The sequence below is a fragment of the Lagopus leucura genome, unplaced genomic scaffold, assembly GCF_019238085.1.
Source record: "Lagopus leucura isolate 7727_CA_CO unplaced genomic scaffold, USGS_WTPT01 Super-Scaffold_100052, whole genome shotgun sequence".
Taxonomy (NCBI): Eukaryota; Metazoa; Chordata; class Aves; order Galliformes; family Phasianidae; genus Lagopus; species Lagopus leucura.
The window spans coordinates 1,168,020-1,303,089 of NW_024962298.1; the positions used below are offsets into that span (position 1 = coordinate 1,168,020).

The window sequence follows — 135,070 nt, forward strand, 5'->3', positions numbered from 1 at the left end:
TGGTGGCTTCTATGGCTGATCATTCACGTGTTCCAGCTCAGGCACACACCCTGTCTGTGCGTTACCTCGTTGGATTAAATTTGCTCATATCCTTTTGTTCCATGTATTAAAATATTCTATAAAATCAAGTGACCAAAAATCTATAGCTCTAAGAATACCTGGTTATCTTCTTTTTTTTTGTCATTTTTCCGTGTGGTTTTTTTTTGTTTGTTTGTTTGCTTGTTTGTTTCTAATCACAGTTAAATCTAAACAAAAGAAATGGAGGGGAGGAAGGGGGGGGGGAAGAGGGAAAAATAAAAAAGGCAAAAAATGATTCATGAAGGTCTAATCAGGAACCGAACTGCACGGCTGACATGACCAGCTCTCGGAAGGAGTCCTCACAAATTGGAGGGCAGTTTGGATCTGACAGGCTCCAGATCCCCTGTGAGCACTATGGACTCTTTCCGCCCACCAGCAGTCAGAGAAGCGGTGCCTGCAGCGCCGGCCCCAAACACCAGCGGGTGCGGTAAAGAACCTGAGGACATCTGACGTGGTAAAGTCACACGGCCAGGAATTGAGCTACAAGGCTTCCCGAGAAGTCCAGTCCCTCCTCCGGGAAAAGGAGAGAAGCTGGAAACAGATTCTCTAGAGGAATGAGAACTTTGGCTCAGTGTCTGAGCCAGCTCTTGGGGCAAGGATGGCTGGGAAGCAGAAATCAACTTGATGTCCTGGTTCAAGCGTCCCGGCGGCACGGGCGGCGTGCTCTTGGACTGCAGGATCTGCGGAGGTGGGCTGGCGGTCTGAGGCAGGAGCAGAGAGCCATGAGAGCCCGAGGCCCCGAGCGGGCCGCACTGAAAAGTTCTCGTTGCCACGGGGCTCTGAGTAGGAGGACTAAGGCCAGAAGGGGTGTAACAGGGAGAGGCGACGCCAGGCTGCTGTAGAGGAGACGCGGAGGCAAAGGGGGATCGTTCTTGGTGGAGCTGGGCTATCGTTCCAGTTAAAGATCCTAATGCACTTGGCTGTGTTTGGCAAAGGCCCGAGGACGGCCCGCCGGAGGCCTGTGCCAGCTGGCTTAGGCTGGAGGATGGAGAGTTGGAAGAAGGAGGGGGCTGGAAGTGATTAATTCCCCCCAGAGTTCCACTGCCCGAGAGCTGCTGCAACTGTCCCCCCTGCAGCGGTCTTGTGGCGGGCTGGAATTGGTTGAGGAGGCTGGGGGGGGAATTGGATGAGAGCTGGGTGAGCGACGTGGATGGAGAGCTGGCTGCGGCCTGCTGGAAGTGCCCAAATCCGCCGCTGGAAAGGGAGGGCTGCCGCTGCAGCTGCTGCTGCTGCAGGGGCTGAGCCGTCCCCAGGGGTGAGCCAGAAGGCGCTCGCTGCAGCTGGCTCAGCCCCGCTGAGGACACACCACTCAGTCCCTGCTGCCCAGAGCCCGCGGGAGGGGATCCCACCTGGAACTGCCCCAAGCCGGCAGCGGCCGAATACCCAGCGAGTTGCTGGATGTGGTAGGAAGAGGACGAAGGGGTTTCTGCTCCCGGGGTGTGCAGCTGGGACGGGGTACTCGAGGGAGAGCCAACGGCGGAAGGCCCGGTCGACGGGATCAGGGACTGGAGCCTTTTCAGCTGTCTCGGGGTCTGGCTGGACTGCTGTCCCAAGGAACCCAAGACGGACACGGGGGGACGGAAGATGGCTGTCGGGAGGCGCGGGTGGTGGGTCAGGGCGATAGCAACGGAAGTGGTGGCGGCTGCGGCTTGCAGGGGGGCCTGGATGAGCGGGGTCCAAATGACGGGGGTGGGGGTGGACGCGGCGGCAGCGGCAGCGGCAGCAGCCTGGACGTTGTGAGCACAGTGTGCCATCTCCCTGTCGTGCTGCACGATCTGCTGGATGATCTCATTCTCTTGGTAGTTGAAAACCCCCGAATTGAGGTCATGCTGGACTTTATGCAGCAGAATGGAATTTTTCTTACCTGTGGAGAAAGTGGAGAGAGAAAGAGTCATTCTCATATGTCAAAGCAGGGGAGGCTTCCTGCCAGAGCTTCCTCAAATTGTTGGCACCGTATCCGCTGTCATTATGGGATCTGGGTACAGTCTCTGTGCTCCAGCAACAAGATGATAAACATTATATCTTCTGCTTTTGTGGTATGATCAGCAGACTCTGAGATCCAGAGAACACAGTCTTAGACAGTAGAGTCAGTTTTTAGAAGTGGGGCAGACTGGCAGCAAAGCTTATGAACCCACAAGTTACTCACCTGGCATCTAAACGTCCATTTATAGAAAAAGAGCAGAAAAACAAGACCGTAATTCTTGTGTTTGAAAAGCTACACCTCAAAAATGCAAGCTCACTGAAGTCTCCTAAGTCTTCAGCTACTCCCTAGAGATATCTTTTTCTCCTATATCTTATGCATCTTGTTTGCTCTGAAGTCAATCACTTTCTTCTAGCTGAAATGAAATCTCTTTACGAAGAAGGGACAGGAGAACTTTACATGCTGGCACAAGTGAAAGCCCTCAGACACACAGCTACCGTCTTATTTGGCCATGCCCTTCTAGCCCCAACTTTCTGGAAACTGCAGGCTAGCAAATTTCATGTTCCAGCTGGACTTTCTAGCCTGCAGCAAAATATTAGCTCAGCACTTTGCCTTTTCAATGGGCTGGAAAATGTGGCGTAATGAGTTTGCCTGGCCTGAGTGTGCACCTGGCACTGCAGGGATGAACTCCCCTGGACTGCAGCAAGGGATGAGATGCTGCCAGCAATGCCCTTTCACCAGAGTGCAAATGCCTTCTCAAAGGACAGGATTTCTGACATGGTTATGCACTCTGTTTAACAGCTTTTGTATCTGTGATCTCATAACAGTCTGTGCACTGTTAACTGTGCCAGCATTGATTTACAAGGTGTTGGTATACGCTGGTTTGAATGATTTACTTACAAAACTGGTGTGGGTTAGATCCTCTCTTCTTGCCTTTTCAGGAGTCCTCTCCCCTAACAGCATGTGCCAGTTTGATAGCACCTTCCTAGGGGCTTCCTTTTCGCTTTTGTTAACTGAAGCTGTTTGAAAATACCCTTAATAAAGGACCCAGCCTAGCAAGTTGTGTGCACGCATGCAAATATGCCTCCTGGTCTGCCTGTTTGCATGCATGCAGCTCATTTCTGCAGCTGAAGCTTGGGGGTGCATGGAGAAGGGTGACCCCTAGATGAGGCACTAGCCAACCGGGATCAGATCAAAAGCTGAATTAACTCCTCTTATCCTCAGGCCCCGCGCCCGTTTGTAAAACTGCTTGGATTCAAATGTCATTTCTGCTGGTTCTGATCTCCTCTACATCCTGCACAGGACCAGGACAAGCAGACAGCACCTTGCCAGATGCTAGGATCTACAAGGGCCTACTTTAATCCCCGTTTAAAAGCTGTGTATTGATGATACCCAGACTGTTAGATTTTTTTCACTCTCTGATGCAAATTTTCTATCTGTATCAGGTAAAAGACTTACAGCTGGAAGATGCGCCTCTTACTGTGGTCAAAATAAAACATCTGGCAGCAAAGGACTCGAGCAACATTCAGAAGAGTGCAACTGTATTCTGGCGTCCTAGAAAGCAACTCTGAAATGAGGGAAGCTTGAATGTTACTAGCTGAGTTCCAAACCTATCAAGGGGAAAAGGTGGAGCAATTGGAGAAGTAAGGAGATAATTATGAAGTACAAGGAAGATACTTGCCACTACCAGGTTTAATGCTAGGAAAGCATACACTGCAGTGTTTTAGTTCTAGAGTCTAGCTACAAAGCTTGAAGAGATGCAGAAAATATCCACAAACAAGGCTTGTAAAACAACTGTGGGTAAGTTCTTTTCTCAGAGAAGAGGCGAATTGATGCTGATATATAAGGAGCTTCACAGATAATGGAAGCTGATAAGAACTGTTCCCTTCAGCTACAGAAACACCTAACAGATACTGTGATCTTAGACAAGCCCAGAAAAAAAAAAATAGATAAGGAACAATCTAATAGGAATTGTAGTTAAGCATTGGCAGAACATGTCACAGGTTTTCCCTTCACCGTACTTTTTAAAATGAAGAGTTTATCCCCTTATATAAGCTGTGCAAAAGTGCTCTGCAATCGTTCAGAGTGGGTGAAGCCTGAAAGCTACAGGTTCCTGGTCAGCCCTTCCAGTGGGCTGAACTGCAGCATAAAACCACATCGAAATGCTGACGGGATTTTCTTTCTGGGCTTCAACCCGTGTGTTTGGGACCTGCCTGCTGCGTGTAGCGCTATGGGATGCCTGATGTTTTAGTGTGTTCCCTCCTGCTGATGACTCCCTCCAAAAAAACAGTAAGGCATACCGACAGGCACACATCCTAGAGAAAGACAGCAGCCTTGCAAAGACACAATCCTCAAGGTAAGCAGCAATCAGAGCTCCTAATGTCATTACAGGGGCTCGAGAGACTGCACTGGAAGTGCTTGTGTAGGACATGTGTGCAAATGGGGTTTGCTATGCAGCAGGCTGGAACAGCCAGCAGCAGATATCCCCTAACCGGGCCCGATTCCACTTGCCATTCAGGTAGCCTGTCACCCCAGAGGAGTATGAATGTCACCTTTAAAATTCAGAGCAGCTTTGCAGTGAATGAAGTGGAAGGTCACACCATACACACACGGTGCTTTCCAGGCAGCAGCTTCTAGAATCACAAACCTGCTCCCAAACAAATTAGATCACAAAGAGCTGCTTAAACAGAAACAGAAACGCTCACTGTTCCAACTCTGGGGAAAAAGAGCAACCCATCTAAATAAAATGCCAAGGCCAGAGAAAGTCTGGCTGGCACTTGAGATAAAGAACCATTCAGACTGCAGGTTTGTAATCATTTGCTTTCTGCATCTGAAGGTACAAATCGCAGCATGGGCAATCTGCAGCTAGCTTGCACAACTGCAAGGTCAGGATGTGGATGGGAGACGGCATGCTGAGTTCAAACCAGACAGGCAAAAAACTGCCCCGGCTCTCTTGATAACAGACCTAAGAAGAACCGGGCTGAAGAGGAGGAACAGCAGCACAGCTTTCTGAAAAGCTCAATACCAGCAACTGCTCTGCTTCCATCCTCGCACCTCGTCTCGCGCTTTTAATTCCATGTCACCTGTCTTTGGCTTCTGATTTGCTTGTCTGTGCTTCAATAGCCTGCAATTTCCAGCGCTGCCCTCAATTCAAACGAGACCCATAGTGATGTTAATCAGAGCAGCACGGATGAATTGAGAGGACCGATGTTTTCATAACTGGAGCTCCAGCAGCAGACGCTGGTTTCCTTGGCAGAACACTCAATGCAGAGTATGTTCACATTTTCCAAATGCACACGCTTCTTACTGGAAAATGAGTTGATCAAAGCTCAGTTTGTGTCAAATTGGTAAAACAACTCCAGCAAAAACCTTGGAATGTTTATTTTCGTTAAGTTTTAAACCGGATGTCTCGGTTTTCCTTTGAAATCGCATTTTACTGTTTTCCTGAGCGCAACTTGAATTTATTAACTGTTTCATTACATTAATTTTTCCTTTTCTGTTTTGCCAAGAGACTCAAATTTCTGCTGCAGAAAATTACTGAAAATGTTCCTTCAATTACTGAAGGGAAAAAGGAAGTTTTCAAAATCATTTTCCAAAAACTGGTTAGCGGATTGAAAAATTAATTGCTTCCACCGTTCTAATTAATTGCATCACTCACATGTAGCTTCCACCCCCCGATACAAGCCTGATCAGTTGCTAATGGAGAAAAGCCCTCCTTTCAGCCAGCACCAGATTACAACATGCACACAGCAGCGCCCTGCTGGGATAAAACATTTTCCTGGCAGGCCTGACTCAAGTCCTGCACAAAATACACACCAGCAGCAGAATGAGGCAGTCGAAGTGAATTTGCTCCAAATGATGGTTCTGAGATTATCTCTGCTCCCCATCTTATTTACCAATTTGCTTCAATTCCAAATTTGTTTTTCCCCCTCCGGATTTATTGTCACTGCACCTGCCTCAAAAGGAGAGCAGAAAAGTCAGCAATCAAAGAACTGAAGTGCTGATTAGTTTGGCTCTGTGTCACCCTGATTAAAGTGGTGTCCTGCAACTCACTGCTACGCTTAGTGAACCACAAGACAGCCCTGTGTTCTTGCTAAACCAGTGAGAGGCTTCACTGGGAGGGAGCAAGGGACTCCTGCTTCCCTCATCATAGAAGCACAGAGCCATTATGTTACAGGAGTTTCTCCTTCCGCACAGTTTATCCCACAGGAATTAAGTGCTGAGTAGAGTCTAAGGTAACAAAACAAACAGCCCACCCATGCGTCTCTCCTCAGCTTCCAAGATGAATTTAATGAGATTGTGAAGAAAGTTGCGATTTGAATTTGTGGCATGTTGTTGACATATTCCATGAACTGGAAATTCAGTAAAATTTTTGTTTTGGATATGTCAAAATGTAAGGAATGTTTCCTCTGGAGACCATTGGCATACCCAGGTCAACCTGAGACTTGAAGTTTTCAGGTTTCCCTTACAGGAAAATGTGCCTTTTTTGAAGAGACTCTTTTTCTTTTCCTGGTTGGATCACATCTTTGCACTCTGGTTGCAAAGCCCCGCTCAGATCTGAACCCAGGTCTTCTGAGGTGAAGGGCTGCTGCATGAACACTGTCACACATCTGTCTCCGGAAGTCTCATCTGCTTTTACAGGGAAAAGCACTGCTTTTACCTTTCCCTGCCATACGCTGCTTTGTGCTTCTCGTGGAGCAGGCAGTTACATTTCTCTAAGCAGATTCTGCCTCAGAGCATTTAATCTGTTTAATACGCCCATGGACATTCTAGAAGCTCAGATTCTCTTCACCCAAAGTCACAACCTGCGCTAACACGAGCTCTTGGAAAGAAGTTCCCTAACCTCAGCAGACCTAGGGATGCACACAGGGACAGCTTTGTCCAGTGCAGGACTCCAGGCAAGACTTGGAAGCAGAGGCCAAGTTATCTCTTAAAGAGTAAAGGCACTTGTCTTGTCTTCCAGCAGCCTCTTCCATGGCTGAGCCAACCTGCTGATTCCAGTCCTCTGTCTCCTTATTTCTTCACTCCTGGCTATCCTTTACTCTGGCCCCTTACCTTTCTACTGAGGTGAGAGAAGCTGCCTTACTTGTGTCATGGGGCAAGATTCTGCTCCCCTCCTGCAGGGCATGTGTTGGGTGACAACCCGTGATCGGGACAACTTCAGGAGTGCAGTTAAAGCACTAAAGGACCCCCAGAACTGACTTTTTTGTTCTCTTTTTACAGCTCTTAGCACAGTATGTTTTTTCCCGTGGTCAGACAAAAATAAATTCCTCACTGCAACAATGGACGAAATGCAGGAGAAAAAAAGATCTTCAGAGCCTAAGACGTGTTTGTAACAAAGCTGCTGGTGCTTTGTGGAGGAGGGCATGTGAAATTGTGGAAACTAAGCTAATAGATGTTGCTCCCTTAATAAAGAATTGCAAAGTCAGATTTTCCTTGGCTGTAGATAGCATACAAAAGAATGGGGAGAAAGGCTCATGCAATTTCATTAAAAGAGCCAGCACTCAACAATAATTCTTCTATCAAATAATCAAAATTAGCTTTCTGTTGTTGAAATTCTGCACAGGCACAGGGGAAATTAGCTGTAGCTTTCTGTTCATTTCTCTTTTCAGTTCTGTCTAAGTCTGCTGGCTGCAGTTTAAGAATTCAGGTCACTGAATCGCTTTTTGAATTTGCATGCATTTGAAATAATCTCACTTTATTAGGCTGGCTTATGCCCCGGCCTGCTGTCAAAGTGGCTGCCCCCTGCTACTCTGGTTACTTCTTCTCCTCTTGTTACTCACACAGCTGGGTTCGGAGCACTCTGCTCGGGTCGCAGCCAGCAGCACAGCCCATGGCACAGTGCAGGGATGGAGGTGGTCTCTGCCCTCCCTTGCCCCAGCTGTTTCTGTGCCCTGGGGAGTGCTGCACTGGCGCTGCACTGGCTGCAAGGTCTCACTGCACAACTGTCTTCGGGTCTGCATAAACAGGGAAATCAGCTGGAAGAGAGGTTTCAAAATAATTCTCGACTCCCCATGTATGTGCTGTTCCCCCGTTTGAGCCCAGCTTTCTCCCAAATGTAGGTCACCCCACGCTGAACTGCACAAACCGCCACGTGAAGTTCTGCTCAGAACTGAGCAGCTCCCAGAAGCAAGGCAAAGCCAGCTGGATCTCAGCAGCTTGACTCTGTGTAAGAGCATCCACAGAGGAGTTCAGGGCACTTAACAAATCTGCTCTAGAAGGTAATTCATGTTAACCCTCCTGAGAGCCTGCCTGTGTAAACACTTACAAAGTGGATGTTCCTGATGAACTGCGCCGCAGAAGTTGCCATACGTGTGCTCTTACACCGTGATAAGGCAGCACCCACCTGCATAATGAAGTCTGTGTCTGTCTTGTGAAAGCTCTATTACCTGAAATACAGTTAATGTACAACAATACTCCCTTCTCCCTTTGTTCCCCACAAGCCTATTTGGAGTTAAACCTGTACATAGGGGCTTATTGCAGGAAGGAAAGGGATACTGATTTTATCAGCACAGAGTTCTTTGTATGGGGTGGTTAGCTGGGTCTGTTGTCTTATTACCATCTTATTACCATCTAACAAACCCCTAACTGGGTCAAATGGCACACAGTGAGTAATGTTATCTGATTAATCTTATGATCGTTAAGCAAAACTTGAAATAAACTAAGTTTATGATGCTCCTCTCTCACTTCTCACATTTATGTGACTCTACAGAGCTCTGCAGAAAAAAAAGAAAAAAAAAAAGTCAAACATGAATTGCCATGAATTGCCATGAAAGGGTGTAAGAACTGTGCAATTCTGAAGCACAATGGTTGTTACTTATTGCTGCAGACTGAAGCCAGAGCCGCCTTCTCCTCAAGTGGCAGGAGTGCTTGCATCTGGAGCCAAAGCTTCTGCACTCAATTCTCAGTGCCCTGCTGGAGCTGACAGCTGTGACAGGGACAGATTCTGGAAGACTCTGGACTGATGACATTCTGGAACTGTTTTCTGTCAGCAGTGTGGTCTGGTGGCAGATAGCTACCAGATTGCCCTCGAGGCAGGAGAAATCCCCTAAGTTTAGAGGTATGGTTGGTAAGTAGGTTGCTCTTCACATAATTTAACAGAGGGTTGAGAGTATTTAAAAAGGTGTTTGAATGGGAAAATACTATCTGAGCAGGTGTTTTATTTTCATGCTGATAGCAAACAGCTGTGAGCATGGCTCTCTAAATCCAAAAGCAAGCTGGTAACTTAGGGGGCCCATAGATATGGGGCACAAATATACTGCATTTCCTACCACTCTCCTCTTGCTTCTGCTGAAAGTCTCCTAGCTCACCAACTGTCTGTGGTATTAGTGACCCGGCCCAGCGAACTCACACTCTGCAAGGTAGACAGGAGTTGGGATCAACTGATGTGATCAAGGTTATTTACAAAGTCAAAGGCAAGTCTCCTGAGATCTCATCACTACCCTCCTTCTGTCGAGATACGTCAGGCTTTATTTTCCTTCCAGACTTGCATGAGAAACAGTGCTTCCACATTCAGACTGGGTTGCCAGCTCACCTTAATTAAGCTGAAGTCATGTGCACTCACTCATGGTGAGCTGCCAATCGATAGCTTTCCTTAGGCTGATGTACACTGAGTCTGGGCCTTCAATTCCAAAGAAAAAGTAATTCAGAAATTGAATTCCTGCCTAAGTTTGAACTCCCACCTACAGCAGGGCCAGACTGCACTGTGTGGCTCACCGAGGCCATTTCAGACAGCCAGCTCAAAGGAGACGAATCATATCCTTTTATCAATGCCTTTTTTTCTTTGCTGACTGTAAAAATCAGATTTGGGTCTGCACATTGTACAGAGGAGAGGATTTCAGGTCAGAGAAACACATGTAGCAGTATTTGAACCTCAGTTCCCTATAAACAGTCGTGTTTACGGGTTTTTCAGATGACCAAAGAGGACACAACACAGAAAAACCTGTGTTTTCACTTGTCAAGCATCGATATCATAGCAGCTCAGTACTTGGATAATAAGTTTTCATCACCTGTGCCTTTATCAGCAACTGCAGCTAAGAGACTTATATATATATAGCCCTGTGAGCAAATCTGCTTGCTCATCTCACACGTGCAGATCTTTGGGGGTTAATCACCTGCATAAACAAAACTGGGACTTCAGTGTGGATGCAGAGTACGCTTTGTGCTGAGCACAGACTGCTTTATTTATACACATTTCATCCCATTTCATGTGATTTTGCATGGCACCTGCCACAAGGGAATAGGCAGCTAAGACGTGTTCAGACTGGGCTCCACCTTTGCTAATATTATTTTCCCTGTAGAAGAGACGAGGAACTGAGGCATGTTGCAAAGGCATGACAAGGACAAACAGGGAATCTGTGGCAGAGCTTGGCACAGGTCCCAGACTTCTCATTCTCAGTTCACCCAGCCTAACACAGGCCAGTCCCAGCTCTGTGGCAGCAGATCCCACAGTATCAGCCATCATTCAGACAAGCGGCGTTGCAAACCCAACAGGATTTCAATTTCAACTGCAGAAGAGTGATCACGAGCTGACAAACAGGGTGCCCAGTGAAAAAGTTTGAGAACAGCTATTTTGTGACTCCTATGACAACGCTTTTTAAAACTTCTGCCACTATAATATTTTAAACAGGCACCCTTGTGCTGTAATAACATTATGTACTAATATTTAGACTGGTATTGTGTTGCCTTAGATTTGTTTTTTAGCATCTGCAATGCCTGGAGGAAATGCAAGGCATTTTTAATCCATTAACTGAGATCCCTGGACCAAAATCCATGCAACTGGCATTCAAAACATAGGCATTTTGAACCACTTGAAGTGAGATATTCCCAAAGAAATTGAAAAAAACGACTTCCTCTGGCTTCAGAATGCTCCTTCAGCTCCCAGCAGCGACTTTTGTATGGATGGTAGGGAACCTCATGGCAGACATCAAGATTTAAAAGTCAGAAAATAATTGTCTCCCACTATTTTTCAAACGGACGAGGGAATTCTGATCTGACAATATTCACAACCCATGTTGTATTTACTTTCAGTGAACATCGGAGTGGTCGTGTTTTACAAGTGCAAACACTTGTGAAAATCTAATTTTAAGCTTCGATGATCACCCCAAGCCAGATTCACAGCCAGGCAGGAACAGAACCAGGCAGTTTACGTCACTGACACATCACAAACAGGGCCTGCTCACAAATGCCTGTCCTACAAAGAATCACTCACTGGAGAAAGGAACAAATCAGCTAAACGCACAAACACTACAGAGAATTTTACAGATTGGTCAAGAACAAGAGGAGATTTAAGCCAGGGCTAAAATCATCATTCGTCAGTGATCGGCTTGATTTCCTCAGGTCTCCATCTTCAGGCTCTGAGCCTATGGAGAGCTACGCATGTGATTTTCTGCAGCCTGAGGAGTACTTTAAAGTCTGAAGTTACTCAGAGAGAGAGTTCAGCAGGGACACAAATCACTGCAGAATCAGGCCCTACTCAATTCCTGGGGACTAATCCTTTCCAGTCTTTAAAGAGCTCTGCAAGTGCAAAACACCTGGGAAACCTCTTCCCCAGCCACACGCGGCCCAGGCAGGATGCCAATATCAATTCCCATTAACAACAGAGGTTAGGAGGATACACCAACACGCTCTTCGGCAGAGCGATCAATGGAGCTGAGGGCTCTCTGGGGGCTGTGCCCTTCCTGCTGCTGCAGTACCCGTGTATCAGCAGGAAGCAGTGGAGGCACGCAGATCAGCATGTGCCTGCCCCTCTCCTTCCCCTCTGCCTAGCCATGGAATTTCAGACTGCATTTGCTCTGCAAAGTGAATGCCTCACTGCACTTCCAGTCAAGCAGCACTGCTCCTGTTGCTTCAAGGGATGGGGGCTCACATCCTCATCCCGTCTCTCTGCTACTTAGCAAACTTAGATCACACTTCCAAATCCCCAGTAGAGCTGCTAATCCTGTAAACATCATAGAATCATAGAATCACGAGGTTGGAAATGATCTATAAGATCATCCAGTCCAACTGTCTTCTCATCACCACTGCTACCACAAGCACTAAACCAGATCTTGCAGCTCCTCATCCAGACACCTCTTGAACACTGCCAGGGACAGCAACTCCACCACCTCCCTGTGCAGCCATTGCAGTGCCTGACCACTCTCAGAGAGAAAAAGTTCTTCCTCATGCCTAACCTAAACCTCCTCTGCTACAACTTGCAGCTATTTCCCCAGGTCCTGTTCGTTGCCTGGCAGAAGAGGCCAAATCCCTCTTCACTACAACCTCCTTCAGGAAGTTGTGGAGTGCAGTGAGGTCTCTCCCAAGCCTCCTCTTCTCCAGACTGAACAATCCCACCTCCCTCAGCCGCTCCTCATTGGACTTGTGCTCCAGACCCCTCACCAGTTTTGTTGCCCTTCTCTGGACATCTCTCCTGGGTGGGCCTCCTTCTCTCTGCTCTTTTGGTTCCTCACTGCAAAGGGAGAATACTGGATGGACCTCTGCTGGCAGTGACAGAGCCCTCTGAATCATTTCATGTCCTCAGGCTGGAACTTCTCAAAGACATGTTGTCATCTGGGCAGAAGGAAGTCAGTGAATGCACTACTAACTTGGAAGGAGGCTCCCACTTGCTTCCATCTTGAATACAGATCCTAAGCTGAACAAGAACCAAAAGTACTGTTCTACTTTAGTTCATACTCAGCTTTTCTGTGCCTCTGTCACTCTCCCTCAGATCCCTACGACAGTCCCCTTACTTTCAGAGAGAGCCTCAGTTTAGTGTAGCGTTCCTGACTTCACTAAACAGTCACATGCTGTTACACAGCTGCTGTGCTGCTGCTGCTGCTGGATGGCACACGTTTCAATGGGAGGTGAAGAAAACGCTTTATTTATAAAAGGCAGGGATTTCCATGGAATCTGCCAATTTCAGTAGGGAATTGGCTCTTTAGGGAAATTCCAGACAAAGAACATTGAGCACAGCAGGGTGGGAAAGTGCTACGAGTACACTATTTTGCAATAGTAGAGGATGTAAAGCTAGTAGCAGGCAGCTCTCGATTTAACAGGGATAGCACTAGGATTTTCCTCTGAAGGTACGTGCCTTTTATGTAGTGTAGGGACTAATACTTTCTCATGTCAGCCGAATGGCAAAAGGAGGGGAGGACAGTGCCAGAGCTCTGCTCCAAAGGGCATGTTATTTCAGTAGCTCTGTGTCACCTTCTGACTTTATGTTGATATTTTGCAGCTGCATGTGGAAGGGAATTTCTCCTGCCAGAGAAGAAAATGAGGTTCTTTTTGCTGGTTTGGAAAGCAGAGTTGTGAGAAGCAGCTCTCCCCTTGACCATCACTTCAAGGAAGCTGTCCCACAGCAGCACAGGTATGGAGGTTTCCATCTGGCTAACCTTTCCTGCTTTCTTCCATGCTGAAAATGCAAAAAGGCTACATACCAAAAGGCTGCCTGCAAGGAAATGCCTCAGATGAGAGGTCTGATTCATGGGCAAGCAACATCACAAAAACAGTTCGAACAGAGTTCTGATGAAGTTGTGGAAAGGGGGTGCTGCCTTGTGCTTAGAGAGTTAGGAGTTGAACCAGCAAGGTTTATTCTTTGTAATATCCCTGACTCAGTGCAATCTGGAGCAGGTTGGCTTTACCTCCCCATGTCTCAGTTTCTCTACCGTATAATTCCCTGCACTAATGACGACTTTTATTATGATTTCTGGCAACTCACTTTGATCCACATTGTGAAAGACTCACACTAGCAAGGTTAGGTCTACACAGCAGCTCAAGGACTGCAGGAGGGGAAGACATACCCAGCTAGCTTCAAACTTGCTCACTTGGGAGCTGGTACCATCCTAGCTGTCAGTCTTACCACCAGTTAAACACCCATGGATTTACATAATTTCACAGTGGTTTTGGGAACTTCCTGTAAGTTCTGCATCACTGCTGGCCAACAGTTTCTGCTACATTTTCCATGAATTTTAGTTATGAATGCAGCTATCCACAGAGCAAAGGACAAGAAGCACACAACACCCTGCTCACCTGCATACGCAGTCACAAAAAGCTTCAGGCCAGGAAGCTGAGCAGTGCTGACCATCTAAAGCTGAAGAATTTGAGATGAAGTCAAGCTGCCCCATCCTTGGTTGTGTCTGACATTACATTTTCTAGGAGCTAGTTCAGTCTCATTTAAATAACCATGTGATAAGGCTGTTGCCACATACACTAGGGCCTCATTAGTGGCCAAACTCTACATGTTTAGCTCACAACCTTTTCCTCAAGGGTCACACTTTCTGGTTTGAAGCAGGTAATGAGATGCACAGAATACAATGTTCCCCACATAAAAAGCCCCAGAGGCACTGCACCCCTTACTGGGCTGCCAGCTTCCTCCCTGCCCCCCTCACCCTATTATCCTCCTTGCTTTCTGTGTTGTACTCAGACTCGTGCTGACCTTTTTGATTCTGAAAAGCAACGGAAGTGCATGCAGCTTTAAGCGATGTGTAATAAGAAACTTAAGAAGTTAGACTTGGATTCTGGAATGCTTGGTCCATAGCTCTGCAGATATTTTGTGCATGACCTTCTTTAAATCACTTAATGTCTTCATGTTAAATTTTTCTGGTCATGACCAACTGGTGCCCTGGTCCCTGGCTAGACAAGGATGTCTGCAGCACAAGTTATGCCTTCCCCAGGGCAGGACAGCATCCTGACATGGGCCACTGTGAGCTACTGCAATCCAATGATACTCTTTGGTTAACTGTAGGTGTGGGAGGGTTTTTTGCAACTGTTCCATGTCTTTGTTTGGCTGCCTGTTTCTACTGAAGGTATTTATAGTTGGACTCTAATGGACAGCTGGACAGGTGCTTTGTGGTTGTGTTCTACTGATGGTTTTGCACAAGAGATCAGAAAGCACACCAAGCTTTCCCTTCCAGCAGCTTGTAAGCTATGACCAGAAAAGCAACTGTTCCATGAAGATGCATTATGGTCTGCATTTCATTATGCATTGACAGACCAGAGAAGATCCTTCCTCATCAATGTAGCTGCCAGTTTTTGTCTTAAGTTTAAAAAATTAATACCATTAACCCATGCAGTCATACCCCAGCCAGCATCTGTGTAAAAACAGGTCACACTCTAACAAAGTCCTCATGCTGAGAGATGATTTCTGCAGCAGAACATTTCAATGCAATACTGAGATTTGCTTGCAGTACTTGGTGGAGGTCACAGCGTGGCCTGCTTTCTCTTGAACCTGGGAGGCTGTGGGTATTTCCACATTCTGAGCTAAAATTCAAATCATAGTGAATTCACTAAGATGGCCCTTAGTGGGGTCAGACTGATCTTGGAGCAGGCAGAAATGTGTATGTGAGAGAGAAAGAGTAGAATGAGGTTTTCACTGATCTTCCTAACTGAATGGGTCTCCTTGTAGGAGCTGAAGTCAGGCAAGGAGAGACAGAGCAGAATCTCCTTCAGCTTACAGCTCCAGCAAAGGAATGAAGGACCATCTGTGGGGTCAGGATGCCAGGGCAGCAAGTTGAGGAAAAGAGACCTTCAAGCTACTTACCAATTCTGTCCAGCCTGTCGAGAGCCACCGTTTCAAAAGCTCGCCGCATCATGGGATACTCTTCCAGCACCTCATTGAAGTTGTCCACCGAGAGGGAGTAGAGCCGGCAGTAGGTGTCCGCTCGCACGCTGGCTGTGCGCCGGCCGCGAGTCAGCAGACAGATCTCTGGAATGAAAGAGCCAGCCTGAGAACACGGGGACAGAGACCATCAACCCCACGGGACAAAACCTGGCACAGTTGCTCAGCAGTCCTGTCTGCCACCCAGTCCCCTCTCGAACTGGACTCTACCAGCTTTCCCTTTGCTGAAAGCAGGAACAGTAGGAATGTTCTCCATACGCAGTAACATTTCAGCAATAAAATACCAGGGGGCTCAGTCGTGGCAGCTGCTACATACACCCGCACCAAAGGGACTCCGCTGATCTAATTAGCCAGTCAAGTTTTGTTATGGTGGATTATCAAAGATATCACTTGTGCATTCAGAATGGAGAAGCTGTCTTTCACCAGCTCCTCTTGGGCACTGGGAGCAGGTCATGTCGTGCCCTCATTGAAGCTAATTCTCTCCCTAGATTTGCAGTAGAGGCTCTGTGCTGACCCCGTGGCCCTACTGCCTGTTAATAACTTTGATCCTCATACTCAAAACATTTGTCTTTTCAAAGATGCTTGGAAGTTACTTGCAGATCTGTCACAAGCTTCCAGATTGTCAGGATGAACCAAGTTAGTGGCATTCATTCACTACCAACTCTAGGTGTATTTACACTGTAGTCAGGTACTCCTAGGAGGGTGTTCAGCTGGTTAGAGAACAATAAGTCCTTGACTCCAGCATAAAAACCCCATTTGGGCATGCTCCTTGAACTTTCAGCACAGAGCTCCTGAGGCTTGCTTTTCCACTGACTGAACACAGAGTCTGGGCACCTAAGACAGGCACTTAAATACAGATGGTATGACCTAAGGACAGAAGGTCTTGTCACTGACAGCATACTCCTCTGTGCTGCTGAGTGTTAATCTATCAGCACCGTACTGAGGATTCACTCTGGATCCACCCCAGAGCACTCATATAGGCTACAAAGTGGTGAGTTTTTAGGCTGCTTTCCTAAGGAAAAGGTGCTTATAAGACAGTGCTGTTTTTGGATGCGTGTGGAACTGTGTGCATATCATCCTTACTCCAGCATTCTAACTCCAAATCCCAGCAAGCAAACCCAACTTGCTAAGATGCGCAAAATCTCTGTACCAAAGAGCCAGCAGGCGGGTGCAAACAGGTTTTCTTTGCAGGAACTATGATTGTAAGATGAGTATTTAATACAGAATAGTCCTTATAGAAGGGCAGGTTTCATTCTACCCCCTCTCAGTAGACAGTGGTGCACATTCAGCACTTGTACTGAAACTCACATCTTCCTGAGAACTGTCTGTCCTGGAGTGTCAGTGTGGTCTCTGCAGGGCTCTGACAGCTGGGTAGTCTCTGTTACTCTGTGAGCAGTATCCTGAAGCTTGTGGTGTTTTCTGACCTTGTACTAGTTCCACTGCTGCTGACACATTACACCTGCCTGCTGACCTTCACGACATTTTGCTGAGCCACAAACTGGGGAGATGGAGGACTATGTTTTTCCCTCCATGTTTATACAGCACTTCATATGCTAGATGCCAGACAGTAGGAATAGGCAACGCTATAAATGTGCTTGGAAAACAGAGAATGCTCCATTTTTTCTCTTTACTTTCTCAGCTTCACAGCTCCATCAGTTTGCTTGGGGCAGAAGGAAATGAAACTACAAGAGCTTAGTTTTCCTTCTCCACTTTGTTATTATTTATAGTCCAGACTCCTGTGATGCCCGTAAATCCCAGCCACAACCCACTGTACAATTTACTATAAGAGAAGCTGCAAGACAGCTGAGATGAACAGAGGGTGGACAAAGAAGTGGCAGAGGTATCAGTACCACATGCTGCTCCACCTGTGCATCCAGGACAAGTTAAGGACAATGTGAACACTAGCAGTGGGCCTCACTGTGAAAAGGTGACCCATAAACACGCACCTCCAAAGTAGGAGCCATCTGCCAGCTTGGTCTCCTTGTTGCCTTTGGTGAGGACACTCACCACCCCGTGCTGGATGAAGTACATCTTCTTGCCAATGGTGCCCTCCCGAATGATGTAATCCCCAGGCTGGAATACCTCAAACCGCAGCTTGGTCAACATGGATGTCACAAAGTTGGGATCTGCGTTGGCAAAGAGTGGCATGGAGGCAACCAGCTTCCGGCAGTTGAAGTTTATGATTTCCTGATGGCACAGTGAATAAAAAGAGAGGGTGGGCAGGAAGAAAAGATGGGACGAGGAAGCAGGAAAGGTATGTTTAGTCAACATCTAATAACATAACGACATTCTCCCACTTATATTAAAAAATTCACACTGTACATTAAATAGTCAAAACAGATGCTGTTCCCTTAGTCTGGCTCCCCCAGCGTTGGCTAGAATGGGCCTCTGGATGCTCACAGCACGTAGCAGTGCTAACTGAAGCTGATAGTTTGACGCCATGCTTCACTGCTTTCATTCATATGCTTTCCCTTTGAGCAGGGACAAAAGAGTGATTCCCCTCATCCTCCCAAATACATAAAATATATCTCTTCCTGCAGAAAGCTTTGGAGCGTATGAGAGGTGCATAGCCGTGGTAAAACTGTGCATGAAAAAGCCCAGAGCTCCACTCTGGGAAAATGTTATAACTCACCTTGGCAGCCCTATGTACTCCATTGCCCTTGCTTGACAATGAGATATTAAACAGCACAAATGTGCCACAGCTCTCAGAGAAATAATTATCCTGGTCAGCTGGGAACAGTGTCAAGAGGAGGGAGGGAGAGGTGCCCACCAGTCACTGAGGCATGGGCTGGATCATCAACCTCAGCTGAAGAAAACCCAATTCAGCTGTTCAGCTGTCACAGAGCAGACGGGGACTGTGCCTCTTCCTGCGGCTTGGTGTCACTCAGAGGGTATGACAGCGTTTTCCATTGCACAGGAGCTGCTCTGTGCCATGTCAGCTCAGACTCAGAAGGCAGCAGAAAGTGATACTGAGTAAATCACCCAGCACAGTGCTCCCCAGTCAAGCATAGGAGCAAGATCTGGATGACTGGAGCAGGAAGGAGGGCAGGGGAAACATGTGTCTCCTCCTTACTGAGACTTCTCTTCCAGGGTTGCCCTTTTAGACATCATGCCATTCTCAAAAATCTCAGGGTATTTATCCATACTATTGACTCTGCAATGCAAGGTAACAGACCCTTACAGTGCCCAGGAATAAAGGACAGGAGCAACTGAAGGAGGGGGAGCTCAGCAGGATTAAGATTCTTATGTCTGTTGTACAAACAAAAAGGGCAGAAGATTGGAGAGTCAAAAAGTGAAGGAAGGGGAGTGAAAATCATCTCCACACCCCCACCAGAATCTGCTGCAGAGATCTAACCGTACCCTTAAGGACACAGAGGGGCAGTGGGTACTGTGTGCTATATAGCCAGCTAGAGGTTAGCCAGGCTCAGGAAAGCAAGCAAAGTCTTTCCTAAAAGGATTCAAAGCACATGGCTGTCTTATCCTCACCAACATGACCTGTCTTGTAACATGCTGCTCCTCTCCAGCATTGCCATGGGCTCAAGAGGTGCCAAGATGTAACCATTCATGTGATGAGCACATGCCAGGGCCTGAATACCACACTGAATACTCTGCAAACCATAGGGACAGGACAGCGCGCAGCTGCCAAGGATGGCAGAAGCAGGCACCATCCTCACCTCTCGGAGAGGCTCGCTCAGCTCTCCCAGGATGCTCTCTTCATCAAACATCTTCCCCTGGTAGCGGTGCTCATAGTAATCATGGATGCGCTGCCTCATGTCTGCAGGGAGCTTGTGGAAGGACATATACTGCTCCACTTGCTTGTACTGCACAGAGGAAAGAAGAAGAAAGGGAGTTACCAGGCCGTGTAACAAATGGCACCCACGTGGGGACAAATACATACCACGGGATTCCCATACCTGACTCTTCCACACCACTCTGGCTTGGCCAAGGCAGGTAAATCTGGTGCAGGACAGCACAATTGCCTTAACGCGTGGCACGTTTGCAGACACCTTTGTTTTATTTCCCAAATAGATGCCTGATGTTTTAACCTTATCCTCAACCAGTTACACCATGAACACAGCTCCTCATTCCCTGAATACTGTCCTCACTAACACACACAGAGGAAGATCTGGGAGCAGATGCCTGAAGGGCTGGCAAAAACAGCTATCACATTTAGTCGCATGAAGCTGCACCCATGGCCTGCTTTTCCTCTCCTCTGTGTTCTCACCTGCCCACTACAAACATTTTTTCTTTCTCGCTTAGAGCTGCACAGGTCCAGATTTTCTTCACTTACTGCTGGATCCCTGTTGCTTCCTGCACTTACGCTATCTAACCTGCCCGTGTTTCTGCCTAAAGAATCGCATTTCCATCCTGTCGTTTAGAGGAGAATACAAGGGCACGCTGTCTGATGCCAGAGCAATGTTTGGGGATGAGTGGTGCTTTCTATCAGTAACTGACACCTCTTCAAGGGCACAGGACTGTAAATGGGACCACTTGCCCTGTAGGTGCTGCAGGGACAAGGTGTGTGTGCTGCAATGCTCGTGCCCCTTCCTCCTGGTGTGCAGTACAGAATATCATCCGTACTAACAGTGCTGACAAGAGGACCACACACCCCTTTTGCCTTCCTTCTTTCCCCCAGTAAATCTGTCCCTGAATGTCCCTTTACTGCAGCTTGTGCTGAAGTGCCTAATTACCAAACTTCTGCTCATTACAGACCTTCCCTGCACATCAGTGTCACTTAGAACTCAGTACAGTCTGTGCTGGCGCTGCCTTGCATGCTAACAACTTGATCTGCACCAGAGAGGAGAAGGAATTACTCAGAGAAGCCAAGGTAGCAGAGGGGACACTCGGGGTTTCCTGGCATTTCCAGAGCTCTTTGTCTGTAGCTTGCAGCAAAGGAGCTGGCTGTAAATATTCATGATCGCTATAGCATGATCAAAGTCAAGCGAGTCACCACCTCCCCATAGGGAGCTGAATTGGCAATGAACGCTGCACTTTATTATTTGGATTGCTGAAGTTCTGGAGAGGCAGGCAGGATGCTGTAGTGGGCTGTGCTAGGTGCTGCATAGCCTGCAGCTCATCAACAGGGGAGGCGAAATGAGTGGAAACCCTGTGTCCTGAATTGGACCCTATCTACCACACTGCAAAAGCACTGCTTTTGTTGTTTTATCCAAGAGCCCCGCTGTCAGAGCTCCAGGATACCTGTGAGGGTGGCCAGTGGCACAGATCCCAGCCACCAGCCCACTAGCCCTCTCCTCCCCACTCTAAGCACTTGCCATCAATCTCCAGCTGATCTTGGCTTTGTGGGAAAAATGCCCCAACAAGCACAGGTTGGATGGGAACACTCAGGACTCTCTGCTTACTCACTACTGCGTATGGTTTTATTGCTTTGTAACAAAGAACAATAAATAACCGCCCTGTAAAGCCTCTAGGGCTTGTCAGATTCTCCCACACCAACTGTTCCCAGATAAGGCTCTGTGCAAAGACAGGACAGACTTACTTCACCAAAATAGAAGGTTTTCCTTCCTTCCTTCTTACGAATTAAAAATGTGCCTACGAAAGAAAACTGTGAGATAAGAATCCATAATTCTCTGTCACAGTTAAGCAGAAGGACACGTCTCTGCTCTCCTGTCTTTGGCAGTGCTACCTCCCCTCACCCCGTGCCAGAGGGACACACAGACATCAGTGGCCTCTCTGAGTTCAAAGGGAAAGACTCATTAGGAGTTATTTAAATCTTTCTCAAGACAATCAAGTCCATTTAATTTCGAACTTATTTTAAATCTGTTTTTCCTTGAATAAGCCTCTGAGGGAGGCAATATACCACAGGGGAACCACTTAGTATCACAGAATGGCTTGGGTCGAAAAAGACCACAATGCTCATCTATTTCCAACCCCCCTGCCATGTGCAGGGCTGCCAACTACCAGACAGACCAGGCTGCCCACACCACCAAACCAGGCTGCCCAGAAACTTAGATGAGTATTTTTCCTTCTAGAACCTGCAGCTTTCCCTAGCTGTCTCACCACTCCCCTCCCTCATACCACACTTCACTCACAGCCCAAGGAGAACTAAATATTTTTAACGTCTTTCATGCCCTCAATCTCTGTCATGAGTCCTTCTTTCTTTGGCAGTAATAAATCACTGTCTGGAAAAGCCAGACTATTTCCTCATCCTATTTCTGAATATGAAAAAGATGCTGCTTTTGAGAAGAGCTGCTCCTATCCCAACCCTGGCACAGATGCCTCTCTGAGTCCTCTTTGGTCCTCAGCCCTCACTCTGCAGAGCTTCAGAGAAATGCCATTTGCTATTCTTGCAACCGGGTTAACTCAAACACACACACTTGTACAGAATGCTCACCAACATGGGCCTACTGCAGTGAAGGTACTTGGGATGCTAGCTGCCCTTCACCCAAAGATAAAAGCACATTTCCCATACAGAGTTGCATTACTTCCAGGAATGGGCTGAAGCAGCTGTGGGATGGACTTTAATCCTGCTCCCATTCTCCACATCTGAACTTCCTGGAGGTCAAAAGAGATGCACTTGTGTAAGGAAAAGGGGAACCAAGCAGAGTAATGCATTTTCAATGAAGTGAAATATTATGATGCTCTGACAGCATTTCAAATGCTGTGTGGGAATAGCAGTATACATCCTGAGACTGGATTAAGATACACGTAATCAGCCATGATGTACAGCACTGCATCTCTCCTAAGTGGATTTGTGCTTCATAAGGGCAAAGATCAAGTGACAAGATTCACCAGATGGAGTGTTTTGATAGGACACAGTTGCATCTTTGTTTTATTTTCTCTGACATATGATTAGGAGTAAAACAGTGCTGCCATGTCAGCTCCCCAGCACTTAGTAGTCATCAAAAACTAATGAATGCTAACTTCTGCTTTTTGTCTCTTAAGCCATTCGTGCTCTCACCCTCAGGATCTGTTCTGTGACCATGAGATCTCAGTGTGATCAATGCACATGCTCATGGAGTCCAGTGACTCCAGGAGAGAGTGGTTTAGGGGAAGAAAACTGCACATTTGTAACAAATAAAATCAGGCCAAGAGTGCTGGTGCAATCTCTGCTGATTTCCCTTTGCTTGTAGCTTCCTTTGTGTCAGCTTTAGAACACAACATTTTGCTTTCTCCCTGATATTTTGCCTAAGACTGTACTGGATATAAGCTAGCAGTTTATTTTGCCAACACTTCAGCTTTGGGTGCTATTGACTGCTTCCTACAGATCCACTCTTCAGTCTGCAAGAAGCTTTATATGCGTCTTGGTTCCGAGCTCTTCCAAACACAGCGTTAATTTTTGCACTGCAGCGCTAGCTCAATTTGCTACAGGAGGATGATTTTCAAGTGCTGCATGTTACATGCTGAAATACACTGAATGCTTTTAACTCCACTGCAGTGATACCTTCAGAAATGATCTTATGTAGAATCAAGCTCTTGTTCTGTTATGAATATCACAGACACTAGCAAAGAATTTTTGGAGTCTTCCACTTTCTGTACAACATTCATTACAATGAGGAGCCTCTGTTGCTGCCTCTCCTTGCTGTTCATCAGCAGCTATTCAGGCAAGGATTAAGCTTCAGACAATCTATTTGGTGGTGAGATGTCAGCAGGGTCAATTATAAGCTTGATGAAGCAGTTGTTTACTTCCTCCCATTGGATGCATTACTGCAGTGGCCACAGCACAAGCAGGGAATCCACCATGGGTGCTGTTCAGCACACTGCAATCAGCTGGCTGTCACAGTGCCGTGAGATGTGGCCCTGCTGAGCTGCAAGTGATGCAAACGTCCATGAGTTTCAGAGGTCTCAGGAGATGGAATCCCAGAACTTTCAGACAGACCTGTTTGCATTTAAATGCTGTGGCAATGCCTGTTTGCTATTACAGGTGCTCTGCCTTAAGCTTTAATCCTTTGCCTGATGGCAAGTTCTGCAATTATGAATGTGCTATGTACAAACCTTACACTATGGCCATAGAAACAGCTTGTTTTCCACAACCAAGCTGGGAAAGGCCAGCATACCCTAGCATACATCTGTAGTCCAGCACAGCAGACATTTGGACATGACCATTGGATCTTTTATTCTTCAAGCACTGTGAATTCCCTATTGCAGGACATTCTAGAGATGTCAGGTCACGTTGCTGGATCCACATACTTGGAAGCATGGTGGGGAAAAAGAGATCAATTTTACTTTCATCAGAAGAGAAAGACAAGAGAAATGAGGTAAAGTCTGCCAGGAGACAAAGGCTAGAGATGTAGGAAAGGGAACAGCGAGTCTGATGTGAAATCAGAATTGCCGGGAGCAGCTTTCTGCCAGGAGAGGTGGCTCAGCAGGGAGCCTGTGCTCTTCACATTGTGATGTACTTATTTATTTATTTATTTACTTATGGTTCAAGTGCCAAAGTGAATTTCAAAACTGATAATGAAGTTTGAAATCCCACACTGGGATACAAAGAACTGCTGAGGCAAGAGCACTTTCCTTTCCGTGACAACACGCAGCGCTCGTGCGTGCACGAACATACTGCTCGGCCCAGGCTGTGCTTGACACTGCTTCAAGAACTGAGCTATCTGTCTGGCTTCCACTCTCAGAAAGAATTAAGATGTCAAAATCTTAGCTACGATCACTTTATCTTTGATACAGCAGACCAAGACCAATCCTCAACATAGGATTGGTGACAGAAGGCAAAACTACAGATTTGTGTCTCCTTTTGTGAAGATGTCCTAGAAAGGCACAAAAAAGGCACCAACTTCTGCATGAGCACAGGGAGGGCACTGCCTGAACTCTGTATGTCAGCCCACTCAGCCAGCTATGCTGTCTGTACGTGTGCTATTGCTTGGAAGATGGACACAATCCTGGGCGCTGAACTGCCTGCTTCGTGACAACTGATCACTGCACAGGTATCTGGAGGATGTTTTACAGTGTCACTGTAAGATGTGGGTAAGCACTCTCAAGGAATAGGACGTTCATCACAAAATATTCTTCTGTAAAAACAAACTACTTGACTCCAGTTAAGTTACAGCCATAAAGGGTGGGAAATTCCACTGCAAGATGTTTTTAGAAGAAACCATTGGGTTTTCATTCAGAAAGCATTTTTGTGCTATAATCAACCCAAGATTCTCTAATGAAAACAATTAAATAACCTTAAAACAACTGACTTAACATTGTTTGCAACACCTATTACTGATTTCTTATAAGCATTGCCCAAGGTGGATGCCCCATCCCTGCAGGCACTCAAGGCCAGGCTGGATGTGGCTCCGGGCAGCCTGGTCTGGTGGTTGGTGACCTGCACACAGCAGGGGGTTGGAACTGGATGAGCACTGTGCTCCTTTGCAACCCAGGCCATCCTGTGATTCTATGAAAAAGGAGATGGATGTGGTACCTTTGGACAGCTACTTTGCTGTGCTGGACACACAATCCTGAGCTGACTGGCCTACAAAGCTGCCAGAAATACCAGCCCTGATTACAGAAGAACCTACCTGGAGGCACTGCCTGAGACTCTGCACATCAGCAGCCCTTGCAGCTAGAAACAATCAATACATCACATAATTTCTAAGCCTTGTTATCTAACCCAAATGCTCTGATTCACAGTAGCATGGGACATAATAGCTCTCAGGACATCTCTGAACAGACCTGAGGTAATACACAACTCATACAGTCCTAACCGGATCAAGCAAGGCTCTCCAAACTTTTTTCCCACTAGGAAATTTGATTAAATTTTCCAGACACACCCAATTTCTTGAGTGTTGCACGCTTCCGAGCCTCTCACATATCAACAGAAGAGTCAAGGAGTTTCACAGCCTTCCCACCATCCAAAATTGAGATGCTAGCTCAGGAAGGGAGAATTCTACATAACCTCTTTGGTCCCTTCAGAACTTGGGGAATGCCACCTGAGGAATCAAAGACATCAGCCAACTAGGGAATAACACTTCAAATGTTGTCCAGGCTGCTAATGAATGGGAAATCTCCCATCTGACAGCTTTGTAGGAATAGTGGCAGTCTTTACCCACCTCAGCACTAACATAGCAGCTGACACAAGTTATCTTCATAGGTCTGTGCCATGTCATCCCCAAGGTAGCGCTAGCTAAGCCAGCCTTGGAGCCACAAGAATTAATGTAACTTCGGTGCAGTGCTGTGCTTAGGTTAATTAGCTCTGCTTAGAGAAGGGGAGGGAGGGGAGCTAATAAGCAAGGGCATGCTGCCAGGCTAATGTGATTATACTCTATCCAGGACCCCAGCTAGGATCTCTGCACTGAACTCCTTGCACACGTTCACTTGGAGCCAGTTCAGAAAACTGCAAAGCACAACAGCCTAAAGACACACGAAAGGTGATTTCTTCAACAGTTTCAGATGCTTTGAGGAAAAGGAGAAAGAACAAAAGAGGCACACAGTAGCCTAGATCATGGCCATACCCTCCCAGCTTCTGACAAAAGCAGATGAGGGTTATGCACTGCCACGACTTAAAGCTGCACGTGGGCATTCAATAATACTTCAAAGGTTTTCCTTGTGTGAATTTCTTTAAATATTCTGAAGTTCATTAAACTTGGGGCCTTTTCAGTGCCCTGTGGCAGCAGCTCTAAAGTTTAATTACTTACCAGAAGAAAATAATCCTTTCTTAAACCTTCTGCCTACTAAGACCCTGTAGTGCTGGTCCACAGGGAAGGGCAAAGACTGACTATGCCCAGGAGATGGATCCCCAGCTCCCTCTATAGCACTGAGGCACAGTAGTGCTATGGAAAGGACCTTGTGAGATCACAGGTTCAAAGGGTTCAAACCCTCCCCTAATGTGAGTCTTTCACTTCTTCCTTGACACTTACTGGTCCAACATTTGCTTTGTCCTCCAACAAAGACTGTATGTTCCATGTATTATGCTTCAGCCTGTACAATCACTATTTTTTTCCCAGTTGCCAGCATCAAAATCCTCTCTGGTGAGTTCAGGCCAATGACAGCAAGATCAGGACCAAAAATGTTGAGAGCTGGCTTGGACAGCCAGACTATGGATGAATTTGTGCAAGAAGGGCTGTGATAATGGTGACTACACAGCTATTTCAGGCATTGAGAGATCATGAGTGCTTCTGCAGGATTCAGAAAGCACTTCTCTCTTTAATGCTGCCCCTTGCAATTGTGCTGCAGCAGGTGATTATTAAGAATAACGATATGAATATGTAAGTATCTCCCCAGTTTTAATCTGTGTTTTAAGAACGAGAACTGGATAGACTATTAGGGGAAGGGGAGCAGGGGAACGAATATGGAGAACAGAGAGCTTGGGAGAATACCAAGACAGATCTTGAGTAGAGATGAGGCTCTGGCAGGAGAGATTACAGCTTTGCTGGGCTCTGCAATGCTGACAGCAGCAATTCCTACCTATCATCAGTCATTCTTCTGCATGTACCTGAGAAGATAACGCGGGAGAGCCAAGCCTCCCTGCAGGATGCCCATAACTGCCTGCATCCTGCTGCGATGGGAGAGTGAAGCCCAGAGCCTCTCCCTGCTTCGATCCAATGAGCATGGCTGCAGTAAGCAGCACAACCACCACTCCCAAAAGCCTCAAGGTTACAGAGCCAACTGGGGAGGATGAGTGTGTGTGTTTGTTTGTGGTGACTTGACATAAATATTAATCCAATTGAGCTTCAGGATTAGAGAAGGAAATTAATAGGGCAACCTGCACCAAGAAGGAAAATAACTTGCACATCAGCCTAGTTTGCTCATCTCCTGGGCCCAAAACACTCTCCTTCTCTTGTGAGCCACAGTTAATGTAGAATGTGTGGCAATGTAGATTGTTTGCAGTCAATGACAAACTTACATGCTAAGGTTTGAACTGATCCAAGAATATCTGAAAGGGGCCTCAAGCCTCTACTCTTGCTTATGGACCTCCTCTGCCATTACCCTGCACCAGCTCTGGCACTCGCTGGAATGTGCAGCAATTCAGCCTACTGATCTAGCAGAAAACAAAACTAAGCCAGAAGAGAGAAATCAGCTCAGCAGAGAAGCATGAGGAGTAGTGCACCAGAGTGAAACTGCACAGCTGGGAGTAGAGGCAGGGAGCACTGGTGAGAACAGGTGTGTGAGACTTCCCCTCTGCTCAGAGCTGTGAGGTTCACTTACAAAATGCTACTCTATACCAAGACGTTGGGAAATTTTTTTATCAGATGCCTTTGGGACGGACTGGTAATATTTTCTTATCATATAAATGTAAAAAAAAAATGACAGCAGTTAAGGGTGCAAATGTATTTCTAGCTAGACACTAGCTCAGAGACAGGAGTCATCTCCTGAGCTTGCTCTTGTCTCTGCTGTTTGACTGCAGGCAAATCATTTAGGGCAAAACATACTCTGCAATGCAGGACAGAACTTCTAACTTTGCCACTGGGACTGGAAATAAGACAGCCATTTCAGAGTGCCAGAGCTAACGAGCTATTCTGACTCAGAGCTTTTTAGGGATGGCACAGAGCCATGAAGGCTGTGCCACTTCAGTGCCTGAGCTGCTAGGAGTGCTCTGTGCCGCACGGGACTCTCCACTTGTACTCAGGAACCTTGGCACTACACTGATTTGGAGGGTTCAACTTCTGTCTCCAGTATCTTCATGGTTCCTATCAACCCGTCAATCCTGTATGGCCTCCTTGCCTCGCAGAACCAGCGTGGCATGAAGTTCAGGTATCTCCTACAGGAGGACATGGGATTTGTCCGAATGAATCTAATCAAGAGTGAAAGACGGGACCAAATCACATCCTATTTACTGAGACAAGCCTGCAGTTGAAGCCAACAGACAGCACATGTTGTCTTATTCCCCTTCTCAGAAACCCTGTTTGTACAAGAGAAGAACAAGTTGGCTTGGCAGAAAAAAAGATCAGTCTGAAACTTCACTACAAGCTCTCTCCCAAACCTTGTCTTGAAGGTTACACAAAGTAAAGTATCTAGCCATTCCCTTCTGTCCTGTTATTATCTTCATTTCTGCCACTCCTCTTCCTCCCCACTGCCTCCTTCTTTGGCTACTGCTAGAACAGCTGATAAAATCTCTGCAGCCAGAGCTGCTGCTGAGGTGAGATGCAGAGCCCTGTCTGCAGCCTGAAGGTGTACTCAGCAGCAGCCTCCAAACTGCTCTGCGCTTCTCCCAGTCGACCCTGCCAACTTGTTGAGATTCTTTGCTTATAATATGCTTCAACAGCCACGTTGTCCCATGAGGACTGAACTAAATTGAGTTGCAGGGCTGCAAATCACAAAGCGGCCTCATTTTAATCATGGCTATTCAAGTGCTAAGGAATGCAGAAAGTAAATACATATTTGTTTTTAGACCATCATTTGTCCCATTTGCAAGAGGAAATTGAATGTACTCAGTCCCCGAGGCTTTGTTCTTAAGAGAACACCTTGCGAAATGAACCTGCTATAAACCACTACACATGAAATATATCCTTTGTTAAACCCTCTATCCACTGCTTTTGTCAAAAAGCTCCTCTCCCGAACCCATTAACCCTCTTATTCACATCTCCACAATCTAATCAGGCTTTATTTAACATTTCACACTTCTGCCACCCCAGCTGCAGTCCCCGCTGGCTTTCTGGTGACTGGTTTCCCTGAGCACTGACTAGAATCAAACATCTACGGACGAGTTCTGCCCTTGTCTCCAGACCTGGCTGGGGAAAAAATTGCAGTGCGCTGTCCTGCAGGTGTAAACTTGGCTGCAGCTCGGTTGACCAGGTGGCTGGATTTGCAAATCAGTCCTTGACTTCTATGCTACTCCAAACAAATTTGAATAAATACTCTGCACACACAGATTTTGATCAGCTTGCATTCCTAGTGCTGCAGTGTCCTTCTCTTTGGCATGCCTTCCTCTCAATTAGCCTAAGTCCAGCCAATCTGGAACACAGAAGCAAGAAGTAACCCAGTCCTCCACACATCTTCAAATGGACCTTCTGTTTTAGCTCTAGCTGTGGTTTCAGATATTCCCTATCCTCAGAGCATGATTCAGCCTCTGGACTTTGCTTTCAGTCTCTGCTCTACTGCAAGGTCCTCCTGCAGCCCAGCACTGTAATCCCAGTGTCTCAAACTTGTTCTAGCCCATCTTGCCATCCTTTCTCTCACCTCCTTCCAAGCAACAGCTTCAAGCTCACCCTTCTTAAGCCAGTGCATGCCAGCCATACTTCACATGATTGAACAATAGCTACCTAGTTTAATCAACAAGAAGCAATGTCAGAATAGGACTAGCACCTCATTCTTCCTCTTCTTAAGTCTTCTGACCAAATGTACCTGCGTAACCCTGACCACAACACCCTTGAGCCCTCCAAGCCCTTACTCTTAGTTACACACAGTCATTCTTCAACAAGTTCTCCTGTTTTGTGGAGGTGCTGGTTCAGCCAGAACTTGAGGCAGAAGCCCTGCTCACCTGTGTCCTAGAAGGAAAAGTATCATTGCACCACCTGCTGAATCATGGTGAGTGACCCTGTGTGCTCCATAACACCTTACAAACTCACAGCATCACCTTAAACCCACCACCAGTGGGTGATCACTGGTGACATTTCTGTCTGTGTCCTACATTATGCAACTCAACAACTGCAATTAATTCCACAGCTACCTGGGGAACCTACCTGGTGCTTCTGAGCTTTGAGCCCTGCTTTCGGTTTGTTACATAGTTTCACTCCTGAGCACTGATGTAATTAATGTGGATACTTTCAAAGGAGGTGCTTGCTAAACAAATGCTACGCATTCTGAACATTTAGTCAGGATTTCAGAAAGTGACTCAATTTTAGATACCACTGACATGGATAATCTAAAACAGCCAGAGACAAAAAGAATCCCCCACTTGCCCTATTGTTATTCATGTGATCTTGCATCCACTTCCTTCTGAGGTTCTGTTGGGTAAGCAAATAGTTATGAGATACCAACAAACTACAGTAGTGACAAAGGCACTGCACTCCCAGCCTCTCACGTGGGTCACTCATAGCCCTCATCTCCTCCAGACGATGCGTAAACCACCCCTAGGTGACATAAGGGTTGCAAAGCCCAGTCCTTACCTTCTCCTGGTACTGACGCCGTGAGGAGTCCAGAGACTGGATTAGGGCCGTGGCATGGCCGATGAACATGGCATAGCAGGTGGCACCGACAATCATGCTCAGCATAGTGAGCCATACATCAGACATGCCAACGGGTGCCTGCTGCCCATACCCAATGCAGAGCATGTGACTCATTGCCTTGAACAGCGCATAGGAATACTGCTTCCCCCAGGAGTCATTCTGAAGAGACAGATAGACAGACAAAGCTTTAGCAGTGGGACAAGACATTCACTGAGATGAACACATTTCAGAAAACGATACCTAACGTTAGACTCAAAGTCCATATTTAAAGCACCTCTATGTTTTAAACGAATGATGTGATGGCTTAGAAGTGTTGGGCACACTGGATATACATACAAACCCTACATTTAGTCATCTGACAGTAGCTGACTTTGGTCAGGGCTTTTACAGATTCCATGCATTCTTTCCAGCACAGCTTTCAGAAAGAAATCCTGACTGATGCTTTCCTAACCTGGGATACACTGAGATGATGCACTGCAATGTGTTCAAAATGACCCACGTGTGGGACTGATGCAAATGGTCACTCCATTGAGAAATGGATTTTTCAAAGGACTGCTAGAAGAGAGCCTGAGCAAGCCTTCCAGCAGTGAGGTCTTAAAGCAAGAAAAATCATTTACTCCCCATGTCTGGGTCTCTGGTCATTACCTGAAGAGAGGGGAGGGCAGAAAATTAAGATGATAATGGCAGAGAGTTCTTTGCAGGGTCAAACTGGGCCTCTTCAGGGAGCTGAACAAACTAGAAAAGGCTTCATTTGAGAGATGAAATAAACCACAGTGAGAAGCCAGCTGAAGTCAATGGCTTCCTTCAGACATGCTGTGCTCTCCCACCACAATGAACAGCAGAAGCACCTCAGTGATTACATCATGCAAAAGGGAAAAAAACAGAACATAAGCTTCAGGACTACTCTGATTAGTTTGAGCTCATGGAACAGCACAAGGTACATTCACTATCTAGTGGGTATTACATGCTAGCAAGTCCTTGCCACAAAACCTTGTAAAGTAAATGCAACTGTCATCACACACTGCTATTACAAGACGTGTGAAAAAATACCACTGCTACGGTGATATTCATTGCAGCACATAATCTGTACATTCATCAGTCTTCTTCCTGTTCCTAGGAAGGTGCTGGATATACACTTGGATATAGCAGTGCAGATACATACAGCATAGCAACTCAGAAGGTCATTGTGCAGAAGACCTGGTTTGGGGCTCATCAGATAGGTGAGCAATACTTCTGTGAACTCCATTCAGAGAGACACAGCGGGCTCAGCATGGTGACCTGCAATGCGGGAAGCCCTGGAGTTTACTGGATGCCTCCCTGGAGGGATCTTATCACAATCAGGTGGATGGCTGATGACCTGTCTACAAAAACCAGCTCTCTGGGTGTCACTAATGTTGATGGAAATTTTTCAGTAAGCTGACAAGTAGTAAACAGAACCAAAGAGCACTGTTAATGTTTGTGAGCTGTGGCAAAGAGCTGGAACCTCTGGTCGGTGTTAATGCTCGTGTGGGAGATAAGCACGTGGACAAAGACAGGAGACAGTGTTACCTTAGCCATATCCAGTTACATTATGCAAGCGGGCCTGATTCACACTGCAACAAGAAGGGCAAAGCAACAGAAGTGACAGCAAAGCAGACACAGAAGCAGCAGCACATCCGATGTCCCAGGGGGGACGGCTCCCTACTGGCGCCAGCCTGTCTGGGCTCACCTCCCTAACAAAGCAGGAGCCAGTTCACCTCCTGCACTGGAAAAATCTCCCCCTGAACCCACAGGAAAGATAACGTGGCCTTTGGGTCTCTATTCCTGGGACTGCAGATGGCCTGCCCCTGTGCGTGAGAAAAGCTGCAGCCCAAAGGGGGAGTCAGCTACAGGAGAAGGCAAAGAACACCGGTACTCTGATGCCTACACAGGGCTGAATGCAGCTCCCTGAGAGAAGCCTGACAAGGCAAGCAGAAGAGTCAGTCCCAGCACCAAACACAAACTGAGAAAAGCAGCAATCCACGACACAGTGGTTAAGCATGCCCCAGCCTGCCTTTCTATTACAGAGCCAATAGGTAAGTCTGGCAAAGACAGAGGTGTGTACTTGGCTTGATGGAGAGGAGTGTGATTTCTTCTCCTCTTGCCCTCTCAGGCCAGTTCTACTTCGTAGCCAGAAGGTTCTCAAAACAAATACCTTTCCCATGGTACCGTGGAAATGCTGCTGCCTTCTGAGTTCAGTGTGGCAGTAGTTTAACAGGGCAGCATATCTCTGTAACAAAATTGAGGGCAGGGAGAAAAGAAATGCTGAAATTCCAAAGGGAATCTGGGAAGACAGAAAAAGATCAGCTGAGCTGGTTGCTCAGACATCAGGAACCTGGCTGCCAGGGTTTTTCATGACTGTGAACGATCAAAGGGCAGAGCCTGGGCATCAGTCAGGTTCAAGTTTTGAGAGTCATTCTAGCAACTTGCTGTTCAGGAGCAGGCAAGTCACTAAACCACCCTGGATTTGGTTCCCGCCTATGTAAGCAAGAGCCAACAGTTCCCAATAAACTTCTGGGTGTAGGAGGCTTGCAATGTAGAAATCAGTCATCCAAACCCATGATGTCCAATAGCAACAAGCCCCAGCATCCTGCAGAAACACTTCCAGCTCCATGAGAACTCTGTAGTTATGAGCAATGACCTCAGTTTCCATCAGCATCATGGCTCCCTGTGAGGACAGCCTGCTTTGTGCCAGGCTGAGTAATGATAGGCTGAGGGGCGAGAACTGGAGAAAACACAGGGTGCTTACAATGGTCCTGAGCAGCTTGGCCTGCTGGGAGGAGAGATCAAGGACTGCTAAAACAGGCAATTCCATGAAAGAAGAACCTTCCAAAGCAGTTACCTTTAGGACACAACCTCTAAGCATCTGTAAGGAGCACTGGATCCTCACAGCACAGTCTTTGTGATTACTCTTTCCTTAGAAGTCTGAGTATATCTTTATTTTTCAAACCTACTCTACACCCTTTCGTTTCCCACAGAATAAACAGGCAGGCCAAGAATGCAATACAGAGAAGCAGCATTGGTTCCAAACGTGGTCACAAGCTTATCAGCATCACAGTGCCCTGTACTGATACAGCTTGCCCCTATACCAAACCAGCCCCTGTAGTGGAGGACTATACTACAAATACACCCTAGTGGCTAAAATGATCCATTAAGGTAGATAAATGAGGCCCTCAAACTGCAGAAAGAACATGGCTCCTCCTTAACCAAATCTCAAAGCAAGCTAAAATGGAGCTATAGATCTGTGCTTGAACATCATGAAGAGGGATGTTATCTCCAGCGCACGCCAGGCACTGTGAGCATTTGCAAATGGGAGTTAAAATTGCTTTGAAGTGGTTTCTCAAACTAGCTTGTTTTTAACACCCACACTGGCAGGACTATAAGGGTTTCTTCAGAATTAAGTGTCTGGACTTCAATGCCTCTGCTCGTATCTCCACTCTTGAATACTTGGAAGCATACTGCTGAAACTCTTCAAAGGCAGCGTTGGAATCAGCAGTACCTTAGAGAAGCACCTAAAGAAACAGGACAGGGTCTCACAGGATTTTGCTTGATCAGAGGAACATGTGAGTGCATCTGGCTGAACCCCTACCAGACAGGACTAAAGAGAGCAGCAGAAAACCCGGAAAGTACTGGTAAATTCTTGGTGTGGAGGCACAATCCATGGGCACACCATTATGCCTGCCATATACACCGCTACCATTTCTAAGTTTTAAGAGCCTGTCTGTAGTGAAAGAGTATTTCACTCAGCAACCAACCCCCTTCCATATATAATCCTAGCCAGATGAGCCGCAGTTTACAGGCAGTTCAGACCTGAGACCATCAGCCCAGACAAACAGGGCTCGAGTACACTTTGTGAACTCCCACATTTGGCTCAGCAATGATCTTACGTGCCCTCAGAGCAAACTCCGTGTTTGCTGCTGCACGCCATTTGTGCTGTGCTGCAGAATGAAGGCCTCTGAGCATCACTGCCCTCCCCTGGACAGCACCACAACTGCTAGGCAGGGAAAACACCTTCAGATGGGGTTTAGAGGACAGCAGCAGTGGGACCAGAAATGAAGATGATGGGACAAACTTCATATTGGATAGCACCTGCCTGTTCTGGGCTTATTTCCAGGGTGAGCTTTTGCATGGCCTTCACCTTATAGAAGATTTTCTCAGGACTCTGAGTGCACCAGAAAATCTTCATTGTCCCAGGTCTCTGTGGGATTCCCTTTCATGACCCCAGTGTTCTCCACCCAGTAACCCAGTCCTTGTCTGAGCCTTGTCAGGGCTGTACGCCTTCCCAGCCCCAAATCCTAGCAGGCCTTGAATTTTGCTGTAGCCTCTGGTCCCTTATCTTGCTGCTCCTAACTGGACTCCGTGGATGGATGCTGGATGTTATGGTTATCACCCTGCCTTCTCTGGAATAGTCAATGGACCCTTTAATCACCAATTCTGCTCTGCCTACCCTCTTTAGGTCCAGCTGCTCAGGGCACTGTGCTGGAGTCCCCCTTGCTTCCTGGCTCGTACACTATCGTGGAGCAGCCCTACCCTTGCAGCTGCTCCCTGACAGATTCTATAAAACATGAACAGCTACTGCACAGCTTCATAAGCCTACCGAGTGAGAGTGTGAGGGAGCTGCTGGACCTGAGCCTTGGAGGGAGTTGGGAATCACCCAGAAGATCATGCCAGACTGTTCTGTCTTCTGCCCTACATGCTGCACCAGCTTCTCTTCCTACTTTCCATCAGCAACACCAAAAAATGTGTCATGGGTTGGGGGTGGTATGCTCAAACGGGGAGCTGCTTTCCTTCTGGTAGAAAGGAAGATGATTAGTATTTCCTATGCAAGGTCGCTGCATTTGACATGGGGATATTTGCCTTCCCTGTTGAGTTTATCAGTTCAGCACAACACCCAAGAGAGCAAGCCACGTGTTTCCAGCAGCTTTCAGGTCTCAGCAGAGCTCAGATTTCTCCGACGAGGAGCTGCCAGGCAAGGGTCATCGTGGGGAGATGCTGCTGCCTGCACATATGCCTCCCTGGAGCTGACTCACAAGCGTTTCCCTTTTTAATAAAGTGCCCTGTAGGGAAGCTAGCACCAAAGCCCCTGAGATTGGGGCTGAGCAATTAATACCAAAAACATCCATCCCTGCCATTTCAGAGACAGTTCAGAAAGAAGAAAAAGATAGTCATTCCTACAATTGCTGAAGATGAAGGATGGAATGCAGAGAAAATAACAAGATGAACCGGACCCAGGGATTTATCGAGCCCCTGATATGATTTTTGGCAACATCAGATGCTTCACAGATCCCCTGGAAGAGGATCAAACCTTTAGAAAGCAGATGGGAGGTGATGAATCTTCTTTTCCCACTGCATCGGAGTCAGAGCTGTTTTATGGACTGCCAAACAGCTAGGTGGGAAACTGGCGAGGGAGTTAGGAGGAGAAAGCCCACAAAGCATTTGGCATCTCTTGTTCACCTCCCCTCGGATGCAGCAGCTTCACAACTCATTTTTTTTAACCTACAGTGGTAAGCTGTTTGGTTCTTGCATGCAATCATGGCAGTTGTGCACCAAGAATACTTCTCCCCTCACAGCTGTGACCAGGTCAGAACTAAAAGAGCCCAAATCCAACTTAGCAACTGGCACCAACAGAAGCCATGCTGACTTCCCACCCACACCCATCACATCTCACACAAAGCCATTCTGCAAACCAATACCCCTGCACCAAAGCCTGAGGACAGCCCTGGTTTATAGCTGTTTATTGCTGTTTCCTGACTCTCCCATTACTTCACAATGGACTATATGGAAATTGTTGCACTAATTACGCCGTTCACTTCCATCTCTAGTCAAGAGGCCACCACTGACACATTTGGAAGTCTTCTCAGGAGATAAGAGAACAGAACCTTATTGTGAGAAGAAACTCTCTGATTCCATATATACTTTTTTAAAATGTTCTTAAGTTATTTTGGGGCTGGCATTTTCCGGAACAACTTTGGAATAGAAGCCACCTAAATGATAGGTGGAACGCATAACCATCTCTCCAGTTCTTCATCCCATTTTCCTGAGATTCCGTTTCTGAGACAGTCACTGAGATCATCACTTTTTTCACTTTTATGAAGTGAAAAAAATTAAGGTGACTTAGCTGCAGATGAGAAGCTCGGGAAAAAAAAAATAAATCACACAAGGCAAATTTAATTCCCAGCTTCACAGGATGGGAAGACAAGTACTGCAGCACAAGTACTTGCCTGGCATAGTCCTGCTCTGAATAGAAAGTTTCTATCCTGCCTCCTGGAGATTCTGCTGAGCCCTCTGCATCCTTCCCCCTCTGTCCTCAGACTTGCAGCTAAGAAAGGTGCACAGGCTAAGCAGTAAGAATATGAGGTGGTAATCCTTTGTTGTGGTTGTCACCCAGGCTTTCAATGCACCAAAACATATGCTCAATGATCATTTGGTTAGCGAGCAGTTTTTCAGCCAGAAGACTGGACCAAGTAAGTGGAAAGAGGAATTATTAGGGTCTAGTACATTAGGAATAAGGAAACATGGCTCAAATCTGCTGCTCCAAAACTGTTGTGCAAGGACTCCACAGCCAAGTCACTTCATCTGATGGGGATGATTTGTCTGCAGCTCTGAGCTCTCCAGGACAAGGAGCTGTATGTCCTTTTGAACCCAAATAGCACAAGCACAATGGGGCCCTGATCTTTCATTGCTCCTGTCATATAAATAATAAAAAAGCAGCACAGGGAAGACAGGGCAGCTGCTGCATGGGTTGTTCTTCTGATGCAGATAAATAAAGGGCTGTAGTCTCCAGAACTGTCAGTCTGACACCTTTCAACAGCAGGAAACGAACGATTATTGCAGAGGGAAGAAATACACAAACAACCCCCCAAACAGAGGACTTCTGACAGCTGCTCACTCATCTCAGGCAGGGGCAGCATGGGCCCACAGCTCTGCATGTGGAAGCCATGGAAGCTGGCAGTTCTTTTATACATTTTGCATTTGTTCTGTTCTGCCCAAGTGCCTGATATTATTATTATTTTTTTTTTTGAAGAAGAAGAAATTGGCTGGGGGAATCTAGAGGTTAAGAGCTGCAGTAAGAGGCAATTTTTTAAGCTTTGTCAGTTTTTGCTGCTTAATCAACTGGACATTGTCCCTTTGAATAAAAGATCCTGAATTCTCAGTGAGATGGCTGAAAAGTACCATGAAATCCCTGCGCACGTACCATATGGTATAAATCTCCCTCGCAGCAACAGTGCACAGCTTGGGACCTCACTGGGAAGTCTGGCCATTGTTCCTACAAGGGGAGGCCGAACCGTGGCATGGCAGTCTGCTTCAGCCCACTTCATTGCAATACTGATCACACTCATCCTTCAAGTGGATATGGAGCAGCTGGCTGAGCAGTTTCCTTGAGGCCAGCCATGGGAATTAGCACCTTATGCATCAGACCCAGCCAGGGCTCCAGGACCCCCATTTGGCTCAATATGCCCAGATCTCAGTGGAAAGACACCTTAACTCTTGCTCTTTGCTGTCTCCTGCCAGGAGGGGGAGCCTGGCTCTTGCCTTCTGCTGCAGGGGCTCTATTGCCTGGTTTCTACTCTGCAGTCCTGTTGTTGAAATTGTCCCCAGGGAGTCCCCGTGCCCAAAGTGGCTTTACCAGTGCCTGCTGGATAGGGGAGAAAAGCCCTAAAAGGATGCGGCAGAAGATGGGGAACTGAAAGGTGATGCTGTGAGCAGTGGCTTGGGGATACAAGGGGCAAGCACTTACCACCATGCGGTTGAGGGATACCCAGCAATCATCAGGGAAGTCCTGCAGCATAGGCACGAGGAACTGGAGGCAGCCATCCCAGTGACACAGCAGCAGCATCATCCCAATCAGGTTCACAATCCGCACAACTGCACTGGCCAGATCGTAGGTCATGTGGAAGATCTGCCGGGACAACCAGGAGCAGATTAGATGGCAGCTCCCCAACCCACCCAGCAAAATTAGATGCAGTATCAGGGTCAAGAGCCTTGCTAACGTAACAGGAAAGGCTGCATCAGCCTAGCTCAGGTCAGTCACTGTATGTGAGCAGAACCAGCTGAAAAACAGATTAAAAACCAAAATACAAAATTGTATTCACTCACCCCTCTTGCCCTTTGATTTCTGCCTTCAATTTACATTGAAGGCTCCATAACTCCTCTTACAGAAGATATTGGTTGCAAATATTTCCAGAACATCAGCCACGCCTCAGAAATAAACTCCATCATAACATCTTTTTAACCGCAGTGACCTTCTTTGATTTCTGCTCCTGCTGAATACATGTGATGCACCAACCAATGGCAGAAGTTATCTTTTTACTGGATGTTCAATGCAGTCTCTGGAAGCATCAAATGTAAGAAAGAATGGCCCTCAACTCGGCAGAGGCTTCTAGAAGAGGTTGCGATGCAACTTTTTTTTGTACCAGCTGCTGCATCACTTCAGTGTGACATGAAGGAAATGGTGCTTACATGAAGCTGAAGAAATAGAAAAAATGCCAGAGCTATTAGGCAGCTCTTAGCAAGGACACTCAGAAACCTGGCAAAAGGGAATGGCAACCAGAGCTCTGCAGCCAGCTCTCTAGTGCCAAGGCTGTTTACAGCCCTCTTGCCCATAGTACTAGTCAGAAGCAGGACACACTGTGGAAACTGGGTGTTCCATCACTGAAATCACATTTGCAGTCAGGAATTACTTGATGGATTACTATTTTGGGGGATGTGTACCGTGGAGACATTGTAAGTGCTTGGCTCCTTTATGCCCAGCTTTGTGATGAGAGCTAGACACACTGGGCATGCCAACAAGTTCTGTTCTATGCTACATATCTGCCCAGGTTTGGCTTCTCTTACCTTCCAACATGTCACAGCGAGAAGGAGAGCTTGGTTCTGGAGAGCATGGTCACCCTATGTGACTCAGCACAGAGGCCACTTTTGGTCTCTCTTCCCATTAACACAGTTGATGAAGGGATCTGGATGCAGCCTTGAGGTTCCTGTCAAAAACTCAATGCAGGACAGGCTTTGCCACATCTGCAGCATCCAGAGCAGATCAACACAGCCATGGACTCAATGTAGCTGCTCCGAGCTGCAGAATCTGATGATTAATGCATGCCTCTACAGGAGAGAGCATCCCCTCCAGTGAAAATGGATTGCAGGGACACACAAAGAAGACAGCTCGATCACCCACCACGAGGCAAATGCTCTCACTTCAACATCACCCTGAAAACAGAGACCCCAACACACCTGACATTCTCTCCCATGTGGCAAATCAAAGAAGGATGGAGGCCTGACAGCCACATTCCATGGCTTCCTGCCCTAGAGCTCTGCCTGGAGAAATGGTAATCACTGCTCCCCTCACACAGCAATGCTGCTGCTGCTGCTGGAGGAATGAAATATGTGGACAGCTGTGTGTGAATGAAGCAGACAGGCTCACGGCTGTCAGCTGGGTCATCTCCAGAGACCTCCCCATGGTTTGAAAGCACACGCAGCCTGGCTGCTTTGCATCTTAGCCTGCAATCTGGTGACACAGTGTCTTAGTTGGATTTAATAGAAGGAAACAAAAAGCAGAGGAATGTGGGGAATAAACACAACTACTGCGAATCAGATGAGGCTGCACAGCCCAGCCCCATTGCCACATCTCCATCCTCACCTAAACCAGTGACCAAAACTGCAGGGAGAAGCGTGCCAGCACTTCCTGAGAGCTGAACAACTCCAGAGCCCCTGTGCAGAAAGGTGGCCACATTCAGTGGGTGGCTCAGCTGCTGAGAATCACCTCTGCAAGGGAAAGTGATTACCAAGAGGCTGCCTGTGCATCAGGGAAGTATCTGAAGTGGGTGATCTGGCCACAGGCAGCTATGTGCCTGCATGGCTAGCTGTAACCATGTAACTGCTTGCTGCTCTTAACCCAGTGGTCTCTGCAGCCACTCCCAGCAGTACCTGCCACTCTTGCCAATATCAGGGCCCAGCCTCTGCTCCCACAGTGAATCAGTTCAAGCAGCTAAGGCGGCAAAAAGCTGGTGTTATGAAGGAATGCTTATCAGTTTAGCTCCCTAAATTGGCTCATTGCTCTGCTGTCAGAGCTAGCTGTTCGATTTCAATGCTTGTTTCCACACCAGACATTAACACTCCTCTACCTAATCAAGATGCCATGAAGTTGTATGCATTAGAAGCTGATATGCTCAATCCTGACCAGGAGGGAGTCACAGAAGAATGCTGGCAACCAGAATGATGAATGCTGTGGATAACAGCTTCTAAACCCCATTATTTCCACTGCATCCAAGGTGCAGCTGGAGTCCACAGTGTCCCTTAGCATGAGAAAGGCCATTCTAATGATATTTCTGAGCTGAAAAGAAGAAAATATCCAAAATCCAGCATGAAAGGCTGTTCTAAGAAATCCGACTCTCAGTGCTGACTCAATAGGTCAGTATGAAAGCTGAACACATAATTCATAAAAAATAATTTCTACTGGTTTCACCTTTTTTTTTTTCCCCCCCAATCACAGAAACAATCATTCTCACTTAGATAACCCAAGGTGAATCCAGCCTATGTGAGTGACAGCCACGGGCTAGGCTTATAATGAAGCCAGAGCAGCAGTTTACAGATGGATTGCCCAGCAGATCTTATGCATTATCAGGGTTTTACTGTGCCAGCGACTTCTCCTCTCCCATCTATGCACAGTTTTCAATGATTTCCAACACTCCCATAGCTCAGGGAACTCCAGCCAGGGACAAGGAGAGACCCTATCAGGTTTAGGAAGTGCCTTTCTCCCTTTAACATATTATAAGTAGTGAAATGGATGCTATAGAGGAAACATAGATGGAAATGGAGCTTATTCTATGCTTGGGATGTATTCTGGTCAGGCTAGGGCAGCAAGCCTTTATTCTACTGCATCAACAAAGGTGCTTTGCTTCTGCCATGTGGTCCTGCTGCCTCCTCTCAAACACTAAAGGGTGAACTCAGCTCACCTGCTGTGGGATTGGAGATTGAAACACACCTCCTGAAGGCAAGATACCTGGCTTGCAGCACTTGTGGACCTGAGAAGGGGAAGCAGCATACCTCAGAAGTCCTGCTTCTCTCTGCTACCTGTAAAGTGAGCTGGCTAATGAACTCCAGCTGTAAACGTCTGAACCACGGGTGACACAAATCTCATTTCAAATGTCAGTCACAGGAGCTACCAGCTCATTCCTACTCCTTGAAATAGATTTGCATTCACCTGCAAGAGAAAAATAGGAAGCACTCGTCCTACATCATATAGGAATAACTGTGCAGGAGTAGAATGAACACCTTTCCTCTGAGAAGTTCCTGCTGTAAACAGATCCCCATACAGCAGGGAATACTAAATCCAGGAATGTGCTGCAGAGGGTCTCAGCCAGGGCTGCAGTGCAATCTATAAGCAATCTACAGCTCACCAGGGAGAGATGGGAGAAACATTCTAGAATGGTTGAACCAGAAGCAAAGGAACATGAGTGGTAATTGGTACTTCTCTGCTTTTCCTCATTAATACTCAGGGCTTTATTGTCCTGTCATATCATAACCCCAGCTGGGTCCCAGGGCATCACACCTTCTTCCCTGGAACTGCTGGTGCTTTCCAGCTTTCAGCTGTTTGTGATTTGGAAAAAGAGGGTGAGGAGGAGGAGAAGGAGGAGGAGGAAGCACAGATTCAAGCTTAGAAGCACCTGCTTCCAAGGGCTTTTTCTGATAGAGCCAATAGTTCTGTTACTTGGTTATCCAAAACAAACAGAATCTCTGCTATAAAGGTGGCTTTGTGCCTCTGGCCCAAGGGCTCCTTGCAGCACTTGCTAAAAGGACAGCTTGGGGAAAGTGGAAGGACCTAAACTTTCCTCAACAAAATCATCTCTAGGCCCCATCATGAAAATCCAGCTTACACTGTACAAGCAACCTATCAGCATCCTAAGAGTATGAATCTGAAATCCTGTCAGCCCCAAATAACTGCGCAGCATTCCTCACTTGGCTCTGTAATGCAATGCAATTCCTCCGTCCTGAACATTTGAGCTGGAAGAAATCAAAGACACCTCAGAGAGATGGGAATCTGGCTCTAGCAGTGACACAAGGGCTTTGAGTCAAGTCAAAGTTGTACATTTGATTGTTGCATGTTGGCATATAACTCACTGTGGCTATCCAAACCAACAGTCAATAGAATTTCTTAGTTCCCTGAAAGCCACGTTGCATCAGTGTGCCTGCCTGTTTCAGGTCTGCAGCTGCAGGTCCCTGTTGGCTCTGCATGTACTGGAGATGCTGTGTGTGAAACAAAAGGGTTTTCCTGTGGGCCTGGGGACTGCCATACAGAGGTGTAGCAATGATTCTGTTCAGAGCCAGCGTGGCTGAGCTAGAGCTAGACACCCTGCCAGACACAGCTAGCAGCAGGCACCGTCACTCAGCTGAATGCTGGCTCTGCACAGAGCTGCCTTGCATCCACCAGGCTTACAAACAGATTCTGCGCCACAGGAGAGCAGTGAAACTGCTTGTTACCCTTCACTACCTCTACAGGCAATATAGCAGGATTTCTGTAGCACTGCATCCAAACTAAGAAAGCCTGCTGGTCCCAAGCCAGATCTGGTGTCTGCAGCCACACCACAGATAATGCAAACTGTGATAAATCCCCTGTGGGTAATCAAGTACCTGTGACAGTGCTCCAGCTTCATGGAAAGCAAAGAACCTACACTTTAATTTATGGCTTAAAAATCAAAAGACCTTAAAAAATCTCAAAAGAGAACTAAAACAGTATCATCTACTATTCTGAGTACGCTAGGGGGCAGAGTTAAGGTTGTTCTGTTATGAGGAAATATGCATTTCCACTCACACTAAGACTCCTTGACTCTACAGAAGCAAGTTGAGATGTCTTTTATTCTTCTTTCCTGTGCTTGACTTTTGTATGTAACAGAGGTGAAGATGCATTTTCCTCGTAGAGGCTCTGAAGAGGTTTTGGGGAGCTAGATATGCAGACCCACCCTGGAGGGCTGGAGGAAGGAGGGAGCCAAACAACTTGCAGGGTGCACACAAAGCACTGCATGCATTGGAGCACTGAAGCACAGAAGCCATGGGCACACGAAGGGCCAAAACCCTGAGAGTTCTGATACTGCTAAAGATGTGTAAGAAACCAGAGCTGAGAGAGGGAGCAGCTCCTCAAGAAATTCAACCATTGGGAAACACCATGTTTCAGCAAAGGAACACAAAAGATCTCAGCTTCTGATGAGGAGAAATGCATCATCATCCCTTTTACTTGCTCTTTCCTATCCCTCTCCAACTATTTTGCTCTTCCAGCGATGCCACATTTAAGCTGTGCCAGAACATAAGCTAATTTTAATGCGAAAGGCTTGTTGTCTTGAGTAACAAGACAGGCCATACGTTTTGTTCTGAGTGATGAATAAAAGAAATGCTGTTTGTGCTATATAAAGACAAACCTTGAATATCTGAGGCAACTGTTGCACAGCCTGGACTGCTGACTGCTAAAAGTAGGCCTGGGAAGAGGGGAAAATTAAGTAAGGGAATGCAATTGGCCTTATTTACAACATCAGAGCATAGTGAGAAGCAGAAGTCCCTACAAAGGATCACCTTTGGGTCAGACTGCTTTGGGCTGTGCAGATCACACTGTGTTTGGCATACCAGCACAACAGCATGGGAAGGAGAGAGCTTCAGGATCCAGATTGCATTGGGATGAGGCAGAAAGCACCAGGCAGCACAGAGCAGATGGACTGGAGATGGGAAATCATCTGTGGTGCACAGCTACATCTGCAAGCAGCGTGCAGACTCAGGGATGAGCCTGACAGTTTGAGGTGGTGCGGGATTTGGTTTTGCCTGCTTTTTGCTGTGCCAGCAGGGAAAACTATAGCCAGAAGATCAAGTTTTAGATGAAGGCAAGAGTTTGAGGTTGATTCTCTTTTTATGCTTGCTCTGCACCAAATGACATAAGCAATGTCAGTGGAGATGCTGATGCTGCCTTGAGTCAGTGTGAGAGGAGAACCGGGCCCATGATTCATTAGGTTTAATGCTCAGAAGGGTGCCTGTCACAGGGCTGCCTGCAACAGCAGCGAGTTTGAGGGGAGTGCACTGAGTGCCAGGTGTTAGGAGAGATATCCAAGTCGATTTTACACTTTAAATAATAATCCTTTGTGCTGCTGAGGTAGTTTTCATTTGAAGGTCTCAAGGCGCCCAGCTGACATTAACCTAGCATGCTTCAGTGTCTCTAGTGTATGTGTTATCTCCATTATTCTAGATGGGCAAAATTAGGCACATAAAAGCGAAAAGCCACTTGCATGAGAATCTTCCAACGAAGTTTTGGACCAAATCTGGGGATGCCGGTTGTTCTAACTACTGCTCATGGATTGTGGCCTCTAAGCAGAGCCAAGGAGGTGCTCTCAGAAACAGCCCCAGCAGCACAAAAGCAGAAGAAGGGACAAGTGGCCTCTGAGTAGCTGGTAAGGCTCTACAAGATGCTGCTAAGGCTCTACAAGAGTACAATGCACACCTGCAAGCCTCTACCTGCTCCCCAGGTAATTTAACTCCTCCCAGGCAGCTTGCTTCTGGCTACTGGAATTGCTTCTCCAGTTGTGAGATACAGGGCCGTATTCAAGGAGCAGCAGAAAGCCCAAGCCAAAATTAAATCCAAGCCTTTTCTCCTCAGAGACTTTTGTCTACCGGAAAATATTGACAGCAGAGAAAGGTGAAATAGCAGGACTAATTAGCACTGAGAAAGCTGGCATAAATGGCAGCTGTTTACAGATATATATAAACCCCAAAGAGCCTGCCACCACCGTGGGTTTTGCCTCTTGCACTCTCAGAGTGCACATTGTCGTGACAACAGCCCCCCTTCCCTCCCCATGCCACCATTCTCAGCCTCGACTTTAATCTTCATCCTTTTAAGAACTTTTGTCACCACGGCAACATGACACAGACTTTTAAAAATATTTTCTAGCACAACTCAAACGACTGTCTTTCCTGTGTGGCTTTCTTTAAACCTCTAGGATAAAAACAGTTGGATTCTGCCTGCACCGAACTGAGTTGTAAGCCTGCAATGGATGCCAGATAGCATGATGGAAGGAATGGAGCCTGCAGCATGAAGGGACAAGAAGTAACGGCCTCAAGTTGTGCCTAGGGAAGTTCTGGTTGGATATGAGGAAAAATTTCTGCTCATGAAGAGTGGTAGTGAGGTGACACAGGCTGCCCAGGGAAGTGGTGCAGTCACCATCCCTGGAGGTGTTCAGGAACTGTGGAGATGTGGCCCTGAGGGACGTGGTCAGCGGGCATGGTGAGGCTGACTGTTGGACTGGATGATCTTACAGGTCTTTCCCAACCTATTCTGTGGTTCAGATCTCAGAGAACATGTTCCCGAGCTGCAGTGTGAGGACTGGGAGCAGAACCTCTATGACTGTTGGACTGGATGATCTTTAAGGTCTTTTCCAACCTGAGTGATTCTATGATTCCATGACTTTGGGGTATGTGCCCCTTTGCTTTTCAGCAGGGCTCTGTTCTCAGACGCCTACAGCTCATATTTTCAACAGCACTCATGTATCTCTTGATATAGTTGAATGTGTTTGGAAAAAAGGAGAAAAAAATCAAGCCCCAGAGCTGTAAGTAGGTTAGGTGTCTAGCTCTCTGTGGGAATTAGATATCTTACCTGCCTAGGCGTTTTTTTTAAATCTCTCATGGCTCTTATCTGCATCTTTGGGAATAGTAATTCTTCTGAGAGGCTAGCAATGAATCACTTTTGGAAATAGGTCACGGGCTTTTCTGAAGTTAAAAATGACCACAGTCATCATCCAAAAGGTCTGTCTCGCTTGGTAGCTATACATAGACACAGCAAGGGAAAGAAATATCTGGGAAGGCTGAGGGAAAGGGAAGCATAAATACCCGAGAAGAAGACAAGACACATGGCTGGCCTGAAAATGGGGCAAAGCCTGGCATGGCCTGAGAGCAGCATCAAGGATGAGCACTGCGAGTTCTGAGACTGCTCGGAGCGCGAGCCCTCAGCAGTGCAGGTATTCAGTGCTGGAAAGGGCCGCTGAGCAGCAGAGGAGGGGATCGATGGGTGACTCATGACAGAGGTGAGCCCAGGCTGCAGGCTCTGTCGGAAGGACCTCATTTGTGGCCTGATCAAAAATTCATTGAGCTAAGTGGGAAGGCACCCCCTGAGTCCATCGAGCTACCAGGCACGAAGCCAATTAAACCAGCTAACGTGGACAAGTAATGAGACAAAATAATGATGGGAATATTGACCACATTCTGCTATTACCTAGGTCAGCAACACTCCTTCCCTTAGAGCACGGGGCTATTTTCAGCCAGGAAGCTAAAATCTGCATGAAACTGAAGAAACTGGTGAGAGAAAATGCCCCTTTTTTCCCCAAACACTGTGGAATACATTGCTGCGGGAATGCTTGAGGCCAGGAACTTGGCAGGATATTACATACATGCCTAAATAAATAAATGGCTGAATAATAATAACTTTAAAAAAATGGTTTATACTCTTCAAGGCTTAAAAAAAAAAAAAAAGTGAGGAATAAATCTACCTGTGAGCAGATTATTGTAGAGCTGGTGCTTTAGAATTCATCACACGTTCCCTCCGAAGCATTTCATTGCTATTAAGAACGCAGAGCAAAAATGAACTGGTCTGTCACAGTGCCTCTCCTTCTCCATTTACATACAGGAAGGAGCCCAGCCCAGAGCACTAAGGATTGCCAACAGCATTCGTAACCATAAACACACAGGAGAACATGGAAGAAAGAAAAGCAGATCAAGAGATCCTTCAAATGACAAAGAAAATCACCTTCTCAAAATTCAGATTGCCTGTAAAACAAGCACAGTTCATATTCTTAGAGTAAGCTGTCACAAAACGTATTAGCAGTGACCTTCGTTTTCACATTCCTTTCCATCACATTTGAAGGTTTTAGTGTAAGATTCAGAACGGAATTTAAACAAGACAACAAAATTGTCATTGAACACACTGACGTAGGTTCCTACAATTGGCAGCTGGGATATAAAAGAACCCCACCAGGTCCTGTGCAGTAAGTGCAAACTCTCTGAAGAACTCCTGCAGGTTCTCCTTGGGTGATGCAGCCCAGAGCTCCCTGCAGGGCCCGCTGTGGGACCCGATGGCGGCAGTCACACAGCTCGGCTGCAGCTCCAGGTACTGTCACCCTGATCTCTTCTAGCTCTGCAGCTGGCATTTGTTTAGAGGATCAGGCTTTCTGTCGATGGAATGATGGCAAGCTTTTCTCCTCCCACTTTTTAAGAGAGCAGATAATGTAAATTTCAAATTGGTGCATCTGCCCGCTGAGGCTGCTGTTGTGTTCCGTTTGATTATATTAATGTACAAAAATGTAATCTACTGCTGCTCATAGCCCAGCTCTGCCTGCCAGGCCCGCTCCCATCCTGCAGGGAGATGGAGCGCCTTCCACCTAACTCAATCCTCCCGTTTAATTTGATTACAGCCTCAGCAACCAAACCCAACTTCCACCACCTCTGACTTTTTTGTGCTTTTAGGGACTGCGACACCCATGAAAGGCAGCAGCCTGGTGACCCTGGAGCCTGAAACAGTTTCCTGCACCACAGGCACAGAGTGCGAGCAGACTCTGGAGGCTCCTCGTGCTGTAAACTCAGTGACCCAAGATCTGAAGGAGAGCAGAGTTCACAGGCTCAGGATGCTCAGCACAATGGTCTGGTTTTCAGACGGGCTGAGAGTTTGCCTGCAATCTCCATTGAGCCACTGTGGGCACTTCCTTTTTCTTGCTAGTAATGTTTCACAGGCAGCAGGTGAAAAAAGGTGCAGCTGACACAGCAGTGAAAAAATACTTTGACTGCAGCAGCGTACCACTGGAGAACAGAGGGGTGCCAGCCTGCTGGATAGGCTGGAGTCTGCTTGTCAGTAACACATATTTAAACTATTTTGTTGGGATCGGTTTTATTTCTAAATTGCTTTGATGAAGGCTGGTCTGAACATTTCCAACAAGGATCTGAATCATCTTTTGGGGGACCTCAGCAGTTTGCAGGCTGAGAGCCAAGAGACTTCAGTGCACAGACTGATGGGAGTTTATTTGCACACAGTGCCACACGTTGCATCCTGCCCAAGACGAGTAGCAGGAGAGACAAATGCCCTCCCGCTCTGTTAGAATAATAATAGCAGTGTAACCTTTTCAGTACTGCAACGTGCACCTTCGAGAAGACATCTCTTAAAAGAACAGTGCAGTGAAAAGAACTCTGGGTGCTACGCTGAAGAAAACCTGTGCCCTTCTGCAAGCTTCCCAGAGCAGAGGCTGAGGTGTCGGAAGCTCGAGGAAGAGGAGCTGCAGGAGGCAGTGCAGCCAGCATCCCAGGTGCAAGCAGGCTGTGCTGCCCTGTGGAGGAGGGGGAAAAGGGGGAAGTGGCTGAGTGCATTTTGTCACTTGCTTGGTGGATTTGGAGCAGAGATAGCTGATGGTTTTTTTTCTTTAACCAACAAGCAGTAGATTATATTCATGAAAATATGACAGCATCCTGCTGTGGTTATATATAGATACTTTGGATGATTATAGAGCAAAGTTCTTTAAGTCAGAATAAAGATGCTTAAAAGCAGTGTTTAAACACTACCTAAAATGTTCCTAACCCTTCATTAACACATGCTGGGCAGGAACTCGGTCCCTAAAGGCTGCCATTTTAATTAGGAATGCACCAGGAAATGGTGCCTGATAACAGGTATCAAGGCAAAAATACCCAGAGCTGCAGCCAGGGACAAGGAGGAGATCTGCACAGCTCTTTTTGGGGTATCACGTAATAATATCATGCTAATAGTATCAAACTAAGACTAGTAATAATAACAGTTTGACAGGGGTGTTGTACATTCAAGTGCAATACTATGGTGTTGTAAGACTGTGCTGCTGTCCCTGCGTTCTGAGTCTGGAGCTACACCTCCCAGCTCACAACGCAGCACACTGCACAGGGCGTTTCTGTCCTAGAGGTAAACCTTCCAGCTTTGACACCTGAATACCAACAACAGCTTTTAAAAGGCTGCACCCTTCAATATGCAGGTTTCTATCCCTTCTTCCTGAGGAGATATTTGGTACTAGGTCCCTGTCTGTCGCTGCTGGAATGGAGCAGATACCACTAAGGCACTGCAGGAGGCTCACACAAATAGCAAAGTCCTAATTAACCTCTTCTTTATGTTGTATCATGTGAGCAGAAAGGATTTCATTGGTGTTTCTCTCCAAAAGGCACGCTCCACGATAGGATTACCGATACAAAGCTACCTGCTCTGGCCCACGTGTTGCTAATTTCCTTCAGAAATGGCCCTGCTGCTGCATCTACCCAAATTCTCCTTCTCGCCCTGATGGAAAGATGCCCCACCTCCCTTTCCTGATTCATTGCTCCTCTGGCCAGTGGGCCTGGCTTCCTTCACACAAAGAATAATCCCACTAGGTTCGCATGAAACCACATGAGCAGAACAAGGTCAAATCACAACTGATGTTGATTCCAAGTGCTCCAGCGAGCGCTCTTTGGCAGCAACCAGAATCAGTTCAGAAGACGGCGTAGGAAGCATCAGGCAGAGGGAAGATAACCAATTTCCTTGGAAGGCTTCACCTGAATGTGTAATAGTGAGAGATTGATTTAAACTTGGAAGCAGGAGTGTTTTTTAACCTTCTGAAGCTCTTGCCTACCTTTTAACTGTTCTTCGTATAGCTCACATAGACACCCAAGCTGCCCTTGAATTATGTTGTCTCTGGAAGAAGCTCCAATGTCTGAATGCGTGCTGTCTGAAAGAGTATTTCCTTGAATTCATTTGGGACTTTCTGCCTTTTCAATTTCATTGGCTGCTCCGTATCCTTGTTGTGTACAGCAGGCATAAATATGGCCCTCATCTTTTTTCAGCCCACCGACTGCTTTACAGGCTTTTACTTTTCATCTCTTCCCCTTAAAGGAAAGAATTTCAAACTTCTGATTTATTCCAAGTAGTTCTCAATCATTCTCATCAGCCTTCTCTGAATTCCCTTTACTCCTACAGTGCAGAGGTAGCCCAGGTGTCTAAAATTGGGATATTCTTATCCCCAGTTATCCTATGATGGTGATTTACATCCATTTTTAATGCTTATCTCCACCCTGTGCTCCTTCAACCCCCGTTCTGCTTTTTGGTCACCTCCAGCAGGAAACCAGCCAGTAAGAAATCACACAGAAGAATCTTCTACAAAGCAGCAATACTATGAAACAGGAATGGAGCTGCCTTAGCATTCATGCTGTCCTCCTCACTCTGCTTGGTTTCTTGCTTAGTTTGGAAAAAAAGTGAGTCCTTTGGGAATTCACTTCACAACTTGCTCAATTCAACCTCTCCTGCCTTGCCCTCTACAGTCTGGATCGTTCTTCATCTTCTGCTGCCTTGTCTGATTTAATGACACCTCGTTGCTGTGAAAGCCCCCAGTGCAGCAGTAGGAAAATTCACCCCCATCAGCGTAAGAAGAAATGAGCAGAAGAGATGATGGTGGCAGCACTGAGAAATCACCAGGGGAAATGAAGTACATAAAAATGACAGCATTGATCATTCTTTACAATCCCCTAGCAGCTCACTGCATGCTGCCGCACCCGAGCCTCCCTTGTCAATAGCACTGAATATTTATTCAGACAAATTAAGTCGGGGGTACAATCTGCTTTACCTGTGTGGCTCTTTGGGCTTTACAGGGGCTGTGTCTACACTGGCTGTGCTACACCAGCTAAGGCTAGGTACACAGAGCCTATACCTGCAGTGGAAAGTGAGAACGGGCTCCAAGCAAGTGCTAGGTATGCAGAGGTATGGGGGCTGCAGATGTAGCACGGGTTCAAAGCATCCGTGGTGAATTTAGGAGGGCTGAGTATCTCCAGGGATCTGCTCCTGGATGGTGTTCAGCCTCTGTCCTGCTCAATCCCTGCAGACCATGAATGAATGAGGGCTGAAAATACTCACGCCATCTGCCTTGGAAGAAGACTAAGGTCTGGATGCATGCTCACATGGCAGTGCAGGCAGCAGGCAAGCTCAGACTCCTATTGAAGTGACTGCAGGAATGCAGAAAGGCTGGGCATTGCCATTTCTGCCACTGGAAAGAGTGGTAACAGAGTAGTAAAACTTCAACACAGGACTGGACTTCTGCTCTGGAGAGCCATTCTGCTGTAAGAAGGGATGGGGGTGGGACCAGTGCTGTGCTTCAGTGCTTTGCATTCGATGTAACGAGTGTCTTTGCACAAGCACTTCTAACCTAAGGCAGAATTATTATTGTCAGCAGTGATTATAAATGAAGCTGGATCTTCAACCTCATAAAGCTCTGGCAAAGCCAAAAATGTGAGGACACAAGCATCTCAGGAAGAGGGGGTAGATAGCAGGAGCAGCTGTAACATATGGGATCAGGGCAGCAGGCACGTTCTTCCCAAACAATTCAAAGGTACTGAACTCAACAAGCTTCAGCACTACAACTAAGTTATTCTTTGTTTTAAAAAACACTATTACTTATTTTCTTTGTGTCTATGGTACTCTTCCTCCACAAAGCAAATAGAGTTAAGCTGCAGCCAAGGAGTTCTGCTAGAGCAGTGTGTGGTAAGAAAGGCTGTTTTGAAGCCTCAGAAAGATGAGGTAAAACAGCATGGCATGAAGCAAAGGCTGAGCACCAAACTTGGGCCTCCTCAGAAGTCAAAGCTGGAATGGGAGAATCCAGATATGAGCCTGCTCCATTAGTTTGGGGCTTAGTATGAAGTCAAAACTATGGGCTCTGATTTCCCAGTTCTATCCCTGACATAGCTGAAATCTCATAAGACAAGGGGTTTTATCTTCTTTCTCTAAACTTAAAAGAATATCTGGTGGGTTTGCAGCATCATCATCATATTTCAGAATTCCCTAAAAACCCACGCACCTCATACTCCACAAGGATTATATTTGCATCCAAATTTTTAGCAAGTGATTGGTATTTGAGCCTGAGCTTCTTAGCTCTCCCAAGCAGAAACAATCTGAACATTACAATTTCATTAGGGATCCCCTCTCTCATCTGCAGACTGAACCTCATGCAGGATGTAAACATATCTGATGAGACTGATGAGAAAGCATTTGGTAATGGGTTCTTCAGACCTGCTGGACATGAAAAGAGAACTGAGGAGGAATGTTGAGGGTGAGGGGTAGAATACATTAGGGAAAACCCTAAATGGGGGCTTTGAGTCTTCCCAGTAAGAAGCAGAGAAGCTGTCAATGCCATCATGCATCAGCCCCCTCACATTGCTATGTCCCAGACTCACTTCCCCACCACTGGCGTGCTCCTGGTCTATTCTCCTGCCTCTTTTCTGATGCCAGCACTGGCATCTGGAGTTAGCAGCTGCCTCCTATCCATCAGCATATCTCCTTTTCTGGGCCAGCTGTCAATTAAGCTGGCTCATTGGTACAACATTGCCACCTTCCAGCTCCAGAAAGCAGCCCACAGTGTGCTGAACTGCCAGTCCCAGAGGCAGTAGGCTGGTTGTTAGCTGTCAGACTGACCATCCACAGATAAGTGATGGGAACAGGAAGCCTCTGTGTGGGGCCCAGTCCTGTTGGGAATTAAAATATCCTCCATCCCGTCTTTCCACTTCAATCACATGCAAACATCCTGTCCCATCTGAGAGGTCTCTCCCAAGAACAATTTCTGCCCACCTAAGACAGTGCAGCAAGATCTGGAATGGTGTCCTATAGCTCACTTCTTCCCTAGGAAGGAGGAAAGCGGGAAACTTTTCATCCAGATTACTCCAAAAATTGCTAGAGAATCATTGTAGGCACTGCTTCACTCAAATGGCTGATTGTAGCACTGCCTACAACTCCTTCCCTCATCCCATTAGTTCATCAGGTTCAAACGCTGGGCTCTGAGGCCACTTGCCCTCCATCTGCAGGGTGTCGAAGTAGGAAGGGAAAATGAACGAGGCAGAAAGAAGCAGCACATCCTGCAGCTCAGGCTGGGCATCATTTCCCAGGCAAGGAAATGGCAGAGCAGCCCTACACTTCCACTCTCAGGAGCTTGCTGAACGGCACTTGTAGCACCCAGGGGCAAGTTTGAGCAGGGGTGATGAAACACTACAAGCTTCCAAAGGGACTGTGCAAGCCTCACCAAAGCACACAGACACTTGGTGAGGGTATGATCAGCTCTGACATGTAAAATTCCCCTTCTGTAGTGCTACTGAGCAAAGCCAGCAGATGCGTGCTTATTTTTCTGCAATGCTGGTGAATGTAGGGGGAGGCTTGCCTCTCCTGTGACCGTGCATGGCTGGCCTGGCGGCTGCGCTGCTGCAGCCAGGCTGGGAGCAAGATCCAGGGAGCTACCTCCCTTCAGCAGCAGAAGGAAAGCTGCTGCCAGCTGCTGTGTGTCTCCAATCAGCACTTTGAGCAGCACGTCCCCATCTGAAGTCTGCAGATAAGGGGCAAGTGCTTTGCGATAAAAGTTCCTTTTAAAGGAAGCGTCTCCTGCAGAAGCTCACAGCATGCTCTGCCTCGGGAAGGCAGGGAGGACGGAAAGGGTAAAGGCCAGAGAGGAACGTGTTCCAGCCTGGCTCCATCGCTCACTGTCTGCATTCCCAGCACTCACAGTGAGCCAGGATGCAAACTGAAGGGTTTTTTCCATCTTCCTAAAATGGACTGCACTATTCCTTCCCTGCCAACTGCTGAAATGACCTTGAAGAGGGTAAGGAGAGGGGCAAAAATCTGAATAAGAGAAGCAGCAGCGTCATGTGTATCCTGCCTCCAGCAGCATCATTGCCAAGGGTCAGGAGAGGAGCTCCAGAAAGGATTCTTCAAGTTCTCCCGACGCATAGCTTGCACTGCTTCTACCTGCATGCAGCCATGGGAAGCTCTGTGTGCGGCAGCAAGGCAGGATGGAGCTACAACCTGCTACACTCAGTCCCCTTCCTCACAGTGGATATGAGAGACCTTTCCTTTTGCCTTCTGTGCTGGAGAAACCAATCTCCTCCACCTGGAAACAGCACAGACCAGCTCTCCGCTCTTCAGCACACATGCTCTCTGTGGACTAAAGCAGTCAGCGCCTGGCTAAGCAAGGCAATCTCCTGTAGTTGGAAATAATCTCTTTCACGGTGTATAAGGCAGTGCTGCAAGATGAACTTCCCAGGAGAAGTGACAGTGTCTTGCTACTGGAGGCATTTAAAACTTATCTTACAACAGCCTCTGAAGATCAGATAGCTGAGTGCCAGGACAGACGTGGTGATGCAGCAGGCCTTCGCCAGCGTTCATTTTTCCTCATTCTGCTTTCTTCCTTCCTCCATTTTTCTTTCCCGTTCCAGAGTTAGACTGGGTCTGCCTCACTCTCAAGACAAAACGCAAATGTGTCTTTAGATCTGGAGGGCAGAGAGCTAAAGGAGAAACTCCTTATTCATCTTCTGTCGTACCTACAAGGTTGGGATGATTTATCAGCTGAAAAAGCCAGCTGGTAAGATGCCTGCACATACTGGCAGGCAGCAGATCTTAGTGGAAGTGTTTGGAATGCAGAGGAGCAAGGCTCATGCATAGGCCAAGCCTGGGGGGTGGGGGGAAAGCCTGCTGGGGAAAGTACAATTAACCTGAATCACACTTTTCTTTCCCTCTCTCTCACTTGCTTTCAATTGTGGTGGTGAGACAATGACTAGAAATTGCTTCTCTGCATAAAGTCTTTCATTGGTGGTCACTGCTGGGCCCTGACAGACACCTCTGGACTTTGGCTGCATGCAATTTATATAATTAACTAGACAATTCCAGCTCAATTCTTTGTAGCATCAGAAAAGCCAGACACACTGATGGGATAAAGTGGAATTAGTGGATGTTTGGATGATGCATATTGGAGAGGAGTCTAATCAACCCTATTTGAGGGACAGCCTCTCCAAATTGGGCTGCACTGAGATGCAGCAAATCAAGAGGAATTAGCACCCGGTAGTTTGCTGGGTGAAAAAAAATATATAAATGAGAAGAAAAAAAAAGAACACAACAAACACAGCTGCTGTGTCTTAACTGTTTTCCACCCCCTCCAGGGACTTGAGGAAGAGCAGGCCTGTCAGCTGCTTTAAGAGACATTATCCTCACAGTTTCTTCCCAGTGTTTACAAGGAGGCACTGCTGCTGCTTGTCTGACTGTTCGTCACTGTCAGCACGCAGAGGTTCTCTCCATGTTCACCTGCTGCAGGTTTCCCCACGCAACCCTCCATGTTGGCAGACTCCTGGAGCAGGGCTCTGTGCACCACCTCAGCACTGGGCAGTGTTCTGTGGACCCCAACTCTTCCCCTTCCTAAGCCTGCAGCACACAGTGCTGCACCAAGCACTTCTTTTCCAATTTGTCCTCAGTCACCTTCAGGTCTTGGCCCTGGCCTCAATATTTCCCCTGGGCTTGTCGTCTCCGATTCCAAGTCCATTTGCACACTCTGAAGACCATCATCTTCTCTTCTTGACTCAAATCCAAACTTGAGAAATGCATTCCTGAATTTTCACCTTCTCTCGTGCCTCTCAGGGACCAAAGATCCAAAGTAAGCATGATACCATCCTCTTCTCATTTATCTCAAGTCAACAATTCAAGAGAAATGCTATTAGGCATAGCACAGTATGATGAAAAGCCACAAAATGTAAAGATATCTATGTACCACAATGGGTTAGGGCTCTGTTTCTACAGAAGAGCAGGAACAGTGCCCAGTTTACAGTTTTACATTTGTTCCTTGACTAAAATACCCTGTGTGTGGTGCAAGGCACTTTAGGAAGTGCTAGGGGTAGAAGTACTTGAGAGGTGGCATATTTATCACAAGGAGGGCAATTAACACTGCTCTCTCCAATTCTATGTGCACTCTTGTTGAAGAGCTTCTGGAGAGACATTATCCAGTGCACAGCTCCAGCTGCTGCTGCTCTGAAGGAATTCCTGCTTAGGAAGGGGAGAAGAAACGAAGGGAGGGATCATTAGCAAAACATCCCTAAGTGTGAAGGAGAGTGACCGAGGCAGGAAGGGCAGAGAATGGGGGACATTTGTTCCCTGGAATGAACCTTGGGGGTGAAGATCAGCATCATCAACATCATATTGGAATTCTTGCTTGGTGACATGGCATTGGAATGAAAAAAGGTTCTTGTACTGGGGTCATAGATGCAGTTCTGAGTTCTTTTCTATAAAGTGAAGGAGAATTTTGCCATGCATTGCAAAAAGATTGCATAAACATTTTCCATTCTGACTGGGAACATGGAAAATGCCTCATCCTTTCCTCTAGCCCTTGGGGTGTTCCTGCTTAATCAAAACTGGGAGAGGGAGGAGTTAAAGAAGAAGAGGAAGCTTAAAAATATGCATCCTTGTGGGAAAAGCAAGAATAAAATGTCATCTCTCTGCTCTGAAAAAGTTACTACATTGATTTCTGTTTCATAAAAATGAGGTTAAGTTGAATGCATTAAGCTGGCAAACTGGATAATTGCATGTCCTGAAACTGTCTTCAAAACAGCTCTTTTCACAGCGGTGCTCAGAAAATAACTTCATCAATAAGGCTCTTGCCCATTAAACCTTCGTACTTCTCTGTGTATGAAGGAGTGAAGCTTGTCCTTCCCCAGAAAGACCTTTTCCTCCTTTCACCTCAAACTAGCAAAGAAAGTTAAGGCTGTTTTGCATTGTATTAGCATGAACAGTGCTCCCCAGAGGTCGGTACTGGGGCCTGTCCTGTTCAGTATCTTTACTGATGAGCTGGACAAGGGTATTAAGTGCATCTCAGTAAGTTTCCAGGGGACACCAAATTGGGAGGAAGTGGGGACAGGAAGGCCCTGAGGAGGGATCTGGACAGCTGTGATCACTGAGCTGAGGGCAATGGGATGAAGTTCAACAGGACCAAGTGCTGGGTCCTGCACTTTGGCCACATTAATCCTGTGTATTGCTACAGGCTTGGGGCAGTGTCTGGAAAACTGTAGAGGAAATGGACCTGGGAATATTGGTCCATGCTCAGCTGAACACGAGCCAGCAGTGTGCCTGGGTGGCCAAGAAGGCCAGTGGCATCCTGGCTTGTGTCAGCAGTGGTGCAGCCAGCAGGAGCAGGGAAGCGATCATCCCTCTGTGCTCAGCTCTGGTGAGGCTGCACCTGGAGTGCTGTGATCAGAGTTGGGCCCCTCACTGCCAGAAAGACATTGGGGCCCTGCAGCGTGTCCAGAGATGGGCAGCAGAGCTGTGAGGGGTCTGGAGCACAAGCGTTATGGGGAGCTGCTGAGGGAGCTGGGATGGGTCAGTGTGGAGAAGAGGAGGCTCAGGACAGATCTTACTCAGGCAGGATGGGGCCTGCCTCTTCTGCACAGCTGACATCACTCTATCCCCTTTCCTCCGTGCACAGCATCTTCTAAAAGTAAGAGTTTGCCTTTGGCTACCTTCTTTGCTCAGCAAGGCAGATGGATTCCCCAGCTCACAGCATTATCTAGTGATGGTTCTAGGGCCACAGGTCCAAACACTGCACTCTGCCCAAGTGACCTTGGTCTGCAAGAGAGACTGAGCCTTCTTGGCCTTCCTGGAGCCCCGCAACAGCACTTGCCCCAGGGTGCAGTAAATGCCTACAGACTACAAGATGTGCTGATATTTGTCTCTTACGGTAAAAGGCAACACCATGCAGCCATGCTCCTCCTTGAGGACCTTCTGTCACTGTGACACAACAGCAGTAACAAGGCCTGCCAGAAAGTCCTCTCCAAAAACAATGGCCTGAAGCAGAACAGCAGGCAGCTTGCAAGATATGGGAGTCGAGCTGCGGGCAGCTGGTGCTGGCAGAGAGATGTGGGGACGTGAGCTCTGAGAAAGGGAACTTAAACAGCGTCCAGTGAAGGAGTAGGACAGGAGGAGCCAGAGGGAAGAGGAAAATGAAAGGCTGGAGGAAAACCGGCTATCACAGTGATTAGGGATCATTAGGAGCTCAGCCTTTCTCTTTTGTAAACCTTTATAATTTCAGGGCAGTGTAAAAGAGCAGATTGACAGCCCTGTGACACAAGGAGCAGGAGGCTGGGCACCAGCAAGACCCTCCTGTTATATGCCCTATGCCAGGATCCAAGGGGACTTCAGGTGTGCAGGGGAACTGAAACCCCTCTGCTGCTACAAAGGGGAGCCTGAGGCTTACCAGGGCCAGCCCCAGCTGAGTCTGTCGTGCAGGTACCTGTCTACAAGGAACACATCAGAGACAACACAGCCAGGAGATGGCAAATGGCTTTCACTTGCTGCAAGCAGGATCTGAACTACTGACCTAGAGACAAATGGCTCTGCGCCCTACTCCCAGCCCCTCAAGCCATCCATTCCCCGTATCATCCCATCCTGTTGACAGGAGACGCATTAAGCGCTGCCAGAAGGTGACTGCAAAAAATAGAAAAGGCTTTTTCCTTTTTATGGCACCCTTTGTAGCTGTGCAGCTATTCAAATATTTGCCTTGCTCCTTGTAATTCATTATAAGCGATTTTTTATGATACTGTCTTTGTAACTGTGCACTCCCATTGCACAGGTGGAAAGCTTAATTTGTGTTACAGCAGCAGAGCCTCCTGTTGAAGACAAACTCTGCCAAGAAAAAATTTTTACGTGTCTTTCTCCTGAGAGGTGGCACAGGGCAGGGGTCACTACCTGCCCAGAGGTGCTGGTAGATGCAGTGTCTGTACAGAAATAAGGAACACCTGCCTACTTGGGTCACCTGTCCTCTCTTCACAACGACATTCTGCACAGGAGAAAATAGCTTGATGGAAAAGGCCAGGGTAAAATCCTGAGCAGCCTCCTTCTAATATGTCAGCATTAGTTTTTTGCTATTGATTGCAGTGCAGCCGGGATTTTTTCTAAAAGGAAAAGATGCTCCAGTTTTGGGTCACTGTGCAGAGAGAATGCAAATTGCCACAACAGGCATTATGATTCTAATAAGCTCTTGCAATGACATTAAGACAAATGCTTAATAATGCCGCCTTCAGAAATTAGGTAACGCAAACTAAGGAAGAAACCCAGCCCGTTCTCCCTCTCCCTGCCTCATTCCTGTGTTTGCTGAGTCTGACTGTACTCAAGGGTGGCCAGAGGTTTTAATGAGTTACTCTCATGGGCCTGCCTTGCTATTTAACGCGACAGAATTGCAAATCGTATCGATGACAAATCTGCTCAGCTATTTTGAACTGCTCACGGAATGGGACCCCGCTGTGCTGCCTGAGTGCAAACATTTCGCCCAGCTCCTCCCCCCTCAGGAGCTGGTTATGGATTTGGACTAACATTACATCCCCCAGGCCACTAGCCATGTTAATTTAATTTAATTGAAGGAAGGCTACAAATAGGTCAGAAGAACCGAGGGGAATTAGTTGTTCAAATGAAAATGAAAATCAATTGAGAGCCATATTCTCACACTCTTTGGAAGCTCTCTCCTTGTTCTTCCACATAACCCCTCGAGACTTTGGATCCGTTTCTGGAATATCTCTGAATCTTCCTCAAAGCAATGTCATCTTTCAGATGATGCAATCTGTGGCCAACAGCAGACCTGAGAAGTTGCATTTCGTCTATTCTGAAACTTCTGTATAATGTGGCCACTCAAGTGAAGAAAATGACAGCAATCAGGAAGGTTTCCATGTTTTCCTTGAAGTAAGAGTTTAAAAAATCAATAAATTGTCCTTTTCTTCACAGGCACTGAAGTTAAAAACTGCATCTTCTTTTTTATCCGACACAAATCTTCAAAAATCCCATCACTTATGATAATCTCTTATCATTCTGATTTATTTGAAAACCATCTATTTCCTTTCCTTCCCACCATAATTTCTCAGAAAAGATTCTGAGATCAAGATGTTTTGGCTAGCGCTGCTTATGTGCTATTTGGAAACCAATTTATAGGAGCAGGACTTTACTGGTATCCCAATAAACGTCCCTTGCTCATGAGTCACAATAGCTCGATCTTAAACACAGGTTACAGCCTCCTGGCACCAAACACTGGGGTAGATGTTGTGCATCAAAGAGGGAAAGCTCAGCAAACTGCTCTTACAAAAAGAAAAAATTCAATCAATTCCGCCCATGAAAACCTAAAGGGAATTTTGTTTAACACTCACAATCTGCACTGCATTTTGATTGGGTGTATGGTTTACATGGCACTGTTCTGCTTTCATTATTTCTGCTGGGTGACCTTGGGATGAGGTTTGTAAGATGCTGATATTCAGAGCTGGCTTTCTTGGACCAGTTTCTCACAGACAACAGCTCTCTGTGCCTGTGAGCCACAGCCTGCCCCCATCTTCACATGCCAAGAGCCACAAACCTGCCCAGCCACTCTGAAGAGCTGCTGGAGTGCTTCAAAGGCCAAGATGACAAGAGCTCCCCTGGGCTGCCACCAAGCCAGCCAGTGTGAAGCAGGGTTATGCTGGGTGTGTACAGTTATCACATACTGCATTCTGCAGGGTTCTGGCTTTTTTGCTGCTGTATTGAGAGCTCAGGCTGTCCAGTAGCCCCTCTTCCAGCACAGCAGTTCTCTAGCTGCTCCAGGGATCACATGTAACCCTGTAATCTTCTCTTAGGCCGTTTTTGGATTGCTCCCATGGCTAGGACCAAGGTGTGACACAAGTACCCAGGCTTGCTCTAATTTTAGCAGTACAGCTAAAGATCCAGGCTGCATCCTGCACCTCTGCTTATGCACTTGGTAACCACCAGACCATGAAGTTTATAACACACAGGCACACCAGGCCCAAGTCTTCCAACACTGCAGTCAAGCCTCTGACTGCAGGATAGATACAGGCAGACACTTCAGAAAGACTCTATTTATATTCTGCCCTACTGGTAAATTCATTCCTTGGACAACTCATGCAAAATGGATAATGCAAATAAACTGCCACATTTGGAACTAAGCTTTTTTTCATACTCCAGTGAATATGAGCGCAATGGATTGCTTTTCTTCTTTGTGTGTCTTTTTGCTTTAGCATGTTTGCCAAGCTGCAGGCCCCAAAGTGCTCGGTTCAGATCTGGGGGAGGACGTTGCAGTGATCTACTGCTGAGACAGAACAGTGCAGGCACTTCTAACCACTGGCTCTTGAGCCCACAGACTCATGACTAGCATTGATCTGGAACTGATGAGCGGCTGGCTGTTTTACAGCACTGCAGCCCTACAGAAGGCTGTTCCTTCCTCACTGCAGGGTGAGTGATAAATTCATGCAGAGCATGGACAGTTGCAGGGGAAGAAACAGAGAGGCTTGCTGTTCAGGAAGTGACCACTTATCCTTGTACTCACTCACACTGACACTAATGCATAGATGCAACATTCACATAGGAGACAGAGCAAAAAGACTGACACCTCTGCGTACAGCGCATCCTCCTCTCCTCCGCACGCAGGACTCAGTCTCAGCAGTAGGTACAAGCAAGGAGCTGAGTTTCCCATGGCAGCAGTGATTGCTCTGAGAACTGTCAGCGTGGCTCCAGGGAGCACAACAGCTTACTCCCACACAAAGATGAAGAAGCACTTTTCTTTCCCATCTCCTTGTCATCCTGTAGCACGCACCACGCCAGTGGCGAAAGACTGCCCCTTCTCTTTGTCTCTCTCTCTTTTTCAAGAAGGTGGAAAACCTCCTAGTTCCATACTGTCATTGGAAAACTGCTGCTTGGGTCGAGCCCTGTTTGAAAAAAGACGGTCGTGTTTGCTCTGCTGGGCTCTGCAATGCATAACAGAGTCTGCATTGCAGTCTCCAACTGCAATCCAACACCATCTGTCCCTTCCACTTGCAGCACTGCATCACTCCAGGGTGTCTGCTTTTCAGGAGCGACCCGGAGCGCACCCAGCACTGCTGAGCCCTGCTACCCAGAATGGCCAGCAAATGGGCAGAATGCCCCACCTTTCTGCTTTACAACAGTGAAATTACACATGGCTGCTCAGTGAAACTGTGTGAGAAGTGAGATGGGGAAAGGGAGCTGATTTGCTTACATTTCATTATGTTTTTTTTACAAATTCAGTACAATGAACACAAATGTATTCAATTCCTCTTCAACCATGTTATGGAAAGGAAGTCAAGTAGCAGCACTGAGCAAGTGCTGAGCTTTGTGCTGCCATAGCTACCTGTAAATCAGTATGAAGGACCCACTTTGACAACTCAAAGGCCATCAACTCACCTTTCCCTAGTGCTCTCAGATTAGAGGACAGAGAAGCAAAGCAACCAAGGGATGAGACAATAGAGCTGGAGATATTTCACTGCTCAGCTCAGTCTCCGAGCCCCTGAGTCACTCCACGGAACACATTTTTGCTTCATTTGTCTCCATCTCTCAGTGCACTTCCCGTCTGTCTGTGCTATGAATCAAATTAACCTAGTAGTGAATTCTTAAGGGCTGGAGCTGTCTCCCCTCCCCTCTTACATCTGTACAGCACCTTGCACAAAAGTCATCCCAAACTTCAGTGAGCCACTGTGGCCTGCTGCAAGTGAAACATTCACAAATTATAAGGCTACAAAGACGAAGCGTGAAATTTGTGAAGTATGCACTAATACTTTTTCTCTGAGTCTGTGATGCCGGAAGGAGGAAAAAGGTTTGCCTCTGTCATGAATTAGTGTTCTGACAGCTCAGTGTGATCCAGCTATGACTTGCATGGCTGCTTCCCCTTCACATTCCCAGGAGCACGCTCTGCATTAGATCATGCTCTGCGTCAGTCTCTGCTCCAAAGCAGCATAGAAAAAATGGAAAAGAAGATGAAATTGCCTTGACCAGCTTTCCTTGTCCTGAAAATATGCTACTGGCATGTGGAGAAAGCTGCAGGGAGCTTTCTCTCTGCTTTGGAGAGCACAGAGATGGGAAAAAAAATAACTGATTTTCAAGCTACTGGAAAGGTGGTGACTTCTCTCACATGAAACCTGACAACTTGTTCCATACCACATCCTTATCTTTAAATTGGAGATCGAGGTTTGAAAGGTGAACAATTTGGCGGATAAGTAATTGGTTGAATGGTCACAGCCAGAGGGTTGTAGTCAATGGTTCTGTGTTCAGGTGAAGGACAAGTGGTGTCCCCCAGGGGTCTGTCTTGGGACCAGTATCCTTTACCATCTTGTCAATGACATCAGCAAGTTGGCTGATGGCACCGAGCTGAGTGGTGCATTTGATACGACAGAAGCAAGAGATGCCATCCAGAGAGATCTGGACAAGCTTGAAAAGTGGGCCCATGTGAACCTAATGAGATTTAACAAGGCCAAAGTGTCACACTTGGGTTGAAGCAAGCACAGATACGAGTACAGACTGGGAGAACTCCTTGGGTGGCTCTGCAGCGAAGGACCTGGGGTTTTGCTGGATGAAAAACTTAACATGAACCAGCAGCATGCTCTTGCAGCCCGGAATACCAACAGCTGCACTGGAAGAAGGGTGGCCAGCTGGGAGAAGGAGAAGATTGTCCTCCTCTGCCACTGTGAGGCCCCATCTGAAGTAATGCATTCAGTTCTGGGGTCCCCAGCTCAGGAAAAATGTGGAGCATTTGGAACATTTCCAGAGGAGTACCACGAACACACAGAGAGCTGGAGCATTTCTGCTACAAAGACAGTTTGAGGGAGCTGGGTTTGTTCAGCCTGGAGAAGAGAAGGCTCTTTAAGAGAAGAGGTAGGAGACTTCCAGTACTTAAAAAGAGCTTATAAGAAGGAGGGAAATCAACTTTTTACGCGGATAGATAGTGATAGGACAGGAGGGAATGGTTTTAAACTAAAAAAAGGGAGATTCAGATTAAATGTCAGGGGAAAATTTTCACTGAGAGGGCAGTGACATGTTGGAACAGGCCGTCCAGAGAAGTCATGGATGTCCCATCCCTGAAGCTGCTTAAGGTCAGGCCAGATGGGGCCCTGGGCAGCCTGATTTGGTGCCTGATTTAGTGGTTGACAACCCTGCTCATGGCAGAGGTGTTCAAATTACATGATCTCTGATGTCCCTTCCAACCAAGCCACTCTGTGATTCTATGGTTCTATGATTCTATGTTGAAATTCCTCTGGGAACAGCACAGGCTAGTGGGGCTCTTGCTTTTCACCAGACCATTATGTTTTTAAATAGACTCTATTTGTCTGCAGAATGTTCTTCTTTCCTCTTCCCCTTAACACCATGTCAGAGAATTTAGAAAGTGAGAAGGCTATAAATACATAACTGAGCCATTTATTTAAGACCTAAGGATGTTAAAGAAGTTACCTGGACAAATAAATGCCACAGGTTCTGCAAACCAGCTGTCTCTAGACCTTTCCATTCTGCTGTCTCTGGACCCTTGAGTCTCTGAGGGGCCCACGACATGCTAACTGCTGCCCTCACAGGCAGCTCATAACTTCATGCTGCCTGCAGCACTCACCTCTCAGGCCATATATACATATATTACATACATATATACATATATTACAACCCTGAAGGAGACAGCACAGTCTCAAGTCACTAAGTAACAAAGCTGAAGGCCCTCTTGGGAACCTGCTCAAAGCAAAGCGTTACACTCAAGACACAACTCTCCAGCATCCACACCAGAACAAAGCAGGAGAATGGGCATTCAATGAAGGCACCTTTGTGGAATATATCAGCATAAGTGGACAAAAGACTTAGGATGCAAGTGCACCACAGCCTCTGCTCACCTCCTCCCACTGATGAATGTAGCGGATGAGCCGGGAGAGCCGCAGGAGCCTCAGGAGGCTGAGGATCTTGGTGAAGCGCACAATGCGCAGTGCCCGGGCTGTCTTGTACACCTCCGAGTCGATGCGGGTCTCAACTATCAGGAAGATGTAGTCAACGGGGATGGAGGAGATAAAATCCACCACAAACCAGCTCTTCAGGTACTTCATCTTGATCCTCTGTGGGTCTAGGATGATCTCTGTGTTGTCCTCCACCACAATGCCTGTTCGGAAGTTGAGGACAAGGTCGATGAGGAAGAACGTGTCCGAAACCACGTTGAAGACAATCCACGGGGTGGTGTTTTCATCCTTGAAGAAAGTGATGCCCACAGGGATGATGATCAGGTTCCCTACCATCAGCAGCAGCATGGTCAAATCCCAATAAAACCTGGACAGCGAGACAGAGACACGTGAAATTAGCTGTGGGAGAGGGAGAACAGGGAGCTCTCGTCAACACAACTGATGTACTTCACACACCTCTATTGTTGCTCATTACCTAATCTTTGCTCATCTGCCTGATGTTTTCCCAGTGCACAAGCAGCCAGTGTAATTAAGCATTTAATATCAACGGGACACTCATTTTCTGGCTGAAAATGTTCAGAGATGAATTGGGTACCTGGCTGGACAACGCTCGCTGAAAAACTTTCAGTGGGCCTTCAGGGCCACCAAGAAGACAGATATTTGAAGTTACTGCAGTGATTGCTATGAAAAGAGAGAGAGAAAACAGGTATTTGGGAGGGCTCAAAGTCAGCAAGTTGATAAAGCCTTTTGGCTTTATTTGGTCAGGCCTGCTCGCTACCATCTGATCCTTCTTTAGAAGTAGCTGGCACTGACAGCATTGGCATCAGGATGGAACTAGAACCTGCTGGAATCTCCGGTGTTCGGTAGGGCTTACACTGACCTTGGACTCTGAATTTAGCCCACGCTCTGTAGATTCCTGTGCTGAACAGAAATGGTCAGTAAAGCCCAGAATCACACATCTAGCAAGAACAACATTGAACGACTGCACCATGAAGCAGTCTTCAAGAAACTTACCTTCATCTTAATGGCGAGTTAATAATAGCCAGCAGACCTTACAACAACACTCATTTTCATTTTTGAAGACAGTTTAAATAGTTCCTAGTTTATTTGTTTGGGGTTTTAAAAGATTTCCCCCACGTATAAGCATAAAAGACACACAATCACATGATATTACACAATCACTGAATCATAGGAATGGGAAGGGACCTCTGGAGGTCATCCAGTCCAACCCCCTGCCAAGGCAGGTTTCCTAGAGCACAGGAACCTTCTGTACATTGCTGCAACTCACCCAGAGTGCAGAGTGAAATTATTTCTGGATCTCATACTTTGTTGAGGAGTCTCACAAAGGACCCTCACTGCCCAACACGGTGGTGATCCAATCCCTCTCAGATGCTTCACATGTAGAGATGCCAATGCACTCTGTTCTCACCTTGCCAAGGTTCCACCAGCTCTACATTGTATGCTACAGGGCTGTTACTGTTACACTGTGAGGCATCATCAATAATTTATATTAAGACACATCTGTCACAGTGAACGAACAACGTGCACAGAGCAAACTGATTTTCAGCCTCGGTTGCCTGTACCTGAAGATGCAACATTCAGAAAGCTGCAGCAGTTCTTCCAGTCAGTCACACAAACTAGCATGGTTGCTTATGTTCATATTATTGACTTCTTGAGCATCAAATAAGCCTAACTCCCTAGACCATAAAAAAGAAACAGCAACTGAACAGGATTCAAGCACAAGGGAGAAAACTGTGCCTTCCCTTAAGCCAGACCATCTCAACACCAGTGAAGTCAATGTGTGATCTGGATTTACAGTGATGTGCTGAAGGAAACTGCTGGGTTTGTCGAAGAAAGGTGTGCATGTGCTGCTTGTTCATTTGTCAGACCAGCTACAATCAAAATCACTGAAATGTTTTACAGAAGAGCAGATGTGTCTCAAAGATCCTCAAAATCTAGTTTTAGTAACAACTGGTCCCCCTCCAGCCTGTGCCATGGTCCAGCTGAGCTACTGCAGAACAGCATTGCTGCAGTGAAGCATCTGCAATGGAAGGGCAGAATATGCCTCAAAAGCCCTGCCTGCATAGGCCCTCTCTCCCTAATCAGAATTTAACATTCTGAGGTACCTCTAAGGGTATTAAAGATGCCAGTGATTGCAATGGACAGACAGGGTCACAAAGCAGCACACTCACAATTCCCAGAAACATCCAGCAGAGGCTGATGGCAACTGCCTTTTGCAGCTCTTCACTAACGAGGTTTCCTAAGATGTTCTCCGCTTCTCGCTCCCAAGGTGCCATGCAATGCTTCACTCAGTGTGAAAGCAAGGTGCTGGTAGAACTCAGCAGATAGGTCCCTGATAGGTCCATATGCTCCTAAGAGCAAGGCTGTGTCATATGGCAATAAGCATCAATACTGTGTGAATCTATGAATCTTCCTTATTAAGGCCCTGAGATGATGCTACATCTTTCCTAGTCAATTAATCTAGCTAATCGCACAATAGCAGGAAGTCTGGAAGCTGTGTATGTTATTACAGAAAACAAATAACCTCCCAGCCATCTTTAATTTGCCTGCAGGGAATACAGGAGGAAATAAGCACAAAGAAAATTATTTTTCCCAAGTTTCAAATTAATGGCATGAAATAGACATGGCCAGACACGCACAGACACGAAGGTAAGTGGCCTTGCTCAGAGATCTCTGGATTCTTCTGTCTCTTTTCCCTGCGATGGCTGGTGACTTCAGTTACTAAGAAGCAACTGGGGACAGCTGCCAGGATGCTCGCAGCTCCACTAAAATGCTTTCTGTCTGACTGCAGCACTTTCTGAGCGTGGTCACACCACGGGCAGCAGCCCTGCATCCTGATCTACAGCACTTCTTGATATTTCAGTTCTTGCATCCTCACATTCCTCAGTCCCAGCCTGCAGGTGTTGATGACATACCAGTGCCCAGCTAGCCACGGGGAAGCACAATTTGCCATGTGGAGAAGCAAAGATAAAGGGCTGTTTCTTAAACCACCGTTCTCCACAAGGGTGTACTGGTGACTACAGATTATTGCCAGGCTCCGTTCCATTCTGACCATTAAACCCACCACTTACAAAACACAGAAGGTAAACTTTTATATCAAGTGCACTGCCTTCTAACAACGGGGTATCCAGAATGGCAGGGAGGAGATAACCTTTGGGCTCTAGGAAGGAGGTAGAAAAGGTTGTAAACCACCAAGGATTTGGTGTGCACGTTACTCCAGCACAGTAAATTCACCTGCCTTTACAATGTAAACTTGCTGGAAGTTAAATTTCAACTAAGATTCCAGATCTCCTGAACATCCAATCCACACACACGGTCTGACCTGCTCAGAGTGGAAACACTGGATTTACACTGAAGGGACTCTCGGGGACTGCGGTACCTCAGAGTTCTAATCCCACCCATGCAGAATTTTGTATTTACACCAAGGAACACTTTTCACTCCCTATAAATTATTGGCGAGAATAGCAGAGCATGTGATGTACATAAGGGCAAGCACTGATACTAATAATCTATGTTTCTCATATAGTCTTCCTTCCATCTAGGGATTCCACAGAGCTGACGGTGATGAAATTGGCTCCATCACACCCATCAGAGGCAGATGGAGTTAATTAGTCTTGTCCTGCAAGCAGAGAATCCACATGGCAGAACTGAGAGAATGGGATTCATCCACTGATGTCTGAGGCTAAAGGCTTGGTCCTGAACTTGATTCTTGAGCATGACCAGACTGGAAACTGTTCACATAGCTTGGAAAAGGGTCTAACTGAGATTTGTACTACGAATATCTTCCTTTGATAACCTGACTTCTCTTTTCCCATTTTCAAAAGCTTACAGAAAAAAAAAATAATAGATTCACATCATGTATTGTTTTATTAGAGCTGACTCAGTGTGACTGAGTAGCTTGCAGCATGGGGAACAGCCAGCATGATATAAGCCAGATGTGTTGCTTGCACATACTTGTTTTTAATACTACATCCAAGTCTACGCCACTTCTTAGAGCTGAAAGTCCCATTTTAACATGTACCACAACTTCTGAATGGTTAATTCCTAAATAGCTGCAACAAAATATGTGTAAGAACTAACGTAGGCAAAGGCACTTCCAGACCATGTGCTCTTTGAACATGTTTGGTGACACATAGCTGATGTGAAAGTGTGAATTTGTAGGTATTACTTTGTGGGTGTGGATGAGGGAGTTGGATCAGTTTTCTGTTCTGTCTAGTGCCTAATTTAACAGCAGACAAGGAATATTGCTTTTGGATGTAACCCTTATTAAATAAACCTTGATTTTTAAAATCTATTCTACGATGCAGTGTAACCAGTTATAGTGCATGAGCTCAAGAAGGATAGTGACCGCCGGACTGAAAATAATGAATTGCAGAGGTTAGCCTGGTCAGCACCGCTGCGTCGCCCTGGCGTTCAGAGACTTTCCCTGAGTGGGGCACATTTGTGGCCTTAACTTCTGTTCTCGCTCAGTAGTGGTTGTGCTGTCAAGAGAAAATAGACTTGGGCAACCTCGCCTCTAAATTAACAAGGCTTTTTGGATGTCTGCAGCTTCTGCTGTAAGGCAGCCAACTCGGGGTTGAACTGAGGAGCTGCCTGACAGTGCGTGGAAAGGAGGCAAAAATAACAACGCATCTAACTGAAAATGCCAGGGAGCCAGGATATCCTCACCAATGGAATCTAGCTCAGACTCTGCGCCGAACCTCCCCTACCTTACAAGAGCACATCTTTGATGAACGTAGCACGCTTGTACCAAAAGCAAAGACAAATTCAATCGCCCCAACAAGCCCAGGCACACTGGCTTAGAGCTCACTCAGGAAACAGAGTGCCACCTACTGAGTCACCAGCCACGTCCTGATCCTCTGCTCCGCACAGGGAGGGATTGCTGTGTGATTCCTTCAAAGAATTGATGAAAATCTGCCCTGTTCTGCAGAGTGGCAGCTCCCTTCCCCCTCCAGCTGCATGCTGAATGATGCACTGCTGCGCTCACCAGCAACTACCCTGACAGGAGCGAGGTCGCACTTTAATTCCCAGGACTGCTAGTGGGGCTAGAAATAGAAATCATCTTCTGTAAAGAGCATTAGTGGATGTCAGTGTGGCTGCAGCAGCAATGGTGGGAGGAGAGTTTACTCCAGAAGTCAGCCATTCTCATAGGTAACATCACCAAGGAGAGAGAGAAAAGCTGGGGAGATCCTTCCCTGCCTTTGGAAGCACTGCCGCTTCCAGATACGAGCAGGTGCATGGCTACTGGAGAGTTACAAACTTTGCATTATTCACAGAGATAATAGGAGGAATGTGGTGATTCACTGCTCCTGAACACACCAAAGGACACTTCAATAGCTACCGAGTCCACAGATTCACTTGCTAGAAGTGAATTTATTCACAGTGATTTATTCAAATACCTGTGCACTTGAAAACCTCTCTGAAATGAAAATGCACTTTAAAAAATTAAAAAAAAAAAAAATCAAACGATTTACAGAAATATTCTGTGCTATATAATGGGAAATGATAAGGGGAACCTGTTTAAAGAGTAAGACAAACAGCTTTAATTCCTTCTGTGCAATCTATGCAAATAATATGTATCCCCTGCCATCCCTGCGAGCGCTGCACATTAGCCATGCACTGCAGCACGAGGCCAAGAGCTGTGCAGTCTCCCAGTCTCCTCGGGCTGCATACTTCAGCCTCCCTACCCATTGTTCCCTATGCAGATGCACAGAAAATAAACAGTGGAGATACAGCCAGAGCTGATACAGCAGCGAAGGGCTACAGCCAGATTAACTCTGGGTCTGCCGGAGATGCTCCAGCTATCTCCTCCAGCTGACAGTGAGTGGCACAGACTGCTGGCAGTCTGAACTGTTCATCTTCCTTTGGAACTTCGATGCCACAGTCATAAGGATGCCTCAGCTGAGTACTGAAGAGTAAGGGGTATCAACGAGTTGCTAAGATGGAATACAATTCTGCAAGTGATTAGCTTTCCCATCAGGGGCAAGAGGACTATTAGCTCGTCATGAATGTTAAGTGCTTACATAAGCAGGTGTATGATTAGGGACATCTCACTGTACAGCATACGCTGCAGAGGAGGTGTATGCCTTGCAGCACTTTCATTTCAGCTGGATTTCTTAAAACTCGTGCTGTGTTTGATAAAATCTTCATCGAATTCAACTGTCAGTTTTACTTGAGGCAAGATATTTTCTAAGGTCTCAATTTAGCCTTTCACTTAGATTATCTCCAATCTACACAATTGCTCACCTAATCTCCTCTGACTGCTGCAGAATTCCATACATGCTCATATTATTATCTTAAAATATAATTACGTGGATTTTGGTGAGTGGAAAATTAAGAAAGCCACTGCTTATGCAATAGTTTTCAGATGGCATTTGCAATCCGAGCAAAGTAGGGTATTAGCATTTTACTGCTTCTCTATCATCAATTTTTAAATCTAACACTTCACTATTAAACTATAATCAACAGCCTATATTTTTTCAAAGTAATGGCCTCACGTGAATTAGACCAACAGACCTAAGAAGGCAATCATCCTACATTACAAATAGATAGACTATAAGATATTAAAGATTTAAGTGACTGATTCAGAAATATGATTTAGAAAATATGGGTGCCTAGCTTCAAAAGAGGCTCCTAGTCATGACTTATCCTATAATTTGTGGTAACAGCAAAGGGGAAATTTCCATTTTCTTTCATTGCTGAAATATAAATATACACATTACTTAGTGATACTCTTATTCCAGTTATACCATCTGACAATTTGCAAACAAGGCATTTGAGGCACTGATGCATTTACCATGGTGTAACACAGCACATTACGAATTATTTCCTTTCTTTAGCTTAGAAAGCATAATGCATGATATTAATATGAGTGAAATTATTAGTTCTCTGACAGAACCTCCAGTACACTCACACTATTAACAGGCTTCTCAAAGTGATGAACAGTTGCAGTACAGAGATTTTTACAGGAGGACTCAAAAGAACTGAGGACGAGCAGACCTTGTGTCAGTGGCAACCTACCAGGACAGTGCAATGCTCTGAACAGAGAGGGTGTTTGGTAGCTGCTGGCACAGTGCCTGCTGCCAGAGCGGTCAGAGCAGAACACGGGCAGCGTTCACCCTGCTGTGATGGGGAAGGCCTTGGACCTTGCAATTCCCACTGCTTTGGACAAGCTGCAAAATGCAAGGTGAGCTCATTAGCGGGTGAGTTGCCTTTTTCTTCAAGTATTACCTAAGAGAAAATGGCAAAGCCTTGCACAGATGCTGGCCTCTGCAGAGGGGAAGGATACATTGCACAGTGGCACCTCCAAAACATGTAACTCCATGAGGCTCTGCTGGATAGCTGGGACACTCAGCCCTGCCTACAGGAGCTGCCACTACGAAGCAGGCTGCTTCACAACAACCACATTTACCAGACAGAGGCACTTCCACGGCCTCCATCCAGCACCAGTCAGTTCAAAACAGGCTTTGTCAGCCAAACTCCCTGACTTTGTCGGAACAACTTCATTCTCTTTAACTACTTCCATCTCAGAAAACCCAAGCACTATAATATTTGCACTGAAGTGAACCAGTCGTGAAACAAAGCCACATTAAGAGGAGAACTGTTCAAGCATCTGGGAAACAAATAGAACCTTATCCAAAAAAGCTGCTGATATCCCTTCTCTAAGTGTATTTAACTTTCATTCAGGGAAGCAAATGATAGAGTTTAAATGACTTGGCTAGGCAAACAGCACGCTAACCACTAGATAGTGCTAGCCTTCACTCGAGTTCCTCCCAGAGCAGCAGTGAACCGTACAGCAGAGGCATCACTGAGCTCAGTTACAGCCTGAACAAACGTTGCAGGGTGTTGTTCCATCCCAGCCTGAGGCACGGCAGGACAGAGGCTGCAGTGGTGCTGCCTGGACTGCACGTGTCCTAGGATAATGACACTTCTGGACATCTAATCTGCAAAGTCAACATCCATCGTCTAATCCTTACAGCATGCTTAATAGAAATTGCACCAGCATTTTCAAGGGGTTTGTGTGCAATCTGCCATTCAATAAATGTGTTGAAACGCTTACACCTCCTGCTTGGCATGCAGACGTGCTGTATCGCACAGAAACAATATGCTCCTGAATTTCATCTCCAGCAGTGCTGAAACACAAACATGGAACGAGAACAAGAAAGATCACGCTGGATTTTGCACTACTTTGGTCAATCGACCACTTTCCTGAAGCACGCTGCCTTCCTGCCTGCTGATTTCTGCCTAGCAAATTGAGCAGTGTTTTAAATCTACACTTGGGATCTTCCCTGAGAGGTAAAAATAAACACACAGGCAGTAACAGGGGTTGCTACACGAGGCCTCGTTTGTGCCGGCTCTAAACTTGGAGTACTGAGGCCTATGCAGAACACATTTCTGACCAAAAACAGCATTAGCAGTATTTTCTCGCTTGCTGCTACTAGCACACAGACAATTCCCTTGTATGAGCTGCAAGAGCAGTGAGATTTGGGGGGTTTTACCGTTTGGAAGGCTTATTCCCTCTCTTCTTTGAGGGCCTAAACAATTTACTGTTCTCACAACTCCGTTGCCCAGGATGAGGTGATCAAAGATATAAATTGTTATGCAGTGGGAGTTCATTGCCAGGAGTGGCTGGAGATACCACTGGGAAGATAATACAGTACAGATTCAGCAGGAGATTTATAAGCACAGGTTTCCTGGAGATGGAAACCAGCCCAGCGCAACCGCTGACAAACCAGGCTGTAGCCTGGCTGGCTGGCCTCCTCTCACCCCTGCAGGTACATTGGAACATTTCAACCTCCCTGCTGAGCGGGAGGAGTGGACAGATTACACAGCAGCTGCTGGTGGTCTGGGATTGCTTCCTACACCACGCCAGTGCACAAGTCATGCACTTTGAATCATTGCCTTGGCTTGGAGGTGGCCTTAAAGATTATCTAGTTCCAAGCCCTCTTCTCCATGCTCTTCTCATCAGACTTCATCAGAAGAAGCCTGCCACACCACACTCTCATTAAGTACAATTTTCTATTTGTAGCATTTAAACAAGCCTGCAGGAACCCTCTTGCTCATGGCACAAAGTCTAAGCCAGAGAGCTTAACCTTCTCTTCACATCCCACCATACTGCACTTAGAAAAAAAAGTCTCAGTTCCCTCTCCTCTGCTCCCCATGCTGAACCCCGAAGGTTTTCAAGGAGTTAGATGTGTACTGATTTCATAGCATCCATTATATGTGAGACTTGACATGCTAAGGGCCTGGTGATGCTGCATTGTTTGATCTTCTGAATCTCTCGCTTCTATGAATATGGAGAAGTTCCTTTTTGCTTGCTGCCCATTGATCCAGACATTGACCCTTCTATGTGTGCATTTGTCTCTGATGATTTAATAATGAAAAAGACCAATAAAAAGACCTTACTGAGAGAAAGAAGGAAGCCCCTTTAGGGGGACCTATTGCCATGGAAACACGCCATATGTTGTTCTTGTAGGGAACGGGCAGATCAATAAGGGCTGCAGCTTCCAAGTCATCATGAATTTGTTGTGGAATGCAAAGGACTAAAGCAGAAAGACACGCATAAACTGTGATGAAGTTCAGGCCCTGGCCTGTATCCAAGGTCTAGCATGACTCAAATTCAAATGTTTGGGCAGTGTGTTTCAAATATGGATCTGCACTAGGGACTGAGTTGATTCACGCAGGGTGTGAAGGGAGGGCTCAAGACAGGCCATGTTCTCATCTGGGAGCAACATTCTGTCACAGCAGTTTGCACAGACAGGGTACTGTACCTTGCTTGAAGGCTCACAGTCAGGGGAAGCACTCTTGATCTCTGACTGTATGGTGGTGGGCACTTGCCAGAGGGCTAAAACAGGAAAATTCCTGGAGATAGATTCTGATGCATTCGCCCAGACAGAACTGGTAAGAAAAGAGACTTTTATTCAGGTGGTTGGTTGCACTGAGTACCTTGAGCCTTCTCTTAGTGTAAGGTAAGGACCTGTATAGGATGTGCACAGGTGGACCTTTTACAACAAGTGGCTGAGCTGCAAGAAACAAAGGCTCCTTAGCATCAGAAGTGCTGAGAGAGAGAGAGAGAGAGAGGTTGTTCAGTAATCACATTCCAGCAACAGGCATGAGGAGGAGGCACCTTGGTCCCTGTTGACTGAAAAAAAAACCCAACAGGACTCCATTTCAGTCTCCATCCTCCAGCTTCACTATCAAAAACAAATATATAGTCATGAATGTCACTGGGAGCTGGAACATGGGCAGAATCAAAGAATTCTATAATGCCCTGGGAGCACAAGTGAAAAATATGGGTGCTCGAGTTATCTGCTTTATAATTTTGCCAGGTACAAGAAAGAAGAAAGCCAAAAATACATGTTTTATGCATATCAATTCCTGGCAACATGGCTGGTGCCAGTGCAAGGGTTTTGGTTTTTATAACAATGGGACTTTTTATGAAGATTATAACCTGTTAGGGGAGGATGGAGTTCACCTGTCTAGAAGGGGCAGGGCAATCATTTGCAGCAACAGGCCAACCCAGTGAGGTGGGCTTTAAAATGATGAACTTGGGGGTGAAGTCCAAAATGGCATTGCTTACATTATAGCAACAGACAGGGGAGTAAGCCAAGTCAATCAGAGCAATGACAACTGTTCCTTAGCTGCCTCCCATGACACAAGCCAGAAGGCCACCCACCCCAAGGGTGTGTATAGCTATGAGGGATCCCCTTGCATCCTTCTAGAGAAAGCTGGCTGCTGGAAAGAAGCTCTGAGAAGGACCTGAGTGTTGGACAAATGGTTCGCCATGAGTCAGCAGTTGTTCCTGCGGCCAAGAAGGCCAATGGTACCCTGAAGTGCATTAAAGGGAGCATGGCTAGCAGGTCAAGAGAGGTGATCCCCCTCATCTGCTCTGCCCTGGTGATGCCTCATTTGGAGTGCTGTGTCCAGTTCTGGGTTCCCCAGTTCAAGAAAGACAGGGAACTTCTTGAGAGTCCAGTGGAGGGCCACAAAGATGACTGGGGGCCTGGAGTGTTTCCCTTATGAGGAAAGGCTGAGAGACCAGGGACTGTTCAGGCTGGAGAAGTGAAGAGGGAGGATCAATGCTTACAAATATCTAATGGCTGAGAGTCAAGCGGATGGGGCCAGGCTCTTTTCAGCACTTCCCAGCAACAGGACAAAGGGCAATGGGCACAAACTTGAATATAGGAAGTTCCATACGAGCATGAGGAAAAACTTCTTTACTTTTAGAGTTATAGAGCACTGGAACAAGCTGCCCAGAGAGGACATATCTCCTCATCTGGAGATATTCAAAACCTGCCTGGGTGCTTGCCTGTGTAAACCTGCTTTAGCAGGAGGTTGGACTTGATGATCTCCAGATGTCTCTTCCACCCATTACGATTCTGTGACCTCTGAACTGCCTCAAAAAGCAAGCATTTTGGACCTAAGTTTTAATTTGTGCCCAACTATACAAAGGAAAGGGACAATTTTGTTGAGTGTTCTGACTGCAATTTCTTTGAGACAGGTAGACATTTCAAAGACTACTTGTATGAATCCTATATTTCAGCCCTAGCTGCCATAGTATTAACAGCAACTCACACAAGATTCAGTGCTGCAGGCAGAGATTTTACACAGAATCATAGAAACATCTGAGTTGGAAGAGATCATCTAGCTCAACTGCCCTGCAGTGAACAGGGATGTCTACTGTCAGATCAGCTGCTCAGAGTCCTGTTCAGCTTGACCATGAATGTCCCCAGGGACAGGGCATCCACTACATCTTTGGGCAACTGGTTCCAGTGCTTTAGCACCCTTTTTCATTACATCCAGTCTAGATCTCCCCTGTTTCAGTTTGAATCTGTGTCTCTCCTGTGCTGAGGACTCCACATCTGGACACAGCAATTCAGTGAGGTCTCACCAGCGCAGAGCAGAGGGGAAAGACCACCTCCCTTAACCTGCTGGCTGTGCTTCTTCGGGTGCAGTCCAGGATACATGGAGATGACACAGACATATGAATACATGTTTACCTGTTCAGAGTAAACATTACTGAAAAAGTGACAGAGAACATATGACACCAGCTGACATAACATGCATCTTCCCCCAACTTAGCATCTCGTTGAGATACAGGGATGACAGGATTGTTAACTATCTTGTACTAACACAGCTTTCTTGACATAATATGAAGATAAAGAAGTCAGTCTTGCTGCTAGGAACCCAAACTTACAAAAACCAAAATAGGGCGGAAAGATTATATGAGTCATATCTATCAGAATCACAGTTCAGAAAGCGGAGGACACAATTCTGCTTTCTGCTAGCTATTATTTTGCATTGAATTGACAAATTCGTGCTCACAAGCTCTGTGGTAGTCCACAAAGAGGTGGCAACTGCATGCAGCAATCAATTAAGTAATCTGTCAGACTGAGAAAAAGACTTGCAGCTATCTGAGATGCTTAAAATGTTCCTCCTAAGTGTTCACAGAACCACCAAGTTGGAGAAGACCTCCAAGACAGCCTAGTTCAACTGCCCACCACTTACCATCACTAAATGCTGCTGCTTAGTACTGCTTCTACATGTTTCTTGAACACCTCCAGGGACAGTGACTCAACCACAGCCCTGCGCGTCCTTTTCCAGCACCTGACCACACTTTCAGAGAAGGAATTTTTCAGCATGAAGCGTCAGCCTAAGCCTTTCTGTGGGTAAGAGAAGTTGGGGTGGGGGAGAGTGAGACATGCAAGAAGATAATGTGGTAATGACTAGGTGTATCTCAGTTTCAAAGGCAAAAAATACTTCTCCATCCAAACTCCTTCTGGTTGCCAAGATCAGACTCTTGTTTGCACTGAGTTAGTCAGGCTGGACTGGAGCACAATCAGCTCACAAAAAGACTAAAGCTGCTGGGACCCTGGGGCTATTCAAGTATTCAAAATCCCAGAAAAAAGATGAATCACCTTCTAAAAATGCAACACTTAAGAAAAAAAAAAGTCCAATTGCCTCTGATTATTTTAGGTCTCAGAAGAAACAGTGCTAAGGCTATGCTTATCTAAGGCATCCATATAAATCCACCATCCTCTCCAGACACCGGGTGCTGAATTAATTGCTGCATGCACAGAAACAGTGCAAAGCTCACAAGGGATTTCTGCCTCTTGATCTCAAAACACACTATGGGAGGTAGCTGTGTCTCACCATCGTCATCTGCTAGCCAAGGAAACTGAGGTATGGAGAAGCAGTCACTTCTTTAGGGCCTCTCTTGCACACAGATATACAGGATAAAAGAAAAAAGGCCAGGAATCCCAACATCCACCCCAGTGTCTGGAGGGCATCAGCTTAAATCGTCCACAAAAAAGGCAGATTCTTCTGTGCTGTGTTCCAAAGCCCTTTTCAGTTTCCCAGAAACTATTATTTGATGTCCCTACAAACATTTCTGCATTGAACAGACTAAAATGAGGAGATTCAGCAGAAGTTCAAGCAGGAGACTTGGGGAAAATAAAGAGGAGGATCAGGCGTATGCTCTGAGAACAGAGAATAGAATACTCATGAACTTTGGACAGTCAAGATACACTCTCCCTAGAAAAGATGTGGTCAGATTCCTTCCTCACCCAAAGTCGATGCTCTAAATCACAAGTTATACTACATATCAGAAATTCAGTGGCCAGATTTGGGCATGTCAGGCCTTTCTCCTCATGCCACATTGGTTGGAATCCGTTTAGCTTTCCATCTTCCTACAAGGCACGGAGCGCAGTATGTAACGCTGCTGTATGTGCTGGCATATCTCAGCATTTTCACTGAGCACGTACCTGGCTTTTGTCAAGAATCACGACATCGATGGATCCATCCAGCACTCTCCAGGACACCCTGCGAATTTCTGACGTCTGATCTTTCACAGAAAGGTCTTTGTTGTGTGGTGGGGATCCTCCTTATCAAAGCTGAGATTCACACTGCAGGGTCTCAGTGACCTCTCTACCCCTGCGTTCATATTAAGAAACCTTCCTGAGCGAGCTGCAGTCCCTTCTTTTTTCACCATTCACAATGCCCCTAACAATCAGTGAGAGCTCACATAAATGCCTCTCCATAAAAACAATACAAAACAGGCAAACACTGTTGTAAACAACAGCAACTTGTGGTGCTTCTGCTATAACACTGAGGGCTGTTCCTCCAATATGTATAGTACTTTTCTGCCAGAGGCATCCACACAAACAGTGATGGGAACCATTAAAAAATGCTTAGATAAATCTTTCCAGTATGGTCTGGGCTTGGTCTGCTCTATTTATGTCAATGGAACACAGCCACTGAGCCCTGGGGGAGTTAGTGCCAGCCCTAAATCATTTCTTTGATTAATTGTTCTTGGGAAGGAAGAATTCATTAAGCATTCAGCTCAGCAATTAGAAATAAATATATTTTTAGACTGAACAACTTGCCAGAAACAAGTTGTTTCAGAAATATATTCTAATTGATGCAGCCCATTTTCCATCAACACACAACAAGGCTTCATTGCCCCTCCTAAGGCAGAGGAACATTGAGGAAGAAGGTAGAGCAGTTCTGTCCTTTAGGAGCCAGTTGTGCCATCTACACAACTCCAGTTCATATTCTGTGAGCAACTCTCTAGAAAATAATGTAGTTTCCATGTATATTAGTTTTCCATACATAAAATGAGAATAACTATTCTTCCTATGCTGCAAAAATATTACAGTGTTATTTCTACCAACAGCTGGAACAGTGTAGTTATGCTAGTGATGAAAAACCAGCAAATAGTAAAAAAATGCCATCTACATTTGCACTTAAGTAACAGGGCTCTCAGAGTCAACAAAATGAATGTGAAGTAACAATCTCTGTAGCTTTTTGGACAGCACAGAATCCAGGTGTAAGTGAAACATGCAAGTTGTTTGCTGACACACCAATCGATTACCAGAAGAACAGTGGGATGGGTCGGTGATAACTGAGAACTCAGTCCTGCCTATTTCAGGTGCAGATCCCACTGACAGATGAAGTGTAAATCTGTCTGTTAAATCTGCCTGGTTTGGTTTTACATCAGTCATTACAAACTCTGAACCTGCCTATAGATAAGCTGATAGCTCACAGCAATGTGCAAAAGAAGAGCAAAAAGAACACTTTCTCTCAGTTGCTGTCCATGCAGAACCAGATGGACAAGGGCTGCAGGTCTCTCTCCAGCAGAGTTGTTTATGAGCAACACACTGATACTGCATAGCAGGAGCTCATCACAGACCTCTACTAGCAGTGCTTGGTGAGGACAGGACCTATTCAAACCGAAATGCAGAGGAGCACGTGCAACTCCAAGATGGGCAGTGGCACTCTGTGTATGTGACAGATCTCCTCCCCGGTCTAGAAATATGTACTTCAGGTCCTTAGGCTGAAAGGAGAAACCCCAAAGCATGCTGTACTGAAAGTCACAACCACAAAAGACTACCACAGACTTCAAACTGCGGGCCTTAAAAGAAAAGATGTGTCATATCCTTTGCTTTCAGTGCCTAGAGGCAAGCCTGTTCCCTGCCCTGTTTTGGGTACCTGTGGTGGCAGGAGCATTTCAATAAATTCTGGCATTTTCAAGAAGCAATCCAAAAACCTGCTCTCTAAGGCCTTCTGCTCTGAAACATGAAATGCATTTGTCAAATTACTAACACCTACAGAACCAAACTTCAAGGCTTCTGTAGCAGGTGCAGGTGCTGACTTCACCTTTGCTTTCAGAAGGAGCAGGGATGTGTTCACGTATTGGGCTGCATTTCAGTAACGCTTGATTAAGTGAATTCTACGTTGTTGTTTTCTTCTTTCAATTTTTTAGTGAATGTGGTTCTTCTGTTTAAGACAGCTTTGTGTGAGGCCTGCTCCAAAAGTAACACCTCCTACTTTATGATACTGGCCCATGACATCACGGTGGATGTTGGTGATACAGCAGCAGAAGCTGAACCTTCTCATCAGCGTTTCATGACATTTTGCTGCCGTGTGACTGCAGCAGAGGGGCACTCTGACAGAACAGTGTCTGACAGGGAAGTGTAGATGAAGCAAAGGTGTGGAATTGAATTCCTCCACGTGGAAAAAAAGGCAGCCATTGACATTCACTGACACTTGCTGAGATCAAACAGTGGACATGAGCACAGTGGGGGGTGGGAGGTGTTTCACCATGGCAGTAGCTACTGTGGTTCACCTCTGCTGGAACGTATTTTTACAAGCGTGGCATGCAGCTCTTGTTCATCACTGGCTAAAAGGCAAAGCCAATGATGGTGACTATGTTGAAAAACAGTGCTCTGTAGCTGAGAATTTGCTCTGTGTTATTGTGCTCTTCGTATCCCTTGTAGTTTCAATGGAAATAAATAGGAGGCATTACTTTTGGAGTGATCTTACACAGTAATACAAAATCTAGTGGTTTCCTCACCATTCTTTCAAGTTCATCTCACCAGCGATATATATGATGTGACTCAGTCCAACTGGCTGGCACTCAGAGATTGCAAAAAGGCTGCAGGAGAGAAGATGGTTCTGTGATTAGGGTACCTGGAAGGATGCTCAGCAAGTCACTTCAAGCACTCCCTTGCCCCATTGGGTAACAGGTGCCCAAGAACATGCAGGAATCTGGATTTTCCACTCTTTGATCCTCCTCTGTCAGGCAGAGATGATATAGTCCACAAATGAGGGGGGGCAAAATTACTTGAAAACTGCAAAACTCTCATATGCTACAGCAGTGGGACCGTGTGGCACAGGGGAGAGGGAATCAGGAGAAGTAGCTTCAAAAGTTAAATGTGAAACCAGATTTCTGAGCCTTCACTTGATCATCTCTGTACTCAGAAGAGGAGGCAGAAGGTCCTTCCACTTGTGTCCAGGAAAAGTAAGTTGCAGATTAGTTCTGCTCTCAAGTACATCCAAAAACATTTTAGCTCATTAGACATTCAGATTGTAAATTAGGGATCTCCTCTATGAAAGACATCACTGAATCAGAAATAGCTATTTTGTGGGCGACAAGCAGAAAATTCAGTGCTCTAAAATACTTCCTCACTAAATCCTGCTTTCAAGATCCTCTCCACAAACACCAAAATGTGAATGTAATCTCTTATCTCTCCCTGTGGTGTGATATCAGCAGGTCAGGCAGTGCTAGACACTGCCCATATGTGCCTTAGTGATATGACAGGAGTGCCAGAAGTAGCTCTGAAGAAAGAAAGTGATTCCCAGTGTCACCCCAGTAGTTGCAATGGATTCTCACCAAGGAATTTTGCTCCATATGTCCTCTGATAAAAACTAATTTCAAAGAAATGTTGATATATCTTTCTGTATCCACAAGAGCTCCAAAGTGTGGGAAAATAATTCCATCCAGAATTACAGAAAAGCTATAATTGAGGTGAAATACAGCAATTAAGCAGTACCCACAGAACAAAGCATAGCTACAGCTTCAGGGCATTTGAACTGTATGGGAATGTGTCACCTGGCTCTCTATCAAGACTGTTCCGTTCATAGCTGTGGATTTGGAAGGATCAGGGCAGTTCACATTACTACAGAACTAACTTGTTTGGGGTATTTTTGCACCTGGAGGTGTAACCAACCATGTCTCTTTTCTCCTATCTGGCCTACAGTATTCAAGTATCCAAGCTTGGGCAGGTACAAGTTTCCACTTTCCAGTCCTCACCTGAAAAAGGGTCTCTTTCCCCAGAAGCCAGCAGGATGTGTATGGAAAGCAGGCCTACAGCCTACCTGTGGGACAAGCTGAGGAAATGTGAATGACTCAGTCAAGGCATCTTGTTCGGCTCTTTCACAGCTTGTCTCTCTGCATCTTATCTAAAAAGACTAGAAAGAAACGCTGATGGCCTGCCATTACTGAGAAAATATGTGTGTGATGATTACACTAGAAGAAGTGCTTAAGAACAGCTCAGCCTTGTGAAAATAATACCCTACAACAGCTGCCAAAACCTAAGTCCCAGAGGGGTTACAGCTCCCAGCTCCCCGAGTCGCGCGTGACTTCCATACATCAGTGCCTCCAACGGCGATGCTCCCGGATGGACGCTGCCCTTCCTCTCTGCAGACAAGGGAACGCCTCTGTTGTTTGCCATCCACCGGGGGATGCCCTGCTCGCAGAGAGGGTTGTGCTGATACAGGGGAATGAGCTTTTGGGAAAATTCACAGCTTTTCCATCTTACTTAATTTCAACAGCAGAACACCGAGAACTGGAGAGACACCTCAGGTGCTTTAGGAAGAGGAAGAGCAGAGATGGTGGTGGGCTGGATGTGGGAATCATGAGATGCTGCATTATTAGACGCGCTCCCGATGGTATGTATTAATTTTCAAAGCAGACTCATTCACACACACATAACACATCCACCCACACACCGTAATGCTTAGACAGACACAAAACCATCCAGCAGCCAATTATTTGGGGTGGGAACAGCTTGCAATAGCTCATGATGAAGCTTAGCCTTAATTCTACCCAGCTAGAGAGGCTGGGAGCTGTGCATTGGTCTCCTGACTGACTGCAGATCGCAGAGCAGGGCAGATGATGTCAAGGCAAATCTTTTTTTGTCTGCAGTGCAGATTTTACCATGTGAGTTTACTTGCAGATGAGGTTTCCAGATTCCTCGTCCAAAAGCACAAGCCACAGGCCATAGTCACATCTGCCACTGTTTGCCTAAAACCCTGTTCATGCTGCAAAAGGAGCATACAGCCAGTGAAGCTGCCCTTGTCTGGAAGTCTATCGAAAGTCCACCTTTGGAAAAAGAGAGTCACAGATCAACGTAGGTAGCAAAAGCAAAAACCAGGCACTTTCCAAAGCAGTCAGGGCTGAGCCAACAGTCCCTGACAAATGTGGGGTGCCATTTAATGCATGGTGCAAGCCCCTCAGTTGCTCCCTAAACATAGCATGCATACACAGTTGTCAACCAAGGCTGCCATGACCTGAAGCACACCTGGTTTCACACTAAAAAGCAAGGGCCAGAACAGAACATCCAAAACATTCAGCACTTAGTGCTGCTTGGATGCTATTTTCTAAAGCTGCCACACCAGAGGAAAGGACAGACACCTCCCAGCTCCTGTGCCAGACCGTCCATTTGCAAGTGCCTACTAAAGTCCAGTTGTGAATCCCATCAAAGAGGGCAACACACCTTCCAGTATACATGAACACTGAAGAAGAGTTGGAGCAGCATCTCCAAACCCCCTGCAGCAGCTACATAACTCTCCTTACAGACACACACAAAAAGGAAAAATTAACCTTGTTTCCCTTCGCTGTCCAAGCTTTTCTCCTATGCTTTTACAGCCTGCTTCTAAACATGCCACACAATACAGCATTGTACATGGAACTGTAAAAGTGCTCACAATCAGTTTCCTTTTTAAAAGAAGACAAAGGAAGCAACATTCTGAAATCACCTTACGGTTCCTGGATCTCCTCATTTCTGTGCTCCTAACAACAGATGGACAAGAGAAGTAACAGTACACAGAAAAGTGTAATCGGGAGGAAATACACAAGAAATTGCCTTGTAAATATTAACAAACCCTTGTCGACCTCTGCTCTGGCATCTTTTGTTATGTTAAAATGCTTTAAGAGTCGTGAAGCATCTTCCGTGGGCCCTAGCAGTACAATTGTCAAACCTGGAGAAATTCAGGCACAAAGAGTGTTCCCTTCATGTTGCTCAGAGGGTCAACCAGATGCCTGACCTGCCTTCCAGTCTCTCCTTTTACCTGGTACACACTGTTCATGATTCCAAGAGTGCCTGCTGCTGACTGAGCGTGGAAAAATGACACAAGTGGCTTTGTGTTGGTATCGCTGAGAGCAGATCAAGATCTGTGATCTCGACTGGTCCTCCCCCTCCCCTTTCCAGTAATTCACAGAAAATTCGAGATGGAAAAAACCATTTCTCATGTTATTAATGAAAGTCTAACTTGTGCACCATTAGGCATGGATGCACGCGCACAGCAGCCCCACTGCAGAAGAGACCTTGTGCAGGGTAGCACTGATGTTAGCAGGGTGAAAGTTAGCACCTTGCCCTGAAATCACACGCGAAGCCCCGGCTGGCAGGAAGGGACTTATTAAAGTGGAGTCCCTGAGTCTTGGGAATGCAGCAGTTATCTCCCTCATAAGCTCCAAAGCGCTGATAACTTTGCAAGACGTTTCTTTCCCACACCCAGGCCAATCCAATTGCGCTTCACCAGATTTTCCATCCCCCAGATTGTAACAGTGCTCTGCAGCTCCTACCAGGAAAGAAGAGCCCCAGCAGGGCCGCTCTGCACGCAGCCTTACTGGAGCTGTGAGCAGGGTGAGGAATTACTCAGTGCACAGCTACTGATTTCCTGGCAGTCACGAGAGCCCTACGCACAGATGTGAAAAGAAAAAAAAAAAGTTACAGTTCCTATGCTAGAATCAAGCTGGCAACCTGCAGCGCATCTCCTGCCTCTATGCTCTTTAACAATAGATGCATAAACACAGACAACCTGGCCATTCAAAGAAGCAGAGATTTAAATCCTTCATTAGCACATTTGGAGAGTCACCACAAACGAGATTAGCTTTTGCACATGGCTGGGGAAGCGGCTGTGTCCCTATAATGCCCAGTGGTTGGCCCTCCAGCTGACCTTGGAATTCCCCTCTGATGCTCATCTGCTTTGCTCTCACTGGCACTGTCTTCTCCTGCTGCATGCAGCACCTCTCAAAGAGTTAGCAGCCTGGTTTACTACAGCCTTGTGCAGATATGAGGTATGTGTGCCCATATTTGATGTCAGTCACTGTGAGTATCCTGCACGGAATGAATAATTTCAGTTTGCAAAGGGATTTCCTAAGTAGCAAACCACTCAACAAGGAAAAGGGTCAGAAAAAGGTCCCTATAACAGCATCTTGTTAGCCCAGCACATATCTGCTCTCTTTTCTGTATTTCTGGAGTCCTAACTGCTTTGTCTGCTGACAAAACCCAGGTTTTAGTGCTGTCAGCACTGCAGAGCCGCACAGAGCCAAGCTGTGTTCTCATCTGCCTTCATCACCAAGAAAATTGCCCACTTAAGCAAGGATACCTGAGCAGTCCTTACTGCTCGTCATATATAAATCAGCTTTCATTTGGAGACCCTGGAACAAACTTGCAGTGCTGCCTGGCCAAGAACCTTGTCTCTATTTGCAGGCTGAAAAGCAACTTGTTTTACAGCCACCACACTAAGAAATACTCAGATAATGTGGGAATGAGCACCGTATTTCCGCTAGACAAAGAGGTTATCTAAACATTTCTGAACAGGACTTAAATCAACTGCACTCACCGTAATAACTGCCTCCTTTATAACACGGGGCAAGTAAATCTCACTCAGATGTACACCACTCCACGCCAACAAGGCAATGATGTCACCAGCCAGATGCTGCCTGGTTTGAGAGATGGCTGGGGATACCTCACCTGCCTTGGCAGCCACAGGAACATATGAGGGACACCGAGAACCAGACAGGGAGGAGAAGAGGCCACACGGAAGTAGACCCATGCTCTGTTGCAAACAGAGAATGGATGTAAGAGCATTCGTCAGGGTTGGGGATTTTTGCAATTCTTCCATTTGGCTTGAGTTCTAGAAATGGCCTCATCTTCTGAGTTCGTGGTCAGCCTGCACCTTGCTCAGGGCAGACCATGTGGCACATTGATGTGGGGTGAGAGCTTGTGCTCTACTAAGCCTCTTCCCTGAGGAACGGCCTTTCCCTTACACTCATCAGCACCAACGTATTTTTTTACACTCTCAAACACAGAGGAGTTGGCACCTTCTTTCTGAGTGACATTCATCTGTAGGGAAATTGATTTAATAGGTTGTTAGAGTGCCAATTAGAACCAACAATAACTCAATTGACCTATAACTGCCTTGGCACCAACAGAGCTTTCAAAAGTAAGAGAAAGGATGAGAGCTCAGATAGTTGGTTTCAAGAGCAAACTGAGGGATTCATGGGCTTGCTAATGAGATGCTCATAACGCAGCAGAAACAAAGACAAATTTCAATGGTTTGAAGCTAAAATGACACTATGTTATCTCCAGACAGAGATCACTCTTTTATCTGTATAATAAATGGATTTCAGTGCAGCAGCAGTGATGTTAGAGCAGAAAAAAACTGAGTGCAACAGAAAGCACAGTTATCTAACCAGAACATCGTACTGGAATCCCAAGTTTACCTGCTTATAATAGCACTGAAATGTCCTACACTGATTCTGTATGTGCCTACCAAAGAACTCTTGGAAAACACATTATTCCCTCAAATAAAATCTGTTTCACACTGAACGCAGCAAAGTCTGTGCCTCTATGCAAATTCATCATTTGAAATGCGTGGCTTTGAGGATGGATGTATCTCAAGCTTGGAAAACAAAAACTGGGTAGAGTTTGTCGAAACACTGCTGGGCTGAGAGTGTTGGAGGGCAGAAAAAGGGATAAAGTGGAAGGGTCTGAAATTACTAGGCAAAATAACACCCTGTTAAATTAGGACAGAAAGCACAGTCTGAGAAAACAGGTTATTTGAAGAGTCGTGGGATGCCAGCAACCACAAATACACAGAATGAGAGGAAATAAATGTGAGAGAGATCCATTTGAGAAAGGCACAAGGGATAAGGTCTGAGACTGGTAAGAGAACAAACTGATCTGAGATAAATGCCATTGACACTGCACTTAGTAAGGTGCCAAGGGGAGAAGAGGGATTACTAAAAGCCAACGTGAGGTGCAAAAGAATGATGAAACGAAAAAATGTGTCTTAGGACCTAGGATTGGCTAAACAAGAATGGTGGTACAAGAAGCCTGGAAAATGCAGATAGCACTGGTGAGATGGCACAGAGGTAAAGTGAGGGGTAACAACACATTGGAGGGAGTGGGGCAGAAGATACCGTACTGAAATACTGGGGAGAAAACAGAACACTTCCCCTCGAAGCCTGGAGAGTTACCCAATAATCTGGAGCATCATCACTGTTTTGCTGTGACCGCCAGCTACAGCCATTGCTTAATTGAGAGCAGAGGGCAGTGCAGCATCTTAAAGGTCCATAGCTACCCCAAAGCACTGTTATGATTAGAATGGGGATTGATTTGCTTTTTAAAATCTTAACAATTGTACAAAAACACCATATTAAAATTAGACTGCAAGCTTAGGTTATGAAAAACAGAACGGAGCCTAATTGCACGTATGGATTACATTACAATCACTACATGATTTAAAATAGTTCTTCCTATAGAATTCATGCTTCATTCAAGATGAGAGGAAGGGCTTGAGGCAGACCTGTGTGAGGAAGAGACTTTCTATAGGAGCTCACTTCTTGCACAGACTGGAAGGCTTGCAGTAAAAGAGATAAGGAACTGCAGAATGAGATGTGATGGCTGAGGCAGATGAGCGCTGCCCTGGAGATTCTATCTCTGCCAAAAAGTTCCCGCAGAGGTGCAAGAGAAACAGCTCAATCCAAAACTGGAATTAGAATAATATTGTTAGGAGATGATTAAAAAGAACACTATGACACTGTTTACGGCTACATTTGGTGTTTGTGTTTTTGTTGTTTAGCATAACAGCACACAAACTGGCAAACATCAGAGGCCTGGGAGGAAGGTGGGTGGAATCGGGATGCCTCTTTCTCAGACTGGCTGCTCACCAACCAAGTCTAAAGTACCAGTGCAAATCTGACTGTCCCGTTCCTCTTAAAGAACCACGTACTCTTAAACAGGTTTTCATTGCCTCGGTGCCCTTGCCCTCTGGGTTGCAGTGAAGTCTGATTCCTTACTAGGCACTGCAGAGGCCGAGCTCTGAGCATAAGATACGCTGTGTAACGCTATGTACTCTGCAAAACGAGGCCTCAAACTGCCTCTACCATGTTAATGTTCTTAATCTTATTGTCCATGAGTCTCCATCACCTCACGATAAACTGGGGATGACAACACCAGTTCCCTAGCCGAGGTGTCAGGAAGCGAAATGAACATTCATTGCTGTTAGAGCTGAGTACCTTATAAGTGCCAAAAAAGCTTGTTTTTTCAGACTGGGATCTGAACAAGGTGAAATAAATATGGGAGGCTCTTACTAAAAGAGATGAGGAAAATGTGAAACGGCTTTTCACAAAGGAACAACCATCCCCTAGTGCACTGAATGAGGCATGGGCTTCTGGGGAAGAGATAATGTGTTCATCGCTCGGCACAGATTTGCACAAAGGACCAGAATTGAGTTTGTGCAGGAAATCTTAATCACAGCATTTCCTTAAATCTCAGTGTTTGCTTTAGCATTTATTCGTATTCTTTCACCTCGTTTTCCGTACATGAACATATATGAAAATACTCTAATGTTATATAATTACAATCTTGAAACACGTTCTGGTAATGCACGGAGGTGCTGCTCCATTTACTGATGAGGCTTTCCTGTTTACAAGTGCTGCCTTTTGTAGCACCTAAGCATGTCTCATACAGATACCTACAGCCCTCACAATGATCCTCTAGCTCAGGATTTTTTATCCTCTGCCTCACAACATGGGAACCAGGGCATGAAGTCAGTGGTGACTTGCCCAAGGACACAGGAAGTACGGCTGCACTAGCTCGGTTTCCTTAGTTCGCGGTCACAAAACCATGTTTCCACTCCTGCAGTCTGATTCACAGTCCACTGAAGACAACAGAAGTCTAAGTCACGCTGTTCAGCGGGATTTGGATTATCCCTCATATGATTCCTGCTTGAATCCTCTTGTTCTGGTCCAGCAACGATGCCCTGGGAATTGGCAAGAAAGCTAGCTGCAGGATAGACAGCAAGAACTGGCTTCAGGAAAGCATCTCCCTTCTCCAGCTAGTGCTTTCCTCACAGAATTGTAAAGCAAGAAGAGAGGCAAAAATACCAGCTGCCCACCAATAAACTTGTGCCTCATTTGCACTGTTTGTTTTTTTTTTCTTAACGACTGGCACAGGTTCTGCTATTAATGCCTTCCCCTCAAAGCAAAGATTTCGGCAAGTCAGACTTTCAGTGTGCAGTATATAAGAGTGACACAATAGCCAGCTTTCATTTTACTTTGCTGAGAGCAGCGGGCAAGTCACAAGATCAGAGTTTGCCATTGTGGGCAGCATTTGACTGTGGGGAGGCACGAAGGCAGGCACACGAGCAGCACTGTGGGCAGCAGGAAAAGAAAGGAGCATTACTGTTGGAGTGTGGGAAGCACAACACCCAGCTAAGTGAACTGCCCCAGTCAGGGAGCACGCTGCGTGTTCACCAATTGTTTACCCTCTGAACAAAATAGCAAAGGGTTACGAATGAAAACAGTCTCCACAGACAGAGCAGCATTCCGTGAAGCACTCTGCAAATCACTTCTGTTCAGGAGGGTAGGAGAGGGAAACTGCCACCCTTCCCTTTTTGCTCAATCCTAGCAGAGCTATTGGGGTCAGCGTTCAGTACTGTAATTAATAAATCGCACTGGCTCCCCAAGGAAGGCAGTCTGAGTGACGCTGCTCAGAGATCTAGAATAGCAAAAAGAGGAGCGAATGATTTTGTTCTTCAGAAACTCCCCTACCTTCCACATTGCACCTCCACATCCATTTCTTTTGGTGCCACAGAACTCCCCCAAGACTCCCAAAGCCTCCTCTGTCAGAAGAAGCAAACGTACAAAAGGCTCTGTTTGCAGACAAATATTGCAAGTAAGGGAGAGCAGTGGAAAGAAAAATTCCAAACTAAGAAGCTGGGACCATTATTGAGTGGGATATTTTTCATTGTTTTCAAGAAAGCAGAAGCTTCTTTTTCCTGCAAAGAAGTTAATAGATTACTGGGCAGTGAATAACACGTAGCTCTATTTACATCCACTGTTTGGAACGGACTATTTTGGTCCTTAAGGCAGTGTATCTGTTCTCAGGCCTTCCTAACAGCAGCACTGTTTTGCAAGCAGCTCTGGATAGCAGGTCCAACCAATATGTTTCAGTCAACTACAGACTAGATAGATCTTTGCTTGTCTGGAATTTTTTTATTAAACCAATTGTGCTGGATCAATGCTTCCTCTAAGCAATAAATTACAATTCTATCTACCCACTGAAAAAGCTCTCAGAGCCTCAGATCAATTTTGATCTAGGAAATAAACTTTGTCTCTGCACTGATATGAGATCAACCACAGATGCAAATAGTAACTAGCACTTCCACCTAAAGCTCAGAATAGGAACTACTATTCTTATTTTCATCACAATTGCGGAGACACCTTTTAAGTGCTTCCAGAACTAGTCCACTGCATTAGTCATGAGTACTCAGGGACACCGAGTCTGGTTTTTATAAAGGTCATTTGGTGTTTTTTCCCCTCACAATGGACTAAAAGCAGAAATCAACAGAGCCTTAATCTATATTAACTTGCTTTCCTCTTCGAGGGCCATAGATTTTCCATTGGAATTGGCTGCATTAGATGCTAAAATGATAATTTAAAGAGACTATGATGAAAGCCTCCGTTCTGTTCTAAAACTGCAATGCCTCTCACACAGCACAAAGGAAAATAACTCCATGAAGTCACAAGAGATACACAGAGGTAATTTCACAGCAAATCAAGCTCCACTAATTTGGGTCAGTGTTTAACTCAAAAGTTTGCCTCTTGAGCTGTTCTTAGACAGGAGCCATGAGGTGTGGACCTCTAGTAAAATGCCTGCAGATGCTCCTCACTCTCAAAGGTGAAATAAATGTGTATAAAATCTAAGGAGACAAGAGCTAAGGCTGAGTATTCAGAAAGTTGAAACTTGTGCACCGAATGCTACTGTACAGCATTACTATGCAAAGTGCAATGTAATGGAGACTCGTGCCTCTTAGAACATCCTAATGCTCCAGAATCTGCACCCATCTACAGCAGGGAGCAATCTTACATTGCACTGCGTAATGTGCAAAGCAGAAAAACAAGAGACCTTTGGATCCAGGAGATAGCTCTTGCAAATATTCTGATAACACCTGCTCTTTGGTGCAATCTGCTGCATTTCGGAGGTCAGAAATGTTATTTGTATTCATGCAAATTGTTTCCAAGGTAGGTGCTTCAGTAGCACTCAGAGGAGAGAGCACAAAACACAAACAGAAGCCAGGAAAGCTCCCACCCTTCTTCAATGCAGCCATTGTTCACAGGTCATTTTTTCTCTAAGCGACAGTCATATTTAAGAAGGTCTGCTGCAAATGACTGAGAAAAGGGGGTGCATAAAGTTCTCCTGAAAATCCACATACTGACCACACAGCAGTGCACCCAGCTCCTGGCCTCTTTGATGTCTCTCTGCATGATCAGTACCACTGCCCCATCTGACATTGATATAGAATAGTAGGGAGAAAGCACATATTTGTGTGTGAGGCTTCCAGCATCAATCTAGAAGAAACACAAACCAGCAAGATCCCAGCCTACCTGGATTCTGACACCAAGCCCAAAACGTCTCGCACCAGGGTACGGACATCCAACTGTCCTGGCTTTCTCTGCACAGATGTAAAGCTACACTACATAAGATTTATTATGAACACTACCAAGCCACACATGCACACGTACCTAACTGCATGCACGCAAACATCTGTGTGGTAGCAGACTCTGTGTGATCATCTGGCTTGGCAAAATCCAGCTTGCCTGCATATTCCATTGCTTTGTGTAAGGAGAGGAGCAGCCCTACAGCGAAGCGCCTCACAAATAAGAACGTGCCTCAGAATTTGCTGTGCCATTTTAAGAATGAGCACTGGTTCACAAGAAACCCTCAGAAAATGAACTCTTAGGACCATGTCACCTTGGGCAAGGTGGCTACCTCTGCTAATGCTACAATCCTCCCACTAAGTTTGACAGCCTGGTTCTATGCTGGAAACTTTAGACATGGAAGGGCATAAATCCATTATTACAGGTACATGAAAGATACACAAACTGAAGGCTACTTTTGGATGAATTCAAATGTGTTCTAGGGACTACATCCAAGATTCCTTTAAGATGCAACATTCAGAGAACACTCTGATAAAATAACCCAAGAAAGCACAACAGTTTAAGTCCAGGCTTGTGGAAAATGCACAACACCTGGAGCCAAGAGAATGAAATTGGTTTTGTTCTTGTGAAGATAAACACTCCCATATTTCTCTGTGCTTGTGAGGTATCGAGCAGTAACAACAGGGAGGGAATTTTAGACTCTTTCCAATCTGGATTGGAATAAGATCGTATTAGGAGGATGTACCACGACGTAGCTACAGGAAACCCCCATCTGCTCAGTCAGCTGTACACTTGGGACACTTGACTGCACTAAATTTAATCGACAGTGCAGCCTTCCAATTCATACAGCCTTCTAATAATGTTTGCTAATCCAAGCAAGTATCAAGGAATCTGTTCAGTGCCAGTCCTGAATCTTCTAAGTGTGTGAACTGCAGCTTAAATCCCTAAAGGCAGCGCCAAGTGCTTTCTGTCACTGGGCACCCAAATCCATCCTGCAACTCCTTCCTGCAATTCTCATGTTAATTGTATTCTAGGGAATCATGCAGTGTTTCTTTAAGAATCCAAGAATTCAATAAAATCATGTAGTTTGATAGAAATGTGTTTGAATAATGTTCGTCTACTGTGTGCTTTTAAATGTAAGATGTAAGCCAGTTGTAATTAAAGTTGAAGCGATAGACCTTACCCATTGATTGCACTAAGTAATTAATTATTGATTGCAGTACTTTACATACATACTGCAGAGGACAATTCACCTGTGCAGTAGACAATACTTAGATAGAAATACCTAAATGCAACCCCGTCAGCTGAATGATTGAAATACAGAAATTGGCTTCACTGTTTACAAGTTAATTTCCTTATTAACCTTCCTGGAAATGCTGCTATCTGAGTGAAAGCAAAGCTACCCCTCTCACAAAGGCAACGTTTACCATTCCCTGTCCAAATTAGTTCTGCAGACGGGTATCTGCAGATGCAAAACAGAAAACCTTTGTCTGTAAGATTCCAAAAGTCTTTAGCAATGAATGCTGCTCTTCTCTGCACACAGCAATTTCTGACCAGTGATGCTGCGGTAAGGAGCAGCACAGAACAATAGCAGCATCATTCCCTAACTCCTGGGAAGGAGAAGGGGGAGGACTCTGAGGTGTTAAAACAGGCAAGGAAACATTACTCAGGCAGACCCTAGGGTCTGAGCTGGAGATGTGGTAGTTAAGCTGCAGACACCGTGTCTTATAGACTGTGCATCAGGTGGGAACATTCTACCCATTTACACTGGACTATGAAGAGGCTTTTCCCTACAAAAAGCTGGAGTGAGAGACATCTGTTGGTTTAAAAACACCACTGAAAATTAATTAACAGTATGAGGATACCAAAGCTAAGCTCAAAAAGAAATGAAACCTGCAGATTGTTTGACTGGAGTAGATCTTGAACGTGTCCTCCCACTCCTCTTACTAGGAAATTGGCAAGGAAAGTTATCTCTGGGCGTGTGCTGTGCGCAGAGGTCTGAGCTGGACAGGGAAGGGGAAGGGGCAGGCCAGGTAGTTCTGAGCGGGCCGGGAAGGGGAGATGGTACCTGAAGTCGCTGTAGGGGTGGATGATCCAGAACCCAGCAGACTTAACCCTTTCCTGCTCCCTCTCCACGGCCTTCTGGCTGCCAAACATCCTCAAGGAGAATTTGTTGACCCCCGGCTGGAGCATGGCCCCGAACTGCCTCTGCATGAACCCGGTTTGGCCCAGCCTCTGCTCCTCATCTGGGGTGATCTGGTCACACCCTCCACCTCCTTCCACTTTGATAGAGGTAGAGGAGCAAGCCCGGAGGGGCTGCTGCTGGGGCTCCGGGGGGGAAGCTGGCGGCGGGGGTGCCGGCAGTCCCTGCGTCTCCCCGCTGCCGGAGGGGCTCTTGTCCTCGCCGGGGGAGGCCGGCTCCCCTTCGCCGCCGATCAGCCTCTTCTCCTCGGCCGCGTCGTGGAGGTGCCTGCTGGTCAGCGAGGACAGGCTCCCTTTGAAGCGGCGGCAGTCCCCGTTGGTGCTGGTCTTGGCACCTTTGCTGCCCGCCTCCGTCTCTACGAAGCCGGGGTCTTCCCCTCTGCCGGGGTCTCCCCCGAGCGCCCGGGTGCTCCCAGCAGAGGGCGAAGGCAGCGGCTTGAGCCTGATGCTTTTCCTCCGGGTGTCCTTGTCGCTGTCTTCCTCTTCGTCCATGATCGACGCCTTGGGTCCTATCTGCTGGGGCAGGCTGTAGAGCCTCTTGCGCATGGAGGGGGGCAGCTTGTCCATGGCCGCTGCTGCTGCTGCTCAGGTGGAGGGAGGGACCCCGGCAGTGCGCGAGGAGGGGAGCGGCGCTGCCCCAGGCCCCTGCCCCCGGCTCAAGGGGCAGGAGGGACCAGAGACTGGCGTGTCATCTCCTTACCAGGCTGTGGCATCCACAGGCTCTGCATCAAAGCACGGGCTCCGCATCCAGAACGGAAGGAAAAAAAAAAAAAAAAAAAAAAAGGAGGAAAAAAAAAAAAAGGAGGGAAGGCGAAAAAGTCCCCCCCCTCTCCTCCCTCGTCCCGATTTGGCTACTTGCTGCTTGCCTCCCCTTGGTGAGTGCTACTGCAATCCCTGTCTGCTCAGATCCAGCGCACCGGGCAAGAAGTCTAGAGGACAGCCGCGCACTCCTGGCTGGAAGGCGAGGCAGGGCGGCAGCGGCAGCAGCCTTGCCATGTTGGCTTCCAGATGCAAATGTGCCGTGTCTCCGGGCGGGCAGTCATCCTCCAGAAAGCCAAACGCAAGCCCGGGTACCTCAAACTCCTCAACCTGCCTGCCAGTAACACAATGAACTGCAACCTGCAGCGGCCACTGCTTGCTTACATCACTGTCATCACTTATTCCTCATGCAGCCCCTGCTCCTGGGAATATTCATGAAGCGATCCCATTCTGTGGGTTGCCATAGGAGCGACTACTGCACTCAGGCTCTGCCTACCTGAGCCAGCACCCGGGCTTCTTAAAAGGGCAACGTCTGGCTGCCGAGGCTGCGTGTGGCTGTCAGCGCTCGCCGCAGCGCAGCGCAGCGGGGCTGCACCAGGAGGGCACTGCGCTGCCCAGCAGCCCGCCGCGCCTCGGCGCTGCCTGAGCGAGAGCCCGGCTTAATGTGGTGTAACAGCGAGAACTGCGGGCAGCGCAGCGATGGTAATTTAAAAATAGCAGCGTCGTAAAAATAAGAGGAGCGAGATTCCTTTTTCTCTTCCACGCTGACGAGCCTTTCTCCTTCTGGAGTTGCAGCTGCTTTGCCGCAGGTTTTCTCGCGAAGACATGGGGGGTTTGTGGGCAGGGGCGAATCCCAATCTAAAGGAAAAGTATCGCTTCACCTTGAAAATCGCACTCGCATGCAAAGCAGGGAGCTGGGGAACGCCTGCCTTTTCCGGCAGAAGTTTGCCTGCCGGGAAGCCCACCGTGTGTTTCACCACCCAAGGTTTGAAAGCCTCTCTTCCTCCGCTGCGTGCTCTCCCGTTAGACGTGCGAAACGCTACTACTTCTCCCCTGAGGGGCTGGAGCCGTAAAAGTCATTCAAAAAGACAAGCAGCATCTCCAAGGGCTCCCGTACCGTAACGAGGGGGCCGGGCAGGGCAGGGCAGGGCCGTGCGGGATGCGGTGCGTGGGTTCTCGCACGGCACACGGGGAAGCCCACTTCGCTCGGGCACTGAGTCAGCGCTTCCTGCGCCCGGCCCCGGCCGCTCCTGCGGGCAGGGAGATCCGCTGGGAATCCTCCCTCCTGCCGCTGCTCCGGCGCAGCGCGTGTAGCAGAGGCCGAGGAGAATGGCTACAAGAGGGCTTCTGCCTGCCTTTCGCCGTTTGGGAGAAAAGGAAGAAAAGCCGTGGCAATCAGCCGAGCCCTGCCCTTCTTTGGGAACGGCTGTTTATTCCCTAGTGCTTAAGAAGCGTTAGATTGATAAACCGAGTCCAATTATTTCCTAATGTAAAGCCTTTGAAACCAGTGGAGTTCAATTAAGAATCCGTTTAGCCATGTAAGAGAGTGCTTGCATAGGCTCAGTAGATGCAGCTTGTTGTTTTATACATTTAAATCATAGCTCCCCGAAGAAGGAAGCCACGTGCACTTTGCAGAGAGAGAAGCACAGGCAGCGAGTGTCCACTGCAAGCAGTGAGGAAATCCTCACCGTATCCCTGAGAACAGCTGTGCTTGTGCTTTCGCAAGCGACCGTTCCCCTTCCTCCCCCAGGAGTCCCTTGCTATCGGCCTAAGGTAACCGTGCCATTTAAAGCAGCAGGATGCTACTTAGCTCTCACTTAAGGGAACGCAGCCATCAGCAGTGACTGCGCCGTGCCCACAGACAGCACCTGCTTCTTCATCCTTGTTTGCCTGTTCTCTCTCCAATCCTCTCTCTGAAGCATTCACCTGCTTCTCTTCTCCTGTCACCTCCCAGCACAACCTGGACTGGCCGTGACTCGTTTGACATACTCTACAGAGATGCTACCTGGTACAAGTATGACTTACTGCTGTTGTTTCAGTCACAAGGTCTGCTTTTCTGGGGAAATAAATCTTGATTTTCAAATGCAGATGAGATGTTGTGAACTAAGCCAGTGATCGCATTAAAGGTCATTTTCCTCTTCTTTTTCCTATTGAGGCACTAGGGATGCACTTCTGTGCCTAAGCTGCAATCAACTGCCTTCCAAAAGGATGTGTTTTGATTAATGAGGTGCATAACATCTGAAACTGATGCAGCTTCTTCAACACAGCCCTTAATGCTCCCAGAGAATGACAGAGCAATAAAGGACGTGCTCAAGGAATCAAGCTGCTCGTCCTCTTTCAGCTACACTGTTTAGCTTGCTCTCAGAAAATACCCACACTCCATTTCCTGGTCTTTCTGGGGCTATTCTCTAAGAAGTGCTGCCTTATTTGATGACACAAATAAGATTCTCTTAGAGCCCTGAGGTGGGAAGAGAACACTGCAGAGCATCCAAGCAGCAGAATGCTCCTTCATCACTTCTGCAGCTAAGAAAGAAAATGATCAGGTGCAAAGACTGAGTCAGGCTGCCTGGCACAAACTGCTGCACGATGACAGAAGCATGCAGACATCCCGGTGCTCAGACCTCTGCCTAGCACTCCCCAGGCCACTGATGTCCAGACTATACATGGGGCATCTGATTCCTAAGATACAGATAAGTTTTTAAAATCATTGCTTGGGGACCACGCTTGTTACCTTTGAAACTGTCTGTAAAACTCTTTAATATCACACTTGCTTGAAGCAATTTTTCAGCACATCATTTTAGCAGCTATTATAGTCCCATTTTGAATGAAAAAATGCTTAACCTGAAATGAGAAAGTTAGTGCTGTCTCGAATCCAGACCTCATCAAACACATAACCCAAAACAAGAACGTGAATTCTCATGTGGCTGTGTGCAAGGGCAGGTTCCTAAACATTTCTAACACTTGGCTCCAGGAGTCACAGGTACTGAACTCAGAGGAAGATTCAAAGTCCTCAAAATGTAGTGGCAATTTGGTATCCAGAGAACTTCAAAGTAATTATATTTTATTTGAGAGTCTTCCAAGAATTAAGTGCAGGAGGCTGGGAATTATCCTTGTCTAATGGTATGAAACTATCATGGCCATTATTTATTATTGACATTATGGCAATGCTTTCCACGTTAGCACACGGTCCTCTCTAGGCAGGTTTTCAGAACACCTCGGGACCAGGGCTGTTCTATCTGCACTGGGACTGTTCTATCACTGGCTGCACAGTACCTTCAAAGGGGGTACAGGGAACCCACCTGCCAGGGAAAGGGAGAACACTTTCTGAGGGAAATTCTCTCTTTTTTTAACAATGTTTGTCAAATACTGCTCAAGACCTGGCGTAGATACAAAGGGAGTAGATGTGGCAGGGAGAATGCAGGCGAAGCAGCCAAAGATTCACTTAGTTCTTAAGGGATTTCATCACCTCTGTGTACACCTATATGTGGTGCTACTTTAATGAAAATACAGTGCTGCACACAAATGTGAAAAATCACATTACTAATAAGCCCAGGATAATGCAAGAACAGACTGAGAATCACACAAACTCCCATCCTCCAGCTCAGGGTACAGGAAGCAGCAGTGCAAGCTTCCTGCACGCTGGCCTGCTAGGACAATCTTTGCTTGGGTGAGAGTTTCAGATGTCACCTGGAGCCCTTGGCTTCTCAGATGATAAAGGAGTCAATTAACGTGTGATGCAGATTGGAGGAGCTAAGCAAGTCCCTTCAAAGCTGCATATTGTTCCTAACAGGCAGGAAACTATGAAACCATGAGTTCTAACTCATGGCATTTGAAAATATGAAATACTAAACTATAGAACAGGGAAATTTTATCTCGGGCTTTTAGTGGTAGAGCCTTCACTTACTGCCCCTACAGCTTGGATCACACCAGAACAAATATTCATCACAAATACAGAAATCTTACCTCCCTCTTGCCCCTGTTACTGACACAGATGTGCTGTCACCCTTGGATTGTTGAAATTCAACCAGTGCTTCCTTTATTGGTCTATCGATACGAACGGCAAGCGGGAAGCTGGAACAAATGCTGAAACCTATTTAAGGCACACAGAAGAAGGCACCTGAGAATCTGGTCACAATAAGGAAAGTGCTGAGCAGTGAGAAGTGAGATACATGCCAGAACGGTGGGTGGTGGGGACTCACTTCATAGGGCAGGGGGAAGAGGGAAGAGTTCCACTGTGCTGCATATCAGGGTGGAAGCAGAAAGCCCTCTTTTGCTGCTGCATAAAAACTGAGTTGGGTTGAGAGAAGGATGAGTTCAAAGTTCATGGGTGGGAGCTGAGAGATCCCAATGACCACTGGCTGCAAAGCCTGGCATGGAGATGCAGCAGCACCAGGAAAGCCCGTGTCAGGAAGTACTTGGAAAGCTATTATCTGTCCAGCCTCCACTGGCAAACAAACCCAGAGCGACCTCACCCTCCTCATCCTCATAACCACAATCAAAATAGGAGCACTTGCCTGAGATGTATTTCCAGGGGGTTGCTGGGAATGCGCTTGTAACCAACAGCTTTGCCACTGAACTGCAAAAAAAGGAAATGCTATCCAAAAAAATCAGCCATGTTAGTACCTATGGGCATGTATCACAGACTGTGCAGAAAATAAACATCAGGATTTTCAAAGTGGTTACAACTCTACTAAAGTTGATAATCCTCTCTGCTGCAAGGAGATAAAAATCACAGCCAGAAACTGATTGATAAGCAAGAGCACCTTGCCACCTGACCTGTAATATTCCCTGAGCAGACAGAAATCTTAAGGACCAGTAACCAGGAGTGAAGCTGTGAGGAAGAGAAATTACACAGATTCTGGGAAGTTGCTGAGATCACAGTAACCGTATGGTTTAGTCACAGTTACATGTAGTTTATGGATGGTCTACATTTCTACACTGTGGTCTAGACCCCACTAGAGAGCTTTTCAATATTCACATTGAAATGCTCATAGTAAGCTCGCATCTCAGGCTTCAATAACATTTGCTTTCCAAACGTACATTCCATCAAATTACTATTTAAAGACCAAGAACTTATTATTTTTCTACCATCATCTGGAATTATTCAGAAGAGAGTTGAGGCAGCACGGGGAGGCCTGCTCAGACTGGATCAGTTCAGTGGCTATCAAACGTCTCTTTCTCCAAATAGCGCCTTTCAGCGCCGCTTAATGAGCTGTAGCTCCAAAGAATCATGGATCCCTCTTCATGAGCCCGTCCTCGCCAGTGCATCTTCTGTCCACGTGAACTGCACTACTCTTGATTGTCACGCAGTGCTGGATTTGATGGGAAACGTGCTATTGTCTCCAATAGCAGCACTGGCAGTGCTCAACTCTGGGACGTCCGCACTCAGTGCTGGATGATCTGAATTCTGTCAGGGCTGACTTTAACTTTCAGAGCGTGACTGAAGCCAGCTCAGCATCACATTGATGCAACACCAAACCAGCTTCACCCCTGTACTACCGCTCAGACATGTATGCAGTTCTCCCTCATTTAAGTCTGTAAGAACTCGTCATCTTTATGAAAGTATCTTAACACTGCATCACATTGCTGAAGAAAGGCAGAGGATTTTAAAAATTTAAATAAGAGGCTGTCTACTAATTAGAAACAAGTTGCTCTGTGAGCAAAAGGGCTATGAAAGAAACATCCCATAGATCAATGTTTGGTGTCTGCAGTCTCCCATGCCTAAGGTGCAGAATTCTATACCTTCCCTCTGTGATTCATGATATCACCACATGCAGATTCTCTGATGTCTGCTAATTTACCAGTGCTGGCGTGCAGGCTGCAGCAGAAAGCCCTTTGAGCATAAGGCCCTCAGAGGTTGTTTCTAACCTAAATTACCACGTAATTCTAGGATCCTATAACTCCTATTCTCAGTGGGGCACAACAGGATTTCTCTCCTGAGCAACCTGGGCTAGCGGGAGATGTCCCTGCCTCCAGCAGGGGGTTGGAACTAGATCATCTTAAAGGTCCCTTCCGACTCAAACCATTCTATGAAGCTATGATTCTATGATTCCTTTCTCCAGCTACCTACTTTCACAAACAGGTGGAAAGATAGTATTTTCAAGAAGATTCCTCTGTCAGATTTCTTTTAAACCATCAAACAGGTTGAAATACTAGAAGAAGAAACTGACAGACCAGTGGATACAAAGCGTGCTCCATTTCCTTAGGTAAGCAGCTAGAAACCTTTTCATGAAATCGGGGAACAACTTACACATTTTCATGCTTACTCGTGATTTCCGAACTCTTGAAGACAGCAAAATGGCAAAAAACAAGCATAGCCAACATGTCTAAACCAGATGGTAGCTGAAGAGGTTCAAGCAGAGAATCCCACTTTATTGTTTCCCCTGATGCAGATACCCTGGGTCATGCTGCTGCCACAGAGGGTATGTTTCAGGTAGTTATCCCTCTCATCAGTAACTTCAGTGGAATAGAATTTCACTGCCAATAAAAGCAAGGCCAAAGTCAAGGGAGATACAGCATTTCTGCCCACACCTCATGCCTTACTGGCAATGAGTATATCCTCTGCAAACAAATAATCAGGTCATGCCAGTCTAAGTCCTCAAGACATCCCCATTATCTTGTGAGAGAAGAGCAATCTGTGCCACTGCCACTCTGTTGCTCAGCAGCAGTGTCTGCAACTGCCAGCAACGCTGAGTGCCTCAGTAAGCCACTAGATAAACAGAGGAAAGGGAAGAGGCAGCAGATGATAAGGCTCACATAATTCTGTGAGATTAAAATAAAGGTCTCCTCTGTCTGGGCTTTGCTTTTAGAAACTGGACGTTCAGTGACTACGTGTAACCCAGTCATCACCAGAAAGAGCTCGTGATTATCCTAATGCTCGAGATTGTTTTCTGAGTTTGCACATGTCTGTGTCAGCACGGGTACATTTGGGTTTGTGCTACTTGAGCTTTTATCTCAATTCTGGATCAAAATAACTGCTTCAGCTCCAATTTGGGCTGTTACTTTTGTTGAATTTTAAGTGTTACTGAAGCACCTAGAAAATTCTGTTGATCTCAGGGCTGCAGCAAAGTAGCCCAGTCCCAGCCCAAACAGCAGCAGAACTGATCATAGTAGAAGAGTAAATAATATTGTGATCTTCAAATGCCAGTTCAGGGCTATGCATCTCCTTTCTGCTTTTTCAGTTTTGGAGAGGGCTTTGCTGAGGAGCTACTGCAGGGAAAAGTGGCAGCGGATAGAGATGGGTGGATCCAAAGCAGAGGAGAAAAAAGTAAATAGGGGAAGAGGGAAGGGTGAGCATTGCCTGTATTGCATTTGCTTTTCTGGATGTAAAAGTTATGCTACAACACTACCATTAAGGAGGGTATAACTTCCATGCCAAGATTCCTTGCGGTCACTGTTGACTTCAGCCAACTAAGCTGACATTCTGAAGACCTCATCTTTACCAAAAAGTGAACTTCCCTGTTTTTTTGTGTATGTGGGCTTTTTTCTTTTCCCAAATGTTAAAACCCTCTGAGATCAAGAAAGGTTTACATGTGGAGGAAAATGCACTTTCCTGTTCTCCATTTTAAACGGTATTTTAGGAACCAGTGCACTACCCAAGTGGCTGATAATGAGATTTGGACTTCCTAGTAAAAGTGCTGTACATCTGACAAAGAAGAAATACCCAGGAAACCCCCAAGATTCCATGAGGACTTTGTTCTCGGTGCCTTCCCTGGGTACTCCCTGCCGGTCACGGCCCTCTCTCAGGCCATGATCACACTGAGGACTAACCAAGCTTTTCTTCCCCACACTGGCCCAGCACACGTGCTGCTGGAGCTGAGCTGCAGGGCTGCTGCCCCACGCCGCGGCTGTTCTAGCGGCCCAGCCAGGCACTCCCCATTGATTAATTCCTGCAGGCAATGCTTTCATTTGTTTTCAACACTTCATTGACCTTTGTGTAAGAGTTTGAACAAAGCTCTATAGACACTCGAGGCCATTGCCTTGATAGTATCAGTTCATCATTGTATAAATTTGTCTCAGAGGATGGTAGTCTTGCGTTTGTGTGCTTTTTTTGTGAGGGGGAGGGATCTCGCTCACTTGGCTCTTTTGTGAGTGCTTTTTTTCAGTGAAATCAATGAGCAAACTTCATGCTGCATTGCATGCTACTGCTCTGTACTATTTAATGGAAAAGCATGGCAACACAGAGCAGGACTAGACGCTGCTTCCTGGACTCTTTAGGCGATGTTTTTTCCCATGCAATTTGTAAAAACGTTCTTGGAGCAGGGACAGACAATGGGTTCTAGATGATGTGAAGCCCCACGCGTGCCTGAAGTGCAGTAAGACAATGGGGAGAAATGATTTGTGCTACTTGGTTTTGTCAGCTCCCTGCCCTGCCCGACCTGCAGCCCCTGCAGAGCTACAGGGACACAGGACTGGAAAGCTCAGCTGGGAATCCTGGGCTTAGAGTTACATGCTGCAATAGACAACTTTTAAGCACCTACATCTGTCACTGAGTCTGGCACAAAGAAAAATGCCTGCAGTCACACAGGGAATCTGTCTAGCTTCCATGGTTTTATGTGTTCCTAGCTCAAAGTTACTAGCAAAAAATATTTATTTCTGCTGCTCCTTCTGTTCACTATTGCTGTAGAAAAGGATACATATAAAGTAGCTTAGTAAAGCAGACCTAGAGGCCAAAATCATTTTCTCCTCCTACTCTCAGAGATGGATGTCAGATTAAGGCTGGTCAGGCACTGGCACAGGTTGCCCAGAGATGTGGTGGAAGCCCCATCCTTGGAGACATTCAAGGTCAGGCTGGACCAGGCGCTGATCATTTGCTTGAGCTGCAGATCTCCCTGTTCACGGCAGGGGAGTCGGACTAGATGACTTTAAAGGTCCCTTCCAACTCAAAAGATTCTATGATTCTATGATTAAGCAGCATTCCAAAGCTGGAGACACCTCAGTGCATACTCTTTCCCAGAGGAAGCGCTTTGAACAACAACAATAAACACCACTTCTTTCCTTTTAAGCAACTTTGTGTCGTTTTGGATGCTTGATAAGCTGATGCAAAGTCTGCTCAAAGAAATACTGCATCGTTATTAGCCACTGCTCTGCTTGTCAGTTCTTTGTTTTTCACCATTCTGCAAAACCCTTCACAAATCCCTGCTTCAGTGGAGCAACAGACTTCTACTTCTTTGGATTTGCAGGTTTCAGTTAACAGGATTAGGTGACAGATTTATTTAGAAATGTGTGTCTATAAAAATATTCTTATTTTTCTTCTGTTCATGAGTAATGGGAGGAAAGCTTGAAATTTTGTTATTGTTTTTTTCAAACTTCTAAGGAGAGAAAAAGGTTCAGATCAGGTGTTTGCCACCCACACTTCTCAGTACTAGAGAATGCTTCACTTCTTCTAGCAGGGAGAAGACTGGAGTAGAATGAACAGAGCAGATTGAGTCTTGCTTTAAGAGCTAAAGAATATGAGATTCAAAATGACTTGATCTTCCCATCAAGTGTAGGGCTGACACAGAATTTGTTAAAACATCTTCCCGTGACTTTGAGTAATATGAAAACTTTGCTAGCTTGCTTTGGCTTTAAATATGAGGGAAATTTATTATCACAAGCTAGCTAAATCATGTATCCTCCAAGCACACACTTACCCTCGCTCTACACGGGGTGTTATCAGAGCTGTTCTGGTGACTCTGCCCTTCCTCTTCTTGGAAGGCTCCCCCAGTGCAGAAGACTCTCAGAAGGTGATTAAATTGTACTCAGGGCTGCCTTTGCTGCTTGTGGTAGAAGATGCTGGCACCAGATCCAGGCTCAGGATCCGGCTCAGTGGAAAAGAACTAGAAGACATTCTTTAGCAGGAAAGATCCTGAGAGATGAACCTTTTTTAGTTAACTGAAAGGAAGAAGTAATTATTTGATAATAATCTCTAGTACTCACAATGAGAAGAGACCCAAACACAGTGAGATCCTCACATTCACAGAAAGAATGTGAGAGAATTTAGGCCAGATTCAAGCTAATAATTTTTAGAATTGAGGACAACTAACTTACAGATTGTCACAATGAAGCTTCTCGCAGGTTCTCCATCACAGAAAGCTTTAAAAACAAGATTTGGGACTTTCTGTATGTTTGGTTTTTAAAACCTTCTTTAGCTCCATCCCAGCTATTAGACCTAAATTTGGAATAATTTGAGTTAGTCCTAAATCACTCCACATAGGAAACTAGAGTAAAAGTTACAAATGCATTAAAATCTGGAAAGGGAAAAACAAATGACCAATGACAGCGGCTAGAAGGCTTTTAATAGGCTTTGGGTGCGTCATTTGTGTATATGCTGAAGTGTCTACATCCCAGTACTAATCCCTAAACTACTCTCTTGGCACTCTCCCATTGGAAGGCTCAATCATCTACTTTTATCATCTGTTTCTGCTGTTTCTCCAGCTATTCATCCTACTGTACCTCATCCCTTTTAGCTGCTTTTCTCAAAAAAAGAACGGTAGATTTTGCCAAAGCCTTTTGAAAACTCAGTACTTATCCAAGTCCACGTCTGCAGGAGCTTTCTGGTCCTCAGAAGTTCAAGATTCTGGTTTTGGTCACGGTGATCTATTTGTCCATTAAAGGCTTCCATCTAAGCCAGGAACAACGGGTAGCTCTGTGGTTTTTGTTGTACTGCTCTCCTAAAAGGATGGCAGCCAAGGTCTGTGTATCCTTCACAAAACCACTACGATGAAACAGAAAGATTTATTTTCCTTTCTAAGATCTGCCAGCGCCCTCACCGCAACACATACCTACCTGACAATGCACCTGACTTGAAATATCCCCATTCTGACCCCGCCAGCATCTGCTACAAACATCAATCAGCCTTACCAGTAAAATGAAAATAGCTCTCTCACTGCAGAGCTGCAGTACCAACAGGGCTCTGAAGAGTTAGTTGTGTAAATCCCAGTCTACACAGAAGGTATATATCTCTTGGTTACAGCACTTAAAGGATATTGCTTCAAGACCAGAACACTGAATTGTGTGTGGATGATTTGATCCAGCATACAACAGAATGGTTGCTTAATAATAAGGCATATCTCACTGCAGAGTTTTGCAAGTCAGCCAAGCTCTCTCCACACTTCTTGTAGAGATGTTGCCATCCTCCTCATCCAGCTCTGTGTTTTGCTTACACTTCTGATACTTTTCAGTGCCAGCTCTAGCATTCTGACTAAAACCAGCCTGGAGGGGAATTGTCAGTCACGTGCATCTGAAGCTGACTCTTTTCCTTCCTCTTCCTAGGCTTTTCTCATTGATGGAATTCCTAATATGCCTACACTGTAGATAAAAGCATTATTTGGACTTCGGGTGAGTGTCCTCTGAGGGGGTCACACACACACACATCAGGTGCTTGTGCCCACATTAAATGGGAGTAATGGAAAGCAGACCTGTGATTCTCAGGAAAGGATCCCAGATGCCCCTCATCCAGATCATTATAGTCCATTCTCTACTGAATTCATGCCCTCCTTACTGTCATAATGAAGTGACTATTTCCCACAGGGTAACTAATCCAAGAATGAGCTACGCACCAAAACAATGTTAATGCAGAAGTTGCAGCCTCAAGTTAAAAGGCAGGATGACCTTAAAAGGAGAATGTTAGGATGTTCTGGATTCCTAAGTCTTATTTTATTTTATTTTTTAATGAGTTGCATCATGACAAACATCACTGATGGTACTGAACTAAACAGGGGACTGTATGGCTTTTTTTTATGTGGGCTGAGTACTGAGAACTACTGCCAAGCTGGACCATCAGAATTCCAGTTTCAACTTGGACTTGTTTCAGAGAAAAAAGCTCACCATGGATTCTCTGGGGCTCTTTGGTTGCTGGGAGTGTGATAGTGCTGTCTAATGGTGAATCCCAATTAAAAGCCACAAATGTTAAGTTTTCCTCTACAAAATGTATGCAGCACATTGAGGTTTCGAAGTCTGTGCAACTATACAGCATGGATTTCCAAGTGCAATGAAGGCAGCTTTAGCCGTTCATGTTTATTAATGCCTTGTAGCTAAGTAAAATGACTAATAAACTGGCATTTTAAAGAACTAGATGGAGCCACTGGGAGGACTGAATAATAACTAACCATTCATTTACTAAGTTCCCTCTAGCAGTTTTTTAGTGTACACAGAATAAAAATCATGGAGCTTCTGAAATAAGTTCAGGCTACTTTGCACCAGATGATCTTCTGTAGGCCTACAGATTCACTTCAACACCTTCTGCCTATTTTCTGGGTAAGAAAAGGGAGGAAACAAGATTATCCCACAAGGATTATTATGATAAAGTCGATGCCAGACCCAGAATTAAAAACCTACAACAGTCTTGCTGTCACTTCCAAGTCATTAGTCACCATATCATCCTGTAGCGTATTAAAAATAAGAGAATAAAAAAGAAAAGAATTCCCCATCCTGAAATCTAACTTAGTTTGAGTGGTTCCTTCCTTATAAAACCACTCTTGTATTCTCAATCCTCTTCTTAAAGGGACCAAAGAGAAATAGTTTTCTGAGCAGGCTGCCCAGAGAGGCTGTGGATGCTCCTCCCTGGAAGCACTCAAGGCCAGGCTGGATGGAGCTGTGAGCAATCTGGGCTAGAGAGAGCAGGAGGTGGAACTGGGGGTTCTTAAAGGACCCTTCCAACCCAAATCATTATTGTATGATTCTATGAAATAGGAAAAAGAAACCTAGACAGATGTGCTCCTAGATCAGGAAGTTCCATCATTCCCACACGCACTACTGGTCAGTGCAGACTGTCAGTATATTCCTCACTGTCATGCATCACTTAATCTAAGCAAGGTGTATTTGTATGTCAAACTGCAAGCCTTTGTGACTGTTCACTGAAGCAAGCTTTAATCACAACCTTGTGATTCTATGATTCTATGATAATGCTACCTGAGATTAAATAAGCTCGCTACAGGAATCTAAGAGCTCACCAAGGCCTCTCAGCAAAGCAGTGGCAGGCCAGGACCTAAAACGCAGGACTTCCTAGTTCTTCTCATATAACCAGTCCACTGGAACAAGCTATTTCTCTCCACTTGTGCTTGTTCAACACAGCCTCTTAAAACCAAAATCAAGCTGCTGACACTGAACTCAAAGCAGTTCTCGTTAAGCATTTCCCTATAAATGCATTCCAAAGCACGATTGTTTTGACTAAGCCTGATCTACCAGCTGCCACGACCATTAAAACTGGAAGGATCTGCTTTCATCTCCATCTGATAGGAATGTTTAAGCAGGCGGCGCAGACCTAAAAATGAAATTTCAGGCTGGAATTTTGGGTAGATATCCCAACTTTTATTTCTTGAATGGCTCTCTTGACTTGGATACTGCACGATTCTCATCCACTTTCAATTCCCACGTGGTGGATATTGCACGTTGCCAAGTAGATAGTTAGCAACTGGAATTTTTCATAAGATAAACAGCACGTGGGATTGAAAATCAAGACAGGGCTTGCAGTTACAAAAGGAAGACAATACTGTCTCCAGGTTGTTTTGCATTTCAGATCAATGACGACAAACTCCTAGACCCCTCTGAGCCTCAATCAACAGCCACATGGGCTCTCTGCTCCTCTCAAGCTGTACGCACCTTGGTCACTTCTGCACCTTCCACACGAGTGGATGCCAAAGCTGATGGGAAGACAGAATCAGAGAGCCTTCCTGAGGTAGAAAACAGGGATCCTTAAAGCTGCACTGAACTGAAACGTGCAGCAGCCAATGGGAATCATTCCGTTAGGGGACAGTCATTATCTTTTTTGTCCTTGACAGAGGTCAGTCTGGAAATGCTAGAGGTGAGCGTGTGTTTCCCAGAAGAAATAGTGCACGTGTGAGATGGATTTATGCTTGCAGTTTCAATAATTCTCCAATTCAACCTTCATTGCCGTGTGCCTCGCAGATGATTTACAGCATTTGATTTATTGATCTTATTCTACTCTTCCTGCAATTTCACCTCTCTGATCAGATCTTGCCAGCAGGTTTTCATTACCAAATAGGTGAGCTTTTTAAATAGCACAATTGCAAGTCATCATTGTAAATATCAATCTTCATAACTCATCTGAGCACTCTATGTTCTTGTAATGTCATGTGTCAGGATTCTTCTGCAGAGATAAACCCCATCTGTGTGGCTGCCAGCTTCTCATTCCTTTATTGATTTTCCCCCATTTACTGTAATTGAGTTTTCATACTTCCCATGTTCTTCAGTATATAAATGCCTATCAGAGACAGGAAGGAAAAAAAAAGGGAAAACCAGGGATTTCCACTTGTCATCATTTCAGCAGAAGAGGGTGCTGTGCAACACTTATTAAAATGGGCACTTTATCAACTGAGACAGCTAAGTTGAGGACTGCCTATCCAGCTACCAAACCTCCTCACAAGTCAGCCAGCCACTGCAGGAAAAGCTTTATATTCCTTATTTTCTAGTCTCGATGGAATGCTTGGGGAAGGAAAAAGGAATAACAAAAAAAAAAAAGGTTTTCCAGCTCTGGCTCAGCTGCTCTGAGCTGCAGTCCTTGAAGAGAAATTTTTGTTTATTATACAGGACTGTAGAGAAAATCTACACGTCACTGTTCTGAAATGTTTGCATGTTTAAAATCAAGATCCACTGTTAATTTAGTATGGGCTTGACTTGCATTTATAGGTATGTGTTTACAGAATAGTCCAGTCCTTCCCTTAGCTGATAGGCAGCCAATGAGCCTGCAGCCTCCCTGCTGTTACTACTTCTTCTGCTGCACGACCCCAGCTGCAGGTGCAGTGATGGTAACGTGGATCACCCAAAAGCACAGCACGGTGGCTGCAGCATAAGGGATCACAGATTACCTGGAATGCAGCAGGTATATTTCATGCTCACTCATGGGCCACAGTTATATGAGCTACGTACCCCTGAGATACGAGGTGGGGAGGTAAATAAGGACTTTATTCCTTGCTTTTCTCACAGTTTTACCACCTCGTCTCTCAGTTTTCCAGCCTGACCACTGTTTAAGCCTGGCACGAAGCAGATGGTTGTTTCATCAAGTGCTGCTCTGGCTATTGAGGCAGCAAACAAGCAAACCTGCTTACTGCTGCTATCTACTGGCTGGAACCAAACCGAGCATCTGTGTGTCATGGGCTGCCTACTAATGGCAGTGAGAATACCTAATTCTACAAAATCATCTCTGCGAAGACTCCTCGGAAAACAGAAAGTTCTCACTTTCAAATCCTACAGGATTCAGCTTGACTCTCAGACACTCTCTGATGTGTGCCCCTGTCTGCACACAAGCACGAGATCAAACTACTTCTTGTTCTTTCTTGGGTAGCCGAGACTCCTCCATTTTCCAAGCAACCACCTTGGAATTTGTCAGCCATTTTCAGGCCTTCTCTGTAAAAATAAGGTGTGTATGTATGAGTTTGCTTGGAAAAAAACAGAACAGTTTTGGCTTTTTTGTGCTTCTACCACTAGAGAGCAGAACAGTTCTCCCAGCTGACTCTTGCAGCTCCAGCAGAGAAAGCTGCTGTGAGTTGCTGAGGAGCTCCTTATATAATCGAGTTTCTGAGGCTGACACTCACTAGAAAACTTTTCCATCCATTCCTGCAAACCTTTGCTGATGCCACTGCCAGACAGTGAAACCAGGCTAAGCATGAATCAGAAGAGAACAGTCTGCATCCAGAACAGTGTGAAGTTCTAACAGTACCACAGACATGCAGACAGTTGTCACTCATGTATTACTGAGATGCTAAGTTATGGTTTTGTTCTTTTTTCCCTTAGGCTGGACTCCACCAGAGAGAGAAGAAGAATACTAAGTGCTGAACTGTGCCACAACATACCTAGAATTAGAATTGCAAGGGAAACTACGGTCATGTGTTTTGTAGACTGTGATAATTGCCCTCCATACAGTTCCGCACAATCAGGAGAAAGATCTCACTAAGTCACGAAATTTGATTCTAGGTTTTCCAGTTTTTCCTCAGGTTCAAGAAAATGATGGGGTAGAACTATAGCTGTGCTTTTATTCAGCTGTGGTTTCGACCAGCAGGCGGATGCTGAACAGGGATGGCCTGATTCCCCCTCTGGCTGTGCTCTTCCTTCTCTTTTCCTTGTGCTCAGTGGACCTTCACAAACATTTTTATTCACCAATCCAGAAAAACTGTTTGGTTTTTGTTTTGCTTTGCTGCTTTAGCTGCCTGGCAGTTGTCTGGAGTACAGGTCTTATGAGGGATGGCTGAGGGAACTGGGACTGTTTAGTCTGAAGAGGAGGCTCAGGGGAGAGCTTATTGCTCTCTACAGCTATGTATCAGTATTATTATTACCTTATTAGTATACAGTATTAGTATTACTGATACCTATCAGTATACAGAGGCACCTGATAAGAACCAGAGGCAGTAAAAGTAGCAGTGTAGGAGGGAGCTGAGGAAATCAAACTGCCTTCTTTCAACAGCAGTAACCTTCTGCTCAGCTTCACTCAGATGCACAAAATGGCAGGCTGAGGTATGGCAGCTGGAAGAGATGCCTTCTCAGGCAACTGCTGAGAGGCTTCCAGAAAGAAGTGCTGGAAGTCCCGAGCTGGAGTCTGCCTGAGCAGCATTGCACAGTCCCCTACAGCATTCTCAGCACTCTGATTCCAGCAGCATACGTTACTCTGTGTAAGAAAGGGTGAGAGTTTAAGGCCAGAAGTAAATTTACCAGGATTTGCTCCCCATCCAGAGGATTTCACTCTCCATGTTTAATAGACCAAGGTAGGTTTCCTCAAAATAAGCTACTGAAGACAAATTTCCTCTTGACTTAGAATCCCGTATTTGCTTGTACCTGATCAGACCAGAAGCACAACTGTCCCCCTGGCAGCCGTGTGACCTAGGCAAATACTGCTGTCCCAAGGGCTCCACAGAAGAACTTTGTTCTCCCCAACAAAATCTCACTCACTTTCCTGTTACCTTCAGTAACTTGCTGTATCACTCATGTAGACAGAACAGAGCAACTGTGATATTTGTATCAGGACCAGGCACTGCCAGTAACAGAGGAGGAACACCTCAGAAGACAGAAACATTTCCAGACTGTATTTCCCATCCAGGTGGTGTGTTAACTCTTCAAGTTCAGGATCCACATATTGGGTACAATTGTGCTGCCTGCCAGCCAGCACTGTCTGCACAACCTGATGATTAGGAAATTAGGTGTTACCTGGGCCTTGAGATTATAATTGGTTCTGCCTGGACATTATATCTAACAGTCCCCTCTGTCACAGCCACTGGCCAAGAAGTGGCACTGATCTTCTCAAGTACCATTTCTGCCATTTTTTAGTCCAGGAACTATTGGGTTTGTTCTTCTGCTACATATTTTAAAGCAAATGCTTTGTCAGGTGGGACAAAGGCAGGCAGATCCCAAGTAGAGTTTCTCAGCTACTTTAAAGCAGATTCAAATTCCTCTTTCCTTTGTTCCTTCACAAAAGTAGCTTTTTACACTGAAGTCATTTTCCCACCAGGTTGTATCAGCAGACTGTGCTGAAACCCAAGAGGCCAATTTTCTCACCTGCGATAACTAGCTAAGGTTCCACTTTACATATTAACTGACCTATTTAAGAAACAGGCCAAGTCCAAGCAAGTGTGCTGCATGAACCAAAGGCTGGCAGGCAGGGGAACAGGGGCTTGATTCCTCTGATAGTAAAGAATGTGCATTTGCTTGTACATTTACATTGCAAGCCTCCTTAAGCGGACTGAAGCAATCAAAGAACAAGTTATCATTACAGCAATATACTCCAGACAAAAGCCCAGTTAAAAGTCATTGCTGTGAAGCCACAGTTCCTAGGGTTCAGAATGGACAAATTCTCTTCTCTGGATCTAGTTTATTTCACCAATTTGTTTTAGACTCTTAATGAAGTTAATTCAATGAAGTTCAACTGGAGAAGTTAAAGCTAAAAAGAATAGACAAAACTGTAGAAGAATGGAGAACAGATGAAAAGCTGGCATAACTGCAACAAAGGAAGACGTGGAATAGGAATCTGCCCCTACATTTCATGACTTACCCATGTCTTAATAAAGTGTTAGGCAAGTACTAATGAACTTTATAAATAGGGCATTTTTAATGATGACAAGAAGTTAGGTCTTTTGCTTTCAACTTCCTTAGTGAAAAACTGTTTCAGAACGTACTTGGATTGATGCTTAGAAAGCTCTTTTCCTACATTTCAGCCTAAATTTTACACGTGGCCAATTTATGTCCATCTATTCCAGTACCAGTGCATCTCAGCTCCTAGATGTTTCAGACTATTTGTATTTGCTTTGCTGCCAATTTTGTCCTCATCAGAGCCTGTGGAACTCGTATCCATCGCAGCTCAAATAACTCAGTGAGGGGGGGCATCACTGCACTGTATTTCTGCAGTTTGTTCTGTTGTAGCGGGCTTCATCATGGTGATCTAAAGGAGAATCCTAGCTAAAATCAGGCCTTGCTGTGTCAGGCACTGCATAAAACACACCTCGACAGGCAGCTATTGTTCCAGAGAGCTCATGCTGTAGATCATGGGTTAGAAAGCGGTTGCAGGGTTGGGTCAGGACAGTGATTTCATCAAGCTCACCCAGTCATGCCGTGAAGGCCAGCGTAGGGCCACGGTTCCCCAGGTACCAACCCAGTTCAATATACCAATGTTTCTCTGTTACGACACTGCTCCCTCTATTCCTTTTCCACTTGCACTGCTGCACCTCGTTGTTTGTGTAACAGACAGCATTTAGAACAGCCCCAGCTGAAAGAGACCAGTTCACACAGCAGAATCCAGAACGTGTGCATAAAGTTTTGCAAATAAGCTTTGCCACTGCCCCAGGGGCTTGCAAACAACCAGCCTGGTGTGCCCAAGAGCTTCCCAAAGTTTTACATGCTGTGCATAACCCTGAGCAAAGCCTGAGGCCTTAGGACAAACAGCATCAGTAAAAAGAGAAAAGGAAGAAGCAGTGTTGAGGGAATGCTGCAGCAGCGCTGTGCTATGAAATAAGGAAACAGTAAAATGTCTTCTTTCCCACTGCGGTGAAATTGCATGCGTAACGTGTGTTCTGTGATGAGCTCTCTTATCATCATAAGGATACTGACAAGAAGTCAATAAGGATTTTACAAGGAGTTTGAAGAAAAGCAATACAAGTGATCAGGGAGCCAAAGGGACTGACTTGTGAAGAAAGATGAAATGTGCAAAACACTGTGTGTGTAAGTTGGCTCAGCAATGATTGGGGGCCCACGATAACCAGCAGCAATAGGGGAGGAGGGAGAGGAATTTAGTTTGTTGTGAAAAGCTATAATGGGAAGAAAGGGAAAGGAAATGAAGGAGGAAAGGCAGCATTGGATAAAGCCCAAAGAGAGCTTTCTGACACAGTGAGATGCTGCTGCATCATGAACAATGCAAACAATGACAAAAAAAAAAAAGCTTTGCACTTGTGGAAGTGGTCTTCAGCACAAATGCCTGAACAGCTTTGATATCCAGAACCAGAGTATGGAAAAGGAAAGCAAGGCTGCTGTGGAAAATGCTCTCAGCCCACTGCACAAGTACACTTCATCTATTGCAAAGTGCTGGACAGCCCTTTGGAGTGCATAGTTGCAAAGAAGCAAAAATAAACTATCCAGAAAAAAGGAAGCACCAGCCTCTATGATCTTGGGCAGTGTGACATAAGTGTGTTAGCACAAGTAGGAGGTATGACAGCATCTGCTATGGAATAGAGACTCATGATGACAGCAATGATAAAGCACTGGGATGAAGAGGCACCTGAATTAATCCCACTCTTGGTAGTTGCCATGTGCCAGCCCTTGAATGCAGCGGAGGAAGCAACATCCATTGAGATGCACCCTTCAGCCTCACCCCTCATTTTTCTTTTACTCACATACTAAACCTGATCCAACACCTGTTAATTGCCACAGATCCCATAGTGGTCTCTCACAATTGGGCAGCACGTGTGTTTGTGTGTGTGAAGAACAGCTACACCTGGAGCTCCTGCATGCAGTCTTCACAAGTCTGTATACAATTAGATAACGGTGCTCTAATTCAGGAAGGAGTTTTGTTTCGTATCTGTAAAACAGGAAGAATTACATCCCCCAACTTCCTCAGAACATTATGAACCTGATTATAATCTGTACAAAAACTTAAGAGATCTTAGGATGAAACTGCAAACAACTCACGTTTGCAGCACTCAGAAAGCTCTGGACACATTAGAGCCTTGCAGGGCGTTAGTGTGATGTTATGGGCAGAACAAGAACCATTCTCACCTTTCTACACATTATTCCATTCTCATTATTATCTCCCAAACCAAGAGCAAAGAATCCAGTTGTTCTAAAACCCAGCTACTTGCTTATTCCTGAGCAGCATTTGTGTCTCCACTCGTAACATATGAGGCCCATAGACACACCAAGAGCTACAACCACTGAAGTGTCAGGGACAACTGCTTTCCCCAAAATCTCATTACACAGTTCTTTTCAGCAGACACTGATTCACGAGGCTGCTGCTCTGGCCCTGTCGAGATCAGCTTGGGATATCTATAGAAATCACAAGGTATTGAGTGCACACCTCAGAGAAAAAGCAGCACAGATAAAATCGGGATATCAGTTTCAGGTAAAAGGTTGGGATTGTGCTTCAAAGAAATCAAATGCCTTCAAATGACCAAGCTTATCTCTTGGCCTTGTGTTTTTCCTGTGCCTTGAAGACGTCTGTGCTCAGAGCTTTTCCCTTTCTTTGGACAATAGGGGCTGCAAAGGAGCCTTTTCAGTGTGTCAGGTCAATAGTCCAGAGACTGAGAAGGATTTATGCTATAGATAGTAACACATCAAAGAGGCCATTACATCTTCAGCAACAGTAATCCCCACTTTAAAAACTCCATTATCTGACTGGTTCTTCATCTGCTTGTCACGTAATCCTTGTTGTTGTGGTAACTCAGAAGCAAATGCTGTGAGGTTAATAGAGAGAGTGACAGAACTGCCTGTCCCTGGGTTCAGGCAGGAGAGTTACGGGGCAAGCCAGACAGGGATCACTGACTAGTAAGGACTTCAAAGGTGTTAACTGAACAACAGCAATGAAGTCTATGAAGATGCTGCTGCAATTGGGAAACGTTAAACAGACCTGTCTTGGGACTGATTTTCATGAATCTTTTAAGATAAAATGCCCACCGCAGTCGTTTTGTAGGAAACCTCTCAATGTAGGTCATACACAGTGAAGAGATCTGTTCTCTGGGTCAGAGGATTGCTGGATTTCTATAGACAACAAAGCCTGCTTCTGGCACGATGGAATATCATGTCCTCTGCTAACCACAACTCCAATTACTCATTACTATTTATATCCTCTTCTCCGAAATTACACGTCTTGATAAAACAAAAAGATTCTGCAGCTCTGCTCTTGGGCCATCAGGTGTCGACTGGGTCAGACTGGTACAAGACTGCATTGGTTTATTTGGGGGGATGCAATCTGTAACTTAAGCAGCTGCTTTCCCTCCAACTCAGCAAACTGGAGGTAAGAGCAGGGCACACTTCTCTCAAAAAGGAAGAGAAAGACTGATAGGCTCCTAAGTGATCATGGTACCTCAGAGGAAGAAATCCTTGCCTTCAGACTCTTCTCAGCAGTCAAAACCAGAAAACTATCAAAAATCAAAAACAAGAGGCTGAGACTCAGAGTGAATGTTCCTGAGATGACTTTGTCAGGTCTAAGAAAGACAGAGCTCCTGATTGCATCTATATCCCAAGTTCCACCTCTACACATCACAGCCCTTTGCAGCTCACTCAGAAAAGAGGTTTCTGCAGGAATAGTGCAAAATTAGCACAAAGTTCTCTCACTGAGAATGGGCCAACGCGGGGAATACAAAGATGACTAAACTGCGGCATGAAACATTACCAGACTGCCTTTTATTCTCAAAATTCTGATGCAAAATATTTCAAAATACCTATCGTAGATACAATGCTCCAGGCAGGCCCAAGGTACAGGACTCACAGTAAACAGCACCTCACAACAATGCCACCAAATGGGAAGACAAGGCTTCTCCCTCAAGGAGCAACTTCTCAGAGCTTCTGCATGGGAGGAGCAGTTGTAGCATCTGACTGAAACACAGAATCTCTCCGCTGGGGTCCAGCCTAATATTCTGCTCATGAATTGGAACAAAGTATCCTGCGGTGCAGAGGCTCAGAAGCAACATCAAAAGGGACAGCTCAACAGCAGCTCACCCAGCAGCCTGTAAGAGATGAAGGCTCCAGAGTGGCTAGCAAATAAGTTAGCTATTTGGATGCCTCAAAAATAATTAGGAATTAAAAAAGATGACACAGTCCCACCTGGAGCTGCTGTATGTAAGAAGTAGGGTTTCTTTTCTAGAAAGGTTTCTAATAGTTGGTTAGTAAATTATATGTGGTTAGATGCCAATTCTCCACTGCTGCTTAATGAATGCCAGTTGGCACACATCACAGGCTAACACAGTGCAACAGTGCAATTTTCATGACTAAAGTTGAGAGTGGGGGAAGGATCATCCTTCACTGCCACCGTAACAGTGATGTGACATCTCTTTCTGCCTGCAGTGTTTCGGACACCAAACCAAGCCTGAAGAAGAGTAATTTATTATGTGTTCCTCTTGTGAATTTGCAGGAAACAACAATTAAAGAAATAGATCGAGATCCTGAACTTCAAACTGGCTTGTGATGATGCTTTGGAAAATAAGAGAATTGCTTTACCATAAATTGCTTGCAATGGTCAGGCTGAGACTGGCTTTCATAGTTTCATTTCTCTCTAATCAAGGGAACAACAACTCTGCGTTCACAATGCTTCCAGCACTGTGCTCCACAAGGAGACAGGAAAGAAGCATCCACCCTTCAAAGACACACCATTACTTCATCTTTCAGCTCCTGGGATCAGAGTCCTCAGTGCCCCAGCAGACTTGAATGGTCCTATCAGCTACTGCTCTGTGCTCCTTGAGCTCCATTTAAACTTGGGATTGGGCACCCTGTTGTGAACATACCTGTTTCCAGCCTCCTTCCTGAGCTGTTCTGGCTTTCCTGGACTGACCTCAGACATAACTGGTAACCAGAGGCTCAAGAACAAATCTAGCTCATACCAGTAGTGCTTTACCTTGATTATTGGAGAAAGAACGTTAAATGATTTCAGATCAGTTCCTGGATAAAAACTGGCTCACATATTAAGAACTGGAAGAATAACAGCAAGCGTCTGCCTTTTTTAGAGATTCACATGCAAGGATAGGACAAGTTCATTCTGCCTGAGCTGTGATGTGGGAAAGCCTGGAGTTCTCCCTGGCTGTTAGATATTTACTATTACTAAAGTCATACACGTGCAGTGGAAGTATTGTGGCTTTAAAAAGATGTACAAGCTTTAGGGAGGTGAGTAACCTGAAGGACAGTTGTGCCTCACTTTCCCACGTTAAGCTTTTCACAGCACAGACACCACCTGCTCCCAAGGAGATGTATCCCTGTCTGAAGGCATCCAAGGATGAGCGTGTGCACTGAAGTGTGCTTCCATTCCACAGATTGCTTTGGCTTCATATTATACTGATTTTGAAGTAATGCAACTATAAAACCTTGGTATAACAGAGTGAGGAACAAATTGCTAATGCTGAGGCACTCCTAGCAATCTACACTCATTTTAAGCACACAAACAGCAATGATGCTCACTTTCACAGCAGTCTTCCTCCAGAAAACTTGACATGATTTTTCTTGCCCTTTGAGGAAGAATACTCTCCCAAACTTGCAAACAGTGCCATACACAGTTTCATGACTTCCCCAAGGCTACACTATCCTCATTTCCAGTCTGAACGCCAGTTACAAAGCAAAGTACATTAAGTTTAACTACCACACTGGGATGCATATGCGGATACAGTCAGAACAGATCTAACTCCATAGGGTTTTTTTGGCACGCACACTCACACACCACTTGCTTTCCTTGCTCTGAAGTTTACTTAGACAAAAGGAAGGTCAGGATTCATGCACCGAGCCCCAGCGACTTCCAGTTTCAAGCACTATCTGATGGACAATGTAAACCAGATCAAATGAGCCAACAGCCTCGGCAGCCTTGTGTGGTGCAGGGTTTAGGCAGGTTGGTGATTCTGGCCCTGGAAGGACTCAAATTCTTCTCGGCAGTTAGAAAGAACAGCATCTTCTCCTGCAGCGTTTTTAAAAAGGAAGGCACTATGTGCATCTACGCTTTTCAACAGTGCTGACCGTCCTTCCTGCTGTCAGTGACAGCAGCATACAGCAGAGGGACCCAAAGTCTTCTGCAGCTGTGCTGGAGCATTGTGTTACACACAGCAGGAACCGGCGAGGAGAGCCGCTCACAGCAGCGCAGGAGCAGGGACAGAGGTTGACAAGGAAAAAGTCTTTTGAGCTCAGTCACCCAACACACCAATTAAACACGAGCAGACACGCATACATTTCTAAAGGCTTTTTCCTGCCATTGTTACAGGTCTTTGAAAGGTAGATGGATAGATCAGGCCAGTGAATAAGTGGGACAGCAGTAATGCTCCTAAAATAGCATTCCCTACCACTATCAGGTCCCTTTTCTCTGTATCCGAAGGGTAAAATGTCAGTTTTCGTTGCCTGTCTCGTTTTTGTTGTTAGTACACACAGCTCTGGAAACTGATTTTTTTAACGGTAAACAGCTCTGGGGAGAAAAGTTGTAATTGATGATGATGATTAGCCTTGGACAAATGGGCGTCCCACTGATAATCACACTGATAAAAAACATTCTCCATACTACATATTTTCCTCTCGTTTCTCACCACTGATATGAAGCTTTTGGGCTTCTCTGGGGTTTGTTTAAGGTTTCTATTAGCCTTGCACTATTTTTTTGACAAGATTTGTACCCAACTGGTCTGAGTACAGCACCTCAACATTTTCAGCTGGCCTACATCACTGCTCCAAGACAAAGCAAGTTAATAACATTAAGGAGTATTTTTCACCTGATCAACCTACCCTCTATTCACACTCCCCTACCACGTACTTCACAAGCACAAGGATGCCCTCACAGCCTTGCTCATGTTCAGACTTCTGCACAGAAATGAATCTACCGCTTCAGTATCTCCGCAGTAATAATCTCAACTCTAGCATTGTACTCCCATGCAAGTGTTTTAAAGCAGGCTTACAAAAACAAAAGACCTACAATAAACGAGGAGTGTAATCGTTCATTTGGTGCTTTTTTACATCTGGAAACGTTATCATGCTCCGCTACCACCACCCAAAACACACAGCAAAGTGAATATGTGATGTTTGCAAGGTGCTCCATTAGAGAATATCAAGTTTTTTGAGACTCAAAGAGTTGAGATCTAACTGCACTGTTAAATATTTAAACTGCCTCAACTGACAAGCTCTGAGACGGAAAAAAATACCTAATTTCTACCAGAGTCGTGTACAGGACAAAAAGGATTCAATAGTCCTCACTGCAGCCTTCCAGTACCTGAAGGGAGCATATAAACAAGAGGGGGAACGGCTGTTTAATGGGTGGATGGTGACAGGACAAGGGGGAATGGTTTTAAACCAAGGCAGAGGAGGTTCAGGTTGGATATTAGGAGGAAGTTTTTCCCCCAGAGGGTGGTGAGGCACTGGAACAGGCTGCCCAAGGAGGCTGTGATGCCCCATCCCTGCAGGCATTCAGGGCCAGGCTGGATGTGGCTCTGGGCAGCCTGGGCTGCTGGTTGGTGACCTGCACACAGCAGGGGGTTGGGACTGGATGAGCACTGTGCTCCTTTGTAACCCAGGCCATTCTATGAGACTGTGATTGAAAAAACAATGTGAATTCCTCACGCTTTGCCAGAAGGTAGGACAATTCTTATTTTTTTTAAATCTGATTCAGTAGAAGAACACCAGAGGAATTGCACTGGTGGGATGGGATACATTGCTGAGTATCTACACACAAAACTGACAGCAACGTCAAACTCCATATACTCAGAATGAAAGTCAACTCTCATTTGGAAGAGATTTACTGCAAATTAAGCAGCCACCAGTGCTGCTCTTCTGCTGAAGGCAGGTTAATGGCATGGCTGAGGGCTTGCCTTCCAGATGGTCTTGATGCAAAAAACTAAAGATTAAATTACTGTATTTCAAATAAGTTGTGCCACTAATGCTTATTTTTGTCACCAAAGCTGATGAAAAATATCAGGCCAGCATTTAACTACGTGCTTGTCTTTACAGATGTAGGGAACACCAAAGTCCATGTTTAGAGCCACACATTCTGCAATCATCATGTTGGCACTTCTGAGAACAACCCAGCAGCTTCTTTAGGCCTGGGGTGCTTTGTTGCACAGGGTAAAACACAAATGGCCCCTAACATTGCTGAGAGCAGGAAAAGAGCCCTCAGCAATTGCAAATCACACAAAAATAGCAAAAGTACTAATTGAGCTATAAAACTTCTATCTTCAGACCTCCTGAGCAGAAGGCACAGTATTACCAATTGCAGTGCCAAAGATTGTATTGTAAACAGATCAGCCAAATAAATGCAGTTCCATGAAATTCTGAACTAACAATAACGCTGGAAATAACATCTAATTGTCCTAACTTACCAAACACTTAAGGACTGAGGACACTGATTTTTAAAGGTCTGCTTACAGCTCCAATTACAATGCTATGTGAGACCAATGTGTTTATTTATTCTTTGAAATGACAGCTGAAATTTACTTAGAATTTAAACTTTTACTCAGGAAAAAAAATCTTATTTGACCTGTAAGAGCTGCCCAAGTAAAATGGAGATTCTCAAACAACAGCATAAGTATACGAAATTAAATGCTGTTGTTCCCACATTCATGGGGTTCATACATTATTTGTTACTGAAGAATTTGTGGCACGTAAGTTCTATCTAGCAGTCATGCAGATTGTGAATATTAGTTTGTACCCATAGCCTAATTCTTGGCTTTTGGATGACCAAATATATTCTCAAATGGCCTTTCCCATCGCTCTCTACACTGAGTTTTTGAGACTGTATTAACAATGAGTTTCCTAATACCATTCTTCCAGTAACCATAAGACTGCTAATTCCTCCCACAGTATCTGAACTGATAACCTCTTAAGGTGCTTGATATTTCTAGAAAGCTTTGGCATTGATTCAGAGAGTAAACAGACTCCAAAATCTATCATACACCTAGCACATCTGCAGCAAGGAAACGTACAACATTTCTTCATTCTTCACTCTCTACATTCTCATTAAATGTCCAGTACACAAACAAGGTGGTAGGAACAGACAGTTCTTTTTCTTGGCTGGGACTCTGTGCTATGTTAAGCACTCTTTGCTACTATGACATTATAAGCAATAAACTCTTCCAAGGGAATCTACACAGTCAGACAGTAATGAGAACTCCTGCAATCATACCAACCCTGTTAACTGCTGTGATACTTTGTGCAGATGCATGCAGTCCTCCTGGGGCATCAGAATAGTAGAAAACAGTGTTTCCAGCTATCTGCTGTTTCCAGAAGGACACACCATTATGTCCATCAAGACGTATCTGCCAGAAACTGACATAAAGAAAAGTAAAGCCTTTGTGAGTCATAGGAAGAGCTTTCCATCAGGTGCTAAAGCAGGATTTTGGAACTTCATAGGAGAGGAAACAGTTACTGCTCCACAGCTTTCAATAGCTGCAAGTCTTCACTGACCTCACTAAGCTTAACAGAGCAACAGACAAACGACTACTGTCCAAGGTGAGCCTACCTTTGTGTAGCATTCAAGCCCTTTTAAGGCACATTTAAATCTTACTGAATTCAACGGGAATACCAACACCCACACTACATCCACTACCCTGCCTCAAAGTATCCTCCAGCAGTGCTTGGAGCACACGAATAATGCCTGTCTCTTACCTGCTGATGATGTGCACCTTACAGCTGAAGCAAACCCATCACATTTGCATGGTCCTCACTCACTTTCTAGAGGACAACAACATTATTTGTACAACTCAAAGTGATTTTAAATACAAACCATTCTTCAGTGAAAAAAAATAACAGGCCTGCAACGTTAATATAAATTTGATCAAGTTTGATGCGGCCGTAGCATTCATGGAACAGCTACAAAAACTTGATGGCCATTGTACCTCATGACCAGAAAGAGCTCTCTAATCCTTTTTTTCCTCTGCCCACTACATATTTCTGCACACAGACACACACACTTCCTGGTGAATGTATCATTCATCTCTATAACTCATCAGATCTATGCTGCAGACATCCAAATGTGCTCACAGTCATTTACTCATCTCTCCTTGTAATCAGCATAAAGCAACAAGCACTCAAAGAACAATTCCTAAGTCTAAACACACACATTTGTACCTGTAATAGGCTGGATGCTCTAATACTGTCACTTTCTGTTAAGTGCTTAAAATGTGCAGTGTGATTGTTATTACAACACTGTCTTTGAGTGGGAACCAGAGCACACAGCCATAGAGGAGCATAAATCAAAATTCCAAAGTACAGAGAGACAAATGGCTGGCTGCCACTGATGAACAGAGACAGGGACTGAAGAGACAGAGGGAACGTGCAGCAAATTGTTTTGCAGCTATACAAAAAGCAAAAGTTCACAGATGCTTCTCTAATTTTTAATGCACATAACCTGAGCTGTTTTTATGTGACCCTGGTGTGGCTTTTTAGCACACAACAGGAGGATATTACACACCTCCATAATGGCTTGCTGTTGGAAAAAAGTTTGCCCACTGAACAGGAAATTTTGTTCAATAACCTTATGTCAACACAGTCAGAATTAATCATGTTACACAAGGGAGAAGTTTCCACATCCCTCAGGAAACCTCCTCTCCCTGAGTTATTGATGGTTTTGACAGGTTGGGTTAAAGTGCGTACAGCAGTTATCCTGGATTTCTGCACAGCTACAGTTGTTTGGTGAGCTGGCATTGATGCATCTGACTGACTGGAACCATTCACTCCAGTACCTAGAAATAGACATTCTGTTGGGAATGAAATAGTATTTTGCTTGGTAGAAGTTCCTGACCTTCTCCACCACTGCAATAAGCATCACTGCTGGAGGTAGATTTGTAATTGATAAGGAACTCACAGAAAAATGTAGTAGTACTTAGGAAATGGTTATAACCTACCACCTCCCACAGCCCTCCATCCCCTCCCATACGGAACACAACTGTGAATTTGTTTAAGCATTGCTTCTCTTTGTGAACATCAAACAGGGCAGTAACATTTCCATTTTCTGGCTGAGAACTATCTGGAACCTTCTTGTACAGAGAATGTTTGCCAACAAACAAGAGATTGATCCCTCAGTTTCCACTGTCACTGCATTCTAGGATTCATTCATTGTTAGTTGTCTCATGGCTGCATTATCTTTACACTTGCCCTTGCATCCATAATGCCAAAGCAATTATTAATTACCCTGTAATTTCCCTCCACTTTGTAAAAACAGTTCTGTACTTCAATAGGCACAAAGTGCCTTCAGCCATTTTCAAGATATGACTGCACATATTTGTTCAACAAATGTGTCTGAGACAGAACAGACAAGCGTTCTATTGACTTATCTTGATACTGTGGCCATATATGCATAGTGAAGAATAGAATTACTACAGGCAGTTCAAATTGCTGGCCAATATTCCTGTTTGCCAGCCTTCTGAACACTACGTAAGTGGGAAGCATTTTAAACTCAATGCATGTCTGTCTTTAGATGGAGGATACAGAATACAGAGGTTCTGACAGTATTTCAGACCAAAGAAGGACTGATACAATTTGATTGAATAGAATCAAAGTAAACCCTTGTTCACAACTATAAAAAAAAAAAACAAACTACCACCCAGACTGCATCCGTTGGTTCCAGTGATACACCAACCCAACAAATTTAGCTAATGCTCCTTTCTGGGGATCACACAGATTTTCCATTTAGCAGTTTCACCACATAGCTTCCTGCAGGACCACAACTGTGGGCAGAAATTAGACCTTCCTACTCTTAAAATACGGCAGGAAAGAAAAGGAAATCAGATTGCCAGGGACATTTGTCCCATCTGTCTCATTTAAGACATTCCCCATGTCTCAAAGTTGACATGGGGAAAAAGTGATCAGAAATCACAGCTCTGAGTCCAACATTTAATACTGATAACAGAGCAAACAAATGCACATGCACACACAAATACACAGAACACAGACTTACTTTCCTGAGGATTCACTTATATGCAAAATCCTTGCTAGTTCCTTTTGTGAATGACACACACACTGGCAAAGTACTACATAGGTTGCTCCAAAAGCAATGCATCCTGTAGATTCCCATGGAAAGTACAACAATGAGTCCAATAACACTGTTTGACAGAGCACATTGTCAGCTGCAAAACATATTTTATACGTTTTATATTTATTTAAACAGTCACCACCATTAGCTGTGCCTTTTTGCCAGCGATGAACCAAATGTCTCCAAGAAAGAGGGAGATGCACAGGGAGTGCACGTGGAAAGCAAAGTGATTAACTAGCAGAGATGCTGCATTTTCAAATATTTAGTGAGTTCATATCAGGATTGGACACTCTCCTGGAAGCTTGGCCTTAGCCAGTTAATGCTTCTCACTCTTCAGTGAGGAAGAGATGCTTGAAGCCTTCCCTTTGCTGTTCCTTTCAGCAAATCCAAGGCAGCTGCACAGTGCATGTTATTATTGCAGAAGTGCTATAGGACAACACCTAGTCCTATCTCAAGGAGAACAAGCACATTCAGAAGTAAGTCTACCCCTACTTATAAAAATAGCAACTGCCAAAACAAGAAGTCAGCTGTGTAATATGACTGGGCAAGTATGTGGGCATGGCTGATGCACATAACAAAAGCTGTACAGTCTAATGTATATTAATTCAAAATGAAGCACATGCAAATGAATGAGCATACTGATAAAATCACTTCAGAATTCAATACAGTCATAATGGTTATTGGCAGTACTTTTGTCAAATTCTTTTAGAAATAACAATACAGCTTTGGCTTCATATTAGGCTTTAGGTACTCAGCTTAAGCAGTGTTCAGGCTGCATGCTCATTTGTGCCTGTGCAAGTACAGAACAGAATTCATCTCAGGGCCACCCAGACAGATAAAATGTAAACACTGTGCATTTGCCCTCTTTGAATAACTGGCTGTTATGGCTGACCAGCTCTAGCTTTCACATGCAAGTCCTGTACTAATCAAACTTCTGTGCCTCTTCTCCTGCTTGGAAAAGGCCAACTTGGCTCCCACTGAAGGCCTTGTTTCTGTGTTAACAATCAGCAGCTCACACAACTCTAGAGGTATCGTTATCCAGCGTGCAGTGCATTTAGCTCACAATACAATTGTCAATTCAGATTACAACCACTGAGGAAAATGCCTAAAAATAGAGGGTTTCCAGGTGGCTCAGCAGATTGCTCTGCTTGCCATACACGCTAGAGCAAGTTCACCTTTTCAGACTGTGCCTGTGGAGGAACAACAGCCCATTACTGGGCAGCAGGAGTCAGCACTACTCTTGCATTAGATAAGAACTAAGTACCCAACTGCACCCAAGCCGACTGGCTGGGAGCAAACCTGGTTTGCTTCAGTGCTGTGTGCTCACCTGCTGGGTGCAGGTAATGGGCAGAAAAGCAAGCGGCTCAGCAGGAAAAATGCAGGGCTGCAGGGCACATAGCTGGCAACTCCGCGCCTCCTGGTGACAGTCTCAGATCCCATGCAATGCACAGCTGTACTTTATAGATTCCTGTGCTCCCCTTCTCATTGTATCTGACTGTCATCCAGCTGTATGCTAAGCAACACGACTACATGAAGTATCATTCTGCCTTCAGGTCTGAATTCTATGTGTTTGCATAAAAAGATTGACCAAGACCAGCTCCTCGGTACAGTGAAAAGATTCCAACTAAATAGCTCACCTGATAAACACCCACAAAATATCTCAATGCAATTGTAAAAATAAATGGTGTCCTTTGACTGTGCAAAAGGAAGATGAGAAATGAATACTGAACAGCCATAGATCCGATCAGACACAGCTCCTGTGCGACTGAGTCAAACTTATAATTACTTCTCCCATTGTATCAAGTTTCAAGCAATGCACTTCAATGGAGAAAGTCAGCAAGAACAATTCTGAAGCTAAAGTGAGTGAAATAGAACTTGTGAACTTTCATATAAGAAAAGACATCAGCTGGAACTTCAACTCCCTGACTTGTTCTCTTTAATGAGCAATGACTTCCCTGTGTCTTCCGGGCCTTCACACTTCGAAGAGACTAGGTAGAGAAATATTTGTCTGTTATTTATTAGCCTTTAACATATTTGTAGACATTTCTTTCTCAAGAGTTCTCCTGTATCTTGCAGTCACACCTCAATAAGTTTCATGACTCCCCTTGCACAACACTCAGATTAAGCTGCAGAAGTTATGAACCATATGATGAAGCATTCAGTTCTTTGTGTCACATTGTTACAAGATACTCCCATCTCTCTTGTGAGAAGGAACTGCATTTCCAATCCCCTGTTTGAAAACTAGAGCTTGGAAATACTATGCACATACAATGAACATCTAAGCCTACTACCATTCTAGAAGAGAGAATGAATTGGCTCAAGAGCTAAGGCTGATGCTGAAGATTGTCCATCAATGTCTAGAAAATGGAGGCAAGGCAGCTTTGAAGGCAGCAGAAAATGGAACAAGAGAGCAGCTGCTTGCTGGTGCTAATTCTATGTGTCCTTACTGCAAAGCTGAAAAGAGTATTTTCGGCTTCTTATTTCATGACTAAGATGTTCTGCAGGGCTCACAGATAAGCAAACACTGTGCTCAGGCACTAAAAACTACCTAGTTTACACTGCCAGTAGGGCACCCTTAACCCTATTCCACCAGATCTTGCTTAGCACTTTTTTCAGAGATGCTGCAGGGAGATCAGATGACAGAACTTTTAAAAACTGACTGAAGTGTGCCATGAGAATACTGCTTTATATGGGCCTGAATGGGAGAAAATTCCTCACAGTTTAAGCTTATGAGCTTGCATTTGAGGCTGATGAGGTAACTATAAATTTAAGGGGCTACTGTTCTTTTATTTCCAATTACAACAATAGGAAATTATGTTTATATATGGGAAAGACACCTTGTATTCTGAATCAGGCCAAAGTTGCTTGTCATATGCACTGCTGACCCAGCATGTATACAGCTCACAGGTAGAGACCACGGGGGATGGTTACCTAAAACACTGCTGGTGCACAACAAGCATCCACCAGATCAGTCCGTGCCTACAACGTGACAAGCAGTACAAATCAGTCAGAACTGCAGAAGAATCTCTTCTCATCTGTAGAAAACCACAACCTGTGGGATGCTTGCTTCCCCCAGCGCTACAAGCGGCGTGTCTTCACGCCCAGCCCCAGCTGAATCAGGAGTTGACCCTCTGGTTCTAAAGGCCACTCTCCCAAACTTCCTGCCATTGAGGCAAAACAAAAATCTGAGCTTAAAGTAAACAAAAGTGGGTTTTTCTGATTGTTGTCTCCTGGTACATTTCATGTTTCAGTTGGATATCAGAAAGAACTTCTTTATAAAGGGTTGTTAAGCACTGCTTAGGCTCCCCTGGCAGATGGTTGAGTCTTCACCCCCGAGTGTGTTTAAAAACCATCTGGATGTGGTGCTCAGGGACATGATTTGGTGGTGGGTTGTTAGAGTTAGGGCAGCATGGTTAGCCTGTGGTTGGACTTGGTGACCTTAAGGTCTTTTCCAACCTGAGCAATTCTATGATTCTATGATTTGAGGCAGCTAAGGATTTAACTTACTGGTTTTATCCATTTCCATTCTGCCAATGGGAAATAAGCTGGGAATCCTTCATGGTAACAACAGCTCTAGGAAGATGCTGTATGAGATGAGCTGAATTCAGAGCTAAGTACTTGAAAATCAAGTAGCATGTATTAAGTACTGATGAGCGGTGCATGGGCTGAAGTGATTCAGCAAATCTAGGAAAGGTCATTTAGCAATTAAGTAACTGACATAAGTTGTTTTAAAACGTGAGTTCTCGCTCCTTGAAAGCTTACCCTTAAACCAGGCAAGAGGCTGAGCCTATGTATGCCAGTGGAATGAACAATGTGTGTTCAAAACTCACGTGATCTAGTTTCCTAGCTGCTGCATGTGATATGCTGAGAGCTTTTCAGATGTATTGTGCAGATTTAAAAACATAAAGACATTTTACTCACTCCTTTTTAAAGGATGAATAAAACATTTTTTCAAAATTGTAATACTGAGAAATATGCATGCCTGGGTATTGTGCCTGAAATGATTTCCTCTGTATTATGCATGGCTAAGAATTCAAGTTTTTCCATACTGTTTCTATTTTGCAAAGAAGCAACTTGAAAAGCATGATTTTGAACTATGAGAATCACAGTGGAAGTGCAGAAGGTGCAAAAAAGGTTTTTCTAGAGTTCTATCTTCAAAAGAGCCACCTAGTTATGTTCATGGTGCAGTTCACAGGGCCCCCAGCTCACGTTTCCTCTGCAGAAAGAGGGAGACAGCACGAGAACATTCAGTACACAGGCTGCATTCATTCAGCTGTGTTTTTACTGTCACATCTTAATTCTATTCACCCCACCCAAAGCTGCAGGAACTTCCAAGACCTCCTTGTCCAAGCTTCCTGGCCTTTGCCAAGCTTGTCCTTCACAAGACCCGAGCAGAGCAACATGGCTCAGCACCCACCATCTCACTGGATACCTCGAGGCAACAGTGGGCACTGCTGGGAGTCTCTCACTCAAATATCACCACTTCTTTTCAAGTACTTTTATTTTTTATTCCTTACCCTTCACCACACACACACACTTCATTTGATGTCCCACGAATTTTGTTCTTGCGCTGCTCCCTGATACGTTTGTTGTTCCTCTCTCCTCAATGTTTGGAGGGAAGGAAGGTGGAAGAGGATGTTTCTTTCACTCAGGAGGGGCTGCTGCCTTTTCTTAAGGGAGGCAATCACAAGAGGAGGGTGTAAGTGGATCTCTAGGGAAAATCGTAAGAACAGGAATTTCCAATAAACCATTTCCCTGCTGTACTCCTAAAGCTTCTACAAGCTACAGCTTAAGGTTTTCCTGGTTATAAGAGACCTCTCTATTTCTAACAGCCTATTACCATTTTCTTCCCCTCTTGAATGTGTCTGATTTCTTCTCACACTCATCTCAGCTTTTGGCATCCACAACACCCAATTGCAAGGAGGCCTGGCCACCCATTATGCTGCTGTACAGTCAGGCATTTTGAAGTTTCATACGTTTTTCTTTCAACATCTGAAATTTATATTTCTTTGCTTTCAAAAACCCCTCTGATTAATGCAGCTGCTTTGCTGCTTTTTAAAACCTTAAGAAACAACAGCCTTACAGAACTTACACCTGCTGGAGAAGAAAAGCTACAGATTGCATCACTTTGCTACGTTGCTCTGAACGTAAATGAAAAATCACAGACATCCTTAAAGGATTGTTTCTTATAAATATGGAGATCGTTAGCTTGAGATTTGCAAGCATGAGTCTGCACTTCCCCTGAACAGCAAAGCATTTCCTGCTGTGCACTGTACAACAAGGCCTTTCACATAGCAGCAATTTGAGAATATCTGGCAATGTTTCTATTTTAAGTACTGAGCCTCTTTGATACGTTGGCTTTTACCCCACCAGAGAGATGTCTACACATGGAAAAGACAGCACTCATGGGCAGGTACATCTTACCCTTCTATAGGAACTGTATCACCTTCTGTACTACTGAAGGTGGGTTAATTCCATACAGATGAGCTGCACTTACATAGCCAGAAGTACAAGATGTGCTCTGAAGTAGCACTCATGGTACCTTCCTTCCAATAGGTTTGCCTGGCCACCCAGGGAGCACGAAAATACCCATGATGAAGGATGTGTGGAAATGATATCAAAGTATTTTTTGGAGAAAATGTCAGAGCAGTAGAAAGTACAGATGATTTGTAGGTTCTCTATAGAAGTGGCTTTCAGTCACAGACTCACTACAGTGTAGAGAAAGGCCTCCAAGGCACTGGAAGTTTTAGCAGAATCTAAAACCATTCCCTTCCAGAGCTTCATCCCTCGAGTTAGAAGTATTCTGTCAGCATCTTAAAAAAAAAAAAAGAGAGGAAAAACAGCTATCTGCCATCAGTTCTGCTGTCATTAAGTCATTTTTACACTTGCTTTATAATGAACATGGTGGAATAGCCAAAATATTTGACTCTGCAAAAGAACTGGTTTGTTTGTTTTAAGTACTGCTATACAGCATGCGAGGAGAAAAAGCAGCTTTACGATGATCTTTAACCTTCCACTGTAATCCTAAGCCTCAGCTTTGGCCAGGTAGCAGAAATGTCTCCCTAAAACACATTTTTTCTTGATTTATGTGAGAGCTTATGTCAAACGACATCTAGCTTTTCCATTGACATCAGGCTGTTATTAAATGTTAGCAAACATCCTATCTTTAGAATGCTAAGATAGAAAAACAAAATATCCTCTATCCCAGATGGCATTTCATCTTTCATACTTGATTTTTTTTCTGCTGAGAATAACAACTAAGATTGTGTTTTCTTGCATTGCTATCTATTCAGGTCTTGTTAACACCAACAAAAGACAGGCTCTCATTCTTACCTTCTGTCAAAGGACATCAAGAAGAAATCAGCTGAAGCTGGCAAAACTGTTCAGCTGTGATTTTGCTGGATCAGAATCACAGCAAGGTTCTGCAAAGAATGACAACAGATACCTCTCAGTTTTCATGCATCAACTAAATTGGAAATTACAAAGCAACTGCCTACTGTATTAAAACTAACTCAAATTTAGCTTTGTGTGTGGAGAAGACATTCTATGTAAACGAAATGCTGACGCCATGCTTGGCACCATAAAACATGGGGGAGAGAGGGGGGGAACAAGAGGTACTAAGGAGGCACAGAGATTAAAGCGGGTTGTTATAAAGGTACAGCTTGACAAAACATCCAGAGCTCGGTTACACGTGTTTTTTTGGTGGCTGTCCCCCACTGATATCAAGTACAATGAAGGACAGCTGTTTGGCCACCTGTATCACCTGAGAGGCTGATATTCACACTTCAGGATCAGAGGCCTCTCCAGTTGACGTGGCTCTAGCTGTGTCACAGGGCATGTCCATGGAAGCCCTAATGAGGCACTGGATATTGACTGCTCATTAGTATCAAAGAGCACTTACAGGATTTCTGCTTGTTGAGTAGAATCTCCAAAAGAACCCACTAGGAATGTTCACAATGCCTTGATGAAATTTATACAAAAAGATCTTAGATTATCAACTGATAAAAGACTTAAAAGGCAAAAAAAGACCACCAGGTCATATTCCTTACAGAGTGGTTTTAAGCTGAAGACCTGAGTCCCCACTAACATTGCCTAAATCTAACAAGCTACAAGCCAAAGTACAAAATCCATTTCTTCAGGGGGCTTCCAGTGGATCTTCAGCAATAAAAAAGAACCAGAATAAGTAAATTTGGTAGCAAAGCATAATTAACTTCTACTAATGCCAGGAACCCAGACTTCTGGTTGTTGTCTCCCAGGTAAAGGCTATTTTGGGCACTGGGTCTCATGCTACATGTCTTGTACAAACCCTCAGCCCAGAGCTCTCTGAAGCTTACATGTAGGATTTGCAGATGCAGATGGAGAATAGCAGCAGTGTGGAAGCATCTGCCCTCTCATTATTCCCTTCATCAACTGGGTTTCCTCCAGTTACAGTTAACCCGACTGCACACAGGACGTTTTTTGTCTCCAGCTATACAAGAGCTCCTGAAGTATCTCAGCCCAGTTACAGGCTTCTCATTTCTTGAGCACGGGTTGGAGGTACACATGAAAGCATCAGGAAGGATTGCTAGCCATGGCAAATCCCTGTTGCTAGGTAATAAAATTGGCAGAACAAGCTGAATGTCCCTAAAGCTATATACATTGGGGAAAAAAACCTCTGTCCTTGTTTATAGGGGTACCTGCAAGTACCAATTAGCAACAACAAACATGACCATGTTAGGCAACTCCATGCAAATGTCAGTACTCACTTGTTTTGAGAACGCCAATAATATAGGAAGGATTTACAGAATCAGAAAAGATAATTACACCAGTAGAAAAAGACTGTGGTATTCTGTATGTTGTCTGTATTTTGGTCACCTCATTTAATAAGGATGAGCAAAGGAACAAATCCATTGAGAAAAACTAGAAAGACAACAACCCTGATTTAGGAGTTCCTTATGCAGAAATTTGTTTACACCAAAAGCCAACAGGGAAGCATTACTATATTCTCACCTTCTCTTTGCAAAGCAAGTAGTGACTACTGGGGTAATGGATTAGAAGGATTTGTCCTTGTGTAATAAACAGAGGGCCTTTTCTAAAACCTCATGGTGGAGGGGAATGCTGTTTCCTACGTCCTGAATCATCCATTTGTTTGCACAAGGTACACCTTGTTTTAGGAAGGCTTCAGGAACACACTCAATAAATTCAGCAAATGATACATACTTCTACACCTCATCCCCTGAGCTCTGCTTCTGCTGCAGTTCTAAACAAAAACACGAATATCCATTACTATGAATGATACCAGCCTTCTCACCAGCAGCAGCAGTAACTGAAATGTCATATGCATCAAGCAATCTAAGACACAGAACAGCTACTTTCTCCTTATAAAAGTGAATGGTTGGTCAGTTTGTCAAATCATTACTTCACAGATGACTTTCTTGCAATGCACAGAAAGACAGCATATGAGAATAGTGAAAGATTGCACTCGAAATTGATTTGGAAATAATATCTAATAGAATACACCCTTACTTTAAATGCCTGACCTTCACTGTTTCAGTCTACCTTCACCAAACAAACTCCAGCAAATTCCATCAAGGCAGGCTAAAGGGAACCCATCCCAAAGCTGACTTGAGAAAGAGAAGTCATGCATACTTTAATTAACAAGAAAACAACAACGTGCATTACAGCACAGCAGTCTCTGCGCTGCATGATGTGCACTCCAATGTCAAAGCAGGAGTCCTTGAGGGCTGAGGAAGGAACAAGTCCTTAATTTCTGTTTTAGGCTATCAGTACAAGCAGTTTTCCCATGCAACACTGCATATTTCTGATCAATATTCTTCTCCTCCACACACTGATTATCAGCTCTGTTGATACAGGAATGTCTCCAGTACCTAACATTACATCATTTGGAGTTATACAAATACCCAGTGCTCCACTCCCTAGCCCACAGGCTCCCAGCACGGGATGCAAGTTTTCTCAGGAGTTACTTGTGTCCTGCTGCAGGAGATTAAGACCTCCATTTTATGCCTGGTAGATACAAGCAACTACATTAACCTTAAGCTGAAGGAGAACATTTTGTTATATAAGCACATCCCTGCTCTCATAATGCTATTCATATTAATACAAAACACAGGGGAGATTAAGCAAGTAAATTAAATTTATTAGTGTTCTGCTGTCTGCTTCCTAAACAGCACGAGATCTTAGGGGACCAGAGACGTCTCCCCTCATGGCACACTCTGGGTTACGTGGCAGCAGGACAGCTGTGCAGGCAGGCACTCACATCACTGCTGCCTCATCCAGCTCCGTGCCTCAGCAGCTCTTTGGGTACCTGGGATGACTTTTACCTTTGTGCAACTGAAAAGTGACTTTCTGGGAGCAGAGATTCGTGCTGCCACCACACTGCGCTGCTGCCACTTCTCCTCAAGAAGAAATGTCAAAAATATGTGATAAGCTGGTGACACTGACAGCAAAGAGTATGAAGATGCTGAGCACGATAAATACACAAAATAAGAGGCTCTGACCT

At 45.5% G+C, this 135,070-nt stretch overlaps 1 protein-coding gene across 1 annotated transcript; it reads right to left on the bottom strand.

Annotated features, from left to right (window-relative positions):
* Positions 1–269: 269 nt before the first annotated feature.
* Positions 270–95,352, bottom strand: HCN4 (hyperpolarization activated cyclic nucleotide gated potassium channel 4). Its single transcript, XM_042885709.1, has 8 exons — positions 94,573–95,352; positions 65,132–65,555; positions 38,406–38,567; positions 30,590–30,808; positions 19,268–19,414; positions 17,540–17,780; positions 15,516–15,680; positions 270–1,942 (listed from the first exon to the last, which is right to left on the bottom strand). The coding sequence occupies exons 1-8, from the start codon at positions 95,271–95,273 to the stop codon at positions 378–380; spliced, it is 3,624 nt and encodes a 1,207-aa protein (XP_042741643.1). The 5' UTR covers positions 95,274–95,352; the 3' UTR covers positions 270–377.
* Between the last annotated feature and the right edge of the window lie 39,718 nt (positions 95,353–135,070).

Excerpts from the sequence above, each read along its gene's own strand:
- HCN4 (XM_042885709.1), bottom strand. The coding sequence starts at position 95,273 with ATGGACAAGCTGCCCCCCTCCATGCGCAAGAGGCTCTACAGCCTGCCC. Across the intron at positions 30,809-38,405 it reads TATCCCTCAACCGCATGGTG|AATGACTCCTGGGGGAAGCA; the intron begins GTAAGTGCTTGC and ends CTGTCTCTTCAG. Across the intron at positions 1,943-15,515 it reads CGACAGGCTGGACAGAATTG|GTAAGAAAAATTCCATTCTG; the intron begins GTAAGTAGCTTG and ends CTTTCTCCACAG.